The sequence below is a fragment of the Aphis gossypii genome, chromosome X (genome assembly GCF_020184175.1).
Source record: "Aphis gossypii isolate Hap1 chromosome X, ASM2018417v2, whole genome shotgun sequence".
Taxonomy (NCBI): domain Eukaryota; kingdom Metazoa; phylum Arthropoda; class Insecta; order Hemiptera; family Aphididae; genus Aphis; species Aphis gossypii.
In genome coordinates this window covers 39,857,687-39,972,408 of record NC_065533.1, presented here as the reverse complement: position 1 = coordinate 39,972,408, position 114,722 = coordinate 39,857,687, and the positions used below count along the sequence as shown (strand labels likewise).

The window sequence follows — 114,722 nt, the reverse complement described above, 5'->3', positions numbered from 1 at the left end:
CGCATAATCATAAGAGAGCCTAAGTTTGGAATTTTTAACAGGCAACGAAGTGCACGGGATCAGCTAGCTTAATATTTATTTCATATAATTAATCTGTTTTATCTCACAACACGTAATACTATTTTAGATACTTTAATAAATAATAATAAATGGGCTTCATCTAATATCTTGAACCTAACTAAGTGCTTACCTACAACTTAAAATCGTACAATTTTGTTGTATCATTAGTTATTTGTCTTAAAATCTTAAATATTTGTTAAAATAATTATAATATTTTTTATGAGAGTAATAATAAGTTCATACTAAAATTTATTTTTTTTTAGTAATAAATATTGTTTTTAGTTATGGAATCCTGGTGACCTTTGACCACATAACTATCAGACAGCTTATACAATACATTGAGTTACAGTACTAGGTACTGGTTGATTAGCTTGGCTAGTGATTAATTCAGTATCTATAATACTACTGACCTTTGGGATTTTGAGCATGGCCAAACGTTTATAGTTGCAGTATAATGTGCACCGTAATATTTATAATATAATCTAAGCACATACAAATGTAGTCTTCAGATAAAAAAAAAGATTAAAAATTGAATTAAATTCTGTCGGCTGGTATCGTTTTCTGTTCCTAATCGGTTCTAGTAAACTTGGTGCAGAATAGTATGTAATATACACATAATCTGCTGCTCCTGTTGTTCAATGCCTAAAAAATAACGTGTAATGTATGTAGGTATTGTATAAATATAATATCTGTAAAAATAACAATAAATTGAATTAATAATAATAGTCAAATGCACAAACAAAGCTGTATACATACCTAGTTAAAATTTCATATACCTAGTTAAAGTTTCATAATAAACTTGATAAAAAAGTTAACTGGCAAATTCACGTACCTATAATTAATGAAGAAAATAAATAGTGGAGAAGTAAATTTGAACAAGTCGAAGACAGAATTTAATATTTGTTTATAATTAGTTGCAAATGTTTTCTTTATTTATTTTTAATTGGCTCGTTTACTGAATCATATTGGGATATTATGATGAATATACTATAGGTATTATTATTAAGTGTTTTACAGTCATAACCAACTTTAATATATATTATTATTTGTTCCTAACTCGTATCTTAATATAATATAATATACCTACAGGCATAATTTTTAATCTATTACTGTCGTTGTATTTTTATTTAATGAATGCAATAATAGACTTAAAAAAAATACATAAATAATTATATTCAATAAATTAACCAACTGGAAATTTATTTACTTAAATGTAACCCGATCATCAATCTATTTTATTTTTATCCTTGATTAATTGAATATAAACTTTAAGCCATGACCTCTTCTCCACGATTATTCTAGTTGCATATAAGTAGCATATAATACATTATACATTATTTAAAAATATCAAACTTGCTTATCTAGATGAGGTTATTTTTATCTTTCAATATATTCTTATTGCCTATATTCGTATATTAGTTTTGCCACTAGATTAGTGAAAGCATTATGTATGTGCATAGATGTAGGTTCCAGATATATTATTGAAATTTATAAAAGGTAAGATTCAGAGATTGAAAATATATGTTAAACATATAAGTAAATAAACCTGACCTTTCGTTAAAAGAAATGTGATATACACTATAATAATATAATATATATTCACATGTATCATTAACCATTACCGATCGGGAATGTAGATATTTTATATGTATGTGTCAAGCGTATATGTGTGTGTATACCACATTACTCACTACAATATTATTGTTTATATTAACTCAATAGTAAAAAAATTCAAAATAATATTATGTACATACATTTTAAAGTGTACATATTACATATTATTATGTACCTTAGGGAATAATAATGGCCATAAAACTAGTACAATTTGGAAAAAATGTGTTTTTCGTACAAATATCTTGTACATATTTCAAGTGATTGCTGTGTGTGGTTATTATTATATCACATTATTTTACATCGAAAATAGCCAGAGATATACATTTTCTACTTGGTCAAACTTTTACTTAAATGTAAGTATATCGTATATTATATACTATAACTAATAAGGTTCTTGTTATTGAATACCTGCTATAGATATATTTTATGTAATATTAGTATAGTACAGCGTTTCTCAACATTTGTGTTACGACGACGCATTATTAAAATATTTCATACTTAACGACATATAAAAAACAAACAAGAATAATGAGTAGTATTTAATTGTAATTGGTAATAATATAAAATAATATGTAAAATAATGACAATAACAGATAACTTATTTTTAATCATCATAGAAATTATATCGAATATCTATTAGTTTTTATAAATCATATTAAATAATAATTGAATATTTTGTGACATTTTATACATACGTACTTCGTGATATATTCAGACTTATTCGGCGACACACTGGTTGCAAAATACTGGTATAGTATAAAGGTATATGTATAATCAAAGTGCGTTTATAATGTAATATCTTATATGGCAATTTAATCCTATGTATTCGTTCGTTTCGATAAAGGGACACATATTTTCTGTGCCAATCGGAAAATAAACAAACTTAGTATCTTATGTTTTTATTATTATTATCAACATGTTTGTTCGAGTGAATACTAAATAGAAATGAACCACACGTACCATGTACAGACGTAAATATTAAAAAAAAATATTATATCTTTATATTATACGTAATACTGTATGTATAAAAAATAAAAAAATAATATTAATCTATATTATGTATTATAGCTTCATTTTTAGCCACTAGTGTTAACTATAGTTTTTATAATAAAACATACATGAATTTCAGTTGAGCCATCACCATCTATCTATATCAACATAATATACAAATCTACAAAACAATATAAAACGTGAGTACGTGACAGTGTGACAATCGAGTATTATAACATTTATAACTAGTAACCAACTATATTATAGTATAGCTGCAGTATAGGTATTAGGTACTTTATGATTTCGATGAATTGTTTTTTAAAATCTTAAAAGTTTTTACATCTATAATAAACCTTAGGTATATTTTGTTAATTAGGTATTTAAAATATTGTGCCTTATTTATATCTATATTATAGTATGCGCATTGTAACAGATTGACTTTGTATTTTTAAGAAACAACAAAGACAATTATTTATATAAATTATGTTTTAATAAAAGCCTATAATTTTTAAATAAGAACGGAAGTATTTACATAAAATGAGAAAAATTAAGAATTTAGTGGCTTATATGTTAAGTTTTCAACTATAGAAAACAATATTTTATCAAAATGTTATAAAACTGGTAAGTGTTGACTCAATTAAAAAATTATTTATCTAAATATGTATAATATAGAAAGAATAACTTGTACACATTAAATATTAAATACATTGAGTATTGATCTATACTAATATACACTATACAGTATAGAGTGACAAGGGTTTTATGAGACCCGGGTCTCATGGCTGTTTTTGTGTGGGAGGGATGTCGATTCTAAATTGGTACACAATATGTAAAATTATTTCGAAAATGTTTAATACTTAAGCATTTTATCCAAAAAATTTGCGGGTGGGTAGTTCCTAAGATTGTTTTTATCTCATGAATGAAAAATGTTCACGCCTACACTAATTAATATAAATATAATATACTCAAGTTAAAAAATTATTAGATTTTAAATAAAGAGGACGCAACATCAGCAACTACATTTTTTATTTAAACGTACAACATGGTAAATTTTTATCCAGTAAAACCAATTTTGTGTATTATCTTTAAAATTAAAGTGAATTGACCAAATATCAAATATAAGTTAAAAACATGACCTTAACTTATCATAATATACGTATATCTATATCATATTAAAAGTTTTTACTAACAATTACAGTTTTAAGCAAATTATCAACATTTTAAAATTAGAATATTTTTCATAGTCATAAGTTATAACTCGCTTTAAAATAAAAAAGTCGGCAAGTGGGTACCGCTCTGCTGTACATTAGGGGGTGGGGTAGACCTCGGACTAGGGTAGATTAAATTTGAATGCAATGATAAGTATCATTGTATACGAAAAACGATTCTGAACGGAGATGATTTGTCAGTCTATAATATATTATAATTAAATATGTCATATATTCTATTTTGAAACAAATATTCCGATTTCATAAAAATTTAAAACTCAAACGCTCAAAACATTTTTCCTATAATGACTCTTAAAATTTTCTCTATAGCTTTTTGAAGCAAAACTTATGGAAAATCTTGTATTAAATTTTCTACTCTTAGCTACCTATACAAACAATTTTATGAATTTTGAACTACAAAATAATTTGCAAATATTCATGATTTTGACGAATTTTCGTCAAAATTTGAACTTCAAATGCTAATAAAAAAAAATTGTGCCTATGTATTCTTATAATTTTTTAATCACTATAATAATAACTTATGAGGATTTTTGTATTAAATTTTCAAGTATTTTGATAGGGCCAAAAAGATTTTATCGACACATAAAAAAACAATTTTCAGAAAAATTGAAAATTTCAGTTGTCTATAAGTAGCTCAAAAAAAGTCAAAATATTTTGAAAATTAAATCACGTAAAGAAAACGCGAATCTTAATAACTGGTAAAATTTTCAAGTATCTACGACTTATACTTTTTGAATAATAACAAATATTTAAAATCGTTTGAGGATAAATCGTTATCGTTACGCTATTTCGTTAAAATTTAAAATTCAAACGCACTTAAAATTTTTCCTATAATGATGCTTCGAGTTTTCTCTATAGATACTTGAAGGTAAACTTATGGAAAACTTAGTGTTGTATTTTTAATCCTTAGTTATAAACACAAAAAATTTTATGATTTTTCAACTTCAAATAATTTGCAAATATTCATAATTTTGACGAATTTTCGTCAAAATTTGAACTTCAAATGCTAATAAAAAAAAATTGTGCCTATGTATTCTTATAATTTTTTAATCACTATAAGAATAATATATGAGGAACTTTGTATAAAATTTTCAAGTATTTTGATAGGGCCAAAAAAATTTTATCGACCCTTCAAAAAAAATTTTTCAGAAAAATTGAAAATTTCAGTTGTCTATAAATAGCTCAAAAAAACTCAAAATATTTTGAAAATTAAATCAAGTAAATAAAATGCCAATCTAAATAACTGGTAAAATTTTCAAGTATCTACGACTTATACTTTTTGAATTATAACAAATATCAAAAATCGTTTGAGGCTAAACCGTTATTTAACGCGGTTTTGTAAAAATTTAAATTTCAAACACTCATAAAAATTTTTTGTCTGAATCCGGTAGAGTTTTTTTTACAGATATTTGAAGAAAAATGTATGGAGAACCTTGTACCAATTTTCAAAACTTAGTTATAAAAGAAAAAAATTTTATGATTTTTCAACTTCAAAATTACTTGCAAATTTTCGCGTTTTCGACAGATTTCGTAAAAATTTGAACTATAAACTCTTATAAAAAAAAATTGTGACTAACGATTTTTAATTTTTTTTAGCTACAATAAAAACAACTCATAAGGAACCTTGTATTAAATTTTCAAAACTTTTTGGTCATCCAAAAATTTTTTATCGACACTTTAAAAAAAATTTCTCAAAAAAATCGAAAATTTCAGTGGTCTATAAATAACTCAAAAAAAGTCAAAATTTTTTGAAAATTTAACTATATACAGATACCACTGACATTAACATTTGGTGAAAATTTCAAGTATTTTCAGTGATTAGTTTTTGAATTACAACCATAAAAAAAAATCGATTTGGTCGAAAACTGGTTTTGCGTAAAAATTGCCGTTTTTCCGTCATTTTTTTTTTGTTTTTCTCGATTTTTTTGAAAACTGTTGGAAAATGTTAACTTTTTACCTCTATAATGCACCAAGGATATTCACTTTTACATCGGAAACCACCCCCATTGTTTGAAATTGGAGCATTATTTCGACTAGTTATGCTGTACACAGACACAAAAAAAAAAAAAAAACAAAAAAAAAAAAAAAAAAAAAAAAAAAAAAAAAACATACATCATTGTAAAATCAATACATTCTTCACTCCGTTCAGAATCTAAAAAATTACAAAATGCCCAAAATAATGTTCTTTCTTTTTAGTTTAAAGGTCTAGTCATTCTTATATTAATTATTATGGTTAACAGCATAAAGTTGGTTATTCTGAACTCAAATTTTCTATGTTATACCTTATACGTTTGTAAGATGGAAAAATGATATTCGTTTTGGGAAAAATTCTAGTTTTTAGTAAATGAAAATGTATTATATAAATATAAGTCTTTAAAATACAATAAATTAAACAAAAGCGAAAGGATGTATCTCGCGTAATAATATGGTGAAATTTATTTTAGTGTATACAAATATTATTTACATTGTTATAATAGTTTTATTTATACATAAATGATGTTTTTTGGAATTGAAAATTGTTAAAGTATAATATAGTATGTATTAGTTTTAGTGTTTTCTTATTTTACACTGTCATCAGTTCATACTTCTATTCAAGAAAAATGCAAATCATCTTGCAAGTTACTTAGTTAATTTTTTTCTTCTATTGCGATTCTACGTATTAATTCGATATAATCCAATTAGTTATCAAATCTAAAAATGTTAAAACACGGAAAAAATATTACGTTAACTCGGTTAAAAAAAAATAATTCATTTTTTTTAATATCATCTAGATTATACAATAGTGCTTCTGGAACTTAACGTATACTTTTTATATTAATAACGATTTTTTTTAAAAAGTCATCCTACTATTCCTCCTTATTCCACACTAGCAGTAGAAATAGTTTAATAGTTTAGGCAAATTATATGTTTGAATCTACTAAATTATTATGTCAAAAATATTTATTTATTAACTTCTGTTTAAAATACTTATAAAAAAATTAAAAAAACTAACATTTTGACTAATTAATACTTAATGCTAAATATCATTAAAATCTAATAATATTATGCACTAATACAAATTTAACAGAACAGGTTTTGAGTTTTCAAAAAGTAATTCAATAATCTGTAATATAAACTAATATATCTATTAAATAGTTATTTTAAAAAGTATAAAACGTCTAGTATACATTCACAATATTTACTAATTACTATCATATTAGATTATTCAGAATTTCAGATATATTTTTCTGGTGTTATAATGTTAATTTAAAATTTAATTATATCTTTATTTTTACGCTATTTAAATTCATTATATGATACATACTATATTATATTAATATATATATAAATATATATATGTATGTAATAAATTATTGTCAATATTACACTTCAACAATAAATAAGTTTACTTGTTTATAAATGCTTTTTGTTTACGATGAATGTGGTAAATGTAATCCTTTTAAATTTTACAATAATTCAATACAAAAGCTTGTATACACTAAAATATATTTCAACTGAATGAACTTGTTGCTGTACCAATATTGTGTTTGAGATGTTTGAATAAACTACACAACGAGCGTGTATACTTAACAAGAATAATAATAATATGAATGAATAAATTCTTATTTTTGGTTTTTATTCGAAAGAAAAGTATGTACAAGTATAATATATATATGTATATTTTATTTATGTGCACGTTGTACACAACTTACGCAACTTTCGTTAGACTATTAAATGTAACATTCAATACAATGCATTTCAGCGATGCAAGCTTTTAATATTTGCGCTTGTGGATTAACATAATTTTTTTCCTTTTTGCCAAGAATGAGAGAAACGAGATTTGTTTTCAATTACAACAGTACCTTAATGAAAGTATACTAAATATAGCATGCCCTTTTCTGCTGCTGTTATTCTTCTGTTATTCTTAGTCAGATCATATAACGACTTTCATCATTTAAATTTTCAATATTTAGTATATTATATACCTACTTACACCGTTTATTTTTTGTATATTGTAGAACGAATCATTGGTTTTTTTAGGCAAATTTTTTTTTTGGAATAATGATTATGTAAGTATGTAATTACGTATCTATAGATATACGACTTTATTAATCATTAAAATTGGCGTAAAATATTCTTTATCATGAAATAAGACAATCGTATTATTATACTATGTTTATCAAATTCGAAAATAAATTCTTGTGCGACGCTTTTAAACACACCGCAATACATATAGTTACAATCAGAACACGTGGATTTTGAGTAAACAATCATGTATACGACGTATGAAAAAAATAATAAGTATTCCACGAGTTACCGGTTAATACTGGCTTGGCCTTTCTTGTTTTGGCGTATGACGAAGACATAGTATTACCCCGTGGGACCATAACACGCGTATATAAAAGTTTTGAAATGATATAATAATATTATTTTTGAGATAGAAACATGTGGCGTGAATATATATGTACCAGTTTCGTTTTTATTTCCTCCCCTCGCGCAGTCTCGGAAACCGAGCATGATCCATAAATTCACATATCGTATGTGTGTGCATATAATATATGTATATAGTTACATGTAAAATAAAAACAAAAATCGATGGAAAAAAGCGTCCACCTCGTCTATATGGAAATGCCGACGTCTCAGCGGTATAGGTACATCGGATCTTATAGATATCCATTATCTGGTAAAGGGTTGCGCTGTGGTGTTACGTTGAGCGCGTGTAATGAGATGAGACTTAAGCAATAAGTGCCGCAAGAAGAACCGCACTGTTGCTGTGGGTTATCAATAATCGTTATCAATATATACAGCGACACGACATCGTTTTATTCGTATAAATGTGCACACTATTTTGTCATTCGTTATTATTCGCCGCATATGGAACGGGACGGGCGGCAGATGTATTCTATTATACATATACGCGTCATGCAAGAACGATCAGAGTGCGACTAATATAATTATATATATATACAATACGATGACTTTCATGAAAATGCCGTAAGAGTATATATACGTATAATGTGATATTATGTTCGTGTTTATTTGCTTCTTGTCCGCGTGGGCGGAAAAGTCGCTCCTCCTTCGTCGTGTATATTCCGAAACAATCGTATCGATGTAATATATTATATTGTTAGTAACGTCGGCGTATCATCTCTCTTGCAGCAGGTGCTACGCCCGCGTTTATATCGCGGGAAAAACGTTTTACCCTCCCAGTTCGCGTCTATACTGCACAATACGTACACGTATAGCTGATACATCGAGGGAAAATAGAGGTGGTGACGTGATCTCGTCACGAGTGGGCTTAGACCTTATCCTCGTGCTTCACCGACCCGAGTGCAGAATACGTACATGCGACTATTGTATTGTGTATACAGCCAGGGCACACTCCCGCGCGCGCGCGCGCGCACAATCCATCAGGAGGGTCCGCGACGAGAGGCTGAAACGACGACCGTGGCGTCACAGAGCCGGCGGAAAATCAATACGCGGTCCCGTAAGTCGGCGGCGGCGCCGAGGTCGTGGCCGAGCCGGCAGGACGGGGTACGCGGCGTTTGCCGGCGTGCGATGTTCGCGCGACGTTAGTCGGTCGGACGGACCTCTCTCGGGATGGACGCAGCGCGGTGACCGGAGGGCAAGAAACGGCGACGGCGGCGGGTATAGTAAGCGCGGAGGAAAAAGGGATGACGAGGACTATGTAGTCGTACTCTTTCAGGACCCTTTCTATACGCGCATATAATATAAATATATATATATATATATAATATATATATGTATTATATATAAATGGCGTGTGTGTGTGTGAGAGAGAGACAGAGACAGAGAAACAGATAAAGTAACAACCTATCCGCTCACATGCGATTTTTTATATTATTGTGCACACCGTATATAGAAAGAGCCTCGTGAGGGGACGCGCGAAAACTGTGCGTATATAAACTGACGACTCGAGCTGCAGCCAGCTGGATTAAGGGATCTCCGGGGAAAACTCGATTGGTTCTCTCGGACAACACGCACTCGGCGGCGGTGCAGGACTCAGCCCCCGAGAACCCTCGTCCGCACGCATTACGCGTATATAACAAACACACACACAAACGCGTATATATATATATTATACTGTCGGAAAAACGGTTCCCGGGAAAACGCACGGGACTTTTCTTTGTGGTGCGACTGTGCGTCTGTGCATAACTGCTGCAGTAGAGCCGTGGCGGTTGTGTCCATTGCGATATCACTCGCACTCGCTGAATAGGGTTTGACACGACGAAATAACAACGTTTTAAGATATTATTTTATAACTCGACAGTACGCTTTAGTATGATGTAACAAAAATATATGGGTGCAGCGAATCAGACAGCTGTTTCGACATCGCACGAGACCAGATCGAATATACATCAATATTCAATATATTATGTGATATAATATCATTTGCCTTATACAAAACGCTCGTATTTGTCGTTTCGGTTTTATCTGTATAATCCAACGTTACGTTGGAAAGCGACGATGTATAGCGTAAAAAGCAACTGCTTAAAACCGTCATATACCTACCAGGAAATGATACGCTTTTGTAGGAAATCGCAATATTTTGTAAATACTATACCTGGAACACTTTTAATAGACGTATTATATTATGACTGAAACGGTGAGGCCGAAGTGAACTCGTTTAACGGTCAGGAGAATCACGGATAATATAATATTATCGTAGTATTTATTAAGACTGTACGCGTATGCGGCGTTACATTCTTTCGACCGTTTATTTTAAAGAATATTTAAAAAACAGAAATAACTACAGATGAATATTAAATACCTAAACAAAAAAATGTAAAAAATGACTAAAGTCTAAAAATTAGAGTACAAAATGTTTATGTATACATTAAATAATATATAAAGTATATATACCTACTCACAAACGTCGTTTTAGAATTAAGTAAGAATAGAATATGTTTTCCCAGCCAATCACCTTAATATGTGTAAATATTATTTTTAATTCAATATTTTAAATTTATAAAATGCAAATTACAATATTTACACCAACTAAAATATATTTGTATTTTTTCAAAATTATGATTATGATTACGAATAGACTTCAACGAGTGTTTTTTCCAGAAATTATTTATTAAATACTGATAATAATTATTATTAGAGTTTAATGTACCTATACTTAAAGCTGTACAGAATAACTGGATAAGCTAAGTAAAACCTATGTTAAACTAGTGTAAAATATGTACCTAATTATGTAGGTATACTTAAATATTTGTAAATAATGTTTTAAATAGGTAGGTATATAGAATTTCGAAAATTTCGAAACTAAGTTCTTAATTTAATCAATAAATATGTAAAATATAATTACTCATGTATACATTTTTTTTATATGTATATAAAACTGCACTAGTGTACTTATACTGCATATAAATAAAAAAAAAATAAGAAATTACAAAATATGTTTCTATAAACTGTAGGTACGTTGATTTATACAAAAATTTGAAAATGCTACTCGTAAACCATGTAATATGTATTCATAATATATTAAATAAATTAAAAATATGTTGTGGATATTTTTAGGAAAAATTACAGCTGATTATATATTTTTACAGGTGATTATAAAAAAAAAACAAATCTAACGGAAAGCGTCGTATGATATGATATAAATTGCAGGTATATACAACATTATAATTTATGATAATAAAAAATAAGTTATGTAATATACCTATAATGCACTTGGTGTGTTATTTCTTATTATTTATTAAGTATATGATAGCAATAGATGAATTTCGTAAATTATAAATGTTATTTTCACAACTTCACAAGCCAATTAAAAATAAAAGACGTTTGTAAATAATTAAGACTGTAACAGTTAAATATAATTAACGAAAGGTGGAAAGAAGGATAAAATAACTTACTTTTAGGGTTTTCTAAAGTATTTTAGTGATAAACTGATAAATGATAATTAATAAAATCATGTATAGCTGTATAAGTATAGTAGTGTAATAAGTATAGTATATTGTATGATATTTTTCTTGATATCTAAATAATTTATGTATTATAAATAAATGACTCGATTTCTCACCAATTTAAGTTTTTTTTAAATTAATGCTTTAATTTCAAAAACATCCCGATACTTACCAAATCTGATTTCAAAAATATAATGCATCGCATCTCGCTAATTTTTTTCAAGTTCCGAAACAGCAATACATATTTTCAAGGAATTGAATGACTTCCAATTACCGATAATCAAATAACTATTATATAATATATTTAAATTTTAAAGGCATTTTCATTTTCATTTTTATTATTTTTATTTTATGGTCTATGAATTTAAGATAAAGAAATATTGTGAATGATTTTAAAATCATAAAAACGATGTAATAATATAAGTCGGTCACCCCCACTGGCCCCACTCATTATAATATAGCCAGGAATCAGGATTAGCAAGTTTTTTATTTGTTGCAACTAGTTATAAGTTACCGACTATAAGATACTATGAAAGTTTGAAACCGATTATAAGTTACAGTTTAAGTATAATTTAGTTACAATTAACGTTACAAGTTACTCAACTACTTATTTCTCAAATAAAATAAAGACACTAGAAAACATTTCTATGTTATGGATTCATAAGTAAAATATATTACACTACTCATGTAAGTTATTACCTATGTTTAAAATTATTAATATTTTCGTTAATAATCATTAATTGATATGTACCTATATATTTGATCTATATTCGATTATCGAAAATACATACCGACAATATTTGTTTATAGGCTTTTAAAGTTAAATATTTGACAAAATTTGCCAAAATTATTAAATAATTTTGTAGTTAAAAATTTATAAAATTTTTTATATTTTTACTTAAGATTTAAAAATTTAATTTAAAGTTTCACATAAGTTAAATTACTGATACTTAGGAAAAAAATTGAGCGTAAATCCCACGAATATTTTATATGAACTTCTGAGTTTAAATTTTGACGAAAATCTATATTCACGTGTAAAATAATAATTTAAGATCGATTTGTAATTCAAAAACAAATAGCCATAGATGCTTGAAAATGTCATCAAAGTTTAATATCATAATTTTCCACGTATGGTATGATTTTTATAAATATTCCTTTCTTTAATTCTTTATGAACTATTTAAAATAATCATTTAACTTTTTTTTTTTAGTTTTTCACTCGGTAATAATGAAAATGTAATGCAATAAGATTTGTGATTCTTAAGTATTAAATCTAACTATTTAAAAATATTGAAAATACATTGGTATTATGATTCTTTTTTTAAATGCATTTTAAGTTAAAATGTTGACGAAGTTAATTATTTAAACGAAGAATGTTGTAATTCAAAAACATTATTCATAGGAAACGAAGACTTGAAACGTTTACGTAAGTATATATTATTATATTTTGTATAGACAATGATATTTTTAAATGCAATGTTTTCACCAAAAAGTTATTTAAGTACTTACCGTATTACTCGTATTAGTAACTGTAAAATAAATTATTTTAATTGCAATATAAAATACACATTACAAAAAATGTCTATCTTGGTATTAAATATAGATATAGACGTTAGACTGTCATTGTCTCTGTTATGTTTAAGTTTATATTTATCGTTGAATTTTAATTTAATACATACATTGCAATGAGTAACTCAATATCAATACACTCGATTCTTAGTTTTTACTGTATAGCATAGCAGTAACCTATGCATTTTTTTTCAAGAAGAAGAAGAATAAGTACTTAAAATTATGATAAGGTATGTTATTAATTATTATAAAGATTAATAATTTTGAAACGCATTAATACTAACATTAATAAATTAATGATATAATTAAATTATTTAAAAATCTGTTATTTTCAGTGGCGCAACTAGGGGGGTGCAAAAAGGTTTTTAGCACCCCCTTTTTTTATACCTAACTTTTGTTATTTTATTGAAATACCATGAATGTTATGTTTTTAAATTATGGAAAATTTCATGAAAAATATTTAATTATTTAGTCTTAAGTCATATAATATAATTCATTATAATTCATTCCATACACGCATATTCCCATAATATTATGTTAGACGATTAACTATAAGGACGATAAGGTATACCTTACGGAGAAATATATTGCTTATGAGCTATTATTAGCTAATAGGTCGCATCAAAAAGCACTATATCTCTGTGGTGCATTCACATATTTAGCACCCCCTGTTTTAGAGGTCAAGTTGCGTCTATGGTTATTTTTAACAGTATTTTCAATTTTTTTTAGCACAAGTTGGTGAGTTTATCAGGGAATTGTATAACTGATAATAGTTATACGTTTGTATTAGTATTTATCATTATTTTATTTTTTAAATTTTATAGTCTATTGTAAAATGATTTTTTACAATAATAGACCCTCTTATTGACCAATCTAAAAAAAAATCGGAAGTACAATTCTGTCATATTACAAATTACAATAATTAATTATTATAATAGTAATCAACGTAATACCATAGATTAGTAATCACTAGTAATTTACATATTATTGATTTTATTTTTAATTACAATTTAATTTATTCTTGTTAGATAATTGAATTTATTGAAAAATGCTGAAATATAAGTTAAAAAATAATGTCAGAGAACATTAAATTTTACATCTGTTGTTATTTTTGTATAATTTTATAGAAGACCTTCTAATGACAGATTCGCTCGGGACCAACTGATTTTTCTATTATGAAGGAATTTCCGTTATACAGTGACTAAAATAATATACAAGTTACAGGTTTTACAAGACTATTGTTATTTTTCATTGCTCGAAGATTTCTGTCTTAAAGGAGATCCATTATAAGGAGGTTTTACTGCATATAAAGTATTCAAGATAAAAAAAATTACTATATAATATTCAGTTATCCATACTTTTTTTCTAAGTTATTAAATATTAATCAATTTTTATAAAGCTATTTAGTCGAAAAAAATTTTGTGCAGCAAATAAAGTAAATATTTATGTTTATTACTTTGTGTATAAGTATATAGTATATATTTAAAAAAAAAAAAATTAATAATTAATACAATTTTTTAAACTTAAAACATCGTTCAAATAGTTATACACTAGAAATTACGAAGTTCTTATATAATATTTAGAAGATAACTTATCAATTAATTCATAATATTATTTAAATTTTTTTATAATTATTATATTTTTATATATCCACAAAAAGTAAGAGATATTAGGTAAAATTTAAAATTCATAAGATACTATTTTACTGATAGATACCTATTACCTGTTATAAATCTAATTTAGGTATATGTTAATTTTAGTTTTTAGGATTTTTATATAAATATATGCATATGATATTCACAAATTTGATGGCTACTAGACGAATAGAAATCATTATACCTAACAACTTCGTTAATTTAATATAACGTAAAGTAACTTGTATATGAAGTTAAAAAAAAATAAAAATAAATTATGTGTTATGACATTATAAATTTTCAGAGTAAATTAAATAAAAGAACTTATTTAAATATTTGAATACTTAATAAATAATATACAGATATAATATTTTATTAATTTTACATTTTCACATAGGAATGTATTTAAAATTACAAGATAAAAAGTAAAATAGTCTTATACCTAATTAATTTTTATTTTTCACGTGTCATCAGTCGTGTTTTGGACTAGATGATTTGATAAAATTGAATATATTTAGAATTGTTTTTGACAATATATTTTAATATTGTTTTTACACAAATTAGTAAAAAATCAAAAATCTGCTGTACTTATATTATCATAATAGGTAATCGACAAAAATTTACGATGACGATGGTAAGATGCGAAATTATATTAGTTTTTAATAAACGAATTGATATTGTGCTTTTATTATAATTCAGAAAGAAATTATAATCAAATACTAATATTCTAGTCTCTATAGATTCCTAGATGTATAATAAACTCTCAAACGGTTTTGGAATCGTTTAATTATTTAAAATTTATAAATATTTTAACTTTTAGTTATATATATTATATACTGATAGAGGGTATGTAACATAAAAAAAATTATTGATAAAAAAAAAATTATAAATTTAATGAAATTTGGTAGGTATTTCAATAATTGATGATTTAATAATATCGAAAAAGACATAATTTTTAAAGAAAACATTAAGATACCTTTTTTTCTATATATTACATAAATAAAATTATTAATGCATTTATATTAAAGTTGCATTAAAGTCTTTAATACTTACACCCAGATAAGATAAAAAAAAACTTACATTTTACAGCTATATGTAATATACATAGTAAATATAATGTCTATAATTACGTCATATGGTTATATTCAATATTGTCTGTCTTTGAATAATGAAAACGAAACCATGTCACTTTTATCAATTATCTAAGAATTGAACGTATCTATCTATTTAAAATAAATATATATAAACGTTTTTTTTTTTTGTATTGTGTAGTCCTCTCAAGAAATGTTAATCCTAGTAGCTCAGTAGTTGATTTGTGTCGTTTCAAGTTCAGATAATATTATTATACGACGGTGAAAAACTTTTGTTCACAATATGGCGCTATTTATCCTTTGACTCGATATTTTAAATACGAGTACACATCATGATACAATCTTCGATATTTACATTTATTATAATATCACATAATACAACTTACTATAAAGAATAACGACGATATGCAAATGGATGGGAACGAAAATAACATAAAACACCACGAGACATTGTTGGACAATACTGCACAAATAAAAGAGACACGTAGGTAAAACGGAACTAATCGAATATTTCTATTTACTCTTAAATGTAATGTTTTTAGGTGGTTATTGTAGGTACTACAATTGTACTATTGTACTCTGTGATAATTTTATTTAGTACCTACCTTTAAGAAAGACGCCATATTCTACCACATTGGTATACTTTAAATTGTTTCTTTTTTTTCCTATGCTACGAGTTCGCCTCGTGTTAAATCCTCAAACGAATATAACCAAATTTATACTAATAAAATTGAACTTCAAATGGTTTATTCCTTTCCTTGGGGTCCAATATCCTCTTCAGGTCCCCTCCCCTAGTTTATAAAGAACACAACTGTTGGCCTTGAAGTAAAATTTAACAAATCCACTTGAGTTTATACATTGTACGGGATGATTTTTGAATAAGGAAATGAAATTTTCCCTGTGTAGTTGTACATGGACACATAACATATAACGCTGGATTAAACCGCTTTTTTATAAATATAAATCAAATTATTATTCTTGTAGAAAATAACTTTTCAAGTATTTCTCTTAAGTCTTGTTGAACGATTTAGATTTACGAGTGCAACTACGAAGATAATTTTCAAATATCATTATTATTAGTATTATTAGTTATTGGTGTAATAAAATATAATAGCAACGATACTATTATTTACAATGAACATTTCATCATTAATGACGTAATTGTCATAATTATTCGTCTATATAATTTTTAAAATATTTCAAATATTATATCGCATACTAATTTTAATTGCTCTGGTATACATTTCACAGACTTCTACTGACATCGATGGCTGTAAAAAATACCATTCATATTTATAAATATATAAATACAGAAAAAGAAAATCGGATAATTTATTCTACTGTGTAATAGTTTTCAAGTGTAGGTACATCGGGATTGAGTAGGTTTATTGTAACGAGTAGATTACATTTGAATTAAATATTCGTATAATCATTATACATTATTGAAAACAATAAACGATTCTGAGCGGAGACGGTTTGTCAGCCTATAGTTCTTAAAATATTGTATTATATATTGTTATTACTTTAAATAATACTGTAGGTTAAACTGATTTTTGCCCAAATCAAATTATTTAAAGGTAATATACAGTAATTATTATCATTATAATATTACCATTCACAACATGTCAATACCATTGTATCGTAAAACTATGTAAATCTATTCGTAGTATAAACTAACTAACTATAAAATGATTTAAAATTTATCTACATATTTTAAAAATGTCATTTTGTATAGAAAATGATAATATAAGTATTACGATAAATATTTTTTGAATTAGAACAAAATAAATTAAACAATTTTGAGAAGTATTGAATTTTTGTTTAATTCTCAGAAAAAATATTTTGGAGAAATAAAAAATCATTACTATAAATCAAATGTTCGCGATTTTAATAAATGTCGTAATAATTTAAACTCTATGAAGATGAACACGTCTTATCATAAAAATAAATTACGACTGTATCTATTTTCCAACTACTTAAGCACTTTTACTCAAAAAACATTTTTTTTCATACATAAATTGGAATGAAATTAATGCTTGTATAAAACTCAAGTCTCTATAGCAACTAATTTTTTAATCGTAAAAAAACTAATTAAAAACTAATTTTCTTCACCGAGGTTTTGTTTTATATCTTATAATTTTGAAAAGTATAGGTAATTTTTGTATTTGAGTTCTTCTCTCCTCGATATATAATAAGTAGCAGTTAGATCCCATTTGTATTTTTTAAACCACATTTAATGTTTAATATTAATTTATTTTTTATCGATCCTGAAGGTAAGGTCAAACAAAAAAGAACATATTGAATCCTCTTTGAATCAAGTTAATATATTTCACCAAATAAATTGTATTTAGGTACTTGTCAGATACATATGTGTTTATAATAGTTCGAATATGAAGTTTGTTTATATGTATTTTAACCAGATCGTTTCCTGTCATATATGAAATTGTAGTTTAACTAATTTCATAGGTAATTAAACGATTTTGACAGGTATCAAAATTACTTATAAATATAATTTAACGAAACAAATACGAATAATTATATATATATTATTATTTATTATATACCGTAATATAACATCAGTGGTCACTATCAATGCAATGTATAGATATAAGTTATAACTTTAATATCTCATATTATATTATGTTATAACAACCAATATGATAATTGGCAATAAAAACGTGTTAATATGTTTTATATCTATATATTCTATATATATATATATATATATTAGTTCTTATGGTTTTTAAATCGATCAATAAATAAAAACTTTAAGAGCCCAAATAATCGACTATAATATAATTGTTTTATAGGTACTTATACCTATAGGATACGTATTGCTAAATGTTTCTGTATTTTTAAATATAATGATGACCAATGCGGCAATGCCTAAATAAATAGTTTAATTAAATAATATAAACACCGTCCACTTCATAAAATTGAAGAATATAACGATTTATTATTTATTGTTTATGCAGTAACGTACTATTTTATTAAAAAACTATAATAATATATGATAGTATTTTAAATATTTATATAATTTTTATGATTTAGAAGTTTAACTCAATATACCTATTAAGTATCTATTTTATATGTCTGTACATTCTGCGGAATTTTCAGTAAATCGTAAATGACACCTAATAGATATAAATGTATAGAAGATGGTATAATACGAAGGAATTGATTGCAAATTGAAATATGAAGCCAGTAAATAAACAGTATAAGTGTGTAACAGTATAACGTAGTGAGCTGTTGACCTTGTGCTGAGTCACCTTAAATGATCTGTTGACTGTTCATCATTTAAGAAAAATATGCAAATGCAGATTTAAGACGGATGAACCATATAATGGACCACAGTAGAATAAACTTAAATATATTGACCTTTATTGAGAGTCCAAACGTAACGTGCTTTGAAAAAATATTAATGAGATTGGTGGAAATTTATTTATTTATTAAGATTTAAGTTAATATACACTTACTGCTGTTGCAACTTGCAACAATTGTATATTTTTAATAACTCGTAAAAACTAAACCTGAAACGGAAACTGCAGTTTTTGTCGTTATAAAAAGAAAGAATTAATTATAATTTATAAATGCGAATTATTATTTATCTTTATTACCTATATTGTGTACGGTGCTAAAATTCCTCTATACATTATACATAATATATGTTACATAAACTTAAATGTTCAATGTATTTTAATTATTATAAATTTTTACTATGATATCTACTATAGGTATAAACTATAAACTAATATTTATTTTATCTCAAGATGATATTGTACGAATTCGATAATAAACAAAATATTATAAAGATACTACCTATTTTACTTTTAGCTGTTTGTAAATTTTTAACTGTTAAACTATTTTGTATATATAACAAATATAAACCAATTTTCATTCCACTCATCGCAGAAATTTGATAGAAAAATGATACAGCCGTTTAGGTAACATTGTAATAATATATGATAGCAACTTTAAATAAATCAATAATCATATAGATTTGGATGTACAGTATACCTACATACTCACGAGTAATTTGTTTTTTAAACGTACAATTTTCAGCTACCTATCAACATTTTAGAGTGTTATACATTTGGGTTAAATAAAAAAATCTTGAAATAGGTATGTAAAATATTTTATTACAAAAACCATGTATTAGGTAATTAAAACATTTTCATTGAAAACCATTAATTACTTTATATACCTAATGATTAAAAAATATGATTCACTAATAATGTATAATTTTTTCAATGATCATATATTTATTTGTTATTTAGCTAATTTTTTTCTATTGTTAAGTTAATTCTTTAATAAATCAACTGAGATAAAATCATAAAAAAATTGTTTTCCCGTTAAAATGTACAATAAATATATCCACTATAGCTGCCTGTTATTTGCACCTTTGTGCCTAATAATTAATATTTATATCAACCTCTATCGCCGACACAATAATATAGTAGGTAGGTAGACAGATACTGTGTACTGTATAAACACTATTTCGTTACATAAACGCCTATAATCATATACAGTCGCTATACAGCACACACTCTAGATTTAGTATACTAGCTGGTATTAAATAGCTTTGATAATAAGTCTTATTGATGTCTGTTTGTCTTAAACATAGACATTTCATCATAATGTTATTTCATGTACAGCGAACTAACATAATTAGGCGTTGGAATAATGAATCACTAACTCATTTTCTAGGCACGTATTATGATATTATTATAAACTATGCTGAAACGGCCGGTTAAGATAATACGAATAACAAATATTTAACATTTAACATTTAACAAATATTAATTTTACAGCTCATTTACAATGATGTACGTATAAGCCACAATAATAGATAAAAATATTTTTTACACGACAGAAAGAGATACGATTTTAATTGTTATTAAATAACATCACCAGTGATTTATTTCAATGTTTGTTGATAACATAATTATTTGAACGGTACATATGTAAGGACTGGTATTGTATTATATAATCGTATATTTAATATCATATGCCGACGAAGTACAGATAACATAATGATTAATTTTTTCCTGCTTTGAGAAAACGTCAATGACGACATTTGGAAACGTCGTGAAATTTCACATTGCTCTGGGGCGGAGCAGTATCTTCCTAAATACAATTGGTCAGCAAAATACATACATACCTATGTATGTAGAAGAAAACTTTCGTTGAATCAGCAGAATTATAGATGATTCATGTGAAAAATTTCAACAGCGTTTAATTTATACGCAAGCAAAGCGTTTGTTTAATTGAAGGTACAGATAATTACGTCGGGTTATGTGTAGGTATATATAGGTGTGCACTAGGCAATTAGATAAAATATGAGCAAAAAATTTAAGCATGTACCTAATGTATATTATATATATATTTTAAAATAAATATGACATAAAATTAAACGTTTTAGGTTCCGATTGATAAAACAAGTGATTGTAATAATAAGATCTCAGTCAATGCAGTTGTAACTTGTAAGTATAGGTATACTGGTGTCTATAAATTGTGCACGATAAAAATTGTTTAAATCTGACGAATTTGTTTTTTTTTTTTGTTAGACATATAGATTTGCAGCGGTGTATTTACAGTATGTATTTCGTAACGTTTTAAAATATTAGTTTTGCTGGTAAAATTCGATACTTGAATACAACTGAAACACTGAATTATAATACCTGCCGCATTTAATTAATTATAAGGACGAAAATTAATGTAATTTAACCAATATCAGCAATGCTTGGCTAGTGTCACATGTCACCGTGGGAGGAGGTTCTGCAGTCACAGTAACCGCGGTAACTATTATGTGTAAAATATATAGGTAGTATTTCTCTTCGTTTTACACACATTTCTAAATTTATTATAAATGCGATGAATTTTTTTTTTTTTTTTAATACATGACTAGTAGAATAAAAATAATAAAAATTTTGCTTCTTGGCGTAAATATATTATATTTTAGCCGGCAAGTCTTTGAAAAACGAAATGTTATGGAAAAAAAAATCATCAATCCCAACAGGCACAACGCGTTTTGTGAATCAATACAAGTACAACGCGTTAGAGATGTAATAATGAGACCCTTGGAAAGGCACATAAGTCTATTATTGGTATATAAAATATATATATGTGTAGTAAATCGTTAGCAACTTTCTATACAGGATAGGCCACCACGTGTGGTTTCTCATTTTCCCCTGTTAGGTTTATAGGAAGGGGGGACACAATCCTGTGTACAATATACTTACATAGAGATTTCTCAAAAACAAATATATTTATACATGTTATAGACGACACGAAGAAAGCTCAACAATTTCGTGTTCGGTCGGTGCACCGCTTTTATAATATGATCGAACGCTTGTACCTATATAATATAATTCAAATTTCACACTGCTATATATTAGAGTATATACTAAATTATATTGCTATGTAGTAACTGTGAATATTATTACGTTATAATAATTGTATTATGAACGCACCGATGAAACAAATATTATTATGATCTTCACTTTGTAGGTTTCAGAGAAGTAGTTTTGTCAGAGAACGGCGACACTGAAACAAGAATACATCGACCTTGGAGAAACTTATGCTAATATAATCTTTTTTTTACTTCACGTCTTTTCTTTTTTTAGTCATGTGTTGGGTATTTTATTTTTCGGTATGCCACTTTTCTTCGATCACCGTCATAATAATATAGTTATGCAGGATGTATTGACATATCATTACTGGAAATTTAGTTACTGATCGTTATGTGTTTGTGAATATTATTATCTATATATTCAGTATACGTATAGGAGTTTATATAATATGCACATAATTCATTTTCCCAAACGTACTTTCTTCATCGCTGTTCCTCTGCACGCCATTAACGCACGCGTACCTACAATCTTGTCAATCATAAGATATTTGAAATATCAACTAATAAAAAATAAATATATTTTTTCAAATTATTTTTTTAAGCTGTGATTAAAATATTAAATCAAATAAACATGCTAGTTATGTGTTTTTTATGATTTAGTTTTCCAGATTACAATATATATTCTAGACCTGTATATAGTTAAGTTATTATTTGCCTATTTTTATAAAAGACTGATAACTCTATTTTTAAATTAATGATTTTATTTAATCACTTAATTATTATTATTATTTTAATTTATTTTTTTAAGCTATGGTATTAATTTAACACATAAGATAAAAATTAATTATATTTATGTTTGTTTTAACATTAAAATAAATCATCTTATGAAGATTAAACAATCATTAATATAGCTGTTGCTTACAGTATTTCGAAATTAAAAAAATTAAAAACTCAAGTATTTTTTTTTCAAATGCTAAAAAACAAAGTTTAATAAACAACTTATGTAGGTACTACCAATGTGATAATTAAACGTTTTATTGATCTTGAACATAATTAATAATTATAATATTATATACATGTATACCAAAAATAAGTAAATATTCTCTAATATATCACTGTAACTATTAGAGTACTAAACGCACACATATATGTGCTTGCTGCAGCTACACCTTTTAAAAATGAATGCAAATGTGCTAATTAAGTATTAACTAAACATTTGTGGCTGCACGTGAACTTAATAATTGGTGAGACAAAAAATGTTCCTAAAACTACAAACACATAATTATAATATTTAGAACACTAAATAAATGATAAAGACAGATGTAATAAGGATTATTAGGATTACTCCGATTTTTATTTGATACAATTTCGACTATCAATATAAATAATTACTGATAGAAAAATTAACTTTTATCACTAAGGTAATATATATTTTTTTCTGTCTAATTAGTCATTTCATACTTTATTTTCTGCTTTCCTCGTTGTATATTATTTGTAAAGATCGAGTGAGGAAATCTACTTTATGCTTTTATGATCATAGGTATGTAACAACTATGCAACAGTTGTTTTGTTGTCATGTTTATTATTTTATATTAAATAAAGTGTTTTCCATCAGTCTGCTTAGAATCTAAAACACAAATAATTTTAAGTAATTTTAAGATTATACATATAAATAACTGTATGAATGTGCACCATTGTTAGACATTATTAATAAATATATATTATTTTGTAAAATGTATAATAGACTGTTTAAAATCACAATAATCTGTCTAGGTATTATAATGTTTAATTTATATTTTAAAAACTTAATCATATTCCTGTTATTTTGATAACACCGTTTAATATTAAATATACCTATTTTTTATATGATGTTTTTGAGAAACTTTTTTAACAAATGATCAAAGAGTTAAAAAGTATTTATTTATTTGTATTAAAAATTATAAAGTTGGTACCTTTAAAAGACAGAACTAATTAGAAATTTAGAATTAGTTTTAAAACAATTATAGAAATAAAATAGCATTTATAATATTATATTCTATAGATAAGTATGATACAAATATATTTCAGGGAATATGCTTTTGAAAAATCCTATTTTATATTTAACTTTTAGTGTCCCGTCCAAACAGTTAAAAGTTTAAACTTGAAATAAATATTTATACTTTAATAGTATTAAAATAAATTTAACTTCTAAAGAAAAATAAATACATAAAAAAGCATAAATAAGCTTAGGATATTATTTTCTTTCGCAATATTTGTTATTATTAGAATAATTTGTTTTGTAAACACACTAACACAGTTATTAAAATTTAGAAAGACTGCACAGAATCGTTTTTCATCATATACATTTGGTTATTATTGAATTCAAATTTAACAAAATTCATTAGAATCCTATGAAAAAAAAATTCTACCGGAAAATTAAATTTTTATGAGCATTTGAAACATTTTTTTAATATTTACGACATTCGATATTTTTCCGTAAAATAATTATCCTCTAATAATTTTTGATATTTTATTGTACCTATAAGAAAAAAAAATAATAACATTAGATATTTTAAATTTATACCAAATTGTTAATAATATTATCATTTTTATTATATGATAAAAATGTATACAGACAATTTTTGTTTAAAAACAATGCAAGTTCAAATTTGAACGAAATTACTTACTTAAACAATAATTAATAATGACGTTAATTATTTTATTAACTTTAATAATTACCTATATCAATTTACGAATTGTCATAATATCTTTTATATTTTATATAATAATCATCGAGCTTGCATAGTTTGTACTAAAAGCTATAAATAAATAAATAAATAAATAAATAAATAATTTTATAAAAAAACATTATCACTTTTTGATATAAGATGAATGATTCTGCTCAGAATTGTTATATGTATATTGTGTACAATGATTTATCATTGAATTCAAATTTAAGAGACCTATTATAGTGATCCACGTGACATCTAATGTACAGCAAAATAGTACTCACGTAGTCACGTACCTAACTTTTTTTATTATACTTTATTGTAACATTTAAAAAAAGTTGTTTGTAAAATGTTCTTTGAAACGTTGGCATTTATAGTGGTATACTCTTTCATAAATCTTTGATATCGTCAGCAAAAATATAATTAAGTGATGAGATTTTGTTTCTACATCTATATTAATATGAAATATCTTACAAGTAAAATAATTTAATATTCTTCCAGAGAACAATAATTTCCGTATATTTTTAATTTATTCATACAATGATTAATCAAGGTGATGTTTAAAAGTTCATAGAAAATAATTTTAAAATCAAATTCTTGATATTTTATTTTGTACAGTTTTATTGATAAAAAGCCAAGGTTAGTTTAGGTTAGGAAATGCATTACATTTGCATACACTATAATATTGTAATCAAAACGTCGTTTTGATGGGCGTACTCACAAATCACAGTATAGATATAAATTAATGTGTAACTATAGTAATGTATTACTTAGTTGTATATAATATAATATACAATACATATTGTACATACATTTTTTTTAACTAATATGACGTATTCGGGAGATACAGAAGTTAAAAAAAATGTATACCGATTATATTTTAAAATTTACAAAAAAAAAAAAAAAAGTACAGACGAATAATTATAATATTGTATTTTATCTGATGATTGAAAAATAATCAATTTTTTATGATTAATTGCAGATTTTCTTATATTATTATGTACTATACTTAATATTAGGTAACAGTTGGTAACTGGTTATGGTTTTTTGTAGCGTACCAATATGCGACCAAGTTAAGCGTTAACTATTCTATAGTAAAATTAAAATAAATAACCTCAATCATAGACATTTAATTTGAAATAATTTAAATAAACTAGCACTCTTGTGATCGAAAATGTAATGAATATTCGATTTATTGAATAGTTATATAAGGCAAAGAGTTATACTTTGAACATTTTATTTATTTATTCTTCATCCTGAGAAACATAAATTACGTTCTATTATAATTATTATAATATATTTAAAATATGTATAAATATATCAATACACGAGAAAAATTAAAACTTTAAAATAATAATGAGACTAGTATTATTGTTTCTAAGTTAGTATAATAATTATAAAATACCCTATGATACCTAATACTAAAAATTCTAAGAATCTATCAATAAATAGTAAAGTTGTTAATTACCTTGTATCGTTATTTTTAATTATATTATTCTACGCGTTTATACTAACAATAAAATATTTCAATTTTTATTTGAACAACATATTGTGCTACTTACATCATAATACAAAGTATATATATTTTTTTCAATATAACAAATAATTTATATATATGTATATATAGGATTATTTATTTTAACTTCACAATTGAAAAGTTTTCATCATTTATTTGTAAGTTTTATGAATGTATATTATATATTTTTATGTTCATCACCTATTGTCCTGTACTCTTGTACACCTATTTAAATTATTACTTTATTCAGTGAAATAAGCTAGTGTTGATATTTCGTACCCTTTTAAATTATGTAAAACATAGTATCTTAGATACGAATACAATAATTTATCATTATTTTGATGATGATGAAGTTAACTGTATAATATAAAAATAAGATTACAGAAGTTTAAACAAATAAAGTGAAAATTCAGAAAAAAAATCGACATTAATGGACATTATTATATAATATTTTGGTCTAATGATAATTTATCCTTTGTTATACAATTAAAGAAGATTAAGTAAGGTATGAACAACTTACTTTTCGATAAATCGGTACAATTTATATATTTTTAATAAATTAATTGAATAATATAAATATTTAAAAAAATTATTTTCACATTATTCAAATCGAAAATTTTCTATTATATGAATCTTAAACAAAGATTATAATGTCGTCGTAATCTATTAAAGTTAATATTGATTTTTGTTTTAAATAATATCATAGTAATTAATATTGTACTAATATTTATAATTTGGATGTATTTTTTTTAATAAGACTTAAATAAGCTAGTTCACACAGAAATTGTTTTTAAGAGCTCAAGTATTTTAATGCAAGTAGATTGGTGAAAACAATTTAAGTATTGAGTGATATACATGTACTATATAATATGAAGAAAAATCTTTACTTTTTAATGCTATAAATATTTTTGTTTGAAGTATTATAAGTAAAATGTTGGTTTTAATTGTTATTGGTTATAATGTTTGTTCATAAAATGTACATTTAAAATTTTCAGTAATAATTTTCTCGAAAAAATCTTGCGATGTAGGTACATTAATTAATTACACAACCCTATTCTTTATATTTAATTATTAATTATATATTTATATACAAATTTAATACCGAAGTTCCATTGCGGGATGGTCTCTTCACTCAAATTACATGCCTATCGATTCAAATATAGATATATTTTCGGCTTATTTTAATAATGCACAGATTGTTAAATTTATCAAATAAAAATTATTAATAATTCAAAGTTTAAATTAGTTGAGTAGAGGTTAAAATCAAAATATAATAAAAGTACAATGATAAAATTAAATAAATTTAAAAATTATAATGTTAAGTGTAACGTTTTTTTCTTAAAAATTGTGTTTTACACGTTTTTTTAGATATACATATCTGAGATTTTATACGCAGGTATTTACTCATACTCGTACTTAAAATTACTAAGTTTATAGTAATTAATTTAATTTAGGCACCCTATAATATAAATTACTAATATAGATTATTGGTACACATTACAAAATACAAATCTACTCACAACAATATCATTATACGAACTCGTATTATTCGAGACGTTTTATGATACATGGCTATAATATATAGGTAAATTGTATATAATATGTTATGTAATTGGTTATCACTACAAAGATGAATTAAATTCTACACAGATTGTGTTATAAATATAAAATACATTAAACACATACGTAGGTATTATACAGTATACACAAGCAGATACATCAAAATTTATGTAATAGTTATTTTGTTATATGCTTATATAAATATTCAAAATAGAGAAAAATTATAATAGGTATGTATAAGTTATACGAGTACATCTAAAATCTCTGTTGTGTAACTTTTATATTTTTTATATTTTATGTTCTAGGAAGCGTTTTGGTGGTCAACTATTGAAATTAAAATAGGAATCTATATTGTTTTGGCAAACATAATATGAAGAATGTTTTTAATAAATTTTAGTAATTGAACAACATTAACTAATAAAAAAGTCTATTATGGAAAGCGATTTATAGTTTTTAGAAATAATATTTTTCTCACACGTATGACGAGTGAGATCACTATTAGCTATCTAATGGTGTATGGTAAAAAAGCTATTTTTAAGAACTAAATTGCTCTCAATTAAAGAGTTTTCCATTAATTAATGTTGTTCGATCACTAAACTGTACTTAAAAGTTCTTCTTATTCATAAATTTGAATTTGTAAAGTTAACCCCTCCTTCTTGCCTTAAAATGTAATAACAATATAACAATTACAAATCGTTTTAAATGTTTCTAAATAAAAACACTTCAGTACTATTATACATTTTTCTCTATTTTGAATATTTATACGACGATAAAATGACTATAACACAAATTTTGAATCACTTATATATTATACATTTTTATACACTAACCTTGATTAGACCTGTGATCATCATTAAGTATTAATAGTCCATGGTGATTTGTAATTTATACTATGCATTTGCTGATCGATGGCGTCTAGCGAATTTAAGTTAGAACGCCACTGATAAATCTGTTGTAACATATTAACATATTATAGAATTATTTATTTATAGAAGTCTTATTAATTCGCGATTGCTATTAATTATTATTAATTGCTATATAAAAGAATGCAGTAGTGGTCGTTATCGCAGTTAAAAAATAAAATTTGTTTAGATATTTTACGTGAAGTTTTTTTCTAAAAATTATCGTCGTCGTCGTTCATGAGTAAAAATTTAAAATGATACGTTTTATTGTATATTATATAATTTGAGTGGCTTTTTTCTTTACCGTAGTGACTGATTGTATTTTGCACATTTTTAAAGTGAAACGACAACAACAAACACTTTGGAAATACTTTGCATTGTGTACTGGTGTCTCGTCAATCGTCGGTAAGGGTGGTATATAACAGGAGTGCTGAAGGTAGACTGAGACCTTTGTTTAAATTCTAGCCAAATGTATCGTCTACGTGATTTTCTCAAAAAATATCTTAAAATGTAATAAGCGAAATACAAAGCAACATAGAAATTAAAACGTGGAAGTTCCGTTCGAAAAGGAAGGCGAATTTCCATTATGTATATAGTGTCAGGAATCTGCGCATTACAAGCGTAAACGTCGCAGCGCTTAATGTTAAAACGTTCAAAGCGATTTCAATAACCAAATAAATCAACAACAGCGGGGTTTAATCGCTATAATATATTTTATAATATTATGAACACTCCGATAAACCGTAAATACTATATAGTATATATATTTGTATATAATATACGTACACAATTACGTTCGTAAGTATGTAATATTGTATAATATTATGTGGCGTTATTATTTATTTATCGTTTGACGTCTGGCGGTTTTCCTGCAGGACGTGCCATTGCGTTACGAGTATCGATATATCGTAATATTATCTACACAAGACGCGTAACTTTAATGTTTGGTACCGTTGTAGACTTGTAGTACATATTAATATATTATAGGAAACATCGATTTACCGTCGTAATCAATATATAATATGTATCATATATGATATAATGTAATTACACTCTAACGATTGTATGACAAACACGCGAAACCGTGTTCGGGTCGAAATCCTTAATATGAAAATCGTGTATCCATAAAAGTATACACTATACAGTATACATGTTGTATGCTAAAGGGTCGATTGCTAAAAATGTCCAAGATGTAAACCTTTTTTAAAAAATGAAGTCTCTAACAAACGTAGTATAGCAAAACATGAAAACGAATGGTGCATTTTGTATCATTCTAGTTATATAGAATACTAAATAACTAATACATCACGGATAATAGTAGATACCTACATACATAATTCTAATTATGTACAAAGGTATTTAAGTAAACTTGTACATTTTAAAGCTCTATGTTTTAATTTGTATATACAACTTATACGAATGGTGCAACAAAAACGAAATGCCCTTATAGTAATGTTTCAATGTTTTTTTCTTAAAAAAAAAAATATTGTATTATATTTTAATTATACTTTTAATAAAACAATATTAACTCGAAATATATTGATAAGGATCTAATGTGTTATATTTAATACAGAAATATTTTTTAACAATCATAATGATTCATTTGAAATAAACCATTTAGGAATTTATGATTATTAAAACTTATATGTCTTAAGATACTGATGATCATTTTATTTATATTATTCATTAGTTTATTAAATATATCTGTTATTACTTATTATTGTCTTGTGTTTCATAGTATTTGTAAAAATCAGAACTTAACTACCATTCATAATAATTTGTTTTTAATATTTATCCTATAAATGTGATATCAAGGTAATTCCTCATTCACGATACATTAATATGTGAGTTTTTAAAGTAGTTTAATTGAATAAAAGATATTAAATACCTACTGAATTCGACATTTTTATTTAAATAACTTTATAATTTGATTGATTTTCCCAAAATTTAGAAAAAATACATTTAAAAGTAGTTCAATTAATTCTAGAAGCATATTATGTACATTTTTTTTAACTAATAAAAACATAAAATATAAATTGCACTTATCCCACATAGTACTTAAACCTTTAAGAAATTATATAATTAACTTATATGTGTTGAGTATAATCTTAGGTACGTTTTCTAACTGCAGTTGTTGCACATGTTTACTTAACTAATGATATTATAATGTTATCTTTAATATATTTTTTATTATTATACATATACTGTTAATACCATACTGTGTTTATTATTGAAATATAAGTAATTCAGTTAATAAAAACATAATTGTATGACATAATTTAGTATTAGTTGGAGTACCTTCTATATTACGTAAACGTTACTTCGAAGTTGTTCGCGTTTGAGAATTACCTTTTGCTCCAAATTTACTTATGTAAACATTTTAGTGATTTTACATTAACAAATTGGTTTAATTCGTATATTTTAAAGACACGACTTATTATGTTATAACACTTTTAATATGTAACTCATAATAAAGTTTTTTTTTATTAGTCTATAGACTTAAAAAGAACTTAAAAATCTATTAATAATTATAAAAATGAAAAATTAACGCTTATGAATAATATGTACAAACAGTAAATTGTATTTAGTTATAATAAAGATTAGAATTTTTTAAAATTATAAATATAATTAAAATTAAAATTAATATTGTCTACCTATATGAAATGTGTATTATTGATATTATTTATAAAAATTCGTAATATTGACTATGATTTTTAAGAGGATATCAGTGCATTGTTTGTTTCTCCCTCTGATCCATGCTCAACACAAACAAAACGCATTTACGTAGAATCATTTTTTTTTTTATGATTTTAAATCATCTTAGAGTAAAATCACCCATTAAAAAAACAATACAGAATAATATTTTTGAAGGTATGACATATCGATTTGTCTTAGTATTGCCCCAAAACAATTTAAATATCATTTAAATTATTTTTTTTTTTTTTTTTTGAAAGTCAAATACAAAATCAAATAATAATAAAATATAAAACCTTTATACTATACTCACAAAAATTGTATTTTCTATAGTTTTTGTAATAGGCGATTTTACTCTAAGATTACTCAAAAATCATAAAAAAACGATTTTAGGTAAAAAAATTTTATCAATGTTGTGTGTGGGTCGTGGGATCTGAGAGAGAAAACAAATATTGTGCTGACATCATCTTAAGAAATGTGTACTATAACTTATAAGTTATAACTATATTGTAATGTTAAAATAAAAAATAAAAATTGATTGTTAATATGATGTGAAATGCGTGTCTTTAAAATATACAAATCAAACCAAGTCATTAATGTAAAATGTTTAGTGTTTACACAGGTAAATTTTACGCAAATAGGCTTTCGGAAAAACATACCTTTTTATTTTGTTGAAAATAGACTGTACCCAAACGAATTAATTTTTGTTTGGCGCAAATGGGCGATGTCCGTTCTTTTTCAAGGGTTTACAGTGTATATCTATTTACTAATACTAAATACATAATTACTTATCGGTTACCGTTAATCCGAGAAATTTATATGTACATAATTTATTAAATGACTAAAGATTTCTGACCTTCAAACAATTTATAAACCTACAGGTGAAGAGAAAATTAATTAATATCGCCTTTATTTTAGATATAATGGTAAAAACACGATTTTTGCGAGAAAAAAAGTGACTTAATCCGGAATTGGTTCCGCGTGATATACCATTGCGGCGTAGTTCTGTTCTCAATCTTTTTATTGCGAGTCAAGTACCATTATATACAATTCGCTCCAAGTACCCGCTGATGCGAATAGTTGATATGTATACATTTCCGCAAAACGTTGTGTCAGTGTTTATCGATTACAATGGATACATAACATTGTATAGCTATATAGGACGATAGCAGTGTTTTTTTTTGTAAAATTCGAACTATAAATTATATATATACATTAATAAACAAATTGTAGATAACGATAAATTAATGACTAATGAGTATGATCATATACTAAACAATTATAGGTAAGTGGTCTGCTTAGTGCTCACCTAAATTGAATCTACACAAAATATTTAAATTCAATAAACATTAATGAATTATTTAAGAACACAAAATGTTTCACAACATATACCTTCAAATAAACCATAAATATTATAATTTAATTATTAATAATCAATTATTAATGTAAAATATAACAGAAAAATATTTATTAATAATGATGGTTTATTAAAAAAAAAAAAAAAACGATAAGCTATTAAGAGTTCTAAATAGACACATTAAATTTTAAAAGGTTTTTGTGAGTAAAAAAAAATGATTTTATAGATAAATTACCCCCCCCCCCCCCACAAAAAAAATAATAAATTAATATAATTGCAAACAAGATTATTAATTGTAGTAATTTTTATTTATTATTAAAGTCCAAGAATAAATAATGATTTTTTTTTATATGCAAGTACCAATATTAAAGATTAAAATAATAATAAAATCGATGCATTTTTTCTTAAGTTTATTGATTAAAAAATAAGTATAGGTACTGCATGTGCTCGAAGTCACGATTCTCTTAGAGCGTTATCAGTTATGTTTTATGCCTTTTGGACTTTATGAGTCTTTAAAAAATCTTTCCTCGCATTATTTCTTTAAACAAACAACATAATGTAGTGTCATGGTAGTGTTGTTGGAAACGATGAATGTATTAGTAGTATGTTGTAAATAGTAGTCATTATATAAGAAATTATTTAATTATTTAAATATTGAACATAACGATTAAAGTACTATATTTTATTATTTAGATTGATTTTTTTGTAGGGGGGGGGGTAGAGTAACAGCCTTTAAGACCAGCTGTCTTGAAATATATTTTTTTTTACCACTTTTAGTGTTTTATTGATATTTGCATTTGCATTCTAGGTTCAAGGTTTCAAAATCTCTTATTACTCAGTCTTCCTATTTTAGGTACCTATGTATAGTTTTTCTCATAGATTATTTTAAACTGTATAAATTTACACTTATTACTCTTATAATCATTACTTTTTCCATCATGTATTTCCGATCTTTTTCATCCTTCTATAATCTCTTATATTTGACCATTTAACAAATTTTGGAATTCTTAGTATATATTATAATATGTTTCTTTGCCATCAGCATGAATATCCCGGAATGTTGACAAAATCATTTTTGATGAATGATTTTTTGAGCTGTGTAATACCACAGTGTATCATACTAATCTATACCTATAATTTTAAATTATTAAAGACTGATTTTTAACTTAAAATGAAATAAAACTAATTTTAATATGTCCATGTTCAAACTACTTTTAAAATATATTTATTGGAAAATAATACACATTAGATACTAGCATAAATATTTTTCTGAATACTATTAATTCCAGAAACAATATAGTTCTTACCATTTAACATACCTACTAAAATATGAATTTGTGGAAATATAAAATAGGTAAATCCAAAGTAATATGTATAAGCTATTTTCAACAGATATGATATTGTATAAAATATATTAGATTTTTATTCAAATCAAACACTATGAAATCTAGCCATTTACGCATTTATACATTTTATAAAATAAAATGAATTGATTTTTTTCCAGATTTTATTCTATAAAATGTTCAGTGAGTAATAATAAGATAGGTAGGTAGTAGGTACATAAACAAAGCTATTAGGTAAATATATAAGATGTTTAGCTGGTGATTGGATCATGATGAAAAAATCATTATAAAGAAAAACGTAGTATAGAAATAGAGGATACCAAGATCTTACATTTATTAAATACTAACTTATTAGCTTGGCAAACAAATTGCATATTTTAAAAGAAATCACCTGATGCAACTTATATACTTTTATACTTTATTGAAAAACAAAACAACTATTCAATATCCTGGTATCCACGCCTGACCATCATCTATATCTACATATCTTGTATAGTTCTGTGTTAATATATAATACATAAATTCTAAATTGTGTTTGGGTATATCTACACGGCTACACATAATAATATATATCACATACAAAAACCAATAACTTTTAAAACTAGCAACAACCTTCAATACAGTCCATTAAAATTTAAACTCACTACGAATAATTTAGGTTTGTAAGGTTTGTTTTAATTTACATATATAGGTATTCCAATATGTCCTAAACGAATACCTCTGATTTTATGTATAGTATAGTTTAATATAGTTTAATTTTTATGTTCAGGTTATTTAGTAAAGTTGGGTAATATCATTTTATTTTTCATGGACATTTAAAAACGAAATTATATTATGTCTAATGTCTAAACATACACTTTGAACAAAACATACATGTAAGTACTAAAAAGGCATACATAGAATGTAGTCGAGATTAAGTCTTGTCTATATTTGTTGACTTATAGCTATTATGTACACGTAATTTGAATGTTTCCCATTTATATTAAGCGTATATGAATACGACATTCCTACCTTTACTTTACTTTTAAACCAATATAGCACAGAGAACGAAACGATGGTTCTCACTTGCACGGAAGCTACTGAGCAATAAATAGAAACTAACGTTTAAATAATAATGACGAGGTTGTAGTTAACAATGGTATCAGTTTTGTTAACATACAGATTTTTTACAATGACACACCAATGGTTAGTTCTGACAAAACAAAAATCTGACAGTTCTACATAATATATGTATAGGGAGCTATATATTATATGGGTATAGGTAAGTAATTTACTAATATGCAAATATATGTTGTTACTTGTTGAACCTATTGTAGTATACTGTGTGCATATTGAATAATGTTATCGAAACCGACTTTTTAATTTTTATAGAGACCATAGACTATAGATGCTACCAAATAGAGACTTCAAGATTCAAGCTTGAACCCAATTAAAAAAAAAAAAAATGTTACAAACTCTGTGTAGAATATTTTTAACAAGTCTAAAAGGTTAAGGATTAAAGAGAATCTAAGAACGTTTAATTACATTAATTATTTTTAGTATTGAATTATTTATAAATGGGAATGGTAAAATTGTCCATTCACAATTATTTAAAATCATTTTGTAAATTTCAAGTTTCAGAATGTGAAGAATATATTGGTCTTAAAAAATGATCTTTTTTATAAAAAAAAAAAACAACGTTTTTGTGTGTCTATCCACATTTTGAGTAATATATATTCTCAAATCTAAAATCAATGAACACTTAGTAGTCGATAGTAATAAATTTAATCTTGTCAGTACTTTAGATAGTTAAAGATACCTTTCTTAATAATTGGAAAAAACTAACAAAATGGGATTATTTTATATCACTCAACACCTGTTTTTAATAAAAATCGATTTTTTCTTCTTTTAATTTAGAAAAGAATAAATGCAGAGATTATCAATTTCCATGTTTTGTTATTATGACATGCAAAGTGACAAAAAATAAAATAAACATTCAAACATGCAACAAACAAATATACAAAACAAAATGCTCTAGGTACCTTTTAATTATATACTTGCATTATGGGTTATGAGTTATAACCTATAGGTATATAGGTATACGTAGGTATATGGATATATATAATATATTATGAGCACGTACACAAAACAAAATTTTGAGGGGAGGGGAGATTACAAAACATAGCAATATAAATTAAAAATATATTTTATAATAATAGATGTATAATTTGACTCAATTTTTAAAGAAATTATTACAGGGGGGTGAACCTTAAATCCCCCCTTCATACGTACCTGATATATTATATATACGAGTATTATAACAAAATAGGTTATAGTTTATTATTAGTATAAGACAATTTAATAGTAGTTTAATATTATTTTGTGTTATCGATATTTTTTAATAATTATCACCTTTATTATTTAAAAAAAAAAAATTAAAACTTATATTAAAATAAATAAATAATTTTTAAGTATACTTAACACTTTTAATTTTCTATGTTTTGTCTATGAATCCTTATACTATTGTTTTATCACTTTTTAAGCGTTTCATATAAATTGTAGTATTAATTTATTATTATATAAGGAACTATAGGTATTACGTTTATTACTTGTACATTAGGTTAGTATTCATATTTTATTAAGTATGAGAATTTATTTTAAAGATTGATATCTTATTCTGTAATCTCACACACGTATGATTTAAAATATAAAACTAAAAAAGTCGGCAAGTGGGTACCGCTCTGCTGTACATTAGGGGGTGGGGTGGACCTCGGACTAGGGTAGGTTAAATTTGAATGCAATGATAGGTATCATTGTATACGAAAAACGATTCTGAACGGAGATGATTTGTCAGTCTAGAATATTTAACGTTAGATATAAATATAAACAATTTTATGAATATTGAACTACAAAATAATTTGCAAATATTCATGATTTTGACGAGTTTTTGTCAAAATTTGAACTTCAAATGCTAATAAAAAAAATTGTAAAAAAATAATTTTTTTATCGCTATAAGAATAACTTATGAGGAACTTTGTATTAATTTTTCAAATATTTTGACTCCTCCAAAAAAAATTTTATCGACACTTCAAAAAAAAATTCTTAGGAAAATTGAAAATGTCATTTGTCTATAAATAGCTCAAAAAAAGTCAAAATATTTTGAAAATAAAATCACGTAAAGAAAATGACAATCTAAATAACTGATAAAATGTTTAAGTATTTACGACTTGTACTATTTGAATAACAACAAATATCAAAAATCGTTTGAGGCTAAACCGTTATTTAACGCGGCTTTGTAAAAATTTAAATTTCAAACACTCATAAAAATTTTTTGTCAGAATCCGGTAGAGTTTTTTTTACAGATATTTGAAGAAAAATTTATGGAGAACTTTGTACCAAATTTTTAAAACTTAGTTATAAAAGAAAAAATTTTTACGATTTTCCAACCACAAAATTACTTGCAAATTTTCGCAATTTTGACATATTCCGTATACATTCGAACTTTAAGCACTTATAAAAAAAAATTGTGACTAACGATTTCGGATTTTTTTTTATCACTTTAAGAACAACTTATAAGAAACCTTGTATTAAATTTTCAAGGTTTTCTGGTCAGCCAAAAAATTTTTATCGTTATTTAAAAAAAAAATACTTAGAAAAATTGAAAATTTCAATTGTTTATAAATAGTTCAAAAAAAGTCAAAATGCTTTGAAAATTAAACGGTGTATGGAAAACACTAATATAAATATTTAGTGAAAATTTCAAGTATTTACATCAATTAGTTTTTGAGTTATAGCAAAATAAAAAATTCGATTTTGACGAAAACTGGTTTTGCGTAAAAAATCCCGTTTTCCCTAATTTTTTTAGGGTTTTCCCGATTCATTTAAAAAATATTGAAAAATGTTAACTTTTGATCCTCCAAAGTACCAACTAGATTCAATTTCCTTTTCAAAGAGGGGCTGAAGTCAAAAATCGAAGCATTTTTACTGCTCCAAATGTTGTCGACAGACAAAAAAAAAAAAAAAACACATCATTATAAAATCAATACATTCATCACTCTGTTCAGAATCTAAAATTCAAGTTATACAAAACTAAAGACCACAAGAGATATATTCGGGCGCACCCGTATCATTCATAACTCATTAGGTTAATTTCAAATTTTACGAGTAGTTGGCATTTATGTCAGAATATTGTAAGAAATAAGAATATTGATTAGTATTTAGTACTTTACAAATAATTAGGAGTTAGGATATTGTAAGAAAATATGTATATACCGACCACCCTATATATGTAGGTATATTTTCTAATGTTTCTCAGCGTTAAATTTATTGTATTAATAATAAATTTAGCCCTTACTTGGTGCCAAAGTATCATTAACAACAAGTGGCAACAAAGTTCGTAGTTTCTTTCCAATTTTACTTCTATACGCTGTACACTGTAAAGTATATCTTAATTTATAACCACTCATAAATGAAAGATACACATACATTTCAAGATAAACATAACGTAAGTAAATAATAATTGTAGTCTGTAGAATGTATATTACAGTAAATACAACTCTAAGAGTCAATGACCGATATTGCTCGTTTGATAACTGATAAGACATAGGAATTATTTTGGCGCGAAACTACGCAATATAACTGCGGATTGTCGCTCGCCGCGGTACTGCGGTTAATGGTTATTGACGAGTAGGTAAGCTCCTTGTACCATGGTCTGTAGGACTTTATATAATTGTATATATACATAGGTATATTAGATCGGTTAGAAAATAAAAACATATTGAACAATGAAAAAACTCCATTTTATCTCAATTGCTTTTTTTCTTTTCGCCGTGACTGGTTGATTTCCGACGTCTCTAAAAGCTCACGAATTACTCGTATTAGAGTTTTCTTTTGAGTATTTTTTTCTTTTTTCTTTTTTTTTTTTTTTTTTTTTTTTTATTCAGTGAGATGTGCGCAAACGTATTTTATTACTGTTTTTGTGTGAATATACATCAAACTTGTTGGCGAACTCATTTTGTGTAAACATTATAAAATTGTAAAGTTAAAACATAATGATACTGTTAAAAATTGTTCGAATTGTTATTCATCTGTAAGTAAAATGTTCATTTTTAAAACAATAATTCTTTAACGAATATTAAAACATGATATACTCATATAACGCATGAAATCATTATTAAAAAAAAAAAATCGATTTTATCTGAAATTATTGGTGAGTAAGTACCTATATTTTTCTTGTTTATTATTACGGAACACGTTCACTTGAGTTGTGTTGTCACTCATTTTTAACATTTTTTTTTTTTTTTTTGAAACCTATGTATTTCAATGACTTAAGACTTTAGAACGGTGATGGAAAAAATATCTGCTAAAATCATAAGTTTTTAAGTTAAAAACCATCCTAAGTTCGCGATTTTCCATTCTTCACGCATACCACGTTCTTGAAATTCTTTTTATTTTGAAATTACTTAATTTAATGAGTTTTTAAAAACGATAGTGTAATCAGAAATTTTTTCTCGGACATCGTTTCGAAACCGTTCTAAGTATTTATCATTTATCATGGTAATTACGGCTATTCGGTGCAGATAATTTATAACTTGGCCGCTAGTCTAGATTCACAGGTGCGACCAGAACCAGTAGGCGTAGGGAACGACTATTCGTGTTACTTTAACAGTTTAATTAACAATATTACTAGAGATCCCTAGGACCTCGAGTTTTGTGACTGCCAACCGGAGCTGGTAGGAGAAGAGTGAGCAACTACTTGTCATACTTCAACTGACAAGGTTACTATACACTCGTTAAGATACCTGTTTCGTTTACTCAAACATAATTGCAAAAATGGTTATCATAGCATAAAGATAATTTAATATACATAATAAAAATAAAAATGCATTTAAGACCTGCAAACTACAGAATGCAGCGTAGGGTAAAATGCAGGGAAATCGAAAATTTATAATTGTTATACGTAATTTAACCTGACCTAATTAAAATCGTATGATTTTTACAAATTATTTATTTGAATAATAATTCTTAAATTGTTAAAATATATATATATATATATATAAGAAGACGTATAGCAACTCAAGTGAATTTATTTCATAATTATAAATATTATAAATAAAGATAGAATTTGAATGCATTAGAAATCAACATTTTTTTAGTGTTAATAAATAATTATTGTAAAAGCTAATATTTTTAAAATTGATATAAGAATTAAGAAACAGGTACCTAATAAAATATTTTTAATTGTAGAACTATAATTATTTAGAAAATCTTTATTAGTTTAAAATTTAAACGTTTAAAAAAAAAATTGTGATTAAAGATTTTTGATTTTTTTTTTTTGCTACAATAAGAACAACTTATTAAAAAAAATAGAAAGCTTGTATTAAATTTTCAAGTTTTTTCCAAAAATTTTGTATCGACACTAAAAAATCAAAAATTTCAGTTGTCTATAAATAACAAAAAAAAAGTTAAAAATTTAAAATATTTTGAAAATTTAACTGTATATAGATAGCACTAACATAAACATTTGGTGAAAATTTAGTTAAATTTAAAACAATATGTAATTTGTAAAATATTTTTTTTGTGTCATGAATAATTTCATAATTTGACTATAACTAATATATAGCTGGTATTCGTATAAACTGTACAAAGTTCATTATTAGTTATATAGATTACACGAGATATATTTTAGACTTTAATGATTAAGTGTTTTTTTTAAAAATAAAACAATTATTAGTCGTAAATATTTCTTAAAAATTATTATTTTATTTACATAAGTACGCTGTCAAATGACTGTTTTGAAATAAAATAATAGTTGGAGAATGCATAATATAGCAGCCTCGGGTTTATACCACACTTATTCACCTTGTCGTTCCGGTTTTAATAGTCAATGGTGGATGTTGCTAACTGAATTGTAAAAAAAAAAAATAAACGGCAAAAATAATAATATTATGTTTATGATGTTAAAAAAAGATCCAATGAGCTTTCACATTGCAGTAACGTTCTTCGACGAACCTACTAAAGATAATATAATATTTATTAGAATTATATAACTATGTGTGTACATAGATCGCGCGATATTGTATGTGTACAACCATAATGCGTAGGCGTGTCGACATTCGACATCTGCACATACGTGGTTTTTGGCACTTGGCAATCGTCATGTTACACGTTCGTTTACCTATCTCAGAGTGTAAAATAAGCTAAAAAAAATTATCACTCGCTGGTATCTATTGGCATGGTGCTCAACTGGCGTAACTTAGAATCTGCGGCTTCTCGTTATTGAGAAAACATGTACATTTAAGATCATTTTGAAATACCCTTAAATTAAATAGAGCCCTAAGAAAATAAAAATATTGAAAGGTTGACTTATATATATAACGTTTAACTTAACGTATAATAGAGGTCTATAGTATCGTGTTTAAATAACACTTTTTTTTTAAACTAATAATTATATTTATTTATTGGATACCTACCAATTAAAAGTATGGCACTTTTTCCAAGTCCAATTAAGGGTTTATAGTATATACCTCCTGGCTCCTATGTATAACGTGTTTAATCTTTCACGGTTGCATAATTGATAAACAATTTTCTACAGCACTATACGACGATTTGAGTGATCAGTTTTTATTTTTATATGGGAGGGTGGTAAATTTTAGTATTATACCACTGATCAACCCTATATACAATTTAATAATGCATACGGAGACGCGTCATCGGGAGTCAACAGCTGGTGCTTGGTTATATATCGCGTGTTTTGCGACAGCAGCAGCTGTCAATCAAGTGAAAGGCGTGTTAAACACAAAAATACAAACATCGTTAACATCAAAAGACGATAGTCAGAAAAAAAAAATCACCAACCGAGAACATCTCGGACTGTTTTTGGCCATCCGAATTCGTATAATAATATGATAAATACCACATTCTCGTTGTGGTCGGGGTAAACGTCAAGAACACGGGACGACGAGACCGCCGCCGCCTCCGCCCGGCGAGTGGCGGATGTGCGTCTGACGTCTGTATCACGTGTTAGTTGGCGGGAGGGGGATAAGAAGACAGAGTAGCGACTCAAAGGAATTCGTAAACAAGGCGGTCGCGGTCGTAGCTCGTCTTCGTTTAACTATATTATACAGGAAAGGCGCGTTTCCGGTGGTGTGTGTGTGTGTGGTGTAACCACCGGCGACGTTTTTCTTTTACTCGACGGGAAAAACGACATTGCAGTTTTCGCGCAAAACCGCCTTGCTCTGCAGCAGTGTACCACGCTATACACACACGTACGTAGCCACGTCGTGTTGTAAAACCCTCACGACGAGGATTGTGACGTGTGCGCGTTCCCGCATCGGAACGGGTCTCGTGGGTGTGGGGTGGTGGGTATGTGCACGTCGCAGTGCGTTAAGTGCGTACAGCCACACGAATCGGGGGAGACCCGTATGCGGACGACCGTCGTGGCGGCGGTGACGAATCCGTACGACCGACACGCGCACACGTCACGGCCACGGCTGCAGGGTCCCCGCGGATGGACGTTTCGTGCCCTTCGCGCGCGTGCTGCTGTTCATCCGGCGACGGGTGTGTCATCGGAAGGGACGCGGACGCCGCGACCGTGTACACGATGCGTCAACGTCATCGACGGCGGCGGCGGCGGCGGCGGTGGGGCAGACGCATAGGGGCCCCCAGAAGCGGACGCGACATTGGCCATCGCCGATGATAATATTGTTTGTTCCTCGCGCGCGCACCGACTATGTACGACCGTGACTCTCTGTGCTGCTCGGCCGTACGGTTTACACGACGACGTGTGGGCATGAACACGGCCGACTGAACTTTTGCACACGTTGGCAACATTGCGCCGCGCCGCCGCCAGCGCGTGTGTGTGTGTGTGTAGCTTATCGTTGGTGTTTTTTTTTCTGTGCGCGCCGAGGGCCATCCGCATCCGCCGCCAGCAGTAGCGTTACCGTCCGCTCGCCGACGGTGTAACACAGCCTATGACCAACAACAGTAAATTAATAATAACAATACGTCTATATAATATTATATTATTACAATACGCGCCGACGACGACCACGTTCTCGTGTACCGTACTTTATTTATTTATTTTTATTTTTTTTTTGATGTTTTACCGTACGCTTTAAACGACGACGACCGCGGTTCGGCTCGAGGGTAATAATAATTTATAATATTATATTGTTATGATATAATAGTGTCGTCGGGGAGTGTTGTTATCGCGGTCGTTACCGTTTTTCTTCTTACGGAGTACTATCTGTCTTCGGGGCACCACCGCACGGTGTCCGTGTGTAAATATTTCTGTAATTATTATACGTTGCGATAATACGCGTTTTGTCGAGTAACAACCGATAGGTACCTAATAACGATAATAACAATAATAATAACGTACTGGTTATCATATATCGATACGAAATGCGCGCTGTGAATTGTTAATATTCGTAATGTCGTGATATTACATCATGTCAGAATCAGTGGCGCAGCGCGAGAAGCGGAACGCCGCATTATTTCCCAACACGACGACGAGTCGGCGGGCGGAGATCAACACGTGTTCGCCGGTCGCCACCGCATCAGCAGTGCGTCGTAGTACCAGCAGGGCAGCAGCATCGCGGCAATAGCCAACCGGCGACATCACCAACAGCAGGAGCAGCGGCGGCACAGGCGTCGTCAGGCACCGGTACGGACTGGCGGCTCATTCCGCCACGACGACCGTTCGCGTTCAGTCGTCGCCACCCTTGCCTCGCTCAACGGTACGACACTAGAGTCCTGCTGCGTTCCATAGCTGTTAGTGTGTGTTTGAATGGATGCGGTGCTGGAAGGAAGCCGCCACTGAAAGTCGACCGAAGGTAAGAAAAACGCTGTGCGCTTAAAACGTATTTTATTTTATTTTAATTTTTTTGTTTTATTCGATACAATTATTTAAGTATCTATACCCGTCTTTTGATATTTACCTACGACGAGTAAGTTGAGATAATGTTTTATAACATGTGGTGTTTACGAAGAGGGGATAAGGCCTATATTATTGTTCTTCGATTATTATTGTTGTTGTTGTTGTTGTTAATGTGACCATCATCAACCGGGCGTGCGGGCTTCCTATATACTATTTATTCTACCGATTTATTTGATTTTAATGGTACGATTCATTTTTCGATATTATATTATGCTATTATATAATTTATTTGGTGGGCGATATCATCCATGTACATAATATTATAGAGATAAACTCAAATGACGACGAGTAATTCAATTATTTTCATCTTGCACAGCTGGATATTTTTATTCAGACCGTCGTCGCGTCTGTGATCGGCACGCATGATGAACGCGAAAACCGCAATATCTGTTAAGTTTGCGCTAATGCGTGTGTAGGCGCATCTGTACTAAATTTTTTTTCAAATATATATATATCATACGGACGACGTGTATATGTCATTGAGTATAATATTTTATGTGCAAGTGTACAACGTTGCTGTGTTGCGTTTTTCTGCGAACCGTCGAATCGGAAACGCCGCCGTCGCCGTGCGCTAGTCACGTGTTTCACAATGTGACAATAATGTGAGTGAATATCGTACGCTCATTGCCGCCGTCGCCGTAGTTTGTACTATTTTTTTTTTATAATTTATTGTGATACGAATACGCCGACCGCTACGGCCGTTTTTGCGTCGGGTATGTTTTGCAGTGCGCGCACTCGTTTCGCTTTCCTGCGATTTGCACCTAAAAATTCGTTTACACCTATTGTAGGTAGGTACTTTTAAGTTTTCATTACCGAATAAGAGCTTTCCGAATCGGGCAAAATTATAGCTTTAACGCATCAACGTTCATATTATTATACCCGGGGAGGAGAAGGAGCACGCTAAATAATAATAATGATCGTTGTAGTACTAAGTAATAATTACAATAAGTCGTTGTAACCATCGCGATGATATTCAGTTTTTTCGTTGATAATCGACATAATCGACTTTTGGCCATCGAAGAAACTCGATAAAACTTTTTTTTGACATTTATTTAAGTACCTATATAATTTAATTTTGTGTACTATTAACCTAGCAATAAATATTATTTTAGTAGTGTTAATATTATGGATATGTTTGTGAAAATAGAAATGCCAATGAATATAATATGTATTTTAAGTTGTGGGCTTATAGTTGTAATAAACTGCTGAGCGCTTTTTAAAGGTCTAATCCAAGTGCTTCCACCAGCATTCGACGTTTATCGCCGTACTACGATATTAACCGCGATATAATATTATGATTTATGAACACTATCGCCACGGTATCGGATATATTCCCACGACAAAGGTCAATCTAAACATAATACTATACTATACGTTTATAATATTTTGTGGACGAGTACTCACAATTGTGGTATCCGTCTTATAAGTGCGTGACACCAATTTATATTCAGCAATATTCACGGTTAGCTTCGTTAATTTTAATGTAAGCGTGAATTGAATTCATTTTCTTCTAAACTTAAAGGTAAAAACATTTTCTGTGTTTGTACGTCAGTTTTTTCAAGATATTTAAATTATTAAGTGAGCTATGATCATTTTTGAATTGTAATATTTTATATTATCATGATGTCATAACTCACTTAAAAATTGAAATATAAAAACCAAGGTAAAAACCCGACAAAAACACAGAAAAAGTTACATTTAAGAGGACGTTATACCTTTCAGCATTTATTAGCTCCTCCTACTGACTCACAATTTGAAAAATTTAATGTTTAGAAGAATTCCTTTTACTCTATTGTAAATTATATTATTGTTTAGGTATATCTATTTAATAATTTATTCTCATTTATATTGTTATAAAATTTAAATTTTAAAATTATATAACGTCTTATACTCTTATTAAGCTGATAGGTCCCTAAATTCATTCAACTATATACTAGCAGCAGAACTTAACGTGAACTGCTAAACGTATAGAGTAGGTATTTGCCATGTTACGCCGCATTATTGTAAGATAGATACAACAAAATAAATATTGATATCCTTCCCTTTAAGACAAAAACATTTTGTTAGTTTGTTACTCAAACAAACTAGTAAAATAAAATAGTGTTTTATTTACTTGTATCTATTTTTATGTCTTTAAAGCTCGTTAAAAATAATGAGTTATTAGGAAAAAAAATGTATTTCTTAAACTTCGTGATTTATCTAAATTAAATTATTTTTTTTGTTCACACAACTTCAATATTTTTCAAAAGGTAGATAAAATAAATAATTAGTATCATTTAAATAATTCAGGACTTAGATATTCATGTATTTAATATTTCAATTTAAAACAGAAGCAACTCTTATTCTATATGGAGTACAGTTTTCACAAAATATTGTTTAGGTCTAACCAAATCAATGTTTCAATTTGGAAGTTTATTCTCTGTGTTTTGTAAAAAAAAAATCATAATATTTAAATCAAATCGTATAATTAGTAATTATAGACTTTACAGCAATTTAAAGTGCTATTAATACAGAATTACATGTTTTAAGATTATTGCTATCTATATTGTTATAAATAAATAGATTTAAAAATTTTTCATACGATTTATTTATCATAATATTATCAATTTATATTATTATATTATTAATGGAGTGGAATTATGACTTATAATTAGGTTATCGATTAAGTAAACATAATAAACCAGTCAGCTAAAAGTTTTACTACATTCCTACTTATAATACTAAATCACCATCGACCGTGTAAACAATTACTTTTTAAAAGAAAAAAATTAGAAATAACTTAAAATTAGAATAAAATTGTAAAATTATAAAAGATTATAAATAACAAATTTTATTTAGTATTTTAGTAATATAGTGAGATTTCATAGTACATAATATGGCAGCATTTAATATCCCGTAGGTAGTTGACAATTTTAAAAAACAAACTCGCACAAATCTAAATTCTTACAGCGTTAAGTACAATAAATGGGTAACTAAAGTTGAATTATTTTAGACCAATTAATATATTACCTAATCGTACTTCCTTTCAAACACATGTATATATTATCATTATTTATGTATGTTATGTTTAATGTGAAGTGTGGATGAAACTAATTCATCACATGGAATGATATCGTTAACTTGCTGTAGCAATATCTTCATAAAGAGGGTTAGAATGTAGTGAGTTAAATTTTTTTTTTTAAATTTATTATTTCAAAAATATTCAGTTTCTTTACATTCAAATACTAAGAAATTAACATTTGTCTTGCCTTTTTTGACATTTTAAAATTTAGGTCGGTTAAGATCTGAATACTTGTTCGTCATCGGTCGATCAAAAAATACCAATCTACTTTCTTTTGATATTTACCGACTGTTTGACAATCGATATTGTGACTGATGTCAATTATTGACAAACTAGTATATCGCGAGCTAGTTTGTGAGTATGATTTGAACCTTTAATGATGGATTTTATTTTTATGGGTTTATTGGTATTTTAGGTTCTATTTTTTCGACATATTATCTTACTATGTTATTACTTATTAGTAAATATATCACTTTTTCTTATTTAATTTTATAATTAAATAATTTATAATTTTCGTGTCATAAACTATAATCGATATACCTAATTAAACAGTTTATTATTATTATAAATTTATAACTGAAATAAGGCGTATTATTAGTTTGAATTTTGTTATTTCCATTATTTTGTTGTTACGTATTACGCATTTAATGTATACTAATATATTTTATCTATATAGATTATAACTTCTAACTTCTAACTTACAAGTATATAATTATATAAACAACAAACATTTAAAATCATGTCATTAAATTAAAATTAACCTGTGGTGTATTGATAATATGATATTTAAACCCCTATATTGGATAACGACGATTAGAACAATAAGTATATTTATTTTGAATCATAGCTATAACTTATGTAGTATATTTTATTAATTATTTAATATTATAACATAATTACTATTTAATAATTAGTAATTGGTATTACTAGTCCATAATGTGTATCCAATGATAATAATATTATAAAACAACAAAATACAAATATATCATAAATCATAATATATACAAGTATAGTGTCATTAGTTACACGTGTTCATGTGCGTCAGGATTCGGAATTTTCTTTTATATTCTTTATTAGTTCATTGTACAACTATATTAAACCAAAACACCATGTAATTCTAAAGACATTGCGAATGTCTACGAAAAGATAAGACTATATAATACAGTGACGGTTTTTGGCTCAACTTCAAAGAGCACATTAGCGAAATTAACTTGACATACGATTTTACGAATTCTATTAATTATTATTATTACAACAGATGTAGAAATCTATCACCACGATTTCTACACTCAAATATCTGCATCTAATAATATTTTGACTGTCATGACGTTGCATTATTGCAGAATAATCCATAAAACAATACACAAAATTAAATCAGAAACAATGACAGTGTGCCATATAAACTTTCAATTCTCACTAATCAACTAATTTTTAACTTCAAAAACATCTACACTCTACAGTAATAACTAATAATTAAATAATGTATTCGTTTATCGATAATTAAATATTTGACTTAATATTGTCGATGGGTTGGTACATCGTATTTTTGTGTATATAATATATATACATTGTACATAAATCGTTTCGCTAAAAGTAAATAATTATTAATTTTTTATATAAAATTAGAAGTACACAGAAATAAAATGACTTAGCGTAACGCCATAACATATGTCATACACAGTGGTGCAAATTATAACGATTATATTAACGATACACGTTAAAATTGATTCCATAAAAACGCAGATTAAGATACGTTTTAGGGATTAAAGTCTCAAAAAATACTATATATATTTGGATTTATATTCAAATTTATATACTTATCTTCTAATTCTATATACTAATCTAATCTACTAACTATTAAAAACTAAAAAATTATTTTTTATATTATGAATTTCATTAACTTGGTGTTGATCTGATTTAGAGATTCTGCTATACGTTGGTATATTATAGGTGCAAATATAAATCAATTTCCAGAAATGTTATCGATTTTAAACCGTGTTTTTCTACTGTAATGACAATGATTATAAAACTATAATTTATTCATTTATATTAATATAAATGATTTGTAAACCACTCGTTGGATCTTTGTTGATTTGATTTAAACTTTAAATTAAATAATAATTTACATTATCAATAGTGGAAGAGAGTAGTTTGATATCGATGACTGACAACAAATCGTTTTTAAGTGTTTTAATCAAAAAAAGAAGGATCTATACTCTATAACATGGTAATGTTATTATAACGGACAAATTATAAATATTCTAGAATCCCTTCTAACCTACTGGCCTTTTGATGTTCTTGCCGACAGCGATAATTCCCCTCTCGAGTACATCGCGTTTCAGTAGGTTATTGTCGCCGCATTGGCGACAAGATATCTTGCTCACAGTGCCATAAAATGTGCCAACGATGCAATGCAGCATCTCTCGACAAGGCCCTAGAAAAATCAAGTTTATACATTTTTCATGTTGAAATTTCAAATTTCCAACTCGTACTGGAAAATCTTAAAAAATGTATTACGTTTTTGCATAATGCAAAAACGGTATACGATATATATGAATGAAGTATAATTATTAATTACACATTTACACATTTTAATAAGTAGTAAACTAGTTAGTAGGTATCTACTAAACAGTTTTATATTTGTATGTATTTTAATATTTTTTATCAATACACCCATTATAATACCATAATAGTAACTAATACCTAACTATTATTAATAACGTGTCGACGGTGGTTGTATAATTAAGTGATAGGTAGTAGATAGGTATCAACTAAATCTTAAAAACCTAGTTATCACTTAACCAAATCTAGTTAAATTTTCAAACCAACAGCTTTGTTGTATTCGTATTTGTACATTACATATTGTTCAGTTTTTATTGTATACCGTATACGACATAAAATCAGATAGGAAATTGGGACTGACTCGCTGACTATACCTTTTGTCTATAAAATGAATTTTTGATTTTAGTTAAATGAATTTTATTATAGTAATTGAAAACCTTAGTCTTAAATGATACATATAGTTAGTTTTATTTGGCGGTGTTGTGTGTTATCGTTGTTGTCTTTCGCTTTCTTTATTAATTTAAACTCATGGCGCAAAATACCAAATTAAACTTTTTTTTATTCAGCGCTGCTTACGACTGTCGTATCCGCATATTATGTAAATGTAGTATATGTAAATAATGTGTGTATCCGACGTCGTACGTGTTAACTATCTGGCCTCAGGTCTTAAGTAGGTTGAGAATAAATGTAGTAAATCAAGTACAATAATATTGTCTTTTTAACAATGTAATATATACTAAATAGTATTTACTAGTGTACAGTACATACTATATTATAGAGTCAAAGTATAATACTATTTAGCTAGTGCAATGTAGTTCATAAGACCTAACTTATGCAATAACCACTAGATAGTTGAAAAAATAATATAGTCTACAAGTTTTGAAATTCAAATCACCTCCTTTGTGCCTACTAACTATACTAACAATAATTAATTGTCGAGGACTTCAATACTTGAGTCGTGAATTAACCTAATACGTACACTGTAATTGTATTTACAACTTTCAGAGATGACTAATTGACGAACCCTTTCCGGTTCACCATGTATTTTTGTCTAAGTTTGCTCAATTTGTTCAATGTATTTTTACATTAACAAAAAGACAGATGAAATACAGGTATACTAAGTATTGGCCATTCTCATTATTGCTTTGTTTGTTTTAGTTAAAGCAAGAGATATTAGTGAAAGATAAGAGTAGTTTATTAATATTGATCACTTTAAACTTTAAAGTAATGATAAAGATGACCATGTTTCATTTAAAAAACAAGTTTTAGGTAGGATTGGTTTATTATGATAATTATAAAAATTATAAGTACTTATGATTAATATACAAATTGTACTTCTAGATTTTTTTTTTTTTTTTTGATTAAAAGTTACTTTAGTTTTAATTTTGTACCAAAATTAAATCTTTGTATAAATCATAACATTCATAACTACACACTTCATTAAAATGATAAATAAAATAAGTATGTGTGTGTAAAAGTACCTACTTAAATAATTATTATATTATAAAAGAATAAAGAAATATATAGAAACTTATCAACTATCTTAATATATTTTATATAATAAAAATTAGAATAAAAATAACATTTTTTAATATCTGAACCTATATTCAAATATAGTTATTGTAACTTATAACATAACTTACTATTCTCGATATTCAAGATTTTTGAGATTCGGTTAAAATTAACCTTGCTGCAAGATTATGTCAATTCCAAATACTCGTCTTTCAAAAAAGTCGTTTAATTTAATTATTTATAAATAGTTATTGTTTTTATAAGTTTTTAAATTTAATAAGTTATTGTTATAATTTACCAGATTATCTGCATTTCGTTTTGTAAAATCGTTTTGTATTATAAGCAGTTTTGAATTGGCCATTCCTGATTTTGTATTTAATGCGTGCGTTAAAACCCTTGCTGTATAGTATTCTCATCCCAATTAAATTGACCGCGCTGTCACATTGGTCTTTTAATAATAATATACGTGATGCATACATAGAAAGGCCGCGGGGAGGGAACCCTTTTATATAATAAATCGGCCGCCACTGATGTCGATGACACACAGTTCAGTTAATTTTCAACTACAACGGAAATGACGTATGACAGCGGATCATGGTGTAGGGCAACCGTAGGATTAAGGCTATTTTTCTGCTGGTCACTGTTGTATGCGTTATTTGATATAAAATCTCTTCATTATTTCCCTTAAGTCTAAATAAGTTACCTACCAGTACATCAGCGTAGACATAGAGACATATGAACGATGTTTGGTCTTGTATTTTATACTTTTTTTTTAAAGTTTTTCCACGAACCCATGTTTCTTGTTTTATTGGCATTCTTTTTCGAAATAAAATACGATATTTCACATTGATAATAGAGTACTTTCGAAAATCACAACATGAGGTGGTATAAAATCTACAATAAGAATGTAAGAACCCGGAATTGTATATGAACCGTAGGAAATAGTCTATTATAATGCATTTTATTTAATTCAAATACTGGTTTTCTGCGGAGATCATAATATTGTTAGGTACCTATATGACCGGTAATTGGTGTAGCTACAATCGGTCAAATTGTATTGAAAAAATGTCATCTGTCTATAAACTGACCTTTTGCTGCCTCGCAGATGAGCCCTCTCCGGATATGATATCCTATATGAGTTTAACGGTCGACAAATACCCATTGTGTAGGTATCCACATTATTTTCATCATTATAAACGTATAGGTAATTGTCGACGACGTATTAGGTCTATTCGATTTCTGGTGTTTCGTGAAGCCTCCGCCGCAATTTTGGTCAAGGTCGTCCTGTGTTTGGTTTTTATTTTCAGTCGTATATAAATGGTGTGCTGCCTTGCCTCTACTCCTTCTTGTCATTTCTTCACCGCCGACCAATAGACACGAGGACACGTAGTGTTCGCTTTTTAGATTATTGCATCCGATCAGTTCACTCTCGGTAACGGTGTGCGACGTGTGTCATCCGGCCGTGCGTCTGTCGTGGTGTTTAGTAATAATCGTATCGGACGAACAGCCCACTTCCACCGACGTCTTTGTATATCGTCATACAAGACATTTTCGACCCTCCCCCTCCACTCGTCGGTCATATTCACACACGTAATAAACGGCCTGCGAAACGTTGTCAAGCGGTATTGTCGTTTTTCGAATTTTAATGGGCCCGAAAGCCCGACAAATTTTTCGTGTTTTTGGTGTACCATTTATTATAATATTATATACATAATATTTTTGGCTCGTTCCGAGACGACGGCATGGCGTTGGCGGCGCCAGGCGTTTACGCGCCGCCGAGGAGACCTGCAGGGTTGCCAGCTCTGGTTCCCGTCAAAGTCGTCGCTTCTCTCCCCGCCACCACCACTACTGCCGCGATCGTAATGCGGCGGCACCAGAGAATCGTGCCGGATAACATTGAGTTTGAGTGAGTCGCAATACATAATAGTATGATGACATTATAATAAAAATAAGTGCAAATAAATAATGAATAATTACGTATCATTATAATATTATCGTCTCATATATTTACCGGCAATAATAATAATAATAATAATACTATCATATTATTATTATTATTATGCATTTGTGCGTGTCGTCAACACTACTATCTATAGGTCAACTACCAACAGGTGGCTAACACGTACAAAACGTAAACGCTATAATATTATACTTCATATAGTTGACGCACACTACAAGCACGCACCCATCCACGCGATATAAAAAAATATTACAATATTATATTATACATAAATATTATTATACTGAGCGGAGTTTTTATTCGGATGACGGCTGTTATCGACTTTTTTCTCGACATTTAACCGTCAGGCGTCAGCGCTTAGTTCGCGGAAACATTGACCACAAGGATTGAGTAAATTTCAAATCGATATAGAAAAAACGATAGATTAACATAATGGTACTTATTTCATCGCGCGGAGGTCTAGTGGTCGTCATCGCAATCGGTTCGTGCTCTACGATGACGAAAACATACTTGTTTTCGTAATAATAGGTAATAATTTATTATAGGTTTGTTCGTTTCAAAAAAATGGTGTACCTACCTACACGTTAATAGTGTAGTGCATAGTAGAAGAAATATGTGTTATTTTAAAACAAACGTTTATTTGTGTGAAAAAAACAATTGATCGAATACCTATGATAATATATATACATATATATTTTCATAATTTTTCTGACATGTATTCCATTGATATTTTACTGTTTACCGATAACAACTGGTCTTCACAGAAAATCCGATTTGACACTTTCAATACTGTAGAAAGTTCGTACACCAAAATTATACTTTTTTAAAAAATGAACAATTTGGTGTACATCACTATTGTTGTCCGAAAGCGTAAACGAACAAACTCAACAAACTTACTGAACATTTACAAATATTGTTATCTCGTGCCTTTTTATATTATACAAAATTTAAAAATACCCATCGTGTATTTGTATATCGATGATAAATCGTGTTGCATTCCGTAAAATATAAGGTACTTGGAACCGCGAGCGATTTGGCCCGTACTGCGCTTATTCGCGAAAAGCCCGTCCGATCTGGGAATTTAATGGAAGTTACGTCGCACATCATTTGTCCGGATTATAAGGTTTTTTTCTTCTCCCGGCGGCATATAGCTCGATAAAGGAGGTTTTCGTTCATTCACCAACCAACGCCATCGCGCTTTTCCATTCCGTGTTTTGCGTTAGTCTTCGTGCTTTTGTCTGAAAACGAACGGAGAACGGATCTATATGACGTTGTTTTATTATAATATTAGCGCAGCAGTACAATGTCTGGTTGTGCGTGTCACTTTATTATCTGCGCCGATAGCATTATAATGCATTGTCCAACTGTTTGCGTCCGACAATGGTTTCCGTCAACTTCCGGTGATAATAGTCCTCATCTGGGTGGGACTAACCATACAATAAAATATATTATTTAAGGAGTTTTTATTCAACACATTTTTCCACAATTACCTAATGCTTGTGCATGTGAAACTATAACTTTTAAGTCCGGAAAATGATTACTACGTTATATTAATATATTTTATGTACACGTTATGGCTAATATTATACTCATCGTATATATTATTATATCGTATTACTATAGTCTTGAGCGATCCAATTTGTTCCGTCAACCCATTTTATATTAGTAAAGTAAATTCTATACTAGCCTGTTTTTTAGTTTTAATAGAAAAATTCCGTCGCCTGAAAAATGTTTACATAATGCATATAATCTAATTTATAAGTAATATGTATTAAATAGTATAATATATTTTTATTTTCATTACAAGTATACCAAAAATATTAATTTGTGTTTTATTATATTGATATAGGAAGTCACTTTTAAAATTTATATAGGTACCTATATACATATATTATGAATAAATATGAAAAAGTTATGCACATATAATTAACTACTGAAAGGTCAGTGTTGTATGATAAGTATATTAAAATGAATAAAATGGCGTTGCTTTGCAGAGGCTTTTAGCTTTTCAACGGTCGTTTCCATTCCACGCAATTCATATGCATTCAATAATATACTGTAATAAGTGCCGCATGTTTTTTTTTATCTATAATATTTACTACTTTGCATGTACGTGAATCAACGCCCGTTGTGCGATAAAGCCCCGTTGACGGGTCTACAAAGGCTTGCAAACAATTCACTATTAAGTGTCTACAACGGTCTATACTATATAGTAGTTGGTGCGTTATATAGTGACGCGTTGCTCATCATATTGGAGTGGTCTCTTAAAAACCAAAGTACAAACTTTTGAAAAGTTGAATATTTTTCTTTTAAAAAGTATATGAAGATATGTTGACAAAAATATCCGTAAAATTGTATTTAAAAAATGTTAGGAAATAACTTTATTGAACGAGTTTGCTAGTTGTAGGATAGTACTGCAGGCCACGACATGAAAATAAAATTAAAAATTAAAAAAAAATTCCTCCAAAAGATTGAAAATCATTCGCCGTTGTGGCACCGACGTTTCTTGTCTTCTTTGCATCAGCACTCGGGTGGATTATTTTTATCATTTAATATTTAGTAGAAAAATAAATCGAAAAACGCACGTCGATGACAAGATGTAAAAATTGTTTCGGTTGTACGCCGTTTACACGTCGTCGTCGTCGTTATTAAATATTTACATATTTTTCCCCGACCCCGTTGTGAACTCTGTTCGTCGTGCATTGTGTACGCCGCCGTCGTTGTCGCCGAGTATCGACTAAATCGTTTCAAACGTTTCTGCATAGGTAATATTGCATTACCTGAATAAGTTCTTTTTTCGCATGTAAGAGTATGTAATATATACGTCGCGTGTCGTCGTTTTGTGCATCACCATTTATTCGTTTTTAGTAACCGTGGTTTTTGGTCGAGTGGTTTTATATTTTTTGATCTGACTACACAAAATCCTTGCAAATTATATTAGTGTAGGTATCTATTATAAAAATCAAATGTTGTACAAAAAAGAACCGGAGATCTAATGTTTCTTACGAAATTTGATTGAATTTAGCAAATCCAATCGCTTATTATTGTTTAAGTACTTACATTACTGTTACATACTCTGTATACAAAATAACAATTAATATTGAAAGGAAGCATAATAACACCCAATAACAATAATAAAAATAGGTCATTTGAAAATCGAACACAATATATAGAAACAGGAAGTTATAACTCATTGTTAAATGTTTTAATATGGCCATTTAGATTGTAAGCCTCATGGTACTACAAGGAAAAATGAATTTTGGGACCACCAAAAGTCTGGCCACTTGAATATAAATTCGTGATTCCCCTATAACATAATCATATACATAGGTAGTACCCACTTTTTTGATGAGATATTAATATATTAGACAGCCCGCCAATAGAAATTCGAGGTTTGCAGTGGTAAATAGTTAAACACTAGACGCTTAGGTAAAATAGAGGCAACTCACTTCAGTTTGGTCGTAACACCACTCCTTTAATAATCGTCTTAAAATAATGATTTACAAAATATAATTATTATTTTGTTCAAGAATATTAATTTTAATAAATACATATTATTACTGAGAAACGTCAAGTGTTTATTTTCACGTTAATGCTCAACGATCATTTGGCACGTAACATTACGTGTATATTTGATAAATTTTATAAAAATGTAGAAAAATCAATACGAGTGGAAAGTAATTAATCGAATGATAATTAACATATTTTCGCTGAGTAAAATAAAATTATGTATTATATCATTAACAATCTATAATATCATGTTGAGACTAATTTTTAAAAATTCGTCACCAAATTGCAGACAAAACTAGATATTCTGCGGAATAATATTGTTTTGCCCATGCCGCATTTCCATTTTAGTACCTATGACGCGTGGATTTATTTAAAACAACGTATTTTGTCATTTTGATGATAGCAGATAGTCTGCAAGTGTGTCATTCACCGATAAAACGCGTCGTGACAATATTATGATATCGTCCGCCGTCAAATTACCTCATCACTGTCATATTATTACACTTAGTATTAGGTAATGTCTTTGACAATTCACCAATCATTTAATACATATATAATAAACAAAATAAATATTATCGTGAATTCATAACGGCCGAAATCGCGTTTTTGTAGAAACTTTTTCGATTACTTATAAACTTGATAACTTGCTATTTTTAATAAAGTTGACGTGCTTAATTGATTCACTGTCGTATCCTTATCGTTGTCGATGTAAACCATCGTACAATTTATGATGATGATATTTTCAAAGAGCTCGTTAAAATGGTGTTGAATTATGTTCATGATCGTTGATCACTTACTTATTTTATTGTTATAATAATTAACAATTAACATATTTTTCGTTTAATACCTAGCTGGTAATATTGATTAAGTCGATTTTTGAAACCATCGTTGTCGCTTATAAACTATATGGTAGATTGTATAACAAATCATCATTAGTTGAAATCTGGTTTTAGATTTGTACCTATTGATGCGTTTAATATGCTTTATACACAAAAAATATAAAATATTTAAGGTAGTTACTCACACACTCAGTATACGTGCGGTTACATCCAGAAATTGAGCTCGCTGTCTGTAGAATTCATCCTGTTATTTGAAGTTGATGATAATAACAGTTGTTTGTAATCACATTGGCCTTTGGGTCTCGTATGAAGACCGTAATCGTATAATGCTATACATTACAGAATTATTATATTTTCCTGCAGTAGTTGATGAAATATAGTACTTATATAATATACGTATATCACATGGTTGTTATTCTATATACGACGTATACTGACTGAGTAATAGGTACATAATATTATAGTTTATATTAATTTGGTTTAGTAATCTTGAAATACGACCGAAGTTTTTATACTGTGTGTTTATAAAATAGCCAGGAACAGCTATACGCTATTACGTAGCGGTGTCAGAGGCCAGAGTACCCATACTGGTGTTTTATCTTTCGACTTTGATCCGTTGGATTTTGTAGACGTTGTACCTGTAGTAGAATACCATATATTTCTGCCATGGTGCGTATAAAAATATATAATATTTAACAGACGTCTTTCGAAATTGTGAGACCGCCATAAAATATTATGTATATACTTATTGGCGGTGACGCGATGTCTATAAAATGTGTAAGCGTCGGAACTATTTTCAGATTACAATTGCATAAATTGATCTCAAGAAATGTTTACATGGTTTTCTTTTTTTAATTTAAATCAATCCTCCTCAATTTTGTATAGAATTTTAAAATAATATATTAATAGATTTTCATGGCGGATACAGTTTTTCAAATATTTTTATCCTTCAACTATTAAATTATTATAATATAAATACGATTATTAGACTAAATCAGTTAATAAACAATGGCAGTAATGGGGTGAGTGTACTATATAGTTACTGTTATGTGGTATTTGGTATCTTAAATTTAATCATAATGATACTTCTTGCATAATACAATTTCAATGATAATCTTTGGTTAACAATAAATTAATAAATTAATAATCATTATATAAAAAATGTATATAAATTGAATTATTTTTTATGTTGTAAACACAGTAACTGTGTCTATAACTTTAATAGATTCTAACGAGTATATGCTTCATGACTAAAAAAAATATGTATATTTTAGATTTTTTTAATTTACCTATTCATTATTTATCATTAACGATAGTAATAGACATCAAGTCTTATGTGGTGGTGTATGTATAATATTTCCATAGACAAATTTATGCATATTCAGATTTTCTATATTGCTTTTAAGTTGACATACAATGTAGCGAGTATAAAATTATAAATACGAGTGCACTACGTTTAAGATTTTAAATGATGTACAAAAAAAAATGATTATTCGTATCGTGTAATTGCAAAAAGTGTGCCTGAATAAATAAATCATTTACATTTTCTCGACGCTGACATTTTTCCGCAATACGCGAGGTACCGATTTATTAATTTATTAATATAATAAAATATTTTATAATGAAGATAACTACTATGTCGATAACGTATTCTCGTGGGCAAGCTGTGGTTTAGCTGAGGGCGGAAAGTACCACTCCTACTGTATTTTTTTTAACATATATTTTTAGTTATTTACTTTTTAAATTATGATTATGTAAACTTTTGTTTTAGTAAAAAATTATTTATCTTTTTCAATTAACTATATACATCTCTCTTTCTATTCACGGATTTTCATCGTATTTTATTTATATTTTAATACTTGTACTGTAAGTAGTGTAGTTACGTTTTATTGCCTGACGCTACGCACCGTATAGGCAATAACTACGTAATTGTGTATTGATCATTTAATTTAAACTTCAAATACTACGAGAGGTTTGCCTAATTTTAATCGGTACCGCTTCATTGTATGAGTACACTAAATTGACGTTTCTGTTTTAACAAGTATTTATATAGGTAGATTATAAGGATATGGGTTTTTGTAGTCTAGTCGATAAAATGAAAAATATCTTAGTCGGTAGATAAATGTTTTTTCCAAAAGTGTTAGAATGGTATAAATTTTAAAAACCTGTTGCCCATCTCCTGTACACGCCGTGCACATACATTTTTAATTTAATCTGACGTAGAAGTAAATAAAACACAAAAATTTAACTAGTGCGTTTTTACAGATAATCATAATATTGATTAAATTATTCGAGTATTACTTGCTCATATACCAATATGAACAAGTAAAACTAGACTTAAATTCCTCTTTATTGCTTGTTACTTCATCAAATATATATTTTGTAATCTTGTATCAATGAAATTTGTTTAATTTTTTCCAGTAATAAATATATCGAGTTCATTATTTTTTTTTTCATGATTATAAGTGCGCACGCCGAGAATAAACGCTGGGGCTCATAGCAAAGCGTTAATATATAATATTATGGCGTGCGTAGGCGTAGCCGCCTTTTTTCTCATTTATATAGAAACAAACATATACTTACCATACACGGCCACTCAACTAAAGGTATAACTTTTTGAGTGTTACTTTAAAGTCAGTTGTGTTCGATGTCCTAATGCGGATACAATGATTGATGGAATTGTACAGTTTTATGTTATTGCGTCTTAAGCGTAGTAAATATATTAATGATAGTTGACCATGTATTTTAAAACTAGTATATTTTTATGAATTTATATTTTCGTAAATCAATAGGTATTATAAGGTTCGTTACCCCAGCATTGTCATGTTTGAAATTTCAAAACTAATCAGTAGTATGTTTTTTATTTTGTACAATTTTGCACATCTTTCTGAACATGAAAAAACGCGATTTCCCTATACATACGTGCTGTAATAACTACGTTACCCTATAGTACTACCAATGACTAACTATTATTATATCAAAATTTAACTGTATAGTAAAATTATGCTATAAAAGTAATGTAGATATCGGATGAGATACCAAAGACATTAAATCTAAATAGTTGTACCTACTACATCAGGGGAATTATAATATTTATTATTTATTTACGTACAGGCTCCAAAGTGACAAATGGTCACTTTAAGGCATTTACATGTAGGCTAATTAATTGTTGGAAAGTTTTTAGTTTACGATAACTTAAAAGACAACATCACATATAGCCAAAACCGATATAAAATAATGTCAAAGTTCTAATATATTATACACTTTAACAATGTCAATGATAAAATAAAAGTTTTTATAACTATACTATTTTAAAAAGTTATGATAACAATTTTTAATATTTAATTTAATAATGTTCCCATTTCGTATGAATCACTGCATTCGTAAGAAGACCATCATAATATTATTGTATAGTAGGTCGCGTATAATCGGAGATGTATATAGACATTATTCGCCAATCGCTTTATTTTTTGCTGATCCCCGATTTTCGTCTTAGTATGTTAAGTTATATAAAAATTAATATTTTGTACGGAATTTAAATTTTTTTCAATATGTTAGGATTATGTGCCCTCTCCTCCTTTGCACCGGTGTATGTACTAATTTTATTGTAAAATTATTTTAAATAATATGCATCAGTAAAAACTAAAAATTAATCCTAAAATCCTAAAAGAATTACCTGTAATAACCTTGCTTTTATCACTAATATCAATGGATGTGTAAGAGTTAATATTTAGATATGTGTATTGTGTATAACTGGTATTTTATTGCTATAATACGAAATAATTGCGTATACAAATTTATCAGGTAAACTGCAGTGTCATTATATTTCTTGACCTTTGGTTGTCAATTTGTCATGTGAGAACCCACGTAAGATGCTACTGTAACCTATATACATTTGAACATTAAATATTATACATTTATCTGTATGATTAGAAGTTAATAGAGAATTGTTATCTGCACAGACGCCTGTTAAACGTTATTTGTTTTTATTTTTTGAACATTTAAATCTTAGACTACATAGTAATAATATGTTTTTTATATTATTATATAATTATATTTCTCTTATAACTAAAAAATGTTAGAGGAAGTATTTGTGGAATATCAATACTACACAAAATTGACATATACCTATGAGTTTTAAGAGCGTCAGTATTCACTTCTAAAGCTGTTGCTTAGATTTTAATATTATTTCAACGTTATTCGATTTTTTCGTTTAGAATACCAACATATTACCAGAGAGTTAGCATTGAAATAAATAAAACTTATTGTAGGTATGAGAAAAAAATATGCGATAATGCAAAATATATAATAATGTATAACAGTACAGTAAAACTGCTTAATGGGTAATTAAATGTCAATGATGAATTACATCTAATCAATCCACCGGATTACAGTTATTTCTGATAATGAAATTTGAATGCTAAAAAATTAAAATAAATCTATTAGTACCAACTCTCACTTCTTCTATACTTTTAATGCATTGACTACAATAACATTGACGAATGTCTTAATTATTTCTGTTCTACTCTGTGCTCTTTTTAATAAGTTAAAATGACGAATACACACACACTGCGATAGTAAAATATTATATACTGTAACCTCAATTATATTTACTATACATTTTTATATTCAATATTATGACAGAAAATTTAAAAACATAATAATATTAGGTATAGGTACGTACATGAATAATTATAGAAGTGTCTGGGCTAAAAAGAAAAAACTACACACAATTTAAAAACAAATATAACTTATTAGTTATAAATAGGAATGCTTATATGGCTATATAATATGTATAATACACCAATACATATTAACAAACATATTACATTACCTGTGAAAACGTTTTATTATAGTGTATAAATTGGTTTTTACACATATTTTCGACAAAAGAAAATATATATTATGACTTATGAGTATATAAAAACAAAGATGAAGCGATTTTAATTTTTCCTTGCGGTAATTCCGCTGTAATGTGTCCAGTAGTATTTAAATATGTTTATGAATTTCGATATTCCGAAAATTCCGCTGCGGATATTCCGAAAGTGTGACTCCAACCTAAATTCTGTTAGTGTAGTAGACCTTCCGTTGGTTGTTATATTTAAATGCCAAGCTTATCGTTGAAGAGATTAATTTTACAAACTTAAATCAATTATCATTAATAATAGTTATAAACTATATTTCCTAAGTAATAGATATAAATAACTACCCTAGTTAAAATTAATTTTAGTTATATTTGCATTATTATTGACAAAATAATTGAATATATTAAAGGATATTAAATAAAATATTAATAAATTAATATATCCATAATCATTGATAAATAAAATATTAATTGTGTTACAATATAGCTGTATTATATCTATTTAATGTTTGCAAGATGTTCACTGCTGGATAAAATCAGATATAAATGAAAAATAGATAGTAGTCACTTCTATAGTTACTGTAACTAGTATTAAAATAAATTGTATTAGTTGTAACGATTGTCATACTTAAAGTACTTACAAGTTGTTGTGTCAAAAGTTTATGCGGATTTTAGAAAAATAATGATGACGGCGATGTATACAGTTATAAAACACAATAATAGACTTATCATACAGTCCATGAATAAAAAATTATTTAATTTTCTTTTGACCAAAGATTTTGGAGCACCTTCACACATTATTAACATGTTGGTAAATAACGAATTATTTATTCGTATTTTCGTTGCACAGACTTGAGACCATTGCTGCACGCTGTTGCTGATTTTGGATTAGTTTAGTTTTTAGCATTAGGTAACGTAACTGAGTCAATGCGATAAAGTTTTCGAAAACCTCCGCACTTGAACGTCTCAACGACTTGAAAGTAGTTGTTTGTTATTTATAAGCTCGTTTATAACCGGGATTATTTTTTGTAAATATTTTCAACTTAACTTCCTTTACTCGTATTGTTCGTTAAAATCATAACTTAAGAAGTTGTTTCTATAATAGCACTATATATGTTCATATTAACAAGTCACTATCGAAATCTCATATTTTATACACTACCTATTTTTTCTTCAACATTTTTATAACAATTATTGATTAAAACTTAGGATTTATCCGTCAGAACACTTGATTCTGTTAATATATAAGTGAATCGTTCCGATCACAACCGCGATAAACAAACGTTTGTCATTTATAAATCTATTTATTTTTTAAAGTAATTTTGATTATTACATTTTAAAATATTGATTAGCACAGCAAGCTTTTGACCACCGTTTTTCGTATTTGATATATAATATATATATATATATATATATACAGGGATTAAGGTTTTTGCCCCCATGGGCTAAAATAAATTTACTACCTAATTTACATAGGTAAAATTTGCTATTTCGTTTCGATCGTTAAAATTTTCCGCCCTAGGCTTTAGCCTAAACAGCTTAAGCGGTAATACGGCCCTGTATATATATATATATACTAGTCGACATAATAGTGGTAACGTATAATTCCTTAACCCAGAGGGGTAATTGTAAATTTCCGTCCTTACATATTTTAATTTTTCACAATCGTTGACTGATTTTCTTGTTTTAACTAAAAACAAATATAATATCATTAGTTGTCTCATTTTTCATAACATTATCTACACTTAAGTTCCAAACTTAATCGAGTATATTACAAATGTATATCGAACGCAATTGGGGCTTACACATTTCATCTATTATTTAATCTAAACGTATAACAACGAATTATATTCTGCTTGTACCTATTATTGTATAATATAAATAATATATGATGTACAACTTAGGAACTTGATATTATGATATAAATATAAGTTAGTTGCTAGTACAGTTTATAATCGCGCTAATTTGGAATGTGGAATTACTATATATAGGTACCCGAATTAATTAACTACCTGACACATAGCACGCTTATATTATTGTCAATGAAATCGCGTTCACGTAGTCACGTATGATTTTTTTCTAATAACGCTCTCAAACGTTCGATTCTTTCCAACAATAAAATTTTCTTTCATCTCGTTCGTTTTCGACTGTCTTACGGATGGCGTGTCGTAACGTATAGCCACCTCGTGTGGACGTCACGTCGCCGCGTAAAATTAATTGGATTAGGTGTCGACAAAGCCAATCGCCTAAAACACAAAACTGCGTATAAACACTCGAAAGACTGATGGGCGATATACTATATTTTCGGGAGCAATAATAAAACGTCGCTTCGATTTAGTTTTGTCGGCATGTGGCGGACGTCGTTAAACCTATAACACTCGGCATATGTACGCTCGCTGTTGATATATTGTATGCTATATTACACGTGACCTTTGTACGCTCTAATCAAACATTGACCGATATACATTCGGATCGATGGCTTTTCAGAGTGCTTATTCTTATTACATTTTATATACGTCATTACATTCCGATTCCATATGCTCTCGCCGCAATCCAATCGTTTCGTCCGTTATTATGTTCGTGTACACATATTATATTGTCATAAATAATTATCATTGTCATATCATACTCTTTACGACTTATGTATGTCTACAACTATATAATAATAATTGCAGTGCGCTCGTCCACGTTTTTATTTCCTCGATAAAGTAATGTTCGACGTCTAAACGTCGTGTTATAACCATCATTGAACATGGGCGCTTGCAATATCTATATAATATACCATATTATAACTGCCAAGTCGTTGGTATATATAATATATTATGGATATATATTATAGGAACGGATTTAAAAATTTCAACACGTGGAGATAATGATAAAATACGCTCATTTTCATTGAAATAAGTTTAGTAACTGAAATTTTTACTCTCATATTTCATAATAAAATTAGATTGGTACCCTTAAAAAAGGAGATAACTCCATTCGCAATTATTATATTTCATATTTTCATATCTACATTAGTACGATCTACTCAAGGATCACGGTAATAATTATTAGCGTTTATACAGAACGTTTTCTTATCTAACAACAAATCTTATAAACAAAACAAATTCTTATATACAAATTATTTGGCGATTTTCAAATACTTTGAAAAATTGTTGACTTGGAACTTTTATAGCTAATAGATTTGTAATTTCTAATTCTAGACACTATAGTATAATATTATGATCATATCTAAATACAATCCTGGGTCGTTTAGTTATAATATGTTTATCACATTGTGTAATACTATAGTTGAACACTTGAATTTATAGTTCTAATAATTTCTGAACATTTTAAAATGATCGTTTTGATCGAGTATTTATATAGAGTTGAAATCTTTATGTGGCACTCTAATTGTTGACGTAATAATTAAAATGAAAAAAAAAAAACGTAGGTACTTGGAAAATATGGTTTGTCTGATTATTGAAAAATAAATAAATACGATTTGCGCCCAACTAATAATAACATCATTAATGACTTCCTAATAATATTACATATTATATAATTATTATGTCTGGAGATGAGTCTACCTCATCACCCGATTACGTGTGCACGTAGTGATCGTTAAAATATGTCGATAATGTACACCTAATATTAGGTATTGTTTTCTTTTGAAACAAACGAACAGTGTGCCAGCTATTTATAAAATATATCATTTAGTCCTGACTCTCGTAACCAGTTTCCTCCGTGTTTCGATTTCACACGACGATACGTCGTTCGCGCACCACAATATTATAATATTATTACCACCTCGCGGAGGTACGTTCGCGACGTCGTCGTGGTCGCGTAGTTACTCAATCGCCGCAACAACATTCGTCGTCGGTCAATGTCGTTCGAATCCGTGTCATACGCGCAAACGTTGATTACGATAATATGTAATAATAATAATAATATTATCATAGTTTACGTCCATTTTCGTTTTAATAACAATCACGCGCGCCGCCGTCGGACAACGAGTCTTTCGGCGACTTGACGGACACCCACCCACCCGCATCCGTACCCACCGACTGCGCCCGACAGTGAGCGGCGACGATGACCAGACGCTCAGGAATTCGACGTCCGTTAATTCGGAGGGCCATGTGGCGACCGCGCGCACGGCAGACGGAACAAAAACCTTACGCGCGGCGGAGGAACCGGTGGGAGGAACTCCGTAAAACTTCACTCCGTAACGCGCGCGCCGCACATGCCGCGTAACCGTCGACGACGCTTTTGTCTGTAACGGCCATTGGGCTGCTGCTGAACGGTACTCGTCACTCCGTCTCGTCTGCGCGCACGACCCTTTGCCGGGCGCCGCGCAGCTGGCCGCCGCTGCGAAATCCGCCTCGGGACACGACGATAGGACGCGCGCGGCCCTCGTTCGGCGTTTCGCAATCGCTCGCCGAACCGGTTCCCGCCGTTGTCGCACACCCTTCGCCGTCCGGTTTATGCGCTGCTGCCGAACCGGTGAACGGAAAAAAGAGGAAAAACTCGACGCGGTCGCACGTGGCAGTGCCGCCGCCGTACGCGTTTAAAAACGTGCGCCTGTTATTATTATTATGCGGGTACCGTTTTACGTGGCGGTCAGTATTACGCCGCGGCCGGGTATTGCGTCGTTCTCAAAACGGCGGCGGCGGCGGTCACCTTGACACATATGGCGCGCGCGGTCGACGATATGCAAATATCTCTCGATTCTTGGACGGCGGCGTAACGAAGGCGGAGGAATCGCGGCACAAAACGACATCATAATAACGCCGTTTGCTCGCGCCGCCGTGACACGGTAATAACAGGTGGTCGGTTTCGTTATCTCCTCCGATACCGCTCGTCGTCTTTGGCCGTTCGAGAATTTCCCGGCGTTCCCACGTGTTCGGAACGAAACGGGCCCCGTCGCCGCTTCCGGCTAGCAGCGTCTTTTTACGACAACACACGATATCCGTCGTATTTAGTCTGTCCGTCCCCGCCCGCCGCCGCCGCCCGCCACGAGTTCCGTGAACTCTTGTGTGATGTTCTTTTCCCCCGAGTGGTCGCGACGAGCCCGGCGGCAGACGCAAAAAGTAGGGACTACGGTCCACCCGGCGCGTGTGCGTGCGGGTGCCGCCCGACGGTTGTGCGTGCGGGCGCGTTCGAGTGGGACCGAACTCGCCGGAGTGTCGATGGCTTGCACGCGTGTGTCGTTCGCCCGTGTCTGGTCGACGACGATGGTACGCTGTGTCATACCAAAAGAGCGGCGGCGGCGGCGGCGGCAGCAGTGTCGCTGTTGGCGGTGTGGCGGCGGCGGCGGCGGTACCGTCGTCGACGTCGGAAGCGGCGGCCGGTGTGGCGGTAGTGGTGGTGGTGGTGGTGGTAGTCGTGCAACCTTCGTAACGGCTGCCGCCGCCGCCGCCGCCGCGCCGCCTGCCTGCCTGCCTCGTGCAGTCGGTTAGTCTGTAGTGCGCCGGCCGACGGAACAGAACGAGACTCGACAGCCAGAGCAGCAGCCCACCGGCACGCCAGCTGCTGCCGCGACCGCGTGTATTGTCGGTGTGTGTGCGCGCGCGCGCTCACGATTAATAATAATAATATTAATGATACGACGACGGCACTGCACACCGGCGTGTTTTTCGCTTAAGCCGTGGACGTGTAACGAACCTTTATCATAATTCCCGTAAGTATCCTTTTGCTCATCGTCCGCCGCTGTACGTCTCATACCGTACCCGAAACGAGATGATAATATAATATTATGTTAAATTGGACAATATATTATAGTATAAAATGTCTATATTATAGTATTATAGTATATTGTTGTTATTATAATAATGATAAGTACTATTATTTCTCCTCGTTGGAACGCGTCCGCTCTATAGCGCTCAAAATCGAATTATTAGATTAAAGTATACGAATTTGAGTATGACTCGCCTTTATTAATTTAAATAATATTTATAAAAATAAAAATTTAGTAAGTCCGCGCTCAGCCCGTGTCTGGAATAGAACTTCCCACATCGCTTGCCTATTTTACGCTACCGTCGCGTTCGTGTTCGTATACAGTAAATTTACGATAAACGCCGCGTATACCTCGTAAAAGACACGATATTATTATTTGGTAAAACGATAGATTGTAATAAAATAACGATCGCGAAGACGTATATCAAAGGCCGGTGATCTGATCAGGTAGCCGCCGACACCACCTGTCACCGGCACCGCTGCTACTACTGCTGCTGCTGCAGCTCGTTCTTTCTTCGGTGCAGACGTGCTGCACGTGATAGTTTCCCTGTCGTATATACTCCTCGCCGGATTTGTTTTTGATGGCAAGCCTCTTGTTCACGTCGCGCTCCGAGGGCGACGGTATATAACGATCGGTGGCCACCTCGGCGCGCGCGCCATGATATACACCGCCTGCCGTAACTGAATGCGAGCGACGGTGGGAAACCCCTCGGCTCTCCCGCCCGCCGCCGCGGCCGCCCGTTGTGTAACCATCGCGAGCGCCAGAGCTGGGAATCGATAAACCCGACGACGACAAGCCCTCCACCATATAATAATACACTACGACGTGCCAGCAGCAACGGCACTATACACGCCGCCGTCGCCACTATTGCTCTAACCGCCGCCGACATTATCACCGACGTCTGCATCGTCGCAGCGCGCCACTTAATTCGAACACTCGTGCGTGAGGACGTGTGTAACGATCTGCTGGGCAGCGTCCACACATCGACAGAACTCTATAGGACAATCCCTGCACTTCAGAACCCTCTCGACCAGTTTTAGCCTTTTCTACATCAGCATATAATAAAATACAACTCATCCCGTCTTTACGGCATTACGATGACTTCCTCCACCCTTCGTATAAAATCGGCCCGTCCAGAAATAACAATAAGGTCGACATGTGTCTTCTTCTCCGGCGATATTTTGCCGTCGTCGTTGTCGTAATTCGTAATCTCTCGTGTCTCGTCCGATTTTGCGGGGCGGTGACAGCAGGGTTGAGAGTAGCAGAAACCACTCTCGTATATATAAATCGCTCGTGACGACCGGACATCCGGTCTTGGCGGGCATTAAAGCGCGCGGGGACGTCAATGTTGAGTACTATAAGCTCACTATAACGAATACTATACGACGTTAACGGGGCGAATTGATGTTTCGGGTCAAGTTTTTTTCCCAAGAAATTCCTGTCGGTCGCCAAGCGTTCACGTCGTAGAATAATCGACGACCACGCACAATGTTGATGTTTGGTCGCAATCAGACGTCATTTGGCGGTCATATAATTATATTCGCAATGATCTTGTTGCACTCCGTGTAATCGTAATCGTACTACCTATTATAATAGTATATTAAACAACCTACTGCGACGGTCGCGAACTGCACTACACCGGAAACGTCGTTCGCGAGCGCGTGTGTATTGCGCTCGCGTTCATCCGCCTGCAGTCATGTGCGTATTATATTATTGCGTTTCGCGCGCTCGACGTTTCGGCGGCGGCGGCGGCCCACTGGTTATTTTTAAACCCCCTCCGCGCGACACCCTCTTGAGGCTATGTGTACGACGGCCGCGCACGTTTGTAAAATACGTCTGTGTAATAATAACCTCCCGACTGCTGGCCAAGTGCTCGTCGTGGCACGAGTGATGTTGGCGAATTCGACCAAGCCGTCCAGGCAGCTCGCTCGTTTATGCTCCTATATCGTCTTACCCCTGCGTGTACGGTTGAAAACCCGACGTAAACAATTCTCCCCATTTTCCCCAAAGCAAAACTTCTGTCACATAATAAATAGCATTGAAGGGTCAAGCCCGACAGGATCTTCGTATATACGTATATATAAATGATATCTTCTACGAGAACGGATACGGAGGGGTCTCGGCCAAAAAGATATCCGAGTGACGCATGCATACGTATATAGATAGTTTGTCCGTGGATCGAAAGCCAACGACGAGGAGGGTCGTCGGTAATGCGATATACAACAGCCCATTGACGCTATACGCAATTTGTCCGTAGAAAATCTCGTGTGTTGTTTTCACGACGTTTATTTAACAGTATTTTTCGCCTTTTCTAACTGTAGCATAGACTAGACATTAGCCATTAGGCGTGTACCTATTATTTCATTACCTAATATACCATCGACCGAACTAGAGTGATATTTGCGTAGGTGATTTGTAATAATCAACTACGATGCTACTTAGTAGTAAGAGTACAAGTGCGTGCTCAAGTCTGATGACGAAACGCGACGTACAAAATAATATACCTAATAGAATAGTAGTTGGTAGTTTAACATTGCTAAAATTTCTCGCATAGCTCGTTATCGTTATAAGTTTATAACGTACGTATTAAATTCAAAACCTAAGCTTATTCTTATACTACGATTTTGTCTAATTTCGCGGGCTACGATCTACGTGTTATTAAATAAAACCGAAAAATTGTGAAAAGTGAAATAGATCCCGTTTGGGCGTCGTCTGTCATATCACCTGGCGTTATTTTCCAAATCGACTTCGCTGACCGATCGTGCTGCGCATCACCTGCCTTTTACGTAGTCATCGGACGTCAACGTTACAGCCGTCGCAACGAAACAAAAAATTTAATATTTTCAGCAAATCGATGGCGCGGATGGGTTTTTCTTTCTCGTTGCCCCCGTCCACTTGGTGCGATACAATGTAACGTACTATGATCGGATTGTTGTTATACTATGCCGACGAGATACGTTTTGGCGGCTGTGTCCTTGGCACAGAGTAGTTTGTATCGTCTTCCTTCTCAATTCATTATAATAATAATATGTACACGAAGCAACGCTAATAATAAAGCTAATGAAGCGTGACACGACGACGACAATTAAACACGCGTGCGTAGTGTATGTGTGTGTGTGTTTGTTTGGCGGCGTACACCGCGAACATCAGCAACGATGTATACCGTTTACCGAGCTAACGCCTATATCGACTTTCGTACGAAATTAGTATGGTTCTTGAACCCCCTCCACTCGTCCGCCTGCACATATTATAATGATAATATATACTTTTATCTTCGAACGCGAAAACGCCGAAAACCAACATGCCGTCATATAAGTACAGATTATGCAAGTGCTGTAACGTTATATAATGATATTGCGCAAAACACTCCAGTCAGTACGATGATTTTATGTTTCAATATAACATATTATTACTATTTATTATATAGGTACCTATATAGGTACACCGCGGAACGTTGACGAATTCTCTACCAAAAGTAACATTTTTAAGCGCGTGTCATTTTAGCTCGATCTCGCCCCAAACTGCAGTATTTCCATATCAAAACCTATAGACTTGATTATGATCAAATATATGACTTAATATATATATATAATATATACACTTTATCGTTAAAAATATTCAGACTGTTTTCCAGACTTGAGCTGCACCTCTTGTACGCCGCGTTTTTTGGATAAGTATATAGAGACGACATATCTTGTATTTAGATAAAATGCAGCGTTTGCGGTAGCGATCGTCCTCGTGGACAGGGTAATAATATACAACAACAATAATATACATTACACCGTCGTCTTAGTATATTATATTATGTGTAATGTGTACATACAGTAAGTTAGGCGCGCACGAACGACGATGACGAGAAGACCATTCGCCGCCACTGCCGCTCCTTTTCCGTCGTGTCTTGAAAATGTAGCAGTGCACATATCCGTCTATCTTCCTCCTATCCCACACACCGACGACATTAACCTCCCTCTTTAACCACCGACACGAGATACAGTGCTACAGCGGTTGTAGCGATTATAAAAGATCGCGTTCGCCTGCAAGGTTCGGTCGGCCGGCAATAATCGTCGTATCGCCGTGACTTTGTATCCGTAAGAATCGTATCATCATACACGTAATAATTATATATACAATATTATACATCTTCGATATGGATGCACAGAGCATATTATGTGATGTTGTTTAGTACGTAGTTCGAGTATAATACATTAATACATAATGATATTATATGCATTGTTGATGTGGGTATAACCGTAAACGCACGCGATGCGTACTTCTGTAATAGCGTTCTGTCGAGGGAGAAGGGATTTAGGTACCAAGTACTAAGGTATAATAATATAATCATTGATTATAAATGTTTAAGTTTAATTTTCTTCTATTGTACATAGGTAGGCATTATTATTGTTTTCGAAAAATGTCTATGACGCGTTGTTTTAAATCACAGACCTGAAGTAATACTACGGATATACGTCTACAATATCTGCAATCAGTAACCAGGGTCATAAAGAACTTGTTATTTTCATTAGTTTATTTCTTATGTTTAAATTTTACTCTTGTTTTCTATAGCTAATGTTTGGTCTTAAAATCTTAAGTTCTAAAATAATAGAGTAAATGATTAAAGTGTCAATAATTACAAACTATTTCATCATTGTTTTCTATTTCAACCTGCATTCTTAAGGACACGTAAATAAAATAGTAACCATAAAAATATGCAGTTGAATTATGTACATGTATTTTATTAACTATATGGAAATTATATTGAAACTTGAAATGTATATTATGTATACTAGTATGATGAGAATAAATTTAAATATATTTATATTAGATATGTGTGAAGAGCAAAGCTTTGATTATCGATACAATCTCATCAATAGCATCCTCTCTTGAGAAAACGTGTTCATGCCCCAAAAATCCATACATAATACTGCTGCTTTTATGATTTTTTTGCAGTTCGCCGGAAAAAAAGTTTTTTTCGAAAGTATATAATTCCAACCACGGATTTAAAATGGTCGCATTTTTAAACGATCGCGTTCGTATAAATAAAACAATAATTAAATATTATTACGCTTTTTTTTCGTGCTTATCCACAAGTACTACAACGCAAATACATTTTTGAACATAAACTATTTTGTAAATATAGTATATAAACACGGCAACTAGCTGTGTACACATAATATTGTGATTAAATATAGGTAGCAGTCGTGTGTTGTTGCGCGAAGAAGAAGAGGAAGAGGTAAGGTCTTACTCGTGCGGCAGTTATTGTGTTTCGTGTTGGCTTTTATTTTCCCGTTCGCTGCGATGCATATAATATATATATATATACTTATGTATAATGTTTTAATGTCGATATGATATTACTATTATTGCACGTGATAAACGGCTGCAACGACAGGCTTCGAGTATATATTATGTTCGGTAGGAAACGTTACGAAAATTGTTTGCCAAGGTCGTCGTCGTCGTCGCATCGCCGTATTATATATATATTTAATATTATGTTATTACGTATTGTCATTATATTATGTGATATATAGGTACGACCGCCACTCTCCTCTCCGGTAGATTCTTATATAGCGTGGTTTAACCGCGGACACGACGAGCTCGAAATATTTATCTTTGCCGTCGCGAAACGCTCTCTGCGAGAACCGCGGCCAAATGTGCCCCCGCCGTTTGGCAAGAACTGTGGTGCGGAGCCGCTCTCGTCGCCGTTATATCCATCGCCAGGTAGACGACGGTCTATTTCCGAGCGTTCTGCGGTGTGTGGGACAGGGAGGGGAACGACACCTAAAACGCGCCGTCGCAGGATTTCGACCGTAGCTATTTTCTTCCAAAAATGAGATGGGCACCGTATGCCCGTATCCGCATAATATCCACTATCAAAATAACATCCACTTTCTCATCGATTTGAACAGCAACCTATCGTTTTCATATTCTGGCCAAGAATATTATTCCATAATATTTCTATGAAACAATTATTAAAAATCACCGATAAAAATATTTATTGAAATATAATTTTTTTTATAATAATTTCAAATAAATAAATCACTGTTATTTTTTAAATTATAATGATACAAACTAAATAATTAAATGTATACATTATAAAATTAATACATAGTGTAATATAAAGTCTGACTATGACATAACTTTTGTTTAATGTGTTCCATCATCATTTTATTTTACATGACTATTCAATAGTAAGTAGATTTTAGTACGAAAAAAAATGTGAAGAAAATGGAAAGTACCTTTCTATTTTTATTTTATTTTCTTCGAAAAAACCACTTAGCTCATTTTCAGAAGGAAATAATGTAGTCTCGCTTATTTGTTTCAATACTGTGTCACTCGTATGCCCTCCGGGTCGCCGCGTCGAATATATTAATGTTACAGTGCTGCACGTGGTTTATAGATATTCTCTGCATCTGTTTGATTTCTGAACGCGTTATGCCCACAACTTTCAACGATTCAACGTGTATTTCGCGATCGCGAGCAAGTTAAACTATATAGTTATACGAGTATAATATTTCGACACAGCCGACGTTACTAGGCGCTCGTGTAATACGAAGTTCAAGGGGAAAAACAACATTCAAGTTATATTAACTGCAATTTCGAGATATCAAAACCAATTAAGTGTAATGGTGAGATTTTTTTTTACACTCGGGATGACGATTTATTTCGAAGTATCAAAGTTCGAGTTACCGATGGTCGACTGTATAATATATATACGAACAAAGTATGCTTCGCTCGTATATTAATAAAGCAGTATCGATCGTTGCGGTTTTATGTCATATATCACGTTTCTTCTACCTATAATATCGTCGCGTAAACCGCGTGAACGTCGTCGTGAAAAATATAAAACTCGGTGGCCTCACAGAAGAATTTCATCTCGACGAGTCCCCTCCCTCGTAACAACAGTAATGATAATAATAATAAATAGAATTTCTTCGGCGACCGTTTCTTCTGCCAAACTTACTATCTATATAATATACGCTCACGATGACCAGCGGCGGTCGAACTCCTCCGGGTCTCGTGCACCGGAGAATCTCATCTCCGGACAAGACGACGATGATTTATCGCGGTAGTAAAAAGCTCTGACATCATCGTCATCGTCGTCACTATAGTTTGAGCTTTTTTTGACAGCTGTGCGACTTGGCGCTGCAAGGTCGACTCGCCGCCGATAACGACGACGACGATTATGGCGATGACGAAGAAGACTGAAACGACCGAACGATGACTGTACACATGACGACGATCGACAACGCGCGCGAGACCTCTGCCACCGCTGCCCATAAATATTTAACGACGACGTGTACATAATACGCGTTTGCAAACCCGTAACGACGACGACTACGGCGTGCGCGCGTGTGACCTAAATAATAATATAATATAATATTATCGTCGTCGTCGTCGTACTCGCGACGCCGCCGTCGGTGACACGTGGCGGGGTACCGCGCCCGCCGGACGACGACGACAAGACAAAAGGCGCGCTCGGCCCATAATTCCCGGCGCGCCGCGGCCGCGTTCAGGGTCGAGCGCGCTAAACCGCTGCGCGACCGCGGCTCGCGTGTACGCACGGACGCTCCGGTTTTTTTTTTTTTCCCCGTCCGCTCACGTCGTCGTGTCCGATTTGCTCCGTCGGACGATTGCGCCGCACTGCCCACGTGAAAACCGATGACGGCCAACGACGACGACGACGTATATTGTCCGAGAGAAAAGACCGAAACGTTCGCGCGCGCCGCCGAGATTTCGCGCGCGTCGGCCGGCGGAAAGTGGCGGCGGCGCCGCGCTCGCGTCGTCGGTCGCTCTCGCTCGCGCGCTCCGCGAAGTGGAACGAGGACAGCGCCGGCCGGCACGTCGACTCGACACGTCGTGTCGCGACGTCGATAGCGCGAAAAGCCTCGTCGTCGGCCGATTTTACGCGATCGCCGCGGTCCCGTCCGTCGGTCGGCCGCGTCTTCGGCTGTGGCCTGAGCCGCGTATACCACAGTCGTGGTCGTCGGCAAGGTCAAAGACCTATATGTTTAGTGGCCGCCGCCGCCGCCGCCGATGACCGTTTCCGCCCGGTCCAGAAAACCCGTTCGCTCGCCCCTTCCTCTCTCGCATACCACGTGCGTCGTCGTTCATCACGACACCGCCGCGGCGCGTTCTTCTTCCGGTTCTCCTTGCACGGACCAGTACTTACGACGATGCGTATATGTTATTACGGTTAATTACTTCTCGCGCATCACGGTCCTCTTTTTTCGCGCCAACGCCGCTGGACCGTCGACGACGTCCGATCGTGACTCGTCGTGCGATCGTACCACGCGTGTACTTAATATATCGTTGCGACGTTAAATCTCTCGACGTATATTATATTGACGTTATTACGTCGCACTTTAAAACCCTATTCGATATCATTATAAAACCATATATTGAGTATAACTCGAAAATATCGTAAACCGTAACCGCGTATACGGTTACAACACTCGTGCGGCGATACCACCGTCTAAATCAATTACGCGTAATACCTACGCCCGCGCGTGTGTAGAGATGATGTGGCGGAGCTGGTAACGTTTACGTACCGTATAATTATTATATTATTATTATTTATTTGACGTATACGGTGGGTATGAGTATATAATATATTATGTGTGTGTGTGTGTGTGTAAATAAAACGACATAACGACATCGTTTTATTAGCTCACACGTGTGTGCAGTACGAACGTTGGCGGTAATTTTATTTTACAACGATAGTTTGTGTATGTGTATACATTATACTATACACAATACACGTCTCTAGCTACTACTTATTACTACGCACTATCTCTGTGCACGCCGCTCGACATATATTTTTCTGTTTAATAATCGTATATTATATTACATTATTATTATGTCTCCGCACGTCGACGTGTGTGTGTGTGTGTGTGTTAACAGTGTTTGACTATCTAATATCGTTATCATCGAATGTGTATAATATACGTTCGTCGTCCCCGACGTTACATAAAACGGACCGTGCGCAGCTCTGCTCTTTTTTTTATTAATCTTATGAGGACGCGACTGTATGATGTTTAAAATAGCGAGGGGTTCCTCCGACGATCGTAACGAAATAAATTGGACTCGGCGAACGGGTTGTGCGCGGGAGAGGAAAAGGAAAAGGGGAAAGAGGCTCATGGTTGATTTCATAAAATATACTGTTGTTGTATATAATAATAATAATAATAATAGTAATAATATGAAGGCGTACTTGTATACGTATGTCGTATATGTATAATAATAATAATGTACTATGCTGCAGTTATACCGGGGCGGTTGGGGGCTTAGCTCTATAAATATTATTATACGGTGCGTACCTACTTGATTTTATTGAATTAAAAGTATTTTCGGCTCGTTTAATAAAATATAATAATGCGTTGTACTCGGACCTTGACTTGTTATTTTATGTATATTTAAATGCAACCAATAATAGCCGCAGTGTATGTGTCGTCTGTTTTTATTTACAAGAGTATGTGCCGAATACCACTGCTTTACCATTACCGCCGCCTCCGCGACCACTACGACTACTGGTTATTTTAAGTGCACGTGATATACTCTGTAAAATATAATATATAATTGTAATATTGTTAATAATTATTTTATGTACCGACGATACGCAATGTGGATCGATATCGCCGGCGCAAACGATGCGCGTTGTTTCGTCACCGAGTGTCGATGATCATCCGTCATCATCTGACCATCCTCGACCGCCGCTTTTTTTACACGCGCACATTGTTTTTTTTTTCGGCGAGAGAAAGTCGACGTCGTCCAGTCTCGCGTGTACGACGTGCTCGCCGCAGAATTGCTCGTTTCGAAAAGCACATATAGGTACGCTTAAAAAAATACCTTAGCCGCCGGCACTGGTCGTCCACACACACACACACACACATGTAATATTCACGTACTCTTTAAAGCTATTGTATAGTATTGCGAAACAGCTGCTGCAGCAGTATTATAAGGATATTCATGCCGTCGGTTTAGTATAATATCATACGCATTATATGTTGTCACCGTTGTGTTGTTACCACACGACAAATTCGGACGTTTACGTTTTTCTAAACGGTCATCGGTTGTTTTAACGCCGACGCATATCGCTTTTCTCTTTTTTTCCACGTCGAAACTACCGTATGCGACGACGTCCGTCGTCGTTCTTCGTGCTGCGCGCACGATTGTCTCGTATAATTATATTAACGCAGAAACCTTCGCCGTCCCGTCAGTCTTGCGAACGGTGTCCGACCGTAATTTATATAATCATCACACGAGCGCAGTCTGTAGGCATCTACGTAGATGAGCTGCAGCAGATGACGACTAATAACTCACATATTATATTGTAACAATTGTATGTGCAGCGCAACGGGACCGCGACGGCGATTTTTGTTTTCGTTTATGCGCTCGCGTTTAACTTTCTCCGATGCTGCTGCAAACGCGACGCGCCACGTGCGGTTAACTTTCGGACGTAAGCGCTCGCCGGGACTCGTTGGACGAGACTTCTTCCCGAAATCGCGGTCCCACGCACCATCCGAGAAAAACGTCGTAGGTTACTCATACATCGATACATTTGTATATATTTTGATAGTATCCTACCATGTTTGGATATCGCTCGATGAGGACCCTCCCCCCTCCCCCAAGTGACAAATTTTCTCATTTTCCATATCTCGGTTGTGGCCAGTACGTTGAGCGATAGGTGTAGGAAATACTGTTTTCAGTGTTTTCATTAAAACTAATAATATATTAATGTATAATATTCGAACTACTGGAATGGCGCTATCAAGTCCATTAAAGATTAGAAAGCAGATGAACCACAAGATTGCAAAGCTAGTGTAAAATACGACTGTACAAAAAAAAAAAATTAGTTTTTCGCCCAAAATCCAAAATGATTAAACAATTTGCTTTTAGTATATAATAATACTAATAAATATTCAATACGTTACAATATTGGTTTTAAGACTTGAATCGTAGACACTCATAACTCATCTCGTTACTCATACACGAATTAACGAAGATCAATATACTTATTATATTTATGCTTAGGTATTTTCTCAGATCAATAATAAATGCTTATTGTTTTAATATGTAGTACTTAAAATGCAATACCTATTATTAATACTTGTTATTTTTATAAAAAAAAATGTGGCTGCGCGTGTTCATGCGTTTATAATAAATTTACTTTCAACTTTCAACTTTTCTACATTAAAAAAAAAAAAATCACCTCATTTCTACACCATATAATCGGTGGTAACAACATACAATACCTAACTTGTACATAGATTTTTATCTTATAAGCTTAAGTCTTAGGTTTCCAATACACCGTGGCTTGCCGTGTTCCGTATGTTAGTAAAAAATGTTGATAACACGTTACCTATATACATGTTATTAAATGTATTCAATTCTACGTAAGATGTAGTGAAAATCCAGTTTTATATAACTAAACACACTTACAATCAAGTGTCTAGATAAAGTCCTGGCTGAATCAACGAACCACTGAGGTACCAGGAGCGATTAATATTTAGTGATATTATGGGTATAAATACGAAATAATTAGTTGCTAAATGTTTATACTTAAATATTTTAGTTTAAGTCATATCTATATTGTAGTCACATTGGTAATTTATTGTGATATTTGTCTATTCGTTTAAAATAGTGCATCTGCGGCTCTGCAAGGACGAAATTCTCGCCTCTTCAACATTTTGAGTCTAGTTGTACCTTTGTTTAATTAAATTTTTTCTACTCTATTTGATGAGCTTATGATGCGCTTTACACTATATTTATTTTACTTACACTATTGCAAAGACGTCAATAATATTATATATCGACTTAATTCTTGCGCACGCGCTACATAGCCAGTGTTTTCAATACACACTTGAACAAATGTTACACCGTGATTCGAAAAACTGACGTATAAGAAAATCATGTTCCTGTGAAAACAACTTTTCCCGGAAAAAAATTTATACGACGATGCAAAAATGTATGTAATTTAATGTATATGCCGCGATGTACCTAGATGACTTTCGGACGACAAAACGTTGCCGAGCGCGTGTCCCACCCGCAGACTCTTTACGTACTATTATACTTACTATCGATTTAACCGGTTATACCTCGTAGTTACGTTCACGTACAAATACAAACATTAGGTATACCGAAATACAATTACAATCATGATGGTTTCAAAAAGCGTCAGGAATGTACCTACCGATAATAATCGATATCGGCTCGGATTCCCACCTCAACAGCTAGTAAATACCTTACTATCTCACCCTATATATACAGTATAAAATAAACGGATCACCAAGGTTACGTGTGCAACGCCGCACAGTTGCAGGACACGATATAATAATAACCGCTAGAGTTTTCGTCATCGATCGTCATCGCATCGTCTCGCTCGCCTCTATCAACGCTAGATTCATCGATATATTTCTGTCGGAAACGCACTCGTATGGTATGACGCGGTTATAATAATAATAATATGTCCTACATAGGAACATGTATATTACATATATAGTTGGCCGTACATCATATACATTACTTGTACTACTGGTGCTGCAGTATATACGCCAAGGTTTCGCGCTTAGCCGCGCCTCCTTGACATCGATATTTGCCTCGCTGTTGTCGGGGGACTTTCGCGAACGGCGTTACACCAACAGCAACAGCGGGCAGTCTTCTTCGCCGTGTTATTTATAGAACGCACCGCGGCGCACAGCTTCTGCCGGCGGCACGTCGTATTATGTATACAATTTCGTTTCATGTTTTCCGAATAGCGCCGGAATACATATTGATATTTATACTTAAAACAACGCGTTCGAACGACAATAATTTTATATTAATATGTCTTGCAGTATATGATGTGTAGACTGTGTAGAGGCTGTCGAACATTTTCGTGTCTCTTATTATAAGAATAACCGCATCTGGCTCTATTTGGCTAAAGTCGTATTCGGCGACCTGCAGGTGCGCGTTGTAAAATCCAACGGCATTAGGTGGATAAATTTGTACGCGCGATGACTACAATTTATTATATAAATAGTATGATGACGTTTACAACAACTGTTAAGTCTTAAATTTAATACTTAAACAGATTCCGTTAATATTATTTATACATTGATATGACGGTTTTTTCTTTTGATTCGCAGGTATCCTAAAATGGCGAAGACGGCCTCGCCGGATCCGTCAGCCAGTTCTTCGGGTGACCTGCACCACAAAAAGCCCGGGCCGAAGCCAAAATATCATTTGCAGTCGTCTTCATCCACGTCGACGTCTTCGGACTCAAAACTCCCGCTGCCCCAGTGTAAGGTCAAGCGGAACTACGCATGCGCCAAGTGCCCGTACTACACCCAAAACCCGCGCAGCTTTCTACACCATCAAAAGAACGTACACGCCGAACGACTCAAGGTGTACGAGTGTTCTCACTGTCTGTACGCGTCTAAGCACAGCCAGAAGCTACAAAGACATGTGCAAATGGTACACGTGACGAATAAACGAGGCAAAAATAACCGCGAAGTCGATGAAAGCGGTAGACAGCTCCTGGTGCCACCTGTCCGAATCCGTGTGCAACGTTTCGAAAAGTTTACGGACCAGCATCTCGCCAAGCTGGTGATCGTGGAAGACGTAGATGTCGACGAGGAGACTGAAGTGGTGACCAGTATCGAGGATGAATCTAGTACCGAAGAACACACTGTTGGTGCCAAAGAAGAAGTCGAAGAAGATGGCGAGCACGAAGTTGAAGCCGAAGCTGAGAACGATGAAGACGAGCCGGACGAAGAAGATGCCGACGGAGAAGAAGAAGAACAAGATGACGAGGAGGAAGATGATGAGCCGGAAGATGAGGCGGATTTCAGCAATGACGGTTCGGCAGACGCAGACGATAACGTGCCCGCAGTCTCGTTGCTGCAAACAGTCCCGTCGACACAACTATCCCCGGTGCCACCACCCCCATCTCAGCATCAGAAAAAGTCGTACAAACAGGACAAGCATCCCGTGACACTTATCCGGTGTTCCGTATGCCCGTTCGGCAGCCACAGCCGGACGTTGGTTAACAGACACGAGAAGTCGGCGCATCTGAAGAAGAAATTCTTCCGCTGCATGAAGTGCAACTACGTGACGCACATGCGGGCTCGGTACACCAAGCACGTAAAGTATCACACTATGCCGATGATCAAGTGCGAAGACTGCGACTTCCGGACGCCGTACAAGTGGAACCTGGACCGGCACAACCGCAACCACAGTTCCATAGCACCGGGCACGTACAAGTGCTCGCACTGTTCGTTCTCGGCCGATATCAAGCAGAGTCTCACGGTGCACGAGACGAACCACCACGTGCCCCCGGTTGGCGGCGTATTCCCCTCAAACGGCACCAACCGCCGCCGATATCGGGTAGGCGCATCCGACGCTCCTGGTTCAGCGGTCGACGGCACCGAGGTACGTAGTACATCTATTAATTATGTGCCATATTATGTGTTAGGAAATAATTTAATGCTTTAATATTAGATAATTGGGAAAGTGCCGGTTGCTTATTTATAAAATATTACTGTTAACGTGTCGAAAATGATTTTGTCCTCGTAGTTTTTTACCTAGTCACTTTGCTAATAACGATATCGACCCCTGTGTATATATAGCCATATAGGTACGAAGATAACTAATAAACTACTAGGTAGGTCATTGCAGATTCAAAATTTATGTTTTTGAGTATCACGTGTTATATACATGATCCATTCTGTAAATTGGCAATTTGTATTATTAAAACACATTTCTACACTGTATCTAGTGAATTAAAATTGAATGTATAATATATATTTTAATTTATACAGTATTAGTTAATATAGTTAACTATATAATATATGTACATTTTATTATCAGGTGGATTGTAAATCTGGCGTAAAGAATATCTCTGAAAAACAATGTTTTTATTAGGTATACATATTATTAACAACTTATTCAGACAAAATGTTAATACAAGGTATCTACCATAGACTTTATTAACAAGTTCTTTAGCTAACAAATTCTGTTAATTATCTATACGTCTTAGCTATAAAGTTAATTACTTTTATAAAGACCTTATAGTTTTCCTTTAGTAATATGAAATAAAATAAAGATTATATAAGTATATCGAACTAATATAATAGAATTGAGAAGATAACTAAATAACTTTTCGGATGCTTTACATTTCTTTTGATTATTAACTGGAGCGTAGTATGAGTGTATAATATGCATTAACAGTTATCAGTTACAAAGAATACCATTTTTGCAGGTATAAGTAAAAGTTTTTCTCAGTTAACATAATATTTGTTCACATACCAAAATAGTTTTCTCTATAATTATATAATACGTCCGTACAACCGTACACATTTTTTATTTGATCAATTATATTTTAAATATTAATATTTATTATTAATATTCATTTAATACGATTTAATTCATTATTTCAATTTTTTTTCTTAAGCGTCTTAGGTTAAGTTAGGGTTGACTTTGTTTTAAATTATTAACTATTAAGCAGTTCAAATTTTGGATAGTAACTTTAATAATAAAGTGAATTAATCTATTAACAACCCATAAAGATTGATCTAGAGGTAGAACATAATCTTAATCATGTTTTTTTACAATATTTTAACTTTTAAGCAGGTTACTATTTTAAGAATATGTGAAATATTTAAATTTAAAAAATATCATAGTTCATTTTAAAATGTACCTAAATATCATAAAAAAAAAACAATGAGAAAGTATAGATAATGTTCTCTATGTTTGTTAATAGTAATTCTTTACTTTACATGATTAAAGTGTACAACATACCAAACTGGAATTGCTAAACATAAATTTGCTATGACCGTACGTCAGCAAGACGGAGATAACAAATATAGGTGTTATATCCTTTTAAAATAATTTTTAACAATAACAAATTAGTACTTTTTTATTTTTCATAACATTAAAATATTTTAAAATACCCCTTTATTACTTATTAGCTGTAATGTGACTCCAGTTTTGGAAGTAATAAAACTTAGAATATTTACTGTTGTCCACGTGAATACGTGATTGTATTGTTATATATATTACGCTTGATTAACCTTACGACACTATGGTCTTACAACCCCAACATTAACTAACAAGCTATTCAAGACCGATGATAAGATTAAAATTAGCAGGTCACATATAATACCAAATCTGAGAGTGGACGATAGATCATGCTTCAAATACTCATGCCATTATTATATTTGATTTGTGAAGGACATTAGGCATAATTACGCATTTACGTGTGTATGTTATATTATATTGTGTACAATACCTATGCTATATATTTTACTCCTATTTAATATATACCTAAGTGATTTTCTATTTAGGAAGTTTATCGGGAATTTAGTAAAAAAAAAATATCAAGTACCAATATTTCAGGTGTAGGTATACTATACTCGTATGTATTCTACAATAGTCGATATTCGCCATTCGTATTTTATTAAAGTACATATTATTATCATATATCGTCCAAATATTATTTTACATTATAAATGTTGTCACCCGGCCGCGTATAGTTGTACGGTATTATATGTTAAGGAAAATATATATTATTTTTAATATTTATTTTATCCGTTAAATTCTAGATTTACCTTAAATATTTTTATTATTACCGATATATATGTATTTATACCGATTTATAGGTTTCTTTATTGTGCGTGTTCGACATACGGTCATCATTGGCGTGCGCGTTCTGCCGCTAAAATTGCATGTTGCGCGCATTTAACATCGCCAGTTGGTGTCGTGTTCGACTGCCGTCGTGTGTTTCTCATTGTATATAATATGTGTATATTACCATCGAAAACATTCCTTCCAATTGCCTATATTATGTATCGCTGTTGTACTTGTACACACGTCATCGTCATGCAGTCATCTTATTATTATTCTTTCACACGGCCGTTTGACAGACCCCAGAGTTATGTATATGTATATATCATACTCTCTAGTAGTGGCAGTGTAGGTAGTATCGATATAAAGTTTAAAGTATAGTTTTCAATTTATAAATATAAAAATTTCACTTCAAATGATTTCTCCTTATTATGTGATGAAAAAAAAACATAGAGTTGGTATGGTATAAACTTATAACTAGTCGATTTCTTCAATATTGTTACTTTTTCCTGCTAGAGAAACTTTATTACAATTTAAGGAGTGTCGTGAATATACGGACTTTAGTACAAGCTTTAAAAACTAATAATAAATTGAGCTTGTTGTAGATTTTGATGGGCATTAATATAATGCCCATTTATAAATAATAATGAACTACACTCTTTTACGTAAGACAAATCAATATAAACATTATTTTTTTTTAATAAACATTTGTTTTTTTATGTATATTTATTGTATATATTGACCGGAACAGAGACACGGTTATTTACTGAGTAGTAAGTTGTCCAACATACCCAGTGTCATACGTAATTTATATATTGGGAGATCGACTATTTATCTCACTTAGAAACTATATTGCCATATGAGGCCTCGTCTTGAGACTGGCTGTTTGACTGAGTGTGTGCTATTTTTTAGAGCTTTTTTTTATTAATTTTGTTTGGAGTTGTACTACTTTATTCGATTTTGTTTTTGTAGATATCGATTAATAGTGTTTTAATAAAAAAGATATTTAAGTTTTATTGAATTTATGTACATATTCATCATAGCATTACTTTTAACTTCTATAAGAACTGGTAACTTATAAACTTTAACATTGCATTTCAACTATTGTAATATTCGCAAATAGTAATCACAATTATATTTTCTATAACACTTTCTGCAACGTTGAATACAAAAATGCAATTTTTTCATAAGTTTTGATAGAAATCAAAAGTTTGATATTAAAACAATATAATATATATTATATATATGTCAGTTTGTTGCTCGTCGCAGTTCAATATTATATATAGCAAGCCCAGATATGACGTACACGCGTTTTCAGTTGGTCGATACTATATAGGTAATTTAGACATTCCCCAGCCATCCTCTTCAGAGATTTTCCGTGGTGGCCCCGTGGTGCCAAAGAATGTCGGCATTGGTGGGTCGCGGGGTTCGGCGACGGGGCTGTGCATTATAGTATATAGTATATTGTTATATACTCGTATATATACGGCTCGATAAAATTTAGATTATATTTCGCTGCCTCAACGGAGCGGAAACTGTCGTTTATACACCGCGGACTTGTGTCATATAAATATAGGTATATATATTTTATATAGCCGATGTGGCGAAAAGAAATACAAAACTATACACCCGTATAATAAAAATAATAATAGCAATACGAAATCCTCTCTCGTTAGTTTTTTTCAATTTTAGACGGAGGTGAGTCATGGAGTTGACTGGACGGTAGATATTTTTCATATAGCGTCACTATTATAAGCGGAACTACGGATCAGGACAATGTCTGACTTAATCCCGAAAGGGCGTTTTCGTTAGCAAATACATAGATATGAACAATAACTTAAAGTAAAAATCGGATAGTCTCTTTTTTGTATACATAGTATGCTGGAGGTATCGAGTAGATATTACTGTGCTATAATTAAGGAAAATAATTATGTGCAGTGACGGTCTATATTTTGAAAATTGAATCATGTGTGATGAATAATAAACATAATGATGAACATTTTGAGTAACCCCTGTCAATATAACTTTTTAAAACATATAACATAAATATTTCAGTTTATAAAATAAACTAAAAATGTATAATGTATATATGCCATAAGCATTTGAACTTCAAATGTCTATAAAAATCCTATAAAAAAATGTATTTTTATGCTGTTAATACCATATACGTATATCATCTTACTGTCGTCCTTAGTAGGAAAAATGAAAATACTATGTTTGTGATAGAACTTAAATTACTGTTTTATCAATTATTTTGAAAAATACTAGGAAATTTCTATTTTTTGGACAGCCCCCAAACTAGATTCGATTTGCTATCAGAAATTTTCCTAGAATTTGAAGATCAGAGTATATTTTTTTCTACTACAAAAAGTGTCTTCAGGCATAAAAAATAACAACACACAATCTATAAGTGAACCTAACCTAGCGAATAATACTCTTACAACTTACAAGACTTTGCCTTCTTGGAATTCGATCATGACAAACGGACAAAGAATAAATTGTTTATTTTTGAGTTAAAATAAGTTTTGATATTTTATAAATATTTAAATGGTTTATATATACATTATTGTATTAATAGTATCTACTTATATGTACGGTTGTCACGTTGACACGTCCTTCGAAAACGGTTTTGCAGCGAACGTCGCAGCTTGCAAAACACATTTCAATGCACGCACGCCGCGTAGTCAGTGTGCTGCAATGTTTATCAATTTATATAGGTACCTACATGATATTATTATATAGTACTGTTTAATGTGGTATAGACATAAAAATTATAACACAACCGTAGTAGCAACAGCAACAGCAGCAGCAGCAGCAGCAGCAGCAGTAGTGGTAGTGGTGGCGGTACCTATACTAACAGTCCGTTCGGTGCGCGAGGAGTATATCCACGGCCGCGAGTTCGTTAACAGTCGTTCGTGCGTTATTAACTGTAGACGTATGCATGCAGTAAACACAGTTGTGAACACATTTGGACGGGACATAATTATTATTATAATCTAATTAAAACAAAAATTACAATAGCGCCGCCGCCGCCGCCGTCACCACCATTCGCGCATGTAGTTGAGGTATTGTATTCAATTTATAAATGTAGGCAATTTTCATAACAACTGCGATATAAGCCGGTGATAATAATATGCCTTTATTGGATTTTATTTTCTTCCGTTCTATGTGTTTTAAAATATAATATGAAGGAAAGTCTCACGAAACGTACATACAGTTTTTATATATAAGTAGAGACTGTGAGACTGTTTGTCCAGTTTTTGTAGGGTTGCGAAAAGTGCTTTAGCCATGGTAACAATGCTGATTTTTTGATTTAATTGCAGCTGTACCTATCGGTTTATAAGATTTTTGTTTTCGACCGAATATCGAGAAAAATAAAAAGTATGCCATTTACTTATTTACCTAATTTCTTTATATCTATTAAGAAACGCTGTAATTCTTACAAAGCATCTCCAACAGTTGTTGAAACGAAATTCTCTCTGAATAAACTAGGTAGACAATTTATAAACTTCGCACATGGTTAAGTATAACACAATATTTGTTGCGGTGATGGTCTTTTATACATTTCTATGGTTATTGTATTATATTTTGTTTTGTATGTAACTTCAGTTTTTAAATATTTTGTAGCAAGATTGATTTTAAACGCTAAACCGTTTGAATAAAAATTATAATTGAAAGTAGTTTCTATGAAATTGTTGCGACAGGTCGTTGTCAGTGACCCCCAGATTTTTAGCTCCGGAGTATTGAACGTACCATATTATTTTAAGCGTGCTCGCTTGGTCTTATCGTCCAGAGTTCTAAAAACCGATAACCTTTAGATCGCCGACATTATGTGATGTATCGTATCATACGCATGTGCGTAACATTACAAAATAAAATATTTTATTTATTAACATAATATACACCATATTATAACGTTATACTGCGTATAATATCATGTTATACACGTGCTTCTGCTGCAGCAGCAACAGCAGCAGCCAGAAATGTGTTACACAAACACGCCGCCTCGCGTTATCTAATCTGCTGCGTTAGCTGACGGTTCGCCCGCCTCCGTTCTTATAGGAATTACTACAAATATGTATTATATTATTATTGTGTAAATAAAAATAGTGGTAGTACAGTTTGTGTGCTATATTATAACTTATAATAAAAATATATACATTAGTCTTTAGACTTCTTTCCACCTACTACGCGTAGTATACGTGGTACATCATTAGAAAATTATAAAACTTATTATTTTATTTTGTACGTACTGTTGTGTACTGCTCTCATTTTTTACCTATAATATTAAGTGCGTCGTCGAAACTTCCTGTGTATACCGTTCTGTCGTCTAAAAGTCGCGTCTTAAATTAATATTTGTTATACGTCTGCTACAACACCAGCAGGAATCTTTAACTATGGTTGTTCCATGCAATGATTAAAATTAAAATTATTGTCTATGTATAAAAAAATGTTTTTAGTTTATTGTTAAGTATCTACGTTTTTTCTTTTTGGTGGTATAATGGCTAGGATTTCTTTTTTTTATCCAGTACAACACAGTAAATCAATAAACTGGAATCAAGGTGCCGAATAACCCTCTTAAATATTATGTTTTGTCTTACCTATGTGATATATATAAATATAGGTATATACCTCACATGGCTCACATATTGAAATTTAATGTTTATAATACTGTCGTTTATGGATATAATATACTAGTTTTATAACCCGACTTTTCCCGTAAAAGAATAAACAAACATAAAATACTGTGCTATATAGGTAGATGTACTCGGTTTTAGCGTATATACCTATCTTGATTCACCAGCAAATTGACGTCGGTGTATACCTTGCTTTATAATCTAATTCTACCGAGATGGTTAATCCACCCGTGATTTGGGTAAAATACTGTTGATTTATTTTCGAACGTTGTTTAGATTCAAAATTTTTCTAATATTTCTAAGAATAGTTTTTAATTTTCTCCAACATAATTTAGTATTTTTGAGTATATAAGCAGTAAACATACATTAATCGATCTAAATATATAGATTATATAAATCTTTTATTTCGGTTACTAATGGTAGTTCTAAAAAATATTTAATTTTTCTATGGCAACCTATAATTTAAGGGCTGGAAAACTATAAAGAGTACAAAATTTGATGCCTATTATTGTCTTAGTAGTTTCCAAGTCGATAATCCCCATATAAATTTACATTATGTTTTATACATCCAAGTATATTTATATTTAAAATCTATTAGGGTTTTATTTTTTTACTATCTTAAACCGTGGAAAATAATCAAGAAATTTAAAAAGTAATTCTATTTAATTTTATTTTATTTAAATTTATAATGTTATGTTTAGTTGTATGAGAAAAAAAAATATATATTAAAATTAAAGGGATGGATAACTATAATACCTACTGAAATATCATTGCATCCCTTCCAGTTACCATAACAAAAATTTCCCCTTAGAAAAAAAAGTCTGGCGCCACCACTGTTCTTGTACTATATATATATATAGGTAATTCAATAATGAAACTTTTACATACCTAATTAGCATTTTTAAGGAATTTAAACATTGCAAGTGCATATTTACATGTATTATTCAAATTTTTATTATAAAATTAGTTGGGAAAAACAAAAAATTATTTCATCTATTTTTGCCTGCGCAGAATGTAATACCTATCTATTTATACTAATTACATACTTATTAGGTATTAAAGGTATTTTTAACGAATTAAACTTAACGTTGAATTTATTTCAAAATATTTGACTTCTTAGTTTGTGTGATTTAAAAAATAAAACCTTTTATTTTGTTCAAGCTTACTAGCATTTTAAGTTTTGAAACATGATATCACCGTATTGTTACTTGCGAATGGATCGTCTCTGTTGTACTCACGCACATCTATGCCACTATTCATCTTTGTACCTATACACAAAACGTCGGCGCCACTAGTTTTTGTTTTCGCCGAAAATACCGTCCGTAATCCGGGTCAGCAGTTTACTCTTGTGAGTATGAGTATTATTAACCTTTTCTGCGAGAGTAACTGTTATAAAATATTAACTTACGAATAGCGCACTATAAGACTGCAAACCTTATCGCTATTAAAACACGTGGTTGAGATTTAAGGGAGGTGTCAGCAGGTACACTATGTATGTTACAATATGGGTAATATATATAACTTAAACCCAAATTATATAACTCCACACGTGTGATTTGTTTCTATTGGGATTTCGATGTGAATACAAACATCCAATCATGTTGTATAATGTTTAAAAATATTGTATATTATATTCGTAACCAAAGTACCTGCCTACTTTAAATCCTGTCCGCGGGGACTTGCTAGAATAAAATAATAAATCGAAGGATAAATGTTTTTTTATGATATTTAAAATTGTCATACGACTAAGTTATTCCCCTTAGGCCATCTTATATAATTTAATTTTATCTAACCCTCTCTCCTCTCAGGGAATATTTCTAAAAGAAACATTTTGTATCTATATAGTTTAAAACTTTTGAATCGAGAAAAACTGTAGAAAAGTTAATCATGAAAAACCACGCGTTTTTAGTAAAATATAATTACTATATATATACGCTAGTTGCTAAAATTTCGTCTCGTATAAACACTATATGTACGTCTTATCGATGTTTGTTCCTATTAAATACGCGATCGTAGAATATCATAAATATTGATTTTTCACGCGAATTTCTATAGCAAGGTTTTATTTGCTTATTCATTAACCAATTGAACATCGCACTTTGTGACCACGTATACCAATCAAAAAAAGTTACATAGATACAAAAAGAAATATTTTTCTGAAGTAGTTTAATTTTTTCTCCGTGGCGTATCTCTTTCCGTTTCCCTTATCTTTGTATTATAATAATAATATAGTCGTTTGGCCTTTGGTCGCCGTCGTCGCCATAGCTCGATTTTCTCTCTTTGGCGTGGAGCGATAACCGACTGCGTATCTCTGACCCAATGACGGCGCGGTTCCTTTAACGTCTATATAACTGTTATCGACAACAGTTTTACCACTCCTCATCGTTGTATTACTGCATGTATTTCACAAAAACAGCTGCCGTTAGCGCTATTTGGCTGTTGTGAACAAACGTAAATAACTTACACCTAAATCCTGTTTAAATATACTCTATAAGGTGGGGGCCACACTATATATGCTACTCGCACTGTAACTCCAATAATAGCAAGTCTATAATTTTTCGAAATTTGCACATTACCTATGTGTATGCCAATACAAAATGTATAAATATATGGACTTCGATTAAAACATTAATTTATAATCAATCACGCAAAATAAATAAGATATTATAATAAATGACAATTATTATTAGCCGCGATTAAAGCAAGATCAATTTTTTAATTAATAAAATATACATATAGATCGTCTAAAATTACCTAAAATCTAAATAATGTAAATCTACAATGTCTATAGTATAGGTACTGTCGTATAGTTACGCAGTTCGTCAAGTGTGCATTGATTATATATAACATAGATTTTACATGCATTGTATTCAAGTGCGTGATCGAAGATTACCAAAGTGGTGTTACGTGCAATGAAGTTAGTGGTATCACCTCATCATCACTGATAATACTAAGAAATCGCTTACCTATATAGGTCGTTTGACAATGTACGATTTTAAAACGCTCACAACTCACTTTAAAATTTATATTTATATTTATAAAAAAAACTTGCGGAAGTCAATAAGTTATATTGTTAATTTTAAATTTGTAAAATATAGGTCAATTCACTTTAATATTAAACAGAATTAAATGGATTATTTAAAACAAAAAATTTGCCGTTTTATACGTTTGGATGACTGAAGACAATGCATGCGGGTGGGTGTAACATCCTCTTAATGTAATAATAAAATGGAATTATAACTTCTATAAACACACTATGACAAATTACACGGCAAAATAAAGAAATAATAATGCAATTTAAATGGATTCAAAATTTGTCTGCAGTTGGTGAACTGATGAAATCGTTTTCTTTACCATAAACCATACTCACGACCGTATATTAAAACCATTATGGTAACCAGTATAGGTCGTATCACTATCCGATCACCGCGTGTATAATGTATAATATTAAGTATACGTATAATATAGGGATGTTTTATCCTGCAGCCATGCGTGAATATATTATCTATGCGGGTACGTTGTTTCCCAATAGTATAACGTTATATATTTTGTATCTGGAAAAAAACAGTCTTCGTGTAATCGCGGCAGCCCGCCGCTACAGTGACGACAAAATAATAACGCCTTTTATGCATTATAATATTATAATATACACTCGCGCCGTATATGAGTGCATGCGCGTATATGCGTTGTTCGCTTCGGCCTAAACGTGTTTTTGCATTTTTAGGCCACTCACATTACCATAATATAATGACAATGATATTGTATTGTATATGGTCTTACAACGATCGCAATAATATTAAACTAGTCGTCGTTGCATCGCATATATGTGTGTGTGTGTGTATTCTATATGATATGATATTACGACGGTCGTTTTATATAATATTTTATGGGTGTAGCCGTTTTCCGCCAAAATCGACCTTGTCGTTTACTGTCAAGTCCATTTATACTATATTATATATACTTTTCCATTTTCCATCGAAATGAAAATTTCAATTTTCTCGTCTTCATAGCACTTTGGTTATTATAAGAATCGAAATAATATTTTATTATTACATGCTATTTTAGAGTCGATGTACAAAAACTGTAAACTTCTTGCATACTCTGCTAACCTCCTAACAGATAAAAAATAAAAAGGGGGAAGTCGATAACCGTTTTGCAATATAGTAATAGGTATTATAGTTGTCAAGTATACCTCTTCGTTGAGTAAGTCATTGAATTCATTGTAATGCAGGGACTAAAATGTAATACAACACACTTTGTGTAATACGAAATATTAAGTGCGTGTAAGGGCTTAACTGATTTTTACAGTTATTTTTTTCTTTTATTTTTGATACATTCATTCATTCATTCATATATATATTATAATATATATTAATACGGTTTTTAAAAATATCTTTTCTACAAAATATACATTACGTGAAAAAATCAAAATCGAGTAAACTTCAAAAAATCACTTAAAAATATATTTTTGTCGTATTTTCTTAATAAAATGTATTAATGAATGTTTTAATTCTTAAAATTAACATTATACCTAATATTGTTATAATTGTATAATTAATCTTGCTTACTTAATCATAATTATTTTTATGTTTAAATAATAATTTTTATATTTAATGTTAGAGTAGAATTTAAAATGCTAAGGTTTTGTCCAAATAACGTGGGTCACAAATAAGTTTAACCGAAATATTATTAAATTTTGCCGAAAAATTGTGAGCAGTTCGCTCCTGATTTCGACTTTTGACTTTAACATGTATATATAATATTAGATATACTAACTATTAACTATTTAATACATACTATAGTATATAATATGTAGTATGTAGTATATATAAATTAATAACATAATTTATAATATTATTCATATAGAAACTGACTAATTCTTCAAGTTTGTGTGTATATGATTTAAGTATATCTTAGGAGATAGGGGGGTCAAAGCCTCGGAAAATACCAAGTTTAATATATAAAAATGTATATTTTAGTCTGTTGTAATGTATACATTATATTTAAATTCAACGATAAATCATTGTACACAGAAAAAAAACAGTTCTGAGAGAAGACTGCCTGTACGAGTAAGCCTTTATATTACTAAATATACGTATTTTATAACTATGGATTTACGCTCAAATGTTTTTTATTTCAATATTTATAAGGAACCTTGTATTAATTGTTTTTTTTTTACTTCTTGTGAAAATTTTTATTTTTTTAAAATAGCTTTAAATTATTGTAATCATTATTAATTAAAGTAGTGCAAAAATAAATATTTAATATCATCTATTTTCAACCTTTGTATGATAGGTAGATAAGATGCATTTAATTTGATCATTTAAATCAAAATTAATGATCGGATAATTATAATTCTTCGAATACACCTATGTTTAGTGTTTACCTCTATATGTTATTCCTAAAATGTTTTTATTAAATCTAAAACGATTTCTTATAAAAATGTACATATAATATCTAATTAGGTATGTTTAAATAATGGAAAATTATCATTTTTGGCATTAAATAGCAATTTAATGTTACTGTAAAGTGAAGATCGGAAAAATGGAATAATACCCTTTAACGACCGCGTTTCTAAACTTCGGTCACGATGGTTTTTAGGTGATTTTTTGTAATTTGCACTAACGAGCTCTCGTCCATCACATTTATTTGCTTTAAACGTCTGGCGTTGTATTAAACATTTTATATGTTTTCGTAGCGCACTCGCAATTGATGGGAAATATTAGTATACATTATAAATATAATAAGCATTGTTACGAGTCAATATAGATGGTTCATCTTTAACCGGATATAGAGATCGTTGAACGTTAAACTTTGATTTTTCTATAAGCGGATCATTCCGATTTACTTACTTTTATACTAGATAGTATTGTTTGTCATGGTGAGTGTCGATTTCGTATGTACATAATACAGATGTTGACTTTGGTGTAAATTATTTTACGTTCTATGGCTAATATAATATATTGTATTGCGATATCGCTATGTAATCACAAGTGGACACAAACAATTAATACCTTTGCAGTCGTTTCTAAACGTAAGTGGCGATACCACCACTCATCAAATCTTATAATGACGAGACAAGTCTGAGGTCTTCGTTCGTTTCAGTTTTCTGTGTCTGGCAATTTAATATATACTTATATCTTAATTTTTAAATTATTTTTAAAGTAATTACATTTCGTCTCCTCCAGTGCACGCTCCTTGTAGTGGTTATGTGGCATGATGATTCACACTACGTATGTATAATTAAAATTAAATTAAATGTAATTTGACTAATTCTGAAATCGAACAATTTCTGTCGTTCTGGAAGTTAACCGTTTTCCTTAGTGAAGCTCAAATATTAGAGATTTTTCATAAGAAGAAAATATGTGTAATGGACATTTTTTTCACAATTTTAGTCATTGCGATATTCTATTGTTTATGTAGCGGCCTGTATAATGCGTATATACACACGTATATGGTATTATAACCAGTACACATCATTATTATATAAATTGCGATTGTAGGTTAAGAAAAATAGAATCTTTGGAGACTATTACTTTCGAATTGCCAATCTGGTGTATTATCTATATGGATTAACGTGTCCTAGGTTAAGTTAGATTGGCCCTAATTTTTATTTTTTTTTTATAATGCCGGCCTGCTACGTTTTTTTTATGGATGTCAAGCAAGCGTGTTATTATCGGAACAAATGTATTTGCATTTCAGTTCAAAAAAAAAAATATATTTTGGTTAGGTCATACATACTATGTACCTACCTATAGATATTTATTTCTAAAATATACTTATTATTTGGTTCATAGTTAGCTTAGTAGTGAGAATTAAACTTTAGAAAAATATATAACTTTTAATATATTATTAAATATGTCGCAAGCAAATTAAAAGAAAATAAGTGCTGTTATCACAAAAATGTATAGGTATACCAATTAGTATAATAGTATGTGTTATTTGCTGTTAGCCTATGAGATACTATTTTTATAAAATTATATGAAAAACAAATAGTTTTTTAAAGTTAATGGTTGTTAATTGGATGTATTAGACTTTTTCAATTTTCGATCGTATTTAGATATTCAAAAACTAGGTTGGTAGGTATAGGTAGGTTCGCCGACTGCAGACGATACTCGAATATCACATCAAAAGTTTCTGATAGGTACCATAACCTTATAAAGCATTACTTTATATTATGTAATTCGTGTAACATAAATAATCAATAAAGTCGTTAATGTAAATCGTTTATATTTTTTATAGATCGTCACGTACGAGACGACCAAAGAAGGCGGTATCGTCGAGATCATGACCGAGACAAAGAGCACCGCGCCGACGGTGACCGCCAGCAGCGGTGGTGGCTCGATGTCCAAGGTCACGGTGGCAAAGGTCGGAGGAACCAGCAGCACGTGCACCGTCGTGAAAAAGACAACGACCACAACGACGACCACCACCACTTCGTTGCCGCCAGCGCCAATAAAGGTGATTTCTGTGACTAGTCCGCCGGAGGGCGGCAACTTAAAGACCGCAGAGCAAAAGCCACGACGCAGGCCCATGCCCCAGCTCATACCGATCGTCGACCAGCAACTCCACCAACAACAGCAGCGGCGAGTACCGCCGATTATCCGCCTGCGTCCTCCGCAGGACAACACCGTGGTTAGCGCCGCCGCGGACGACTACTACAGCCTGACGCCGGGTCAGAGTGCTCTCAGCGATTTCGCGTCCATCATCGACGATGCGGATTGCGCGTCGGGCCCGTTCAACTCAACCGCCACCGGATTGGCCAACATCTCCTCTGCCGGCGGCGTCACCATCGCCTCCGGGACCGCGGCGGACCGGCGACCGAGCAGTGGCAGCACCGGCAGTAGCAGCACCACCTCGTCGCCAAAGAGCAAGACCGCTTCGTTTTTCGACAAACTCAAAGCCAAAGTGGACGAGACCGCGGACCTGACGTGTCAGGTGTGCCGTTACGAGTCCAAGTGTCTGTCGGAGTTCATGCGACATCAGCAGACTCACAGCGCCGACCCCGCGGCCAACGCTGCCATCACTGCGACCATGGACGGCCTCAAGACCGAGGATCATACCGCGGTGGCGGCGCGAGAGCGGACTCCTACGCCGCTACCGCCGCCGCCGGTGACGGCCGCCGAGCTCAAGTCGACCAGGTGTCAGCGGTGTCGAAAGCGGTGCAAGACCAGTACCGAACTGCTCGTGCACTTGGCCACTTGCCGAGGAACGACCGCCGTTTCCGCCCCGGTCGCAGCCATCGACAGCCCCCCAGACCAGTCCGCCGCGACGCCCGACGTCAAAGAAACCGTCAACGACGAAGACAACGAAACCCAACAGCATCCGATGGAGAACAAGATTTTCGTGTGGAACACCGCCGCGGTGACCGCGACTCCGCAGGGCGAAGATGACGACAACGGCGAGGACAACGAGGACGACGAACGCGATGAACGGGATTCCGTTAGTATGACGAAAGTCGCGATGCCGCCAATTATCGAACCACCGTCGGCGGACGGAGAACCGGACGATGAGTCGGAAAACGACACCAACGATACTCTCGACAATAATAATCCATCTGACCCTGACGTGTTAAAACATCAAGAACAACTGAAGCACGCGATCAGAAAGGAAGGGAAAATGTACAAAACTGTAAGTTTCTTTGTTATTATTTTACGCACATGTAATACGTATATTTTATATACATATAGGTATTATATTTATATAGTATATACTGCACTGTATCCATGGACCTATTCTGGTAATGTTAATAATTACCAATTACCATTTCGGTTGTAGGTACTATTCTAGCTTGATTTTAATCAGGCTATTTTTTTTATCAAAAAAATAATTTATTATATCATTATTTAGTTTTATATTTAACAATAATCTTTAAAACCCCGTTGAGACTAATCCTGCAGACCTAAATCTTTTGCTTATTAATTTTTTGTGAATTGTACGATTTCATTTTTTTAAAACAATATGTACCTACAATTTAGTAAATTTTATTTACCTAACATAATTGGTTCAATACTATAAAAAAGAAACACTATATTTAAGTGAATAAGAACTTAAAAGTATTACCCTTTATTATTTTGAACAATAATTTTACAATTGATATGTCGTATAGTCTAAATTAATTCTTAAAAATGAACTTTATAAATTCTATAATTTCTACAATAATATATATTTTTATTTTTATATATTATTTGTTAGATTTTAATAACTGTATGACAGTAATATTATAGTGAAATATTTTATAAAATTGATTTTAAATAAGCATGATAAATTTTCTATTAATCCTTAAATATTTACGTATTTGTATTTTACAATAATTTTAATTTTATTCTTAATTGCGATTAAATACATCTAATTTTTTTGAAATAAAATACTTTACTATATGTTATGTCAATTAAAATAATACAATATATTCCCGCAATCAAACTCGTATACAATACTATTTATATTGAGAGTTTGAAACTAATTTCCCTGTAGATATATCGTATAATAATTATGCATCTGTGAGCAATGCGACTTAAAGGTCAGATGTTATATATTCACTAATATAAATATCTTATTATGTTTAAAATTTAAATAATTTTTTAATTGTATTAATATGTCGACAATAAATTTAAAGTGTAGATAAACGTACTTATCTTATATCCGAAATCAAAGATAATTCAATGTTTTATTTAGAGAACATTTTGAAAAAATTGTGAACTTAGATATCCTATAATATACGTGTCATCTATATTAATTTAATTACATGTATAAATTGCGAGGTTTATTGACAATTTTAGGGTTTAAAACTTTAAACTTCGCACATCTTGTAATTTCAAACTTGTAACAACTCTCGAGGCTCTACTCGTAGATTGTACATTAGTACGCCCAATCTTTGATTTTGGAAATGTCTTGTTAGATTATCCCTCTACCGCAGCCATACTCAACCTGCGGCCCGCAAATAGTTTTTATGTGACCCAAAACGAACTCATTGAATTGATACAATTGTATAAATTTCAAAATCAATATTATAAATAACATGCAGCAACTAAAAATCTGATATATCCAAAAAAGTGAAAAAAATATCGCAATTATCAAAAATTACTCTACTTTAAAATAAATATTTAATTTTTTTATAATTAATTATCAAACCTTATACACAAAACATAAATAATGTGTTTTTAATTTTTTTTTTTTTTTGCCGAATCTCCTTTCAGTTCATTTCGATTTGCGGCCGTGTATAGTATTTTTAAATTATATTTCACGTGGCCCGAATAAAAAAAAAAAGCTCGACTATGGCTTCTCTACGGTATTAAATACTTATAATAATATGCTCGAAAGAGACCAAAGACTATTCTTACGCGCAATTTCGTGTAATCTGGATATAATGCTAACCCCTTCCCCACCCTTACTTATGCAGAAAATAACAAAATAAAAATATAATACCCCCATATATTATGCTAATGCAGGTGTTCAAGTGCCCACACTGCACGTTCTGGGCGGCCACCGCTTCGCGGTTCCACGTGCACATCGTCGGCCACCTGAACCGCAAGCCGTTCGAGTGTTCGTGCTGCGCGTACCGTTCGAACTGGCGCTGGGACATTACCAAACACATCCGGCTCAAGTCGGCGAGGAAGAGTGGCGCCGAGGAGTCGGTGCAGGCGGCGGCCAACTCGCACCAGGGCGCCAAGGTACTGATGACGGACGAGACGGGCCGCCGGAATTATAGCAAGTACAACCGTTACCTGACCGTAATGGAAATGGACATAGCGGACGGCGCGGACAAGGCGGCCGGTGGCGAGTGCGAGGACGGCAAGGGTGTCCGGAAGTCGGTTGGCGGAGGCATCGCCCGGAAGCGGCGGGCTCCCAGTTTTGTCCACGGTAACAAGTCGCCGAACAAGCAGTACCCGTCCCAGACGAGTAAGGCCGCGGCGATAGCGGGACAGTTGAAAAGGTTCAAAGCCGCGGCGATTCGGAACCAACAGCTGAACCAGCACATGACGCACAACAACGGGGCGGTGTCGACGCCCAATCCACCGTCGGCCGCCGGAGGCGACAACCGCAGCAAGACCGTTTGGAAGTGCAAAAAATGCTTCTTCAGGTAAATAAAATTACTATACGATATTATGATAAACGCAGCCATCTACGCGTGGATGCGGATTGACGATATTTCTATTTCACTGAGTGATATAAACAAAATAAATGCAAACAGGGCTGCCTTTAGTTTATTTTAAGCAATTTTTTTTCGACTTACGTCTTACGAGATTCTTGTTCAACTCTTATTATTACTATAGCCGCAGAAAGGGAGTGTATCTCGCCCCTCCCCCACCATACACGCGTACACAAATATACAACACAGTAAAAATTACAACACAAAAATAGATACAATAAGGGAAAAGTGCTAGCTAGCTAATATCGAAAATAAAATAAACATTAATTCGTATCATGGGTACAACAGATTTTATAAGATGAAAATATACACGTAAAGAGTGTCAGCTCACTATAATAATTTATTTTCTGCGTCTGTAACCCTTGCACCGCATTTAGTACATTTGCTTTCATCTATAAGTTAATCTTGTATTGCAAGTCGTGAGTGAGTTGATCTATTATCAATTAAAATCCACATCGTCTTTATACGTTGGATTTTTTATTACACCTACTTTAATTTTCCTGCGATTTGATGATCAATATATTTATAACTCATCATATTTTGTATACTATTACTGAATGTATGAAATTTAAATACCATAAAAAAAACACACGTACGGACGCAGATAATGTTCTTATCTTTAATTTTAATAACAGGTCAATTGAACTCAATTCATTTTAATATTAAAGCCAACAAAGTAAGATTGGTTAGTTTGACTTAATGCAAAATTGCTATGTTGCGTGTGGTTCGTAGAGTGAAAACTGATATCAATTTTATACATTTTTAATGACAAATACTGCGGTTATCCGTTGACTGTTAACTCTTTGTATTTGATATTTGTATATTTGATATTTAGTTCACATAAGCTGTGGTTATAGTTTGGTCGGTTTTAACAATGTTAACAATAACATTTTTTTTATCAATTTTAAATAATTTATATTTATACATGATATTAAAAAAAAAATGTATGTGATTATAATAACGATGTTATTTACTGTTAATTGAAACAAAGGGTTCGAGCTCATTATATAATACATTAAAAAATATCGTAAAAAAACATAAATAATTGTTTAATTGATTTACACCAAAACTATGTTTATAGGTACACGAAAAATTGCTTAATATGCCATCTAAACCCCATATATATATAATATATATATTATATATACAATTTTTTTAATTAATGTAAAATAAGTTATTGTAACTTTTATTCATCAATTAAAATATAAGTAAAAATTTTAAAAAAATTTTGAAAAAAATGATAAATTAATTATAGTAATATGCAGAAACAAAATTAATATGTTATAAAAATTTAATTGAGTAAGTAGACTTTGGATTTATTTATTTTTGCTTTTATTATTAATCTACAAACCTTCATATTTATATCTCAAAATTGTACTAATTTATTCAGTTAAAAATAGTGAAATTTACCGTAAAAATATCAAAAATAAATAACTTTAAAATTATAAAATATACGCTGCTTAAAATATAAAAAGTTGAAGTATTCAGAAATATGCAAATGCGTACAAATCTGAGCATTTAATTTATTAGCTAATATGGTATAGTTATTAAAAAAAAAAATTAAAAAAAAATAATAAAAATATTGTGCTTGTACCTAATCTAACTATACTTTGACGGGGTTTTAAAGTTAAAAACCGATTTTGATTCATTAACAAGTTTATATGTTCTAATTAAAACAATCTTTAACTATACTTATGTTGTACGTAATTCAAGAATTTAAATACTAAAATGTCTCCAATACTTGTTCGTATTTTACAGTTTTGTCCGGCATTGTCATTTTTAAAAAAAAAATTGAATGACATGAAAATATTGACCATCATATAATACATATTCATTGACATTTGACATGTGCTATAAATACGTACGAATAGCGGAATAGTGTATTGCCAAGTATAATAAGTACATCGATCATAAAATTCATACTGACAATAAAACTTTCAGATTAAACCACAACACTTAATATGTCAATTCACTTTTAATTTTTAATTTTAATTTTAATATTATATTTTACAAAATATGTAGAATCTTTTGAGTTAGCATTTTAAAAACCCTAAGGTTTCTATTTTTTTTGATTATTGAGTATTATTATTATTATATTGAGTATATTGAGTATTACCATTTTATATTTGTATTTTCTTCACCACCTCACGACCATTTAAAAAAATTCAAAAAATTTTAATACTATTTTAGTAAAATGTATTATGTTTTAAAATTGATTTTTTCATTTTCTTTTTCCATTGTTGCACATTACAGAGACTGTGATCGGCTTACCGTTTTGAACCATGTCAAGGCGCACTACAGAAGAGGAGAATTCAGCGGCAACTCCAGTGCCACCGGAATTAATTCATCGCAACACGATGACACAGCCACTACTGCCACTGACACGGTCAACACCGCAACCAACAATGAATTATATGTACGTACCTAACACTGATTAAAGTTTTTAAGAGAACACAGCACGCACTCATAAATTATTTGCGTGAAACCCGTTTTGTGCCAAAAATGACCACTTAGGTTATAGAGCCATATAGGTTTTCACCAAAGGTATAAAAGATGCAAAATAACTCAATATTTTTGTATTTTTATATTGTTTTATTAAATATACAACAACAATTATTTAATTTTGAAAAACATATAAATAACAAATTTTGAAACACGAATAACTTTTTTCTATTCATAAATATTAAATTGTGATGTTAAAAAAAAACAAAACGCGAAAACTCAACAAATATTGTCTTCTTTATCGTGTTTAAATTTAGAATCTTATATTTATAACTATTTATAACTTTATAAAGTGGTTTCTTTACATATGAAACAGTTTTTTGTGATTGTTGTATTACATAACAACTAATAACCAACAATGGTACCTGCTGAGTTCTGACATGAAACGACTCGGAAGTTATTTTAAATTAAAATGTTAATTGTATCTCAACATTTTAACAATAATTGCCGAGATTAAACTATCCTTTTTGTTATAAGTTTATCATAAACACATAGATGTATATATTCCATGAAACTCTATAGTCGTTATTATAAAATAAGGTATAAAAAAGGTATATAGGTAAGAAAAAAAATTATATCACACCCTGTTGTATATAATATATTAATCGAAATGAATTAAGCTACTTGTTAAACTCGGACTTCTTTAAATTATTTGGTCTCTTTCAAAAACTGAGATTGAACCTAGGCATAAATATTATAAGTTATAACTGTCTGAAATCATAATAGGTTAAAAAAAATTGCTGTTAACTACTTGTCTTGTAGTTATACCTTCTAAATGTTAACGATGTTTTTGTCACATTACTATATAGATAAAAAGGTTATCGCTGCATAATTCAAATCAATGTATAGTCGTTTTTGTTTTATTTATTATTATAAAATAATTGATATTATGTTTCAATGTTTTTATTAACGTAAAAATTCGCTACCTACTTTATCACTCAGATTTTTATCTTTTTGTATATGACCGATAATTAACATATCATTTGTGCTATAACTCATTTCAACTCAGCTTCTGAAATTGGATTTCAATGCATCATATTTTGAATTTCTTATATTCGCGAAAAATGGTTTTGGATAATACTAGAAAATAGTTAAAGAGAATAATATGGTTAAACAAAATAATTTCGTTTCTAGAGCATATTAATCTATTTAAATATACTATGTATAGGTACATTTATTTTTTTATTTATTTATTTTTTTTTTTTGAATAAAATTATAATTTTTTTTAAAAATCCAGTATGTTAATCTCTCGAAAATATTAATCTTTACAACTTTTTCAATATGTTATTTTACTCTAAGGTTACCCTGAAATCATTTCAAATTATTTTACGTGAATTAATTTTGTTTATGTTGTTATGTTGCGCGTGGTTCAGTGAAAACAATTACTGACATCCTCTTTTCATTTGACGATTGCTCGCAGATCTTAAAACATAATAACATAAGTTGGTTTGATGTAATCATATAAATTGATAATATTACTATAATTATTGTACTTAAAGTGAGCATACTATTTTGTATTTACTAATCAAAATGATACAATGACGTAATTGGACAATAACGATTATTAAGTTTAAACCCTGCTAACTCGATTATACATTAGAAACTAGTGCATATTGATTGTTATAGTAATAATTTTAGAAAATAATAACGAAACTTAAATGCATATTGTATGTGGTTGATCACCAATAAGAACGAACCTTATCAAAATTTGTTTAATTATATATAATGCCAAAAGACAGATATTATTATATAATGCGACGTGATAATAGCATAATCGATAACCCCTTGTCACGAAACAATTTATATGTACTTACTATATTTTTGATAGCTGTACTAGCTATAGTATAGCATTGTTTTTTAACATGACATCAAGACATAATTACACATATAGCTGATAGTACATCATTGAATAATAAATATAACAATACAATTATTTTATTTATTAGTCTTCAAATACTACTTACTAGTAAGTATGTAGTGCACGCGTGTCCGGTAATTTTTTCCAAAATTCCGTTGAATATACACCATACATGTCAAAATTTAAAAAAATGTGTGTCTCATGGCTCGAAACAAGTTTTTACCAATTTTAATTCTACTAATAGGTAGTTACTAATATTAAAGATAAGTGCACGTATGATTTACTTAAGGTAAATTTTTTTACTTGGTACTTATGAAATTCCACTCTATTCGGGTACGATTAGTCCGATGACGACACATTTATACCCTCGTTTCGGTAGTATTTTTAGCAGCGTTGCTTACTGTTTTGTGAGTAAATTTACGTCGATTTATTCGTTTTAACTTTGAGCGTGACTTCACCCAACTATTACACAAGCTTACCTTATTTCAATTCAATTCACAACCCCTAACGAATTATTTTTCATAGTTTTTTAATTTGACTTGTGTCTCTAACTTGATAGTCTATAATAGTCTATTATAGTCTATCTTTGATGGTCTATAATTGCAATAACTTTGCGTGTCACTCAACACACGACACACCCATTAATTATCATCATAACAAAAAGTTGTTTGGAAATGTATAATTTATAACTGTGGTAAACATATTTGACACTCTGATCCCTTGAACATACTCCAATGATAAGCGATCAATTTAAAGATACATATTAATATACGTTTATGTAGTATATTATAAATAATAATTAGGTATTTAAATTTTTCATCTGTGTCTCGATCATATATAAATATAATCATAAAAATCAGTCATAATGTAATGATTAGAAAGTAGTATTATAAATAAAACACTTTTGAATTTGATTGAAAATCATATTATTAACAATCGTTTTATATATTATAATGTTATAATATAATATTAAAAAAATCGCTTGATAATTAATATAAGTAGTTTTTCAATAGCTTTTAATCGAGATAGATTTTAAATAAACTATTAACTTCATTATCGTGTTAGCTAGTATGTGTTTTATCTCTGCACTTTCTCGACATTTAGCCATATCCTCTTCTGACATTTTCTGTTTGTAATACACTTATAATGTATGTGTACATAATTTTGTTGCTCGTCCGCACGATAAAATTATTTAGTTTATTTTTTCCGTGTACGTCCAAGATTTTAGATTTACTTGTCGGTTTTTTCACTTATAAACGCAGTTTTCTGCCGTTCTTTCACACCGTTGCTATGTCTGTATAATTTTTTCTGCATTATATTGTTTGTTTTTTTTATATACTCGTGTCTCGTACAACGACGGTAATAACTACTGTAACTATTAAAACCTACAGTAAGTCAACGAGTAGTGGTAATATATTATTCACATAATCTTTTGTTCGATTGTGCAGTCGAATTCCTAAAATTGTCGCAACTTTGAGTTTTTATAATAACATTGACGCTCGCAAAATTTACCAGAATTCAAATAACGTAAAAATACTTTTACCTACCTCATTGGCGTACGAGATAACATTTTATTAATCGGCATTATTTTTTATTTTTTCTTATTTTTAATCTACTACCTCGCGCATCATAAAAATCTTTTACTTATACTTTTATCTCTAAGCGAAACGATGATTGTATTAGTTTTAGGATAGTATACTTTATATCACGGTTAGAAGTTTCAATCTTAAACTTAAAGTTTAGTTTTTAGTGATAACTTTGAACCTAGTTGATTAAGTCAAAAGTATAAAATTTCCAAACTTTTCAAAATAAACAGAAAACCCAGAATATTAACGAAGTACAAATGTTTTACAATAAATAGGTTTTGTTATTTTGTTATAATTTGCAAAGGAATAACCGTAGAAATTTTTGTCTTTATTAATTATTTTTTCGATTTAGGCTGATACTTACAATTATTATAAAAGTCATTATGATTAAAAATATAAAAAAAAGTTCTCAATATTCTTAAAGCTATTAAAAATGTATTGTGATAATTTTATTGAAGCGTTTAAGAATTAATCGTTAGCTAAATTATAATAAATGCAAATCATTTTGTTATTGAAAAAGCATTACATTTTTAATTATAATACCTACAATTTGAACGTTTAATACAATTTTCCTTACTGGTCTTTTTTATTGAAATAAAAAAAAGTTTATTATAATAAGCCACATTCCTTTTTTATGAGTGTTTGAAAAACCTTTTTTTTTAATATAGGTAATTAGGATACTTATTTTGAAAATAACGATTTTTCATTAAACAATTTTTGTTATTTTGTTATACTTAATTCAAAAATACCAACTGTAAAAAATTGAAACATTCCACTTATATTTAAATAATTACCTACCTATCATTTTTAATGAAGTTTTTAAAATCTTTAAATTATTTTTAATCTTTTTAAACCTCATTTCACACAATTATGCGGTACGTCAGTATTATAGCTTATAAACTTATAAATTATAATCAAGGTTAATGACAATAATATACGATATAATGTTTTAATAACCGCCGTATAATATAATATGTATTATTTTTGGAAAAATTAATTTAATAGAATCTTTTATTGTACGCAATGCTTAATCGTTGAATTCAAGTTTATCATGTCTATTATAGCGGACTATTCAATAATACGAGGTACAAACAAACAATAACAACTATATAGTAGAACGACTTGTCTGGGTTTTTTAATATTATTAAATATACGAGTACAGTTTGTATTAGAAATATATAGCTAAAACTGTTGTTTTCAACGTAACTATTAATCCTGAAGTGTGAACACTTCATATATTACCTATATAATAGTGATTTAATGTTATTTATTTTTCGTTGTATATACTAAATATTCTTAATTTTACCTTTATGCATATGAATTGTTGTTTTTAAGCGTTTTAAATAATGATTAAGTTATTCATACCTCTCCAACTAAAAAAAAAAGAGATAATACTATAGGTGGGTTGTGGGTACATAAAAGAAAAATGTTTTTAATTTATTTCTATATCATTTTTAGTTATCATTTCATTTTAACCTTCCTTAATAATCGATAAAAAATATTTTTTTCTTTATAATGCAGACACAGGATGTTGAATAAGTTTGGAAATGGTCATTAGATTAATTTATTTAAACAGCAATATGATATAATTAATAAGGTTATTAAATATTTTACATTATAAATGTTACGCAGTGGCAGTATTATCTGTTATTGCTCCATGTAGGTATTGAAATAATAGTATACAATAATTAAGAGTTTCCAAACTTATTGAACACCAAACTTATTTGGTAATACATATCAAATATAAAATAATTCATGTATAATTATTATTTGAGTAAAAACCTGAGAATATGATACACTATTGATCCATTTATGTTTAATATATTTAGAAATATATTTTCATTTTATCAATCTACGTTTTTTTATTACTTATTATTGTTTATAAATCGGAACTTTTTATGAACAACTTAACATAATTACTTAACTTCTGCATAAATATTTTTTTTTAATTAAATACACGTGTAATAACATGATATCAATATACAACTCAATGTTTACCAATGTTATGGGATGTTATGTGTGTACTAATCATTTATGTATTTATAACGAATTTTCTATTACGATTACCTGTTGTTGACTAGAGTGTCACATTTTATTTAATTAATAATTAATCCTGTTGCATTTTATTTAGGTTCAAACAAAAAAATCGGCAAATATAAAAGAAACGTCAGAACAAAATTCACCAACTACTGACCGCAGGAAAACAAAAACTCCCACAACCGGGACCACATCCGACACTTTGTTGTTGTTGTCCACCAACCCTAAGTCGTTAATGCTTTATGGTAAGTATTATTTTTATTTATGTACCTATCTCTTTTTATTGGGATGAATTAAAAATATTAATTTAATTATTATATTTTTTAAGCTTTAATCTGGGGTTTTGATTCAGAAAATTTAAGTTACACATAATGATTGCAAATTGCAATTTATAAAAGTAAATAAAATATTATAATTTTTTTTTCTTTATAGATGACGAAAACTTTCTGTCTTGTCCGCTCTGTGACGTGACAGCTCCTAGCCCGGGCCAATTGAAAGAACATATGCAGAGCACCCATATCCCGGAAGAAACTAAGTATAGGTGTGAGTACTGTCCGTTTTGGTCAGAAGAAAAAAAGTAAGTTATTTTCAGTTTGAAAATTAAAATTCCGTTACCCTTCTTAAGTAAATATTAATGTTATAAATGTTTATTATAGAGCTATGCTAGATCACATGATGTTTGCGCACGAAATGGACGATGGTAGTGTCAATACTGATGTTAATGCTACCGATGCAAATTACGGGACGGAGCAACGAGACGAATCAGCTTCAAATTCAATAAACTATTATGACGAGGAGGAAATGCAAGCAATCGATGAAAACGGCAGTGACGACGCGACAGCTAATACAATTTTTGACAACGGTAGTGATGACACGAACGCCACAACTAATATGGAAGTGTTATTCGATACCAGTGACGAAAATATCGTCGTGGTCGAGACGGTAGAGTGTAAACCTGATTTTGTTGATAATGGTAGAGGATCAACAATTGAAACATCATCGACACCGAGCAAGAGCTCTGAGAAAAGCAATTATAGTAATACTGCTGCTGATGAAAAAATAAACGACAGTATGATTAGTGGCGATTACGATGGAGTTGAAGAACGGGATGAAGACGAGCAAGTGGAGGATGAGGAAATAATAGTTACAGCAGAAGAAGTAACTGAACCTACATCAGTTAATACCATCAAAGTAAGTTTAATTCTTTACTCTCTCCTCCCACTAAACAAGTTAATAAATAATAAATGTATTGAATATATTTATATTGTAAATCGTATTGTATTTATAATAAAATATTTTTGAAATTTCAGGCCACTCTCACACCTATTGCGTCAGCAGCATCGAAAGGAGGTGCCATAACTATATCCGGCAAAGAAATTGAAGTGTTTGAATGCAACGAATGTTGGTACTATTCGACCAATAAAAGAGACTTACTAGCGCATAAACAGCTCCACGTCGATCGAGGTGCGCTATTTCATTGTACAGAATGCGTGTTCAACGTCACTAAATCAGCTATTTTGTACCATCATTATCGACACGGACACGTGATCGAAGAACCAGAGCTTCGATTTCCAGAAGATTCCATTGTTGGAGCTGGGCAAAGAGACATGAATGCAAAAAATTCCAAAAACAAATTAGATAATAAAACAACTAATCCAACGGATGTGGATGAAACTACCGGTCCGGCTATGGTATGGCATTATAGTAAAGAAAACATCCCACCTTTTACGAAAGTATTTAAGTGTCGGTACTGCCCTCACACTAATCGCCGGAGACACAACACGGTTGATCACGAACGGATGCACTCAGATCATCCAGAACATCAGCATCACAGACAAATGCAACAGCGTTTATCAGGTTGTTCAGTTCCACCATCTCCCTTACATCCGTGCAAACGATGTACTTATGTGTGCAACAACGCGGGTGTCTTGGCATCACATGTCAAGGTACACTCAACGAGTTATCGCTGCACAACAGTGGGCTTTTACGATATTAGCACCGTAGACTCTAGTCAGATGCGGGCTCTTGAATACGTAATGGAGCTAGAACGAAGCTTAATGTTAGACAAGAACACTGCCATTAACAGTGGTTTATCACTTTCCGGCAATGAAGTATTATCCGATTCGTCCAGTGATAATGAAAGCCCTGAAGACATTACAAAGTACACAGAAATTGATGAACCTGAGCTTAAATTCTGTCCGTATTGCCCGGCTCGATACTTTTTCCGTGGTGACCTCCAATTCCACATCCGGTTCCACAAGTTCCGAGGTTGGAAAAATTCGTGCGACTCTTGTTCATTTGTAGCTCGAGCCAGAAGCCACGTAGAAGAGCACGAGGCCGTGCACAGTGATGAATATGAACAGCGTACTACCGAACTGCTCGCTTCAGGATATCCAGTTAACCCTAAATATCCACGACCTTCCGAGTACCCAGCATCGGTGAGTGACGACCTACCTCAGCTTCAAAGACGACCAGGGTCTCCGCCCCAATTACTAAATTACAAACATTCAAAAACACACTCAACCGAGCCTGACAGCCAACGTCAAAGGCGAACAAAACGTGTGCGCAATTCCGAGCCCAACGTCGCTACTATTGAGCAACCGCCGTCCACCGATGACAACGGTAAACGACGACGTCGTTCTATGACAGTTGGCGTTGGTATGAAATCCGCTAATGCAAAGCCACCACCACCAGCATTACTACCCGTATCTAAAACCACCAGTTCAAAGTCACCGCCGCCACCATTGCTACCAGTGCCCAAGGCCACGGTGGCTACTGAAATAAAATCTACCAGTAGTGCCGCTGTTCAACCCGATGATCATGAGTCCACCACTGATGCCACCGTTAAGTCAGTGAAGCCTACCAAACCAAGTTACATACGGCAGTTTATGTGTACCATGTGTCCCGGTAAATTTTTCAAATCTACAGCTTTGCAGTACCACAAAACGTTACATGGTGGCCCGGGGCGTCACCGATGCAGGTGTTGTGATTACGCGGTGAGCACTTATGGTAATTTGGTTCGGCATGAAGCCGTACACCGAGACCTGCCTGCCAGAGAAAAAGTTAAAACTAAGACATCGAAGAAATTGAAAGCTTTGAAAAAATTGAAAGCTAAAGGTAAAAAAATTCCGTTGCCTGTGAATTTATCAACGCCAACATCAGATTCGCAGGCGCAACCATCAGACGCAACTGATGACGAAGACTTTCAGATCGATCCCGAGTTCGGATCTATCATGTTAGGCAACCCGTCTTTCTATTATCCGACCACTGTAAAAAATGGTGTTATCCGATCCAAGCGATACAAATGCCCAAAATGTCCATCAGCTTTCGACAAGCGTGACCAGTACGCCGTACATCTGACCTTGCACGGGGCTCAGGATAAGTACCAATGTGATAAATGTGACTACGCGGTGCGATACACGGCCAATTACGTGCAACACCAACGGAAGCACGCGCGAGATGCCGAGATCCGAAAGAACCACGAACAGGCGGCCGACAGAGCGAAAATGATCAAGGAACAGGAAGAAGCTGCCAACGTTCAACGGATCCGTAAGCGACCGACCGCAGAAGAACGGAAGCCACAGCGTGCGACCAAACTGGTGCTACCACCTGTGATTAAACTACAGCCACGGGACACGACTTTCACAAACGAGATATCGGACCAGCAGACTGCATATGAGCTGAACGCCGCCTATGGGGCCACCGGAAACTTGGTCGGCGAGACGATCACGTCCCTGTTCCGGTGCGCACACTGTCCGTTCGAGTGCGACATCCGATCACAGCTGGACCGTCACACCACGCACCACTTCGCGGCTGTGAACTCGTCGGGAGCTGCGTCTAAACGGTCATGGAAGCGGTCGTGCAGATTCTGCACATATCGCACTCATGGCGAAGTCGACCTGGCCGAGCACACCCGCGTTCACTTCTTAAGATCGACCGGTGAACCAGTATCCAATAACGAAGAATACTCGACTGACGAAACTGCCACTGTATCCACGGATGTTGATGATCACGTCGAATTCCACGGCAAGCGTGTTGTGTACAGCCAGCGAAAGCACAGTAACAACGACCCAGTCGCTGTGACAGAAAACCTAGACGAAAAAGACATCGAACCGTTTTTCGTGTTTAAAGACTGTGGTGACGTCCGTTACCGTACCAGCGAGCCCGTGATCGGCAAGACGGCCGCTGCCATCGTTAGATCCCGTAAAAGGTTCAGTCCCGACTTTCCAGCGCCGCAGATGGCCATCGATTACAACGACAACCGTACCGGAGACGCCCCTAAACCACCATCGGCTGCATTCGTGCGATTCTTCGACAACGGCACCCGGCTCGAGTTCCTGGACGATGATCCCGTCGAGCCACCCGCAGGCAAAAGAAGAAGGAGTAAAAAGTAGTGGCAGGGCCCGTTAATCGTCTAAACCAATTAATAATCCTTCGTTTAGTGTCCACTCGGCGTTCGTTTTTCGTACGTCACTAGAAAATATTTTCGTTTTTTAGGGCACAAAATCCTATAATATAACCATACGTCGTCTATTGTGATTGACACGTTTTACGTTCTATACTAGTATTGTGTAGATTATAATTTTTAGTTTTACCTTTTTATTTTACTTTGTTTACTCTTATGACCACGTTTTTTTCTATTGGACCCACTTTTATTAACCTAACTCAGATTATTACTTATAATTTTTGATGTAAAATATATTTTTTTATGTATAAATTAGACATTGTGGTGTATCTTTACGTTGTCCCTGTGTTTGAGTTTCTATTTACACCCATTGGATTTCATTACTACGTTCTGCCCCTCCCCCACCAATTTATTTATTATTATATTCTAATTGTATATATTATTGAATTTAACTTTTCATTTTTATTATAGTTTTAACTAGTATAATTTTTAAGTAGTAATGTATCGTTGTTATATAATATTTATCGTAGACACTTGTATCGCGTTTGGACCAATATGATATTAATTTATGTCATCATCCTACCTAGCTCATAATGAGAGCAGAAAAGTCATAGGTATCCAAGTAGTCTTGTTATTATTATTATATTATATTTTAGTGTTTAACACACAAATCACACTATATAGCGACTATATTATGTATTTTTTAGGTAATATTAAACATTTAATTTTGAGTATTTTCTTTGTTTTTTTTTCTTCACTTTATATTGTATAAATGACGATTATTTAGACGATCGCCTATGATGTTTTGTCTAATGCGCTGCACGTGTACCTAAACCGCAAAAGTGATATCGCCCACTGAAAACGCGCATTTTATTTATCATCGGTTTATCAAACAATTAAACTATGTGTATGTATTTATGAAATGTATTTATTTTAATTATTTATGTGACAACGACGAATAAAAGGGATTAATGTATTAATACAGCATTTGAATTTTTTTATTTTTAATAGTTTTCAATATGTGATTGATTCAATGACTACAACTTCTATGACTACTGTAGCCTATTATGTATTTTAATATAAAATATAATGATTTTCATTGACTTACTATAGTAAATAGTCAAGAAATAAAAATTTATTTTAGTGTTTAAACAGTTTAAAGTATTAAATTTAATCAATACCACTGTATCATGGTCACTTAAAAACAATCGAGGAAGTCACCAGATATATTAATTATTGATTTGGTGATTTTAAAATTTTCGTCAAATATTTAGATTATTAATTTCATTATATGATAAAATGTTCTTAATATTTTAACTATTTTTGAGCTATTTATAAACATAACCAGTCATCATTTTTTTTTTATAATTATAAGCTGGGTCAAAATTCTTGAAATTGAACAAAAGATCCCATGTAAGTAGTACTATATAAAAATGCTGAAATAAATGCCTACCTATATTTTTAAA

At 31.2% G+C, this 114,722-nt stretch overlaps 1 protein-coding gene and 1 long non-coding RNA gene across 6 annotated transcripts; one reads left to right on the top strand and one right to left on the bottom strand.

Annotated features, from left to right (window-relative positions):
- The first annotated feature begins 43,440 nt into the window (after window positions 1-43,440).
- On the top strand, window positions 43,441-114,236 carry LOC114127529 (uncharacterized). 5 transcript variants are annotated; one of them, XM_050208025.1, is made up of 9 exons: window positions 43,441-44,349; window positions 81,605-82,889; window positions 96,962-98,350; window positions 100,168-100,799; window positions 103,122-103,284; window positions 108,946-109,096; window positions 109,284-109,428; window positions 109,508-110,042; window positions 110,162-114,236. In XM_050208025.1, exons 2-9 carry the CDS (start codon window positions 81,615-81,617, stop codon window positions 113,243-113,245), a joined length of 7,374 nt encoding a protein of 2,457 aa, XP_050063982.1. In that variant the 5' UTR covers window positions 43,441-44,349; window positions 81,605-81,614; the 3' UTR covers window positions 113,246-114,236. The 5 variants fall into 5 exon arrangements, with proteins under 5 accessions (XP_050063982.1, XP_050063980.1, XP_050063981.1 ...); XM_050208023.1 differs by lacking the exon at window positions 43,441-44,349 and adding an exon at window positions 53,024-53,494; XM_050208024.1 differs by lacking the exon at window positions 43,441-44,349 and adding an exon at window positions 68,194-68,423.
- Window positions 54,691-55,130, bottom strand: LOC126552901 (uncharacterized). Its single transcript, XR_007606354.1, has 3 exons — window positions 55,039-55,130; window positions 54,851-54,975; window positions 54,691-54,786 (listed from the first exon to the last, which is right to left on the bottom strand). It is a non-coding gene; the product is annotated as an uncharacterized LOC126552901 (long non-coding RNA).
- Window positions 114,237-114,722: the final 486 nt, after the last annotated feature.

What these genes read in the sequence shown, in the direction of transcription:
- LOC114127529 (XM_050208023.1), top strand. Translation starts at nt 53,331, where the DNA reads ATGGCGTTGGCGGCGCCAGGCGTTTACGCGCCGCCGAGGAGACCTGCA. An exon ending in TAAGTCGTTAATGCTTTATG is followed by an intron (nt 109,097 to 109,283) that starts GTAAGTATTATT and finishes TTTTCTTTATAG; the next exon opens with ATGACGAAAACTTTCTGTCT. An exon ending in TTTTGGTCAGAAGAAAAAAA is followed by an intron (nt 109,429 to 109,507) that starts GTAAGTTATTTT and finishes TGTTTATTATAG; the next exon opens with AGCTATGCTAGATCACATGA.